We start from the raw sequence: 144,179 nt of genomic DNA, 5'->3' as shown, positions 1-144,179 counted from the left end.
TTCATCAGCCACCTCCCAGTCTTTGTGCCAAAGTCATTAGTGAAATTTTATGTCACATTGCTCCTAACACGGAATTGGTGGGGCTCCCATTGCTTATTTCCCTCCGGCCAATGCTTGCCTTTCATCAGCAGAGTCTTGTCATCCTTCCTAGCTAGCTCCTTAGATATCTCATGATCTTTCCACTCTGCCTGCTCCAATGTTACTTATAGTTCTCCATACTGTACCACATCAAATCCTTTATTGCATAGATACTGCTGAGATCTCTCTCTTAGAAAAATCTGCTGTCACAAAAAGGGAAAGATGCCCTTTTAGTCTGACACAATGTATTTTCAGTAAATTTACATGTCATTATAAACACATCTCATTGCCATGGTACTAAATGAGTGTCTTCTGCAAAACTTTTTTCCACAGCTGGAACAAAGCAATTGTTGAGCTGAGAAATATATGATAAATCAGGTCATTTTCCTTTACTTTTAAGTACAGAAAATGCGTTTTCTATTCTCTAGTCATAGAAAGCATGATATACATGTAAGGATAAAGACTGTAATAAAAAATAATGATGGCATTTATTTTTATTTTGAAATTAACTTTGTTGAGTTGATCACTTTCTCACAAGTATAATGCAATTTCACCTCAGTGTAAGCAGCAACAATAGCTGCCCATACACTTCAACAAGAAAACAAGTACAAATTAAATGATGTGTAGGCCTTCCTTCATTAATGGTATGATTAAATTTTTTTGTCACTGAAGGATTAGAAATTTGGCATGAAGATTAATAGATCTCCCATAAACCTGACTACTCAAGGCATTGAACGGTTTTTATTTTTTATTTGTATGCTTGCTGATTTTTTTTTTAAATCAATATTATTTAGATGCTGATTTGCACTTCTTATTTTTTTTCCATTATTATGAAATATTCCTTGACCAATTGTTTTGAAGCATTATACTCTGTCTTGAAAAACCTTCTTTTCCCTCTTAGAGCTACAACAAAACTATTCATTTCTTATGTACTATTTGTTGGTATATAACACAGATGAGGCTGCCACAGTTCCATCAGATCCCTCCCTTTCTCTGCCTTTAGTTCCTCCTCCAAACAGCCTACAGCACATCTTGTGCTACCCCGAAGCACTCTTCCCCTGTGTGCCCCAGAGAGTCCCATACTCCTCGAGTGACCCCACGAGTCAGTCAGGGGCTCTGGACATCCACTCCCCTGCCTCACTGATTGATGCCATGCCTGGCCCATGGGTGAGTGACCACTCTCTTTCAGAGCCCTGTTAAGGTTTGCCCCCCAGACAGACTTGAATTTTCATCTGAGCTTCTGCAGCAATGCTCCTTTTTGCCCTCGAAGACATAGTGGTAGGAAGGAAAGAGTACTCTTTCACAGACAGTGGTAGGTTCAGGAGTCAGCAAGGTTTCACCATACTTCTTCACATTCAAAGCATGAACTCTAATCATAAGTGATTGTTCTCTGAGCTTCTAAAAGAAAGATCAACCTAAACTCAAAATTTCGGAGTAAACTAGAGACTGGTCTGAAGATTTCCTCTGTTTCTAGGCATGAATCTAGGCTCTGATAACCTTTTTAATACCCCATGGCCTTGTTTCTGTCCTCCTCTTCAGCAGTCTTCCTTTGCCAGCTTACTCAGTGTCTTCCTTTTCAGAAGATGTTATTTCCATTATAAAGATCAGAAAAGGAGATCTGACTACCTTAAAGTAAGAATCACTGTCCTCTGAACAGTCTGTCCATGTCCCTCTGTGAGGGTGGTGAGGTGCTGGAACTGGTTGCCATGGGAAATTGCGGATGTCCCACCCCTGGAAATGTTCAGGGCCAGGTTAGATGGAGTTTGAGCACCCTGGTCTAGTGAGAGGTGCCCCTGCCCAAGCAAAGGGAGCTGGAAGTAGATGACCTTTATAGCCCCTTTCAACCTCAAACATTCTGTGGTTCTGTGGTCTCTGCAACTTCAAGGAGCCTTTTAGTAGTTGTTCAGTGTCTAGGGCAAAGCCTTGAGCTCAATTTACATATTAACTTGCAGAATTTCCATCTGAATTTTGTGCCTGTTCCTCTAATAAATTTGAACACACTTACATGCATTTGGTCCCACACATTTTCAGAGACAGAGTCAAATTATTACTTGGGGCAGGACTTGGCTAAGTAAAAGGCTGAACAATGGGTGGAGAGATCAAGAAAGAGTGAGAGGGATTTAAAAGACTTTGAAAAACCTTAGGAAATCTTACAAGAGAAAAATATCAGCCATTTTTTTAACCTACTTTTACATTTTATTTCCATCCATTTTAACTAGAAATTCTATTTCTTGGCAGAACAATTGGACAAAAGTAGGTCTTGTGTAAATCTCCAGTGGTGTTATAGTGAGTTATTGCACATCTGATTCTAACTTGGATAAAACTCAATGAAGTGCTAAATAAATCAGTGGTTTCTACTTCTTCCTAGTAATATTGTCATGGAATCATTTTATAATTGTGATAAGGCTTCAGTGGTGCCTGTCAGTGATCAAATAACAATTTCTTTGGGTAATGCAGCCAGCCATCAATGTTTAGTCTGACTCACAGCAATATAAAAAAGGAGCAAGAATACCTTAACAAATCTCACCTTGTAAGGTTTTACCATCTGCATGGAGTACATTTAAGGCATCGTTTCTAAATTCAAAACAGAACAAAGAAAAGAAAGCAGTGGCTTGGCTTGGCAGTTTTCAGATGAGATTTCCAAGGTGTACTTTTGGCATTCACCTTTGGCAAGGACATGGACCTAGGTTGTGCATGATCATCTCTTTCCACCACTGTCACCACTGATAAATAGGGAAACCCACACAGAAATTCCTGGGTAATTCTGAGGCAAGAAGGTACCATCTCAGTAGTGAGAGAGAAGAGGATAAAGGATGTCTCCTGAAGATATTTCAGGTCTCACCTTGATTGTCATCTCTACTGTGAAGGCTGTGAAACTACAGACACATAATGAAAGACATGCATGTGAGGTACTGAGGTCAAAATTCATAAGTAACATCCAGACTGACCTTTAGCACATCTCTAAAAATAATCACCTGTAACCCCAAATAATTGAGTCATTTTGGTAGATCAGACAGCTCCTAAAAAATTCTCAGACAAAATTAAGAAAACTTTCCAAAGAAAGAAAAAAAAAAATTCAAGTCATCACTTGAAAACATTAAAACCATGCAAAGATTGCAAAAAAAAAAAAAAAAGTCTAATAAAATAAAATTTAAGTATTCCTATACCTATTTTTTACCCTTCAGAAGAAGTTTTCAGTTAGTGGCATTACTGTTCCTATTTTCTTGTCGATCAGCCCCTAAGATTTGGATCTGACAGTGACTTCAGTGTTAGTGTACTTGTGCAAACTTTTTCTTTTTTTTTTCTAGATTTAGTTCTTCGTATGTAACCTCAAGTAAGTATCTCAGCATCTCTATGAATCAGGATTTAGATATAAAATGAGATTAGGAATGATTTTCCATCTCTCAAGAGGCTTGCAAGGATAGTCATTCAACATATAAAAAAGCTAAGTAGTATTAATATCAGTTAAGATGGTTAGAATGAAATACTGACATGAGAGAAAATTAAAGTTTCCATTCTGAACTTATAATGGGGTTTTTTGCTGAATATAGAATATATTATTGGAATGAAAGTAAATAACATCAGAAAGTTGAGAAACAGATCACACCATGAATTAGGATTATAAGTGTTTAAGCAATATTTTTAGTTTTTCCCCTGTTGGCACAAAATACTTATGATTCCTAGTTAAAACACACCTCACATTTTTCTTCTGTTGTCTCAAAAATTAAATTATTCTAAGCACTCATGTTCCAATACAGCTGAGATTAAAAAGAATAGAATTAGGTAAAGAAATCTTTGGTTTAAGCAACAAAAATAAGGCATACTCTGCCAATAAAAATGTCCTGTATTCTGTTTGGCTATACAAATGACACATCTCTTCTGACTGACTGTTGTCAATTACTTTGCACATATCAATCTTGACAAAACGTGGTACATCACAACATTTCTTAAGTGCTATCCATATTTTGAGTGTTAATTGTTGCTGCACTAGCTAGCATTTCTTCATGTATTTGAGTTAACACATTAATATTTCAAATCATGAAATGACAGGACTCTGTTTCTGTCTTTTATAATTGGTACACTGTTGTTTCCAAACAGTGCCTTTTATATGAAGCATTATTTCATACAAACTGACAACTTGATCACTGTGATGCTGAAATATTAACTTATATTTTGGCAGGATGACATTTCTTGTGACATACATGTATTGTGTTTATTTTGATTTTATTCCTAATCCAAGAAAAGTGAAGTGCAGTTCTCTTACTAGAGAAACAAATAATATGTTTCATTGGAAACATGCTTCTTAGAGATGCTATTTAAGAAATAATGTACTAAAATTGCTCATTACTTCCAAGCATAAACATTTGGCTTAGAAAGATAATTTATAAAATAGCTAGAATTTTCTTTAAAATAATATCACAAGAATTATTGCTATAATTATAGACAATATTGTTTCCTTTGGCTAAAGCTCACTAGAGGTAAGATGATCAACATTGATGCTATTTTCTTTGATGCACCTGAATATGTTGCTGAGCAGGTACTTGTACCAAATATTCCTATGCTGTTCATTCTGAAAATTATATCTGGAGATGTGATTGCCCTGGATGGTAGCTACATTAACAACGTCATAGCATAACTGTGACCATCATAATCTACCTTGCCAAAATCAATGCAGATCATCTCCTTTATTTCTTCTGTTGAGTACCTTCTGAGTATTAACTGAGGACTGCAAAGTAAGGCAAAAAATCCATAGATTTTAACTTTCCAAAGAAATTGCCCTTGCCTTAAATGAAGAATTTATCATAAAAGATTGTTATAAAAGTTTCACGTGGACTGTTCACACAGTTATGTAGGATATTGCTTTTATGTTGTTTTAAGGGTCTCAGTAATAACCACAAAATTAGCCTGACCAAGATAAATGTGAATCTATAGTAATTTTGTAGGCTAACAGGCTACAATCCTGAGAGCACATAGCTTCCATTAGTGCCACTCAAACCAGGACAATATTGCAAATTGAGCTATTCAATACAGAGATAAATAGACGGGTCTATACAAGAATAAGCAGTTTCTGCCCTTCTAGTTTACAATTTGGGTAATAATACTCACAAGTAATCTTGAAACCTTTTCTAACTACCTGATCTGACTGAAAAAATAGAGCTGTGCTTCCCAGCCCTTAACAGCAAACCCTTACCTACTGTGGCTCAGTGAATGAGAAGAATCTCCACTTTCCTCTGGTGCTTTGACCATTCATAAGTAGAGAACAGGTTTGCATTACTAAGATGAACCCTTAGACTATCTTATATTTTATATCAGCTATTTTATAAATCTTGTATGATTCCACAATCATTACTTTCCCTTGGTTTTAAACAAATAGAGAGGTAGTTTACTGGGACACTATTTAACTTACAAAATCTGTTCAAGATACACCCCGTGTGTGGCTCCTCTAAAGAGTGTGTGGCCTGCCTGTATCCTCTGAGGCAGAAAACAAGATCCTCCTTGTGCTGTGACTTGCTTCCAGCCACCTACAGCTGCAAATTCCCTAAAAAGAGATGAGAATACTCTAGTCCCAGGGAGTGTTGTGCTCTCTAATAGCAGGTGCTGACAAGAGATTCCACTTAAACACTGCAGTGGATTACACCACCCATCCCTCTGTGAAAAACTGTTGGAAAATATGCCACAGATGCTAATAATTGTTCATTAAGCTGTCAGCTACTACTCCTATGCAGCTATCAATTTTGCCTCTCTAGAAGAACTGAGAATGGAGAAAAGGAGGCAGTGTTAAAGGTAACAACAACAGAAAAAAGTGAAGCTGTATTATTGCTGAGCAAATATTTCACAAGGAATTATTTGCCTAACCCGCTTAACCTCCAATTCTGTTTGTGCAGTATCTGCAAGCAAACAAAAGGCTTTTTCTCAATCAACTGCATTTGTTGCTCAAAATTAACCAGACACATTTTGAGACCACATTTTGTTTAACTGCAGATCAAACACAGAAAGTCATTTGCAATTATTCTGTGTTTAATAACCTCTATTTTGTCAATGTTAGCTAGTCATCACTTATTAAATAAATCATGTGTCATTGTCTGCTTCCCTATTACACACAGCCAAATTTGGTACAAATATTTGCATGTGAAAATTCCAGAATTGTTTTAATTGCATTTGTGTCAGTGTTTTCTCATTAGCAGGCCTAATGGAAAATCAGTGCAGAGGAGGCTCAAGAATGGTTGGTGCAAAACCCATCTAAAATGTAAAGGAATACTTGTGGGGCAAAAGTAGCAGTCTTGTTCCACCTTCTATATTAGCCTGGCTAAATTTCAAAAAATATACCAGCAAAACAGCAGACACCTGTAATTTGATGCACAATATATCTTAGACACACAGGAGAACATGCTAGTCCATGCTATATTCATGAGCCTTAATAAAGTAAGGAAAATAATAAACTTCATCTATTCATGGAGAGATGCCAAAGAAGTTAAGAAACCAGAACATGATGGGAAAAACTTATTGAGAGGACACTCTGCCTAAAAATCATGGTACAAACAGTCTCCTTTTATGCTACAAGAATCCAGCCTTAAAAATTTTTCCTGTTTTGGAGAGCAACACCTTGCACACAGTTCAAACCTGTGAAACTGGTATGCTAAAAGAACCAGGCTACAGCCTGTATGCATGAGTAAAGAGGGTGTCAAAACCAGGAGAAGGGTGAACCTGAATTGCTTTTTAATTTTGGTTGCTGTGGAAGAGCAAGATACCTGATTTCACACACCACGTGTACACTCAAAATAATTGCCATCCTGCTGGGGAACTTGTCTACTGTATGGTGTGCATTATTTATTAAGAATGATTTCTCTCTCTCTCTAGTAATTATTAAAACCCCAACATTTGCTACCAGAGGCTATACATTTGTCATATTTATATTAATTCATTCTTTACAAGGAAAATATAATATCTTACATAGCATTTTAGTTCTTTATTGTCAATGGTTATCATAAAATTATTTACACTTCCAAAGTAGATAAAAAGAATACATCACCACTAGAATAAAACTAAGAAACAAAACAAAACATAGTTAAAATACATCACAGATGAATTTCTGTGTAACACCAAAAGCAAAATGTGCTTAAGTCTGTTTTACAAGGGATGGAATTTTCCTAGAAATCAAGCTGTTGGCATGAATATGTCTATATGAAGAGGAGCAACTTGTCTTGTTTTTGCAGTATTGCACACAAATCTGAGCCATCCTACTTGAAAGGTTTGCAAAATTTATTACCTAAAGATACTCAGAATGTTGGCAATTCTTGAGGTGCTGAATCCAAATGTAAGGAAATACTTTTATGGAAAAATCATTCTGGGTGACAGAGAGTGACCTCATCTCATACACACTCTGCATTTTCCATTCTGCTGAGAACAGATCACCAAGCCAGGCTAACTGGAATCATCACAGTATTAGCAGAGCTGGATATCATACCAGTCCTGCTGATGCCTTCCACAGGTCAGGTCTAAACAAAGATGAGTCATGCAGCCACAAGCATTTATTCTACAGTTCTGCCAAACCACAGATGATTTTCTGTGAATGATCCTACAAAATACCCTTTCTTATTTCTTTAGCGCTTCATTAGATTTGACACATTCTAGGTGATTGTCTTGCACAGAACTTAACCTTTCTGCAACATGAGAAGAAAATTCAAGGACAGGAAATGCATATGGAAATGTGATGTTATTCATCCAACAATGCATCTGGAGCAGCTGAAATTTGCATATTCTGATGAAGAACAGGTATAACTGTTCCCTGTAGGCAATGGAGGTGCTGTCATCAGTTCTTTTCACTGAAGTACTGCTGCATTTGTTGCCCTCCTTCATCTCTCCTACATGGGCGTTATGCAATGATTACTCAGCGTTACAACTCAACCTGTCTGATGGTTAGTGGGACTATGCATGCTGTGAAGCTTAGATTTACAGACCCTGGTGAGTCAGCTGGCCCTCAGCTGGAGTTGCTGCCTGTTAAACATTATTTAGATGTGTGTTTAGCAGCTCCTCCTGATGTTTCTCATAATGTATGTTTGAGCATTTTCTCATCTGTTTCTCATAATATGAAATAATGTGTCTGACTAAACAAATAAGGGAATGTGGAGGATGCTGAACACAATCTGCCTGCCCTGACTCTCCTCCCACACATCACCATCCTTTCATTCAGCTTCCTTTTGAGTAGGTTAAAAAAATGAAAATATTAAAAATAAACTAAAACATTTGAATGAATAGTATGTCCAGTGTTCTTCAGTAACCTTGCATTTGTCTGGTAACCTGTTATACATTTAGCTGGACTCACCAACCTATGAAATTGCTACATTTAGTGACATCCATCCACTACATCTTCCTTTTACAGTTTCTCCTCTCTGTCTCATGCACCAAAATCAAACATCTGTATTCTGTAGGAAGCCAGCTGGCACCAGGAGACTGCTGCATGGCTACAGACATTTCCTCAAACACCTGTAATCACACAAGGGGTCTACCCAGTGCAAATCCTTCGGTTCATGTAGTTTCTCTCCTGTCTGCCTGTCAAACATCTAGCTCCTCTACTTTCCCACGTAAGTAGACCACTACATGGAAAGAAAAGACTGAACACTGGATGACAATACCTTCGTTTTGATTCTGTATTTTCTACTCAGTTGTGTTACAGGGGTCGAGGCTTGGAAACGGCACTTCAATATTTTTTAAAGTGCTGTGGTGTGATAACAACTTTCACAACACTGTGCTTAAGCATTTCAGTTTCAGTTGCTTGTGTTGCCTTTTCTTTCAGCTTCTAAGGTGGTCAAACAGGAGTTTGGTGAGTTGAGCAATTTTACTCAGTCTTCAGAGATCTCTTCCTCAGCTTGACCAACAATAGGACACTGCTAAATCCAGCTCAAGCCTGAGAAACATTGCTGAAGTCCAAATGTGATAGAACACAGAGAGTTTGAAAAAGCCTCACACTTTGCAGCATTCACATTCTTCTTAAGATAGAAAAACATTGAAAAGACAAAACAAGAGAAAAGGAAAAATGACAGAAAGAATTGGAAATAGGATACAATAATTATTTTTATGCTACAGAAAGGAAAAGATCAAAGAAAGGAAAGAAAACACCTAAGAGGAATAAACAACAACACTGAATCTTTTGAAGACTGCCCATCACTAACTCAGGACAGATTCATTTTCAAGCAATGACAAAAACTTTAGGGCCAGGCAGAGGTAGTCACATAAACAAGTACTGACTTCTAATTTTTTCATCTGTCAGAGGAGATGTTAGGGATATTGTTGTAAGTGTTCATATAAGGATATGGTTGTAAGTAAGTATTCAGCTTAAGGGCACATCTTCATTAGAATATTGTGATTTTAGTGCAGTGGAGTCTGCATGTGCCACCTCTACTTCTCTGGTCTTTTGTACGTCTTGTATAGAAATCTTCACAGAGATTTTAAGGGTTGTTTGATAGGGAAGATCCGTAACTCTGGTATCTACCTAAACTTGTGCAAAAATACCTTAATTGCTGTATAATATGGGCTTTGCCAAGTTTAAAACGCAATGGGAACCAATGTCCCCTTTCTGAAGGAAGGTAGTAACAGGCAAAGTGGTACACAAGGTAAGGATCTGCCAGCTGGAATGTTGGTGACAGTCATCACAGTCATCATCATCACCACATTTAAAGTCCCTGAAGTCTGAAGAGTGATATGTAAAACTAAATTCTGTTCTATTTCTGTATCATTGGTAATACCATTAGGGAGAGTTCTTAAATGACCTGCATTTACTGCATGATTTAAATTTTTTTCCTAGCAGACAAAATGCAGGAATTGAATCTGGCAATACAAAGATGGGGATTTTTTCCTATTGAAGTGATCAGATCTTAAATATCTATAAAAACTGACAAACTTAGAAGCACTGTTGTAACTGTTTACCATGCTGAAATAACCACACGGACACTTGGAACTTGGGAGAAAGGCCAGCAGGGGCAGAAAGCCCTGATTTGTTTATGTCATCCTATTACATACTTTTAGAAAGGTGACCATGGATTGGAGGGTGGAATTCCCACCTCTCAACCACATTGGTCAAACAGACTGTCAATCAATATCCTCCTCTCCTCAATACTGCAAAAACAGTGATAGTATTTACAAAATAAAACTCTTGTTTACATGAACAGAGCTTAAGAAGTGGAAACTTCTACTTTAATATGAACGCTCAGAAAACTAGGAAAATTTATAGTGACACACTGTTAACACAAACTTTAAAAACTAGATCAAAGTAACAAAAGTGGTTGGAAAAAGTCAGTCTTTCTCTTCTTGCAACGGTTCATCCCTAGATTTAACAGCCAGGTTGCCTTAACTTCTGGAGAACAAGAAATACACAGCAGGCAAAAATGTGTTCATATTGAATCAGCCTTCAGAGATTCTTAGAAGAGTTTGTACCTCTATTCTTGCAGAAGTGTCCTTACTTCAGTGTTTGTAGAGCAAAGTTGAAGTTCACAAAGATTACTGGGTCTGTGAGTCAGGAAAAGTACAGGGAAGAATGTCCCTGCACTCATTCTTTGAAATGTGCGAGCTGAAAAAGACTTTGTCTTCCTAAATTACATACAGACAATAACCAAATTCTTGTTGCATAAGGTAAGGCACTAGGGTTTGTGTTGGGGATTTCTCTGTTCTAAAGGGTTTGCTTTTTGTTACAATAAGAAACGAGAATTTCTGAAAATTTTATTTTTGGAAAGATAAGAATGACTTCCTCACTTTACATAACATAGATTTTATAGCTAAATAATCAAATGGTATTCATTTACAATGGTAGTAATATACTATGGCCCCACAAAGTATTATAATGTTGTGGTGATATTGAAACAGACTTCTACCTTGTTAAATTAAATATTTTGACTTTTCAAAACAGAATTTTAGTTTTCAGAATGATGTTCTAGTGAAACATTTCAAATTTCCACAGACCATAAAAATCTGAATTAAAACCAAGTTCTGAAATTATGATCTTCTGGTGGAAGGAAATTTGTCTGAGTTTTTTTTCTGTAAAAGGGAAAATCCCTAATCACCACAAGCCACTAAGAAGCTGCTTAGCTTGTCTTAGTTTGACAACTCAAAAAAACCATCTGCAGTCCCATTTCTTTCTTACACCAAAGAGAGAGCTGTGAAAGCTCATCATGATGATAAATTTTCTGACCTGATTCTTATCCTGCCTTTGTCACTGACCCTCATATGGTAACCCAGCACTAAACCATGCACTAAAACAAGCTGCAGTCCTACAGCAAGAGGTCTGTCAAGGATTGTAGCAAGTGACAATTTGGGGCATAATTTATATTACAGATTTGGCTACCCTTGTAGTCAGATAGATCTTGTGTGTGCAATTATATTTGCAGTCTTGCATAATACAGTTTTCCTTGTAATTGTCAGGTTATTAGCTCAGTGTTTTAATTTTGCTTTCTCCCAATTATTTGCATGCTTCTTAATTGGAAATCATTAGCATATGTAAATACTCCATTTCCATGGTGTTTTGCAGCATGAGCTCATTGTGTTGAATTAATTTGCTAGCTAAATAGCCCTAAATGTTAAAAGAAGATAAATGTGTACATACCCTGTATGAATATATATCTAAATATACAAGAAAATTGTACAAAATATCTTTTGTGCATTGTTTAAAATGAGTTAAATGGAACCTGTCTGCCTTCAATACTGTTTAAATATATTTACTTTGTTACATAATTGACTATTGGAATCCCATTTGCGCACACAAAGAATGATATCTAAATTGCTTCCTTTTCAACAGAACTAAATTACTTTCATATTGTAACATATATTATTGTTTGGCAGCTGAAGAAGATACTTAACAAGTCAACATTTACCAAAGGTTAACACAGATGCTTCCCATTCAGAACTGAGTGAAAAACTACTGTAAAAACATGAAATCTTGATTGAAATAGGACTTTCTAAAGGAAACCACAACAGAATGGTTTAGTTAATGCCTCTTAGAGCTGATAGATTCGTTTTATTTTCTTTTAATGGAATATGTGATTCACTCTGGCAATTCAAGGTAAGGAAAAAACCAGCAATATAAGGCAGGGGTTTTTGGTTAAACTTGATCTCATCATTAGCATTACATGCAGTAGAATTTCTGCTTACAGGGAACTTCACATTCTGTTCTTTAGGGATCCAGATAAGTTAGTCCTCAAAGTGCTCTGTTAGTGTGTGACCTTGGCATGTGACAGCAGAATGCAGCTGATCTGCAGAATGGTACATGAAAATGTGAATGCAAATGCTTGAGAAATTCACTGGTCAACTTTGCATAAGGAAATGCTGTAAGAGCTGTAGTTTGTGAGCCTTCTGATAATGCAGAGGGTTAAGACTGCTACCAGAAAAGCATCACTCACAGATGTCTACATAGACAAACACTCCAGCAGATCAAGAGACATGTGGCAGCAGTTTTACCAAAGTAAAATAGTTTTCCATGAGAGAGGAGAGGAGAGGAGAGGAGAGGAGAGGAGAGGAGAGGAGAGGAGAGGAGAGGAGAGGAGAGGAGAGGAGAGGAGAGGAGAGGAGAGGAGAGGAGAGGAGAGGAGAGGAGAGGAGAGGAGAGGAGAGGAGAGGAGAGGAGAGGAGAGGAGAGGAGAGGAGAGGAGAGGAGAGGAGAGGAGAGGAGAGGAGAGGAGAGGAGAGGAGAGGAGAGGAGAGGAGAGGAGAGGAGAGGAGAGGAGAGGAGAGGAGAGGAGAGGAGAGGAGAGGAGAGGAGAGGAGAGGAGAGGAGAGGAGAGGAGAGGAGAGGAGAGGAGAGGAGAGGAGAGGAGAGGAGAGGAGAGGAGAGATATTCACTCTGTTATAATTAATCCATTTGGCTTTATGAAAAAACCTGCTTTTTGAGACTTTCCTCTAATCCTACCCTCAGAAATTGCTTGGCTGTATTGGTGATTTAGAGGTAGTCTCTGTAATTTGTATACTCTGATGAAACTCAACTGCTCTTGGCTGAGGTTTTCATCCATCAAAATTTGTTTAGCTAGAATGGAAACTGACCACATCATTTTTTCCCTGTAAAACAGTTGTAGTATGATTGCATTTACAGCTCATCCAGTTTCCCACACACCCTTTGAGGAGAGCAAGACAAGCTATTGAATCCTGCCATCTCTAACATGCTGGGGAAGGGTACCCACTGGTTTAATACATTAGGTTTATTTCATTATATGCTTTCTGTAGGAAGTACACCTATGCCATAACTGCTTAAAGAGCAATGGTATTTAAAGGTCTACCTCATAAAACTTCTCCATATATTTTGCATTAACCTTTAAAAATTCCCCCCTACCCACCTCAGTTATTCATCCTTGTTGTAGCCTAGTTGTCTGCCAAATCTAGCAGAAAACGAAAGGTTTTCAAAATTCCCCTAACAGAGTCGAAGAAAAATAAAACTATCACAAAAGGGAAAAAAAGATAATTTTTGATTATTTCCTAACAAAACTATCTGCATCAGGATGGTGCTGGCATGTGCTACAAAATTCAAAGCAACTGTTTTATAATAAATAACATAGGAAATCTGCTATATTATGATATTTCAAGGTACAGAACCTCTAGTCCTTATTTGCAAATATTTCAGAAATAAGGCATGGGGAAAGATTTTTTAATTTGTTTATTTATTTTTAGACAGATAGATGGCACATTGTTCTATTAACTCTTCAGAAAGTGAATAAAGCATTTCCACAGCTTTTTCTTTTTTTTCTTTTGCTATTTCACTAGGCTATGCTTATTAACTTCCCCTCTTGTACATTCAACTACCTTAATTTGATAAGGTTTTAAAGATTCTTCAAAGCTTTTTATTTTTGGCCTTCTTTTCTCTGTAGCACCCTTTTCTAGACTAACTGGTAACAGAACTCAGCTACCAGTCCTGTCGTCCTTTGATGTCAAATTACTGTTTTATTTCTCTTTGCCAAATCCTGTCTCTAGTCATTCACTGGAGCCTCCTTGGCTGTCTCCCCAGGCTTTCAAACTGAATATCTCAAGACTATCTAAAACAGACTATATTAAAATGAAATTATTTCCCTCAGTTTACCAAAACTTAGCCCTGTTCTTCTATTTCAAATGCATTTATGATCTTGCTGCTCATTCAGCTTCACAAATAATTTTGTGCTTGATACTTCTTTCAAGCCTCAATTTTCTTCTCTTCAGTATCTCAAAAATGTCTTTTTTATCTTGTTGCCTGAATATAGAATTTGAGTCTTTTTCCAGATTTGCATTAATCACGATAAGAAACCACTGATCTCTCTTTCTTTAGCTTGTAGCCTACATTGTGCCTAAGAAGGGGTTTTCTTAGTTTTATTAAGGTAAGGAAAGTCTTCTTAAGGCATCCTTAACAACAGGACAGATTCTACCACTTCCCTCTGCTGGATTTTGGGGCCTTTAAATGTCTTCTCTACCTCATCAACATTTGTCCTCATCATTTTCCCATTGAAACCCATTACATCCCTCCTTCACATTACCTTCTTGTCATCTCATTTTCCCCATGTCTTAATAACACCCCTTTCTGCAAAGACTGAGTGGCCACACTTCTTTCTTTACACATCTCTTTTAAAAATGTTCCAAAGTAGGGATACATTAATTATCATCTGTCTTAAATTTCATGGTGAGCCTGATCTGCAATTTGCTTATTTGTACTGAAAATTTTTGGAAGAAATCAAGATAATCAACATACTGCACGAGTTTAAAAGCATTTAAGATACTGGCATGGCTTGACAACCAACTAGTTATTATTTATATTTCATTTCAGAAGCACCTAAATAGCTTAGCATAGTTTAAACTGATGGGTGCAGTATTGAATATGAAGCAGCAAAATTTAAAATTAGAAGATAAATAAGACTTTTCATTATCATCCTGGTAAGCCACAAAAAAGTAATCACACAATGACATAGCCATTCTATAAGAAAGAAAAAAGTTAATTTTCAGTTGTTATCAACATTGTCTCAAATTTAAACAATGCACTTCAAAATCTGTAGAACTGTTTTCATTTCTAAGGGGAATTTTCCTTTTATTCCTCAACATAGTTGCATTTGGAAGATGATTTTTCTTGCATCTGCTATCCATCTTTCTTTCGATCATTACAAAAGTGTGACCTTAATCAAAATGTAGAGATTGGGCAATTGTTCCAGGAATGTGTAGTTTGAACAGTTAATATTATATTCATCTCTGTAAAAAATCCCAAATCTTTCATGCAAGTGAGGTTGCATAAGCCAAGAAATACATATCCTCACTACTTTCACTTTTATGATCTTGGAAACCATTAAATAGGGGGGAAAAAAGAGAACATTTGAAATGCAGCCAAGTAGTCAAGAAAAGAGGACTCTGTGTCTTTAAGCTGGGTAGAAAAATAAAACCCAATCATTCCAAATGTATTGCTTTAGTCATCTGGTTTCATTCTATTAATGACCTTTAACATCTGCAAAAATATTGTGAGAAGCTAATTTTGTTTGTACTGAGGTGGTGCAGAACAGTTTCTGGCTGTCAGTCTAGGATGTGCTATAAAATAAAATTGTCTTTCTGGGAGTCTGACAAAAACCTACTGTACAGATTCAGTTTATTTACAACAGCATGAAATGAAAAGAAAACAGAATTTTACAACACACCAACATTCAGAAAATGAATACTACTTACACATTTATATATATTTTAGTAATAAGTTTTCAAGATATCCACTGAGATTAAGGGATCTATTTTTTATTTTGTGGTATTCCACAAAAATTTTAACCAGAGCAAAATATTTCTCTGCAAATGCTCTTCTCTAGAATTGTAATAACCTATTACCCTGATTTTAAACAGAGCCCTCCTTAAAACCCAGAGTTAGCTCGGGCACAATAGGCCTTTAATTAAACAGAAAGCCTTGCAGAGAAAAAAGTCTGTCTCATGTCTTTTTATCACAGTCATTAAAAAAAAAAAAAAAAAAAAAAAAGGTGCAGCGTGGCAGAAGGGGAAGTAGTGTGAGACTGTTCTGGCAGACAGGGAGCATTCACCTCCTCTCCCTCCTTCTAAGTCCAGATAAGACTCTGGGAGGAGACAGAGGAGGGGTTGAAGAATAATCAAAAATATCTTTGTGTGGTTCTCTGCCTTAAAAGGGCACATTGCAACAGGTATTGCTGCAGATGGAGTGTTGGAGATCTGTTGGTGCCTACTCACTCCCTCACAAACACACAAACACACACCCCCACTGCCTTGTCCCACCAGTGATGTTGGGTCTCCCAGGAAGGCTCAGATCCTGTTCCCATTCAGTCTGCTGAAAGAAAAACATGAATATTTGTTTGAATGCAGAAAACTACATTTTTGCAGGCCTGGAAGTGAAATACAAACTCATCCACTGGAAAACTCCTTTCATATACTGGAAAAAAGGAGTTAATGCTAGCAGCTTCAAGGTGAAAAGAGTGTCATCCCAGTAACAGTCTCTAGATCTACTCCATATCAAGCATTTTAGTTGCTCTAATATGGTGAAAATAGCATTTTGATTTGTTAAGGGAAGGATGTTCATTAAGAAAGACACTCAGATGACTACAACACTCTTTTTTCTTACTGTTTAAAAATGACCATAAAGTGGCAGGGAGGGTGCGATTGCATGCATGAGTGGAATCACTGAGAGCCACCGTGCAGGGAAGGTTTTGGGCATTCTTGTACTTGGGAAGGAGAATTCCAGAATTCTCATGCTGGACATGAGCCAATAGAATGTGCTTACAGCCCAGAAACCCAATTGTGTCTTGGGCTGCATCAAAAGCAGTGTGGCCAGCAGGTCAAGGGTGGGGATTATGCCCCTCTACACTGTCCCTGTGAGATCCCACGTGGAGTGCTGCATCCAGCTCTGGGGTTCTCAGCACATGAAAGACGTGGATCTGTAGGAGCAGGTCCAGAGGAAGGCCACAAATATGATCAGAGGGCTGGAACACATCTCCTTCAGAAACAGGCTGAGAGCTGGGATTGTTCAGCATGGAGAAAAGATGGCTCTAGGGAGACCTCCTTGGACCTTCCAGTAGCTTAAGAGGGCTCATAAAAAGGAGAGAGAGGTACTTTTTAAATAGGCCAATAGTGACAAGACAAAGGAAAATAGTTTTAAACTGAATGAAGAAGGAAGGTTTAGAATAGATGTTAGGAAGAAATGCATTAGTCAGAGACACTTCCTTGGAAGTGTTCAAGGCCAGGTTGGATGGAGCCCTGGGCAACCTTATCTAGTGAGTGACATCCCTGCCCATGTCAGGGGGGTTGATATTAGATGATCTTTAGGTTTTCTTCCAACACAAACCATTCAATGACATCTTGATGCCTTTTTTTTCTGTAGGGGTGACTACAGTCTGAGGACTTTTGTGAAAAATATTTATCCCCTTTGCCTTTAGACCAACCCAGTTCTGCTCATATTTTCTTAAATTATCCAGGAGTGAACAATAAATTTTCTTCTCAATTCACAGATTGACCAGAATACTAAATACCAATAAAGGTAAAGAGGCACAGTAAATTGCATGATTTGGTAAATAGCAATGGCAAGCATAATATAAAAACAAAACCAGCATTATGCAAGGTCTCTGTCTTTCAGCTGAATATTATTCATCATCTGAATTTCACATGAAATATTAAGTCAAGAACAAATTATGTGTTTCTCAGTGCATAATCTGGGGATTCATGCCTAAAAGTATGTTGATGCTTTCCTTATACGTGACTTTGAGGAGACTTATACAGGACTCCTGTGTTGTCTAAAAGTTTTGGAGGACATTGAAAAGGTTGGGGAGGAAGCAGAAAATACCTGCAAAAATTATTTGATGCCTGGATAAATTGTCCAAATAAACAATTGAATTTTTTTAAAAATTTGATTTTTAGAAAAAAGTAATAAAGTGACCAAAATTTCCTGACAAAGAAATTAATATTTGTATTTTTTCCAAAATGTATATAGATGCTTGGAACAAGAGAAATGGTAAATTCACTATTTATTATGTCATCTACTCCTCATCAAATAATTCTAAATAGGCTATTTTTGAACTATTTCTTCTGAACAGCTTCACCAAAAACAATCATGTATGGTTCATTTGTTTATGACTATATTCTGCAGCTTTATATTGCCTGTATATTATACTTTGAGGAGGAATTAAGTACAGTGTCCTGTTTACTTTGGAAAAGACAGTTTTCTATGCACTACTAGTTGAGGTATCTTATTTTTCAATATTCTCTTCCTAGATCAAAATGTCACTAATCTTTGGTGTTGTAAAACCCTCTGACAAACACTTTGAATAAATGGAAGATAAGGCCCATGTCTGCTAATTAGAGAAGCAGATGCTTTCAATATCCTTGTGTTAGTCTGGCATCGTTTTTCTAGTATATTGAATATAGCAGCTTCTCTAATTAGTACACTGAGTTGATTATGTAGATTACATGCATCCCATCTTGTTTAAAACAAGTTGTATGGACACATATAATCAACAACTTAAAAAAAAGAAAATCACGCTGATCCAAAAGGAGATTATGTGGTTAGTACATAGAACCTAACACAAACTTTTGCTGTCTAAAGCAACCAAAGCACAAAACACTGTAGGACATAAAAACGAGAGGTTAAAGATGGACACCTGGAGTTAAGCAAATCAAACATAAATGTTTTTGATGTTCTCGAAAGATACATGATAAACAAAAAAGACTAAAATTAGAAATAAGTGGACCAAAATTATTATATCAGAACTCAATCATAATTAATGGGAAAATAGAGAAAAAGTAGTTTATTGTATTCATTGCATTTCATTTTGTCAGTAAGGCCTATGGAAGGGTTGAAGTAAGAAGCGAATTCTAGGATCCTTCTCATAGATGTTAAACTGCTCCATGGTATCTTCATTCTTCCATCATACTATTTTACACAGTAACTCTGTCCGTCCTGAGCTACAGAGAACGATCCAGAGAGCAGCTACACCTCTCTTGGTGACTTTAGTCTTGAAGAAACTCTACAACACAGAACTGGTTCTCAGCTGTGGAGCAATTTTGTCTGATGTTTAGCATAAATCTGACTTAGCGACGTCAGCAGCATGCATAAATCTATGAATAAAATGACACAGTAACCAATGAGGTCTTTAGATAACCTCATGATGCTAAAGACTTTTACTAGATATAAGTGCAGTTAGCAAAAACCTATGCCATTCTGATTATATTTTCAGGAGGTAAGACTGAAAAGTTAAACTGAGAACCAGAAGTTAATATTCTTTTTACAGCATTGATTATTCTATTCTACACCTTTTGCATTTGTTATTCTCCCACTGCCTTCAGAACTGTATTATCAATAAAGTAGACAAAGCCTGAATGCATTTCTCTTTTCTATAAACCATCTGAAATTCTCTCAGTCAAAAGATTTTTCCTTCAAACATCCTCTGCTTTTGAAGGAAATGGGAATAAGGAATTATTAAAAGGCTTAATTACTATGTTGTGTTAAAAATTCTTTGTCTCTTGTTTCTTCTTTCTGTATAATATTTAACTTATGCTTAAATTACTTGTAATGGTAACTTTATATCATGGAACTAAAGAGGTCATGTATTTAAAGTTTGAAAGTTATTTGACTATTTAGTGTTCATCCTGTAAATATTTTTGAAGCCTCTTTATTCCATCAAAATCAATACAACAACATATTTTAAGAACTATACAGAAATTTTATCTACTTCCCTTATGTTTCAAGACTTGATCTTTACTCCTTCCACCTTGCTTTAGCACAGGACATAAACAGAACATAATCTGTTTATGTAACTGTTATGGCTGCCAATATTACTTTCTTCCCCCCAGAAATTATTTTCCAGTTGAAAAGCATGCTAGTCCAGTATAATATTATGAATAACTTGGTGTTATCTGAGCAATTAGTAAGAAACTCTTCCATACTTTCTGCCAGTCTGCCAAATATGTGTTGCCTTCACACATCCTCTCAGTGGTTATCTCTAGTAGCTTCCTTTTTGAAGATTCCTTCACAGACTTCTTGACAGAGCTCCCAGGACTTCAAAAAACATATTAATGAGTCAGTGTGTAGGCTGAGGATGGCAGTACAACTACTCCTCCTTCATGTAACCTTGATGGTGGTTTTGGCAGCTCAGCTCCATCCAGTTTCAGACAATCATACTGAAACACTAAATGATGGGAGAGAAAAGGCTACAAAAGTTAACCCAGAGACAAAAGTCAGTGGGGTTGCCTTTTTAGTCATTTCCTTCACTTTGGAAGCAACACACCTACAGAAGCCTCGTTAATGCACAGATGCTGGTTGCAAGGCCTAACAAAAAGAAAAACTGGTGATTGCATGTAACTTACTTGCTTCTCTAAGAGATCGATGAAGATCACTCTTTACATAAATTATGCATTACCTGCTTTGGTAATACTAGTTTAAAAACAAAGATAAATATATAAACGAAGATGAGGGAAGGCATTCTAAATATAATCAAACCAAAATATAGGATCAAATATCCCACCATCTAAATGCTCAAGGAAGAAAATATTTTTAAATACATAGAGTTAGTCTGTGATCTATATCCGTGCTCATAGCCATTAATGTAACTTTATGCACTTAGCCAATTTCTCATTTCATCTCTGGTATTTTGTATACTTGAGCTGAATAAAACCACATTCTTAATAGAGGCAGACTGAATGATGAGGCAGAAATCCAAATTTCTGTTCTTTTGGGAACTGTTGTCTCATCATGTCTCCAGAGAGCAGCATTAAATGTATAAACACCTATAATCAATCAAAAATTACTGCTACATTGCCCATAATGTTCCTGTCCTTAACCCCATATGTCACTTAGTACCATACCAGGATTTGTCCCAGTTCAACCTGGCTCCCCCCTTTGCCCCTGGGAGGAGCCCACAGCAGCAGCAGTGCTGGAGCTGCTGGCTGCCAGCCTGGTGCAGTGTATGATCCCTGCTCAGAGCTTCCCTCCCTCTTGACTCTTGGTTATGGAGAACTTCCCCATGTCTGAGGGTCCACTGTCACCATGAACCATCTCAAAATGATCCACTGTGTGGGAGACATGAATATCCCAATATCTTCCAGAATATCCCAGTGATCTTCCTCCCCAGCGTTTGTTTCACTTCCATTCTGGAAAAACAGCTCTCAGCAAAAATAGGGACTACTTCAAGGAACTAACAAGGAAATGTAGATCATAAAATAAAATTTAAAAAAAAAAAAATCAGAAAGCTTATTTTGTGAAGAGGGAAGCATGAAGATTTTCAGAGAGCTGAAAAACTGAAAACAGAAAAAGAAAAACACACATTAATGTTAAATAAATTCACTTGTGCGCTGTGTTTTTGCTTTAGCTCCCCTTTTTAGAGACATCTTTTCATTGAAGTTGCAGCTTGGGCAAAGCCTCAGCACCCAGTGATAATGGAGGGGGAAATATGGAGGGTGATGGGCCCACTCCACCTATCAGGGGATTTACACCCTTCTCAGAGTCACTGGGGGTTCTGACAAACAGAACACAGAATGGAGGGTACCTGTAAACCTGTCTGCTCAGGCTTTGCAGATGTCAACTGGAGCAGCTCTCTCACCTACCCATGACTAAACCAGTTGCCAGCTTTAAAAAGAGGAGAGAGTTTTCCCACAGATTCAGATGGAAGTGACCCTAGGGTTTCTCTACAGGGGGTGCTCCTAGGATCCTTGGGGAAATTTAGCTAAAGAAAACTGTCCTGGTGGGGGCACACAGCACATATTCACTTCTGCCTTCTTCCCGAGACACAGCAATAGTTCTAACTTCAGGTTTGCAGGTTTTTTTAAAGTTATTATAGGGTGATTAAAACATGGTTTGCAAATGTTCCTGTGGATTCTTGACTAGTGTTTACCATTCATCTAGTACCTCCCAAAAGCTAACTTCCTGATTTCTTGAGGAAGTACAAAAGGACAATCCACGTGGTATGACTTTGTGGGAGGGAAAAAGTAACATTTAGATGTTCAGATATGCAGTCCATATAGGTAGTAACATTTTTTGGAACATTAATGTTTTTAGGAGGCAAGCATTTTCTTTCAGTCTGGTACAGAAACTAACATTTTCAGAATGATCCAGTAGGAGTTAGAGAGTTCATTTTTTTCTTTCTGGGGAGTCACCCAATTATTCAGGCCAAAATAAAAGAACTTGTTATACTTACAGGCAAACCTCTCAGGAAAACTGAAGTTTAGATGTCATTTTGTGGAGGGTTTTCCTCCAGTGCACCTTGTGTGGGGTGGAGACATTCAAGGTAAGTGGAAAAATGAAACGGAGCAACTCCACAATGCCAAAGACATTTTATACTAAAAACTAGGAGATAAGTGAAAAAAAAACCTATTAAAATCCAATGCAAACCTCAAATTTTATGTTCTTTCTCTATTGCCAAAGGGAAGAGGTGGGAAAGAGATGAAAATTTTCCTCAGTAGTCAGAGAACAGCTGAGCTGGCCAACCTGTAACCTCTGTGTAACCTTTCAGAGATGAGCGCTTTCTTCCAGTCCCACCTGCACCCTGTGGAGAATCACTATAAGTCCACTTAGCTCAGTACAAGCCTCATATAGTTTCAGCTACAATTCCAAAGAAGCACATGAGGAGATTTCCCTTGGAGCTGTGTGCTCCCATGTGACTTGCTGTTATCTGTCATGGAATAGGATGCTGCAGGTCGTACACCATGATGCAAGAGGATAATTCTGACCATCTAGGCCAAGAAATCATGGCCATTGTTAAAATGCCCAAATAACCCACTGTCATAATTTATTTACTATTGGAAAAGGAATAGAAACTTACAAGGGAAAATTTATAACAAATGTTTAGATTTATCAAGGATCCCTTTCACTGATAAATCATCCAAAAAATTTTAAAATTATTATCTGAGCCCTGTAGTTAGTCAGACCATATGTCATGGCAGCTGGAGTGACACACAAAACGGGTAAGTGAAAGCATTCTCCTGCTGAATTGGGAAAGTATTGGGAAAGTAATGGGTTTTAACTACAGGAATGTGTGAAGAGCAGGACAGGATAGGCAGGAAGATTGTTCATGTTGTATTGATAATGTATGTCATAAGAGGGATTTTCCTGTAGGTTCATTTAAAACTATATCTACTTTGCCTATCAGGATGTCTCCTAGAAAACAAATCAAAAATATTTGTAAATCAATGGAATAATTGTGACTGGCTTCATAAATAAGAAGTCCAACTCTGAGAACCATAATGCAACCTATAGCAATAGTTACATGATAAAGAGAGAAGACACTTGGGTACATTGATGGTACTTAGTTCAAACAGAAAAGTAGAGCGTGAGCTGAGCAAAGCTTTGATCACAGATCTCAAGGATCAAACCCTTGTAAGGGTAGTCAGTGCTGTTCCCCAGGAACTGAGTTCTATTCTGTCTGAATGGAGCTTGACATTGTGATAATCTTTTACAAAACCTATTCCTGTCTCCTACCATTTTTTTTAAAGAAAGCTTCTACTTCTACTTTTCCCACACCAAATGAAAAATTTAAAAAATCATTTATTGTAATTTTCACTTTTTAATATGTGCTTGATTTCCAACGGGCAACTGAGCATTCAACATTATAACATTGATAATTTCTGACATTTTAATTATCCATATTATTAATTCTAATTGTAATGGTTTGATGATTAGTATTTTTTATATATGAAGCCGTGCTGCATCATTAGGGACAGGAAAGGAAGAGACGTATTGGAAAAATCTAGTTGAGAGTTCAGTTTCTGAGAAACTTTATTCAGTTAAGGGTAGCAAAACAGTGAAAGGAGAGATTTGAGGGATGTATATTGGACATTTCCTCCTTCTGTGTGCTCTTCAAAGGTAAAGACACCTTTCCTGTCAAAAGCATGATAAGCACAGCTGTGAGTGACAGAAATGTAGTGGATTTTATGGCCAGAAATATTGGTATCTATGGACTTCCAACAATCTAAGTTTGGACTGGCTGGTAGTGAGGTGTCTAAGCACCTTGATGGATTTATTCCTTGATCATGGGGAACCTGTTTTCCTGGCAGCGTCATACAGGCATATCCAAATGAACTCTGAGACAGATTAGGAAAGAGAAGCAGAACAGCACCCTTAATATGGTGCTCCTCTTATCTCCTCCAGGTATGAGTTGACTACATAAACAGAGTAGTGTTAGTCTAAAAACTCTAATACACTGCTCAACAATATCCTAAATCTACAGCAGATTCATCCTTGAAGATGTGATATTTGGGGTGTGTGGAAAAAGTACAAATGGTTCACAATCAATTCTCTGTGAACAGGAATCAATTCTGTGCCAGTGTAGGCAGATGTGCCCCCAGGGCAGGATGTGGGAAATACCCTTCCATATATAAAAACCCACACAGAACCATGAAGGAGCATTTTGTTTCCACATGTCAGTTGTTTATTTTGTGGGTGCAAAGTCAGAAAAAATTGGGTGCATAAGTCACTGGGTGAAGTGCAAGCAAGGTACTGAAATAATGATAAGGGTGTTTAATATCTTCAGAATTCAACTCTACACTATGAATAGAGTACATGTAAATACATGGCCCTAATTTATTAAAATCTTGTGTCCAGAAAGTGGAAGCTGCTTCTGTATCCAGTAGAGTCCTTGGGATTGTACCCAAGGTGGCCTCTAGCAGGACATGGGCTCAGACTGAGACAGACATTCTTTCTTCACAGTAACCCCTTTCCTGAGCCATCTTGCTTTTCTCAAAGGTTATTAATTGTTTGGTTTGTGTTTTTCTATATTATGTATCAAAGTAAGGTCAACAGTGTTTTTTCAAATGTTGAAAGTATTGGATTTCTCCCTTTATTTCAGGAATACGTTTCATTAGCTCTGGTTCCATTGTCCAGTTTGCAGCTAATATGATTTTTCAAACCACAGGATTTTTCCAGGTAAGAACCAGATAAAGGTGAACATCCTGTAAATTTTAGTTATTGCACAAGTACTCTGATCTATACTATGTTCTCTGATCTTTCATATTCTGAAAATAGTCCGCTAGTCTAGTGCTAAAGATATTAATAACTTGCACTTCTATTATGTGGCTTCTGAGGCTACCTAAATATCAATATCAAATCAACACATACAACTTCATATTAGAAACAAAATACTGTTTTTCTATGAGTTTGGAATCTCAACAGCAAGAAAAAAAGGTAATGAGTTTGCTCCTAATTTAGATGTTGCAAATGTGCAAAACATATTGATTAACTAGTTAATCTGATGTGTGCACTTCAAAAACAAAAGTGAAAAATACATAGAAAAGAAGTGAGTAACTTGCTGTTGAAGATCTATGTCAGGACAAAAAAGTCCTGGAATAAATCCCAGTCAACCCAACTGCTAGTTCAGTACTTTAAATTAAAAGACATTTCTCTTGTGCAGTGAGCACAAACACTTGGGTATTTTGATGTACAAGGCTATAGTTTAACCTGGATTTGAGCTTCCAGTAAATGTAGTTTCCAGGCCAAGACGTTTCACACCCAGCTCTCCATTTGACCTATCTTTGATGGCAGCCAAAAGTGATGGCTCTAAAAGGACCTGTATGATAGAAATTCACAGTGCTATTCTAATCTCCCGTGGATGAATATCTTCTTCACAGCTATGACAGGTGGTGTCAGCAGTCTTTACAGATGCATCAAAGATTTAATGATATGGAAGTTACACCATTGTGGTGTTCTGATGCTCTGGCTAATGAGAAATCTCTGTTGGAGCTTGAAACTAAGTGAGTCTTTAACAGGCAAAGCAACAAACAGGGAGCTTGAAAGGCAGAGTGAAAGAAACATGTCTGCTCTCCTTTTTCTGGTAATGAAAACTCTGACTCACTAGCAAGACTGTGCCAATAAAGCACTGCATATTGTCACCTCTACTCAGACAGCCCTGAGAACTGGATCTCTTCGCAGTTAATCTTTTCTCTGAGGTGGAGACATGATAAATTTTGAGTAGTCCTTGGATAGTTTGTACTCTGAAGCTCACTCCAGACATTTTCAAATGCCAATTTGAATCATCACAATGGAACAGCTTTGTCAGAAATTACCTAATGAAAATTCCATGAAAATGAAAGCATCTTATGTATACAAAACCAGAAAGCTAAACTATAGGGATTTCCAAAATATTATTCATTTATAAAATAATTTAATTTTGTCTATATAAGAACTTTAGGAGCAAATATTTAACTTAATATTTTTCCAAAATGCTTGATGTTTCACTTTTTTCTTTGAAAATCAATTGCACCATAGTATTAAGCTAGTTACAGCATAAGTGCACAATTGTGAATTTCTTTTTTGAATTTCTATGTGTTTGGTTTATAGGTGTTTTTTTAAAATTCTGTTTTGGAATAAAACCAGAAAAAGTTGTTATTGGAAACACTACAGCAGTCTATTTCATAAACACAGAAAGCTGAACTAAGACTTAAAATCTTTGGTCACTGTTCATTTAATGAAGGAACTCAAATTTAGGAGGGATAGAGTTATGTTTGGCCTCAAGGAGCTATATTTCCCACTTTTTTCCTTATTTTTATCATCTTCTTTGTATCTATAAAATACTGCTTCTTATAGTTCTCTAACTAGTCTTGTGAAGCTTAATAGCATATAAAATCGTAGAAGCATGGAATTGATAAGGTTGGGAAAGATCTCTGAGACAATCCAGTTCAACCAACATGTTCACCACTAAAACATGTCCCTGCACACACGTTTTCTGAACACATAACCTTTGTATGGATATTTCTTATAAATACATATATATATATGTCTTTCAGAAACCTTATGTGCTGTAAGTACTAAAGGATTGTAAAGAATTGGCTGCAGAACCTTTTACATTTAAGTAAAATACTACTGATATGAGTCTGTATCTGGTAAGAATGCCTCAGCTCAAAATTATGATCTGAAAAAAAACCTCAGTAAGCTACTGCCTGACATCAGGGGTGTCTAATCTTTCTCTTGCATTTAAATTCCCCTTGAAACCAGGCCATAAGTCCTGCTAGTCCCTGAATAGCTCTACATCTGGAATGCTCTTGTTTTAGAAACCAGAGATTTCTCTAAGTCTCCTGAAAATCTTCACTTAGGAAGTATTTCCAGCTTAGGACAGATAAGCCCAAAACATGATTTCCTTGTCAGTTTTGCTTTTGGTGCTTCCCATAGCACACAACCCACCTGAATTTCAAAGCCTTTCAGCCTTGTTTAGCATGGCTTATATCTGAATTCTCCACTTGGAGCACACTCTAAGTCTACCCCACCACTCACACAGGGTAAAATCATTGCCTTCTACCATGGCTCAATATTCCAAGAGACGTTTCAGTTATGAAAAGATACTCTTCTTTCCTGTGTGAAGGTGTGCTCTAAAAGATACAGAAGAGAGCATTTCTTCTGAGGTGGACTCATACAGGAAAACTCTGCTAACACTACAGCAAAATTTTGATTTAAGATGCTACAGATTCATCTTTCTCAAGATGAATGGACCTTGCAATTAGAGGTCCAGAGTATTCAGATACTATGAATGATACTCCAGCTAAAAATATTGTCATAATGCATCAAAAGCCAAGTCACAGTGCTGCTGTAGCTAGAAAGGGGCTTCAAAGGCAAAAACCTTGTGTTACTGAGAATGGAATTTCTTGGAGCTTATTCTTATGCAGAATTAACTCTTAAATGTTTGGTTTTCCTGATAGCTGCAACAGTGAGGAATCTTTCTGCTGATATGTAGGATTTTTAGGTCCTATTACTAGCTTATTGAAATGAAACTGCTGATAAAATAAAACCTTAAATAAGAAATCATTACAGGGTGACCTAAAGCCAGGATGACTCCATTGTGTCACCAAAATTCATATTCCAGTAAGGCTTGTCATGTGTTTGCCATGGGCGTGAAGAAGATAATAACAATTTAATATCTAGAATTGTGATGTTGATCATAGAATGAGAGAAAGGCCTGGGCTGACAGGTACCTGAGATATTAGGAAAAAGTATTTACAGAAAGGGTAATAAAGTATTGGAATGGTCTACCTGGGAAGGTCGTGGGTTCACCGTCTATGGATGTGTTTAAGAAAAGACTGTGGCACTTGGTGCCATGGTTTAGTTGAGGTTAGGGTTGGGTTGGACTTGATTATCCTGGAGGTCTCTTCCAACATAAAGATTCTGTGATTCTGTGATTCTGTGATTCTGAACCTTAAAGGTTGTACAGTTCCAACCTCCCCTGCCATTGGCGGGGACACCTTTCACTAGACCAGGTTACTCAGTGTCCCACTCAACCTGGCCTGGAACACAGCCAGGGATGGGTCATCCACAATGTCTCTGGAAAACCTTTGCCAGTGTCTCACCTCCTTCACAGTAAAAAAATTCTTCCTAATATCTAATCCAAACCCCCTCCCTTTCAGTTTCCAATCTGGCTTGTCTTGTAAATACCCTTGTAAACAGTCCCTCTTCATCTTTCTTGTAGGCTCCCTTGAGGAACTGGAGGGTCCCAATTAGGTCTCCCTGAAGCCTTCTATTCTAGACCTGAACAACCCCTGCTCTCTCAGCCTTTCCTTATAGAAGAGGTGCTTCATCCCTCCTGTCAAATTGCTGGCTTCCTCTGGACTTGCTCCAGCAGGTCAATGTCCCTCCTGGGCTGGAGACCCCAGAGCTGAATGGTATAAAAGATTATTGTGCAGCTTTAAGGAGAGAAGATAACTAGCTTAACATGAACCAGTCTCTTCCACTGAAGAGAAGAACACCAAGGAAGATCCCAAAGCCTGACTACCCAAAATATAAAATTACAGATTCTCTGAGATGACTATACTAGAGGACGACTTGCTGATATTAAACTAATGGGTCACAGGTCTGTAAATACTTTGCTGCTTTCCAAAGGGTCATTTACCACCTAGTTAAATAACAAGTAGATGGCTAGAAAATGGGCTGTGCTTGGTTATATTTATAAAAATGTAACCAATGTGTTCATTGTCTACCAGGAAGTTGGTCAAAAGTCAAATGGCATTATAGGTCTGATGATTATGCTTCTTGCCCTACACTGCCTTTTATATCAACCCAATTGATATATCAAGGCCACCTTCTGCAACTTTCTAAAAGTCGAAGATTAAAAAACAAAAGCTGATCCTGGACTAAAAAGCCACAAGTAAAAGTAAAAAAATACAGAAAATAAAACCCCCCAAAAAAGCACACCACAACCACAAAAATCCTACAAAACTAGAGCATCAATCTAATGGACATATGGAGGAACTTTGGTTAATATTTTTAGAATACTTCATAAACAATATTTTAAAGTTTTTAATTTTGAGGAAAGAAAATGAAAAATCTAGCCATTGACAAGAACAGAAACTGTAAAGAATACCTCATCTCTGCTAAACAAGTCTGAGCACAATTTTAGGTGAGGATTAGTGTAAGAAAAACTTGGGTTGAAGTTTAGATATAATTGGTAGAGAGGTTGATTGGCAAATCAAGTTCCCATGGCAGGTGCGTTTGTATTAAGGCTGATTCACACTAAGATAATAGAAGAAGGGTTCTGCACTAGAGATGTATTTATTGACCACATTTTCTGGTGTATTGCAACTTCTTTACAAATTTCTGTCTGAGGCTTTTGTTAAGAATTATCCCTAGCAGGTTAATGTAAAATTAACTTTTTTTCCTGTATTATCATAAATATTTGATGATTTTGATTGAATTTGACTCTGCTATTAGTTTCAATAATAATAAAAATGCAGATTTCCTCTCTCCCACAGAATTTGTCTTACAGTCTTTTTCCCTCATGTCCACCTGTGTGCTGACCCCAGGTTTCACCTTTGTCTAGGAAACAAATCTTTACGCTGGCTGGTGTTAGCAAAATGTTTTCAACACAATGACTCAACAGAAACTGCCTTATTCATACATATTTTGTACTCTGGGTAGAAGGACGACACAACAAAGCAGCTCAGCTTCTATCAAAAGAGTTTGAGGACCTAATTTTCCTGTTTGGTAGTCCAGTTTTATGCCAGTAGAATTTCAGTAGTGCATGACATGAGTGACACCATGGTGAATCAGTCTCTGAGATGATTCACTTTGTGCAGATGCACTGCCTAGGAACTCTTCTATTTTGAAATCTTTTTATAATCAGGTTATCCAAGACTGTAAGATGCAATATTTGTAATATTTCCAGTAGCCTTCACATGCACAAATAGAGAGAAGAAAGCTATAAAGCACCAATAGCACTGATGCACTGCCTCAGCCTTTTAAATATGTGATGCTTTGCTTAGTGGCTCTCTTTTCCACAGGGTATTAAACTATATAAAAGAAGCAAGCATCTAGTAAGATAAGAGAAATAGATCTTCAATTGATGGGATTTATCTGTAAGAAAGAAAACAGATTTTTTTTTCTTCCTTTTGCAGCTAAAGCATAGTTTAAGCATTTAGGAAAAAAAATTACATACTATCTTTCATCCCAGTCCTGACGGTAATTGGGCAGAAGAGTGCAGATGACATGCTTAGCTTTGTAAGAAGAAGAAACAATCCCCCTTTTTAAAAGATAATGATTTCACTCTTCCATTTACAAATATTTCATAGTAGAAACACTTACCATTATTCAAGAATTAGGAGCATTATATGTATACTGTCATAAAAAATTAATTAGTAAGGAAGGTCTCTCAGCCTGCAGGCAAGAACTGATAGGAATCTGTGGCTGGCTCCTACATATACCTTTCAGCTGATACTGATATGCTAAGAGCTAGCCTAAATGTCAAATATTTGTCTCTTGGCTCTGTTTTACCCCATTCAACTTATTTTCTTTATTACATGGTCAATGCTTACAGAAGTGGGATTTATTTTTTGTTTGTTTTAATTTGCGGTATTTTCACTTTTTAAATGTCCGACAGACCAAAGTGATTTAGAGAGCAAAGGCTGGGGAACATTGCACTCGAGAAGACTTGGGAGCTAAATGGGATGAGGTGTTTTTCTCTTTTGAAATGCACAACGCGTACTGAAATTCTGATATCTCATTCTTGTGAAAAATTGCAATAGTCACCAGAAGTGGTACGTATATGGTAGAGCAATCAAGTGAAGCCAAAAAGTGACAACCTTCTTCCCTGGAGTGAATCAAGGATAACAACCAGAAATTATAACAAGTTTTTGATGCCAGTTGTAGAATTCCAGACATCACCTGGAAAGAAAACCTGACACAGAAAAGCAGGCAGGAGGACAGAAGGAAGGCAAGCATAGCCTAAGCTCTTGTAAAACTGAATTTGCTTATAGGGGCTTACTGTCTATCCATCAGCCAAACACTCAGTTGTGTATCTGAATGAGGCAAAAATTTGTAGCCAAACACTTCACTGAAATGCCAAAACCAGCACTTACCTGAAATGTCTATGCAGAGGGTTTTGTTTTTCTAGTTGCATTCCAGAGCTGCAGTTCAGCTGTTCTTAAGTTTAGTGGCTGCATTGCCACAGAGAAGTGGTTATGGGGTAATACTTTTGAGGCAATCAGAAGAATGGTACCTCTATGAAGTTTCAAACGTGGACTTTAAGAGTCAGTGATTTTACCTGGCTTGAAAATGACAAGAAATTAAAAATACTTTCATCAATCAGGATTGACTACATATTGCATAATTATGAGTGCTTGCCAACAGATAAATTATCCTGTGGTAAAACACAGAATTTGTTGAAGAGGCAAACCTTGCTATAGTATCAGAATGAAAAAATGTTTCAGACAGCATCTGGTCTTTTTGAATTGATTCAATCATGGGAAAAAACCCAACTGGTTTTGTAAAAGCAATGACTTATCTGTGATAGAAAAAAAGAACCTACTACAATATTTAAAATTATCTTGCATAAGAAGCTTTTAATTGTAACATGGTGAAATAATTGCCATTAAACAGATGAGTTTATGTCACTATCTAAGCAATTTTGACATAACTTAAAAAAAACAGAAGCATTTGGGAAACACAGGGTCAAAAAGCCCTCTCTGCCTCAATTCTCATTGCAGCCCACTGCTCCCCCTTAGTGCTATTAGCCTTTCATAATGTAAAACATTTCATTTCCAACAGATAATACTTTCAGTCGAAAGGTAATTTTTGAAGTCTATTACTTGCATTCTTAGTGAAGAGCACAATGTAGCATTTTGTTCTAATATGCCATTGAAATTGTTTGAGTAGACACACCATGGAATCAAATACAAAATGTCAAAATGGTTTCCATTAACTATGCACATTTGCACTGCTTCAGTTAATGGGCATGTTTTTGTTCTTCTCCTTCATCTTTGCATCTATAAGACGAAATGATTCAGTTAATGTAACTGAAAAGTATATTGAAAAGGTAGAGCAAATTACAAAAGCATCAAACCACAATTCCACCCACGTACTTTATTTTATAATGAAGTTTAATAATGACTAAAATTGCCTTCAGATTTAAACATCAGTCATTTCTGCAATTGTGGTTAATGTGAAAAATCTCACCCACAGTAATGTTTTAGGAAAACATTGTAGAAATGTACATTATATTTCATACTGAAATGTCATAATGAAATCTTAACTAGATATCACTGAAATATATAGTACATTAAAAGTAATTTGCCACTATGGGCAGGACTGAAACAGGGACTGTGTCCCCATCAGCATGAAAACTGGTAGGGAAAGTTCTTTTGTATCATAAATGCTCTATTGTGCTTCAGCACCATTATGGTGAGAGAGACTTTGATACTCCCTTTGATAGTAGGTATCATCTAAAATACTGCCATAATACCTAAATTACTTGTTTTGTACTGATAGTTTCGTAAAATAGTGTTTTATGAGAGTGAGCATCAATGAGAATATTATTTCCTCAGAAGGACACAAAATGGATTAATCTTCATTTTGAGACAGAAATAAGATATTTTTGAATGGTTGCCTTTCCTAGCCGTGCCTTGTGAGGGTGCAATATGCCACCAGATCCTTATGTCCTGAGTGGGCCATGTGTAGGAACAGGACCCCTGGGAAGGTCGCTGGGCTGCTTCCAGCACCCAGGCAAGAGTTTCAGCAGCACCAGCTGACTTCACAATTATAGAGGTCCCTGCTGCAAAGAGCAAAACAGGGGAGGAGAAATGTTCTCACACAGCTCTGTGCCTCGTTCAGATAGGGCTGAGCATTGTCCTCCTCTGGCTGAATGAATTTTTAGACGTTGAAATTTAATTTGGGTCAAAGTTGGATTAACTGCCATGGAAACTGTATTTAAGCCTCTCTTAAAAGGAAAAAAAAAAAAAAAAAAAAAAGAAGAAGAAGAAAAAAAAAAAAGAGAGAAACCCTATGCTCTGAATATTCAGGTTCTCTTAGTGAGTGAATGAATGAGCTCTCCTGATAATTAAATTTAAAGCCAGCCCTACACCACCACTGTAAGCAGCTGCAGGCCAGGAGAGGCAGCTCGGAGCTGGGAGGGAGAGGCGGCTGTGGATTTGCCCCTGCCCTGGCAGCTGCCTGCGCCTGTTCTCTGGTCTGTTCCTCACCCCCTTACACGTCAAATCCTACCCTTGTTGGGATTTGGGGTTTCCTCCTGGAGGTTAAATTTTCTGGCAGTGGTCACCAGATGGCAGTATGATATCATCAACCCCTCTCCCCCACGGACCCCTCAAATCACAAGGAGAAAAAAGGGCTTCAGCTGGTCTATGGCATCCTATATATAAATTCACATACAGTTAGTTCTCATACAGCTGAGCTAGAGAAGAGTTAGGGTTTTTCCAAGATCTAGCAAGTGCTGCTTCCACTAAATTTGATGGTCAATGTGCTGCTAAATATCAGAAAGAAATTAAATAATTCATTCTACCTTGGCTTATCTACAGTATGTATCACTTCTGCAGAACATAACTTTCTACAGAGCTCTAAGCACCTGAATTTTGGATGACCTAAGGAACCAAAGACTCGATTATCTTGTCAGCTGTCTGCTCAGACTCAGTCTCAATGCTCTTTAAGTCCAAGTTTCTTATAATGAACTTTTTCCAGTAGGATGTATGGTTAACTTACTCAATAAATTAAAAGGTACATAGTTCAGATGTGCATAAACACTGTGTGAGTCATACACAAAGCCTGAGATGATGATGCAGTATCCTCTAGGGCCATGTTGCAACACAAAATATATGCTCTCCCCTTTTAGACACATGGACACAACCTGCAATTAGTTTGTAAACCCTGCATTTCTGCCTCTGCCTCAGTGCAGTTGCAAAAGTCCGTAAGCAAAAAACAAAACAACAACAACAAAAAACCCCACCAAGGTTCTTTCTTTGTGTGACAAACACGAGATTTAAAGCCCTCTGTTTATTCAATTGAATGTCAGTTTTAATGGAAATGTCTGGGACTGTAAAAGCAAAGTAAAAAGACAAGCAGTCAGATGGCCTGCAATCCTCCTTATGTGATTCCTCCAACACCATCACTATGGAGATATAAGTAGATCATCTGCTGCCAGCGATATTGGACCATCAATACTGGTGCTTACGCTTCTGTTCTGCAGGTCTATGTTTTTTTTCAGGTCAGACAATGATCAAAAAATTACAAGACCATCATTTCCAACACATCAGGCTTCCTTATTGTAGCCTTCCTTAAACCTCGTGGACATAAGTTGCAAAGATGGGTAGGCATTGCCTAAATTATCTGCAATACTTCTGTATGCGAATCCTGTCCTTTAAAATATTGGTTTTTTCCCTCTGCACAGGAGAATGTGACACTATGCTCTCTAATTATGTGGATTAATTCTCCAAGCTATGGCCTGGTTCTATTAAGTCACACCCACAAGGTTTTGTCTGTACACAGGCACAGAAAATAAGACACTGCTAGTTACTCACTGTATCCTGGAAAAATTCCTTGACACTGCAATCTATGGGTCACAGCTATTGTACTCAGGTCACTGGTTTTGTATGCTGCTATAATAACTAAAAATACTCTATTCAGGGCTCAGCACCACATGATGAAAACTGGCCTGGGCTGCTATCAACTTGTCCTGCTCCCCCCAGGGATTTTGTGTCAGTTAGAAAGGTGTTATTCCATAAAAGAAAAAGAAGTAATTTATTTTTCTAAGAAGTTTAAAGGTCAAGAGGGAAAATTCAAATGCAAAATCTCTTATCACCATCCCCTTACTAGATGCAAACTAGTGCTAGGTATAGGTGAGAGAAGAAATAATAATGATTGAAAGTAACACCCTTTTCAGGGGATGGTACCTCAGGTGCCAGTTACTGAACTGTGAGACAGAACAAGATTCAGATGTGCCGTACACTCCACACAAAAAAAATCCCAAAACTAGGTCTCCTTTTCCATAGGTATGTTTTGAGCAATGTCTAATCTACCAGATATTACTAATAAGAGATTGATATCTGTCCATATCTAACTCAGTATCACAATATAGCTGACACCACATTAAAAATAGGGTAAAATTGATTGCCACTAATGCCCCTGAGTCAAACCATTTATTATTTACTTATTGAGCAGATCTATACAGAACAAGAAACTTGTCTTTGCCCCGAGGAGCTTGATATATGTTCAGCTGGAAAAGCAAGTAGTAGATATAGGCATTATTAAAACCTATTCCCTGCTACAACATGAAAAAACTAAGCAAAGCTGGATTCAAGCTAAAGGTACTGCTGACTTACTTTTTTAATGCAGTGATGCTTAGAAATCTTTGTGGGTTTGTTTGGGTTCTTTTTCTCTGGTGTATTTATTGGAGCTTTACCTTCTTGTCTTCAAAGCAGAGTAAAAAAGACAGAAAAAGAGAGACAAGTGTGGTAGGATTTCTCTCTCTGATCCTGACCAACAGCTGAAATGTGACTGCACATTTCCATCGGAATTGTCTCTTTTTTTTTCAGTGGATGAATAACAGCTCTGGCAAATAGAGGTGGAGCTGGGTGTTTGAAGAAGGACACAAGCAAAGAAAAGGTAATATTTTCATGCATAAATCTGGGGAACAACTTTATCAGTTATCAGAATTTTAAAAAAAAGAAAAAAAAAGAGAAGAATAAAATGTATATATACACCTAAATGTGAAGATGGAGAGAAGCAAAAAGCTGGTGACACAAGGACACAGCACTGCAGCAGAAAAAGAGTTCTATACCTTCTGCAATGAAGGGGAGCAGTGGGAAGATGTGAGAGGAACATGGCTTCAGCATGGAGAGTGGATGAATCAAAAAATTCCTCTCTTGCCTTTCATCAAATCTATTTGTCTGCGTTAGGTTCTTGTGCTAACAGTTGTGCTACCAGGGAGTCTGTGGAACCTCTGTCCCCCTATATGTTTGTTTAGAGAGGATCCACAGAGCACTTTTGTGGTTTTGAAATATATTTGCCAACACATATTTTTGCAGTGGTTTGTAAACATAGCTCAGCATAAGGAGCAAAAATTCTTCTGTATCTAAGGGTAGTCCCTTGGAAAGGTGAGTAGAAAGTTCTCGTCTAACACACCACACATGCAGGCACAATCTTCATTTTGGAGCCCAGGCAGACTTTACACTCCTGGGCGCTTCTTAGACTCTGAAGATTGGGCATGGAAATCAGTTTAAGTGCAGAAAGGGATCTATTTTAAACATATGTCAATCAATCCCGTTTGCTGTTTGGAGTCTGTACGTGGATTTTTCATGTTATTTCTTGGCTGTTAAAGTTGGTGCCAGAGCGAAGGCATTTGTTTTTCTAACACAATGTTCTATATGCGTGAAAGAGGACTTCAAAAGTGGAACAAAGCTCCTGCTGTCAGAACAAAATCATAACTCTGCTGAGGACATAGAAGAGAATAACAAAGATACCATTGTTACCCCTCTATATTAAATGAAAATCAAATTTGAAGAGTTCAAAGCCTTCAAACCATCCCATTATTCTAATTTTAAAAGGAAATTAGATGACAGCTGCAAAGGTAAGGGGGTTCAGGTTTTTTCTGGGTTTTCTCTGACTCATTCACAGCAAATGAAGCACATGCACACACACTAACAATAAAAAACCCCTGAAACAACTAAAAATATAAAAACACAAACCCAACAAACCATAAAAAACCTACAGTGTGGAAAGTGACTTCATTTTAGCTTACATGGTCAGGTGACATACTCAAAATCTAGTGACATTGAACACACTAAGTAAATGTTTTTCTTCTGGGTTTGGGTGCTGGTGATCATAAAAATAATATTTGAAATATTAGAATAATGAAAAAATCTGACAGGATGTGTCATGCACCAAATGAGCATTAAAGAAAGATTAATAAGCCAGAAAATAGGCTCCAATCTTTTTTAATGTGACCTAATTACATTGACATAATATTGCATATGAAATTTAAAAGAACTGTAAATTTACAGGATGCTGATACTTTGGGTTTTTCTTTCTCTGTTTTGGTGGGGTTTTTTTTTTTTTTTTTTTTTTTTTTTTTTTTTTTTTTTTTTTTTTTTTTTTTTTTCTTTTCCAGAACCCTTCAATACATTTATACTTTTTCTACAATTTGCCTTTGATTTTCATGTCTCTGGAGCAATTCTCCTATCAGGCAAGTTTTCCCTACGACTGGCAAAAGAAGTTTTTTTCTCAAGTTAGTTTAAAATGCCACTAATGATACATTAAAGATTCTTCACTAGTAAGAAATTTGACAGGAGATTTTAAGAGATGTCATTGTCATGTGGCTACAGCAACACTCATATCCATTCCTGGGCAGCTGTGGTAGGTATTTTAAGAAGAGCATTTGCTAAGTGTATCTCTAACTCAACTTCTGAAGACCATTAAAAAATATATACAAAACAGGAGAGCTGACTTAGGGTCTGCAAGCCTGCCTGGTTAAAGAGAAAATTTTATAAGTGCTACTTTTTATGCAAATATGACTATTGAAATAATTGTTATGTTCCTTGCTCTACTACTGTGACTGTCCAGTGCAGGAATCTGGTTGAACATAATCATAAAGTAGAGAAAAAGCCTTGGAGTAATGGGGGAGAGATAAAAAACAAATTACACCTGTGTAGTGCAGTCAAAAAAAATCACTAATGGGCATCCTTCTCACAATACAGATTTTTGTGAAATGGTGGCAATACTCCTATCCTTTATGATTTCCTGAAGAATGGACACCTATTTATAAATGAATGGCTCTGTAATAACTCGGTGACACCTTCATAAATCTCACCAATGTAGAGCAGTGTGTGACACATCTGATGAGAAATGTGTTTACTCCTTTTGGATTAAAAGTAGAAAAACACAATAGAACAAGTTCATTGGCAGGTTCAGGTGGCCACTTAGTGTATAATAGAATCAGGAAATGAAAGTGCCCTGTGGCACAGAGAAAGACACCACTAGCACCCCTTTTTAGAGGACATGAACAAACATGTTACTGTGGCTTGAGTTGTTCGGGGTTTGTTTTTTTTCAGCATTTAAATACTAGCAAATGTAACTCTTTACCATCAGCTAAATATTTATTCACTTCTTCTGCTTGTTATTTCTTCATTAACAAGGTTTTCCCTGCTGTGCAGTGGAATATGGGAGTAACTTTGCAAATGTCAGAAGCACTCAATTTGGATCAACTGGAAGAAGTGATAACAAGACTCATAATCAAGTGGAAGTACAATAGTGGCACATTTCAAGCTGCGAAATAATAGATCGATTCAGAAGGCTCTTTCTCATGGGATAATACCTCCATTTGTGCTTATTTTGAGATTTGTTTTTATTCACTATCTCAATAGAACAATATATTTTTCTTTTAGCATCTTATTTGGAGGCAGTAATTTAAATTACACTAGACTACTAATTGTTGTTTTATAAAACAAATGCTTTATTTCAATAAAGACAAAATTAAGCTAATGTAGGGTTTAAAAGCTTTGGATTCAGTCCTAACTTACACTTCTCACATGTCTGTGTTGTAGTGGCAGGGAGTTTTAACAGCACAGTGGAAAGTATTGAGCATCCTTTCTGACAAGAGCACTGCTGAAATTTATTCTTGCATCAAGGCAGGATCAGGGGACCAAGATAAACAGAGCTCTTATGAAAACTGAGCTTTTAAATTTGAAAATGAACATTTTTTTACCCCGTAATATAATTTATAAAATTGTTGCATCTTAATAATTTAGTAAGAAATTCTAGAATATTTTTCTTCTATGGGCTGAATTTCTGGATTTCTAATCTGTGGCAATAATAAAATGTCATTAAATTAATTTCATTGATACTGCTTACTGTTCTGTCTACATCCTTTTACAGTGCAATGACAGGTTAATATTAAAGTCTGTTTCCATTATTTTTCAAAGATATTACAGTAGAGAAGTGTCTCAAAATTACAACTCAGAGGTCTTTCTCCATTTCCTGTTTGCTAATCAGTCTCTGGCTTCTGAGTCATTCTTTTATTTAAAACTGAAATGAATTAGGTGTATTCTATTGTTCTTTATCAATGGGAAAAAAAACCAACCCTTGTATAAATTTTATTAAATGTTATAGTCTTTATCCAGGAGGCCATTTTACATAACTCTGCAGGTTTCAGCATGATTATTCATGAGGCTATGAGATTGGGTCTTTCTTTGGCTGATGTACTTTTTTTATGTTCTTTGACCAAAGAGATGCTTTAACCTAATTTCCACTCAAAAAACTTCATTATGGGATTGATCAATGCCCTTGGCGTTTGGTGCCTGCCGTATATCCCACAAAGTTGAGTAGGTCCCCTGAAATCTGACAGACAGGAATAAGATCTGTTGGAGTCAAGTTTAGATTCAGAGTCACCCTTTAAGAAGAAGACTCTCCTTTTTCCTAGTTTGATAGCTGACTTAGACACCTGAGTTGTGGGGGGGAAAATTAATTTCAATATAGCACTAGATATTGAACCCTTAGCTACTGTAAATTTTTATAATTTTCTCGAAGTCAGTGATGCCATGGTAAACAGAGGAAGAGCTGGCCTTAAAAACTTCCCCTGCACACATACATCTGTATATGGATGAACCTTCCAATCTTCCCTTTAGAGTAAAAGATAATCGAGGAGGTCCCGTTATATGGGGTCATCAAGTTGAAGAAAATGTTTTATTTGTCTGGAATTGGGCCATGCAGAGCAAAATATCTGTCTACAGACAACTCAACAGATAAGTTTTAGACATCTGATTACATCTCAGTCTCTTCCCCTGTCCTGTTCTGGAATTGGAACATTCCCAAACCAGACAGAGAGAGGACCTGGACCTTTTAATGCACTCCTGTGTCTATTACCTGGTCCATGAGACCATTCTTTCACAGGCAGGAGCTGTATCCTAATCTGCACCATGCTTCCATTGGCTTTTTCCTTGCCAGAGAAATCACTGAGACCAGTGATTTAGTAGGATTTGAAAAGGATCATGCATTTATACTGGCAGTAAGTGTGCTTTACATTCAGTTAGACAGGATTTGTTTTAAGTTAGGAAGGGATATAAACCTTACTGCTTCTGAGATCAGCAAATTTGTATCAGCTGGAGCTAGAAAAAGCTGTTGTCTTCTGAACAGAGATGCTGTGCCCCTGCCATGTAGGCAGCTCTGTGCCTTTCTGCTGGTGCTGGTACCTACAGAGAACAACACCAAGAGCTCAGTGAAGTAACTTGGTTCAGATGTTGCCTCAGAGGACAGCTAACAGGCAAACAGCACAGCACTTCAGCTTTGGCCAGTACTCAGTGTGATTCAGAACAGGCAAGAATACAGGGACCAAACCTCTGTGCACAGCCTGCACAGCTGAAGCCCTTCACCATGCACAAACTTCAAGGAAAATTCCACATATCTGTTCCTGACCTGCAAACAGTTCCTTCTGATTGCTTCCCTGACTCTACACACAGAATATTATATTAACATTAACCTGGATGCATGATCTTCAGCATGGATAGAGGATTCATGCTCAGAATATTTAACTTCCAGATGTTTGTGATACAAAGTAGCTAGCTACCACATAAAAGATGACCAGAGAAAGAAGGAATAGACTGCAGCTATTAATTTAAGGGAAAAAAAAATATACAATACATTAAAAAATCATGTTCAGTGCTCCATCAAGCTCATTAATAGTCTCCTACAGGTGTAAACAACTTTCCTCTAGGACTGCCATCTGAAGGACACAAGAATACAATTATTTTTGTTTTTTTGGGTTTTTTTTTAATTTTCTTTTTAATGCTTCCTGGAAAACCAAAGAAGTGTTGACAATACAATTTCCTTCAGACCAACATCACATGAAAGAAGTAAAGGCAGCAGATGACCCCTCTTCTCATCACATCTTGGATCTGAAAAGATTTTTTAAATTTTTCTCTCCTAATCTCTCCCTCTTGAAACATGGAATTTTCTATGATGTCATAGAAGAAAGCCAATTTCTTGGGGAGAATGGTGAAATAAAAGGAGATTTTGTGGTTCTACTCTGGGCTGTTGTGACTGCTTTAGTACCTGTCATTTTTTTTTCAATTATAAATAACATTTTTCAGACTCTACCTGTTGAAACAGAGTATGGGCTTCCGCTGCCCACAGCACCAGCAATGGAAGTATGGTCTAGAAATGTTAAAAATTGCTAGACAAGAATATTCTCACCACTTTGGTACAATAGAAATAGAATTATTTTCAAGATAAGTAGTCTGGTTCTACAGTCTTGCTTTTATCATTTTTCTGTGTGGTGTCATGGCATGGTCACACTCTACTAAATATAGACCTTATATGAAGGGGAAAACCAATCTTTCTGTTTTCACTGATCTGCAATAACCCATCCACCACTGAACTCTCCATTTCCTTTGAATGTGATGACTTTATTATGCATAAGTCTAGCACGACTCTGGACAAACTAAACTATAAAATGTGAATGTTCCTAAAATTGCCTTACAATATGTTTATTTTTAATTCATATAGAAATGTTACCCTGAAAGTGTCAGATGGATATAGATATATACATAAATATATATATAAACTTTCTAACAATCAGTGCTGATATGAAGCTTATGGTTTTAGATGTGTGATTAAACAAAATCACACATCTAAAAAGCAGACTTTCTATGCAAGCTCTCAGTAGCTAGGAAATGTCAAAATTAGGATTGCCATTGTATGGCTGTGTGCATATATTTTTGTCTTTTACTGTTGTCTTCAGTTACAAAATAATTCTTCATATACAACCTACCTCATTCAACATACAAAATAGTCTTAAGAATAATTTAGTCAATATCCTGGGTTTGTTTTTCCCTTTCATTCTGCAACATCTGGCAATATCTGTTGTTAAAACATAGATTTAAAGACAAGAAGAATACATTTTTCTTTTCAGTGACACTAATTATAACCATAACTGAGTGACACATAAATATTAATTAATTTCTTTCACCAGTCTTTTATGAACTGAAGAGTTACATGAACATTATGCAATAGCCAGAATGGTTAACATATATGGGAAAACAATCTTTCCAGTGATTAGCAAGCAGAATTTGAAACACAGGTAAATCAGACCTCTCACAGTATTTAACACCATATAGCAGCTTATATAATCATCTTGGCTTTAGCTGAAATTGCAAGTTCATAATACTTTTCCTAGTCATATTCCGTGGTACTATAGTAAAAATTAGTGATGAGCTGTAAAAACTCCAATTTGACATGACTGCCTAATGTTTTATGGCTGTATGTCCTCTTCGCTGGGAGCTTGAATTCCACCCAACTGACTGGAGTCAAGTCCCTCTTTAAGAAGAGATCCCAAAGAGGGAGCAGAGTGTGGAAAACACTTCTCCAACTAACACCCATAACACCCATGGGTGACTACAATAATAATGCTGATGCCAAAGGCGGGAAGTTTGTGGATATCTGCCTGCAAGACATTCTTGGCACACAAGCTAGGGCATGATAAGAGAAGGTTCTGCAGGCTGTATTCAAAGGATTTGACTTCATTTGATCTGCTGTTTTCTTGAAGTTCCCTGTGACAGTCACCAGACAACTGCAACTGGTGAAAATATATTCTGCCAGGGCCACCAGGAATGGGAGAGCATCGCAGGGGATGAAAAGGGCAAAATGACAATAATAAATACTTATGTCACAATATGTGTTCAAAAAGGAGTTCTCAATAGGAGTTGCACAGAGAACTTTAATTTTCCAGTTTTCTCATTTCTGACTGTTGAATGTAAATGTAGGCAGAAGGACACTGAAGGCAAGCCCAGACTCACTCTCCTTTGGACACTGAGTGGAGTGAGCCAGCCTCCAGCAAGAGCTGACTGACTTACTTAGCTACAGCTCATCATGTGTGGTTGCCAGCAGTGGATCTGGCTTGCCTGAATTTCTGAGGTCCCTTTCTAAACTTGTTTTAGAAACCATACCTTTTGTGCATGAGAAGTACACATTTTGTGTCTTTCAAAGTTCACTCTGACAATTTCATTGGGCGGTATTACTCACAGTGTCACTTGTTTGCTATTGATCATCTCCATTCTAAAAATATCACTTGTGCTACAACCTGTTTTTACAAATTATTTCTAGTTCTATTTTTATTTGCTTTTGTCTTGGTTTGGAAAGACAGGTATCTGTCAGGGAAAACTGGAGTTTCCCTTGGAATAGAGAATGTAAAAACCCCCCTCCCTCCAAATTATTATAACTTTGCAATTGGAAGTTTTCAGGCAAAAATATGGGAATAGGAATAACAGTTCTTTACTAGGAATATTTAAAAAAGAGAAAAATACAAATGCAGTAGTAAAAAAAAAAAAAAAAAAAAAAAAAAAAAAAAAAAAAAAAAAAAAAAAAAAGTGAACAAACGAAAGTTCTAGAAAACCCTGACAGAGTCCGAGGTACAACCTGACACTCTGTTATCAGGGTGTTGGAAGGAGTCCAAATAAGTCTTCCTGGAGGAGTTGTTGTTCTGTGAAGTAAAGATGATCCTGTAGAGAAAAGGGTCCAGTGCTGGCAAGGTAAGTCCCATCTTCCTCTGAGAGTTCAGGAGAAAACCAGCTGAGTTAGTGTTTGGGATTGCTGGTTTTATGCCACTGGAAAGGCCTTGGCTCCTGCCACTGGGTGGAGCATCTCACAATGGAATGAGGTGATGTTATCAGTCAAGCCTTAAATGGCCCATTCACAGGTGATATGCCTCAGAGGAGGATGGGTGGGGGAGGATGGGTGGAGGAGGAGAGTAGAACAATATCTCCCAACAGGTTTCAACAGATGAAAATAGAATACACATTTTTGGTTCCATTTTCCAACCCAAGACAGCTTTCTAGCTATGTGAAAGACAATCCACATCTCTGCTTATTTTTGTTGTCTTTGTCTGGATCTTCTGTAATGCTATTATACCTTTTTCTTTTTCTCAGGAGTTCCTAGAACCCCAGTGTCCTTAAATTTAGAATAATGACATTTTGAAATACTAATAGCTGATTAATACACACTGGTACATGATTATGTATTCTGTTATGCTCCTAATTATTTTCCTAATTATTCTTCAGATTCTATTTATAGACACTGCCAGATTCTAAGCTGGTGTTTTGAAGAGTGGTTTGCAGCTACAAAATCTCTTTCTGGAATGGTAGTAATTACATTGGTGGCCATCCTTTTACTAACACTTGTAGATTATTTCTCTTCTAGGCTTTAAACTCCACTTCTTAACACATCATTTCATCTTACCATTTATCATCTACTTGTAAGTTTGAGCTCCTTGACAACTTCTCACAATCAGCTTTAGATTATTCCAAATAATTCTGGATCATTTTCAGATTTTTCTCTCCTTATCATTCAAGCGATATCCATTTATGAATATGTCGAATGGCACATTTTTCACATGTAGAATATGTTTGAGCTCCTTTCTTTCTGAAAACCAGTTACCCACTCCTACCATCTGTTTCTTATACTTTCACCTGAACCATATGCTCAGTGGCTGCTCTGAAGATGACTGATACATGAGTCATGACTTCTTGCGAAGGTTAGGTTGGCTTTTTCCTAGTATATCATGTTTTTCTCTTTTATTACTCAGTCTGTGAAATGGAATATTCCTACAGATTTGCTCTTATATAAATTTAATTTATTGGTTTGAAGTCGTCTGAGTTAATCTAGAAAATATTTAAAAATTTTTGTGAGATATTTGTCACTTTCCATTCTTCAGGTAACACAAGTCATTTAAATGACAGACTATTATTCACAGATAATAGTTTAGTAGTTGTTTATTTCTGTTGCTAAGAATTCCTGACTGAAGCAGTCCTGTGGGCTTATGTTCTGGTAAACTGTAGCTCTGGAGTAGGAATCTCTCTGGCCTCTTCTGCAATAAATGTTGACACAAGGAATTAATTTTGAGGGTATTTTTCTCCAATAGCCTCACCTTAGTGCATTCCCCTTTTATGACTTGATTAACTGTTGAACCCACATATTTTACTGAAGACATTTCCTTAACAATTTAGGAGGAAAAATAGTTTTAATATTTTTACCCTATTAGCTTTTCTCATGTGTGTTTTTACATGTGACCTCTTGAGTCTTTTTAAAAGAAGAAAACAGAAGAGATTTTTTCCTGTGACAAAAAATAACAGATGTGGAGAAGAACTTTGGAGATTTTAGCAGAGACCTGATAGCAGCAAAGTAGTCTTTGCAGGACAGCTGTGGAACCCTAAGATAACAATTTGCCATTATTCTGTCGTTTTTACCAGCAACAGAACAATAGTGAGACTCAGGACACTTGTGTTCACCCAGCCATTTGCAAATTGAGCAAAGCCTTTTTATTTCTCATTCCTCCCTTCTTTGACTTCTTCTTTGCCTTGACCTTGATCTTTACATCAGCTCATTTGAAAGGTTTTGGTTGGCTTTTTCCAAGAGTTGCAACCTGAAGTTAACCTTGAATCTATAAAATATCAGCCCAAACAAGTTGGCAAATTTACAAGTCAGTGAAAACAGATCTTTATAATTGAAAGCATGAAAGTGTCATAGTAAGAGACAACATGACCTGTTCTGTCTAAAATAGCTACTGCTAAAGGAGATCACTTTCAGCTATGTGCTTTCAGGAGCACGAGTAAGGGAGAACCACTGGGTGTCAATGGTACTATGGCTTCCAAATTGTAAATGAAATAAAATATAGATTATATCATACAGACAAAAACACTACAAAATTCAACATCCTCATACTGTTACTCCACTGCCACTCCATCTCCCTCTTGCAGAGCTTTACAGGAGCTTCACATTGGAAATCACTCCCCAACAACTTATTCATACCAATGCTATGCTGTGTGCTACAAACCCTTGCCATGGAAATCTGGGAAAGGACTAGTGCTTTCAGAGACCTAACTTTCAGGGAGGTCTTCTGCAAAACCGTGAAACTAATCTGAACCTTACACTTAGTTCAGGTTTCATTCTCTGACCTTGCATCACAGATCCTATGAATAAAACATTGTCTTTTCAGTGCAGTCTCAATAACTGGACATTTTCTGGGTCCGTGGATTTGTACAATGAGATATCTACTCCAATCTGTGTACATAATGCTCCAATGCCTGCCAGGAATGGCTGCAATATTGACGCCTTTCAATGTAGATCACATCATTCACAGACCAGAGTTCAATAAAATGATACTGTAGTTAACAAGTTTTATAACACAAAGTTACTATAAAACATGGAACTAATCAGGAGGAAGCCTGTTTATGCATGTCACAGTTACATTGAATTGTCAATAAATAAACAAAGATTTGCTTCACCTATTGTCATGTAGATCAAGTAAGTCATTAATCTAAACTAATGAAGCTTAAGATATTTGACAGGCAGTTTTTATGGAGCTCTTTCTTAATGATATGTTTGCTTTTCTTTATAACGCCGAGAGACCATTATCTAGAAAGCAGCACATTATAGCCCAAAAGCCTTGAATCTACTGCTTCTCTCTTTATCCCTGGCACACAATGTGTAGCATTTACACTTACATTTTCACAGAGCTCTCCTGGGTGAATAACATTGCTCAGAAATGAATAAAAAATCCAGATAAGAAATGCAACAGGAAAATAATGTGTCCATTGCTTGATCTTTAGTCAGTTATGTCATTAGACAGCTAGTGAGTTAAGGATTTTTTAACTGTTCTGGAACACAAAAATGAAGGTTAAATTCAAACAGTTTCACAATGCATGCTTTTTTTGAAATTTACTTTTGTTATGAGGCAGCACAGAATAAACCTATTGTGAATGTTTCAGAGAAAGCAAGCTCATATACCTTCTTGCAAATTTCCAGAAATAAGGTTACTGGATTATCTTCATGGATTCACAAGTTTGATGTTACAGAACAGAAAAATTAAAGGCACTCTGGTTTCCATTTTCATGTGAAAATGGTAAAAAATAATGCAGGAAGACCAACTATTAGCATATGAGCTCAATTTCCTGTTGTACAAGCTGCTCACAAACACCTAGAGCCAAGTTAGATGCCACAGGGTACAAGACACACATCCAGGACAAGCAGCTGTGACACTGCTCTAAAGACAGACCTGTACTTGCACAGTATCTGGAAACCAAACCACATCCTCTAGAGCATCTCAGATGGCATTAGATACTCCTGTTTTGGTTTCTGAATCAAGCACAGGATGCTTTCTGCACTCTTGTGCTTCACTGAGGGTTCTTCCAGAGGTTGATACTAAATATTGACAGGAAAGGAACAAAATCTTCCTTAATTTTTTTCATATTTCTCTTTGTAACTTGTACCATAAATTCCCTCACTGTTAAAAAAATGCTGCTGTTTTTCTGCTTTCACTTAAGTTGTTTTAACTCCTACTCATTATATTTTGCAGGGTTTTGCCAGAGTAAATACCCTGATTGTCTTTCTCTTCCCCTGAAAGTACTGAAATGCTTGAATGTTTAGTACTCTGGGGCCACTTAATGTCACTTCATTCGAAAGAAAATCCTGTCTGGTTTTGTAGAAAATGTTCTTTTTACATAAAATTTGTTTGGATTGATGCTACGAGTTCCATTGATCCAGGTTGAACCAAAGTGATGTGACCATTTGTGGAATACATATGTGCTAGTATATATATCCCTTTTTTTCTGGTAAGTTCTTGTCTAGTTTTAACCTTTAATTCAGTTTTGAGTGTTCATTTTAGAGCAAGAACTCCACACATTCTGAGTCATTGTTCCTGGCGAGCTCTGATGCAACTATGCTCTGCTGATGGTTGCTAACTTTGAAGGGTGTTGTACTCAGATGATAACAGAAGACTGAAAAATGAAATTTCTTGGTGAAAGTTCATCAGAGCATTATAAAATAAAAATAAAAAAATTAAAAACACCAAAACAAACAAACAAAAAGTACAGTGTAAAACTCCCAAATGTAAACTTTCCAGGTAAGTGGAAACCAATAAACTGCTACATACAATCTGATAAGACTAAAAAGACTGAAATCTAAAATGGTCATTGTAATTCAGATCAAAACCAAAACTTCTGTGCATGATAAAATTCTGCATTAATGACAGCATTCAGGTGTTTGATGACTTTCTGCCTGTGTAACTTTCCTGTTCTTCTGCTGCATACTCTGTGTGTGTGCACATCTGTATAAGAAGTTGACCAGCTGACATTAACTCTTTGTTGACATGGCTACCAGAAAAAATTGATTTCTATGGTCAAGTGAATGGGAGATGTAAAGGCAGGAGAGAGGCTCAGCATTTGGTTTAATAGCTAGGGCAATTCTTTTCTATATCTAGACAGGACTGTGTTCTTCTAAAATGACTCCAAATAGCATCAGACATGATTAAGGCACAGATTTTAAAATAATCATCCCACAGGCTAAGAATATTTAGATGATCATAAACTCAATGTTTTGAGATGTTTTGTCTGGCCTCTTGTTCCCACAGAGGCCAGACGGAAACAGGCTAAGTGAAACAAAACCACAGAAAACTTAAGTGAAAAAAAATTATACTATGACATATGACCCTGAGCTTTCAAATGAAGGATACTTAATGAGCTCATGTGAATTTGGAACTTCCAGGATGGTACAACTATAGAGAAATCACTTCAGAACCTGCCTCTTTAATGACAGTATAATCACATCTCTGAACAGTTGCTGATGGTACCAAACTATTGCCCTGATATCAGTGGCATTCTGATTTAAGACATCAATATGTGGCTTCTCAAGAGGCCAAAAGCTGGATGGAAATGTTTTGTATATTACCTGAAGTAAAGTTTCAAAGAGACCAGCACAGACTTTTTTTCCATCAGAACAATTTTCTGATAGATCATGCAGTTTTTGTAAATTAACATGTTTCATGGGGCTGTTTCAATTAGGTTTTATGTCTTCCAACCCCATTGAGAATCACTGCAGATTGCTTTGCCCAGATTAAAATATTTTACTGAAGTGAGGAATCTAAAACATTTTATTTGGAAAACTTCTTGAAACTGGCCCGATTTCATTGTTACGTTAAGAGTTTCTTGTGCCTGAGAACTGGCATCTGCAGAACTCCTTTTTTTCCAAAAGCCAGCACGACAAAGATGACCATGATGGGCAAAAGCCCGGTCACAAAATGCCGAGTGCATCATGCAAACATCTAGCAGCTCTGCAAATCTGAGACTTTACGGTCAGCTTGAAATTCTGACCATCGATGACTTTCAAGGAGTTAGGCCACTGTCTGACAAAGTGTGAAGCATTCAGTTAACATCAAGTGTGGATGAACCCCATCACGCTCAGTTGCACACACGTTACACAGATGTGTTAGAATGGATACGTGTGTAGGCGTGCTAAGGCTTTACTACCATGAGTAACAGCACTCTTTAGCAACCTCTTTCAGCCTGATATAAATATGAGGGTAGTCAAACACAGAATATCACAGATTTTCAGGCCTGAAGCAAGAGCTCAAAAGAGGCTGCTCTGTACACTGAAAATATGTTATTACAGGAATTAGATGATAGCCAAGGATCGTAGTTCAGTACTAACAAAAATTCTATTCACAAAATATCACTTCCCAGATGCTAAGCCTGCACATTTACCATTGTTAGGAAAACAACCATTATGAAAACTCCCTGCCCTTCAAATTATCCTCTAAAATATTTTAAGGTTTCTTATCGTGTTTTGAACCATAGAGAATTCTTTACACTGGATTCTTAACTCCTATGAGAAGAAACAAAATATTATTTATCAAGTCTCTTTTGCTAAGTAGAGATTCTACTTCAGAACTGCTATAGGACTAATTCAAAGTAACTGAGATTTTCATTTAGTAGAAGCCATCTGAACACACCATCCTAACTTTAAATGGTTCTGTGAATCTCTATAGCCAATCTGGCAGAGTTTTGTTCTCTTTTGTAAATACTTGCCACTGATGTCATGCAAACAGTTGTCAATTTCTCTTATGTATGAAGTATAAATATTGGTAGATGTTCAATATAAATGTTATCTAATAGGTACTAAAGAAAAACTCTGGATAGAAAGTGTTGGGTTGTTTCAAAACTTCTATAACTTTACAATAAGATGGTTTCTTTATTTTCTGTGGTTAAAAAAAGAATCTGTTCTGTTTACTATATAGCCATTTACATTCTGGCTTAGGATTTTCAAGAAGAATAAAAATCTGTTTCCATTAGCACTAAAAGCATAGAGAGACTTTCACCCTAGAAATGTCAGGCACCATTACTTTCTCTAGAGTCTGAAAGCACTGCATCTGTTGTTGTCAGAAATGGGCAACATGTCTATCCAGAGAAGAGCAATGAAGCCTGTAGAAAAGAATTTGTAGAAAGCCAGGCAACATTTTTATAGATGGCAAGTTTTAGCAGTGGTAAGAAAAATACCAAGTTTTCTTTTCTTAAGGAAGAAACACATGATTAAAGAAGGTGCTTGAGTTATTTGTTTTGCAGGAAGGAAGAGTAAATGCTTTGTATGGTTGAGGCAATGTGATTTCCAAAGTTTGTAGCACACTTCATATACAATAGGTGAACACAATATTGGCATGTGGCACTGCACTTCAAGAAGTACTTAAAATAACCAGTGTTGACTTGAGATAATCCTTTTTGTTAGTGCGGTATACTCCAAAAACCATTTTTTTCAGAAAGACATTACGCTTAAGAAGCAGATGCTAAACTTAAATGTCCATGAGAAAGTACCAAATGAAAATTCCAGATTTATTAGAATGCAAAATTAACCATATATGCTTTTTAATATTTACACAATTCTCATTCATGTAACAGACTCACACTAACTTGGATAGAGATATTAATGCATCTAAGGATCAGCAAGAGTAGCCTACATGCATTTTCTCAATACACAGATGCTGCACGTGAATGAAGTTTTATAGACTCCATGTCTTAGGCCAATGTGGACTTACCATGTAAAAAATTATATGGTCCAGCAACATACACCCTTAGATCTTCCCTGATATTTAAATAGGTTTTAAAACACAGCATGTACCAATATAATAACATTTTTGTTCTCATTTTTTTGGGTTAAAAAACCCCAGATGTATATGGGAGGGCTTTTATATTTTCACAGCTATTAATATTATTATTATTGTTATTATTATTACTACTATTAAATTCTTTTATTCGGTAGATTAAAATGGCAGTGATTTTAGATGTAAAACCATATCTGTTCCAAGTACATCTGATGTCAGTAATTACCTTCATGGTCATGAGTCATATCAAAAATGAATTTTTTTCAAAACTGTGAAATTCATTCTCTTTAACTGAATTACAGATACTTCATTTTAAATATAGACTTTACTTGGAAAATTCTTGTAACACAGCTCTGACTACCCACTCAATAGTTTTTATTAGTTTTGGGTTTAAAATAAACATAGTCAAATAAAATTCAGAAATTAGTAAAATGAAAGGGTAATGCTGAAAGACAAGACTCCCCTGAGAGTTCAATTAAAGATTTAACCTACTCTTTTTTCTTAGTCATTAAATAGAGTATGATATAGCACACAAGACCACAGCACTGGTAATCCAGTGGGAAGGACTCTCTGGATTGTGCCAGGAACATTACTTGACAATTGCATGAACTCTTAGCACCTCACTTTACAGCCTGCTGGGGAAAGAGACTCTGAATATAGAATCACTGAATTATATAGGTTGGAAAAGTCTTTCAGGATCATCAAGTGGACATGCTCCAGCACCACAATGTCTTTCTTGAGGAGAACAAACCTGAACATGGTTTCACTGCCCTGGTCCTGCTGGCCACACTATTTCTGGTACAGGCCAGGAAGCCAGTGGCCTTCTTGGTCCCCTGGGCATACACTGGGTCGTGTTCAGCTGGCTGTTGAACAGCAGCACCTCCAGGTCCTTTTCCACTGGGAAGCTTTCCAACCCCTCTGCCCCAGCCTATAGCTCTCAGCTTTGCTGAACCTCACACAATTGCCCTTGGCCCACCTATCCAGCCTTCCCAGATCTCTTTGGAGAGCATTCCTGTACTCCAGAAGATCAACACTCCCACCCCAGCTGGTGTTGCCTACAAACTGACTGAGGCTATGCTCAATCCCCTTGTCCAGATCATTAGTAAAGAGAGCCCTGGGGAGTGCAACTTGTGACCAGCTCCCAACTGGATTCAACTCCATTCACCACCACCCTCCGGGCCTGAGTTTTAACATCCAGCCAGATTTTTGCCCAGAGGAGGTAACATCCATCCAAGCCGTGGGCAGCCGGTTTCTCCAGGAAAATTTTGTGGGAGTCGGTGTAAAAGGCTTTGCAGAAGTCCAGGTAGACAAAGGTCAGTCCTACATCCAGTCTTTTCCTCATCTACTGGATGGGTCACACTGTCATAGAAGGTTGGTCAAACAGGACTTGACTTTCCTAAACCATGTTTTCTGGGCCTGATCCCCTGGTTGTTCCACATGTTGTGGAATGGCCCTCAAGATGGTCTGTTCCATTCTACCTGACCTTATCAACCATGGAGGTCAGGTTGACAGGCCTACAGTTCCCCAGATACTCCTTCTGCACTTCTTGAACATGGGTGTCACGTTTGCTAACCTCCTGTCACCTGGGTCCTCCCTGATTAACCAGGACTGCTATTCAATGATGGAAAGTGGCTCAGTGAGCCACCAGCTCCCTCAATACCCTTGGGAGAATCCCATCCATTCCAGTGCAGTCCTGTGGGTCTCTTAAGTGTTGCAGCAGCTCTCTGATCATTTCCCCTTGCATTATGAGGGCTTAATTCTACTCCCATCCCTGTCTTCCAGCTCAGGGAGCTAGGCAACCAGAGAAAAACTGGTCCTATTAACTGGTCTTACTGCTGGTGTTATTAAGGACTGAGGCAAAGAAACCATTAAGTCTCTCAGCCTTTTTCTTATCCTTTGTCATTATGTTCCTTCTCCACCTGCAAAAAATAGTGGAGATTCCCCTCAGCCCACCATTTTTTGAGAATGTATTTATAGAAACATTTTTTAGTGTCTTTTGCAGCACTATACAGATTAAGTCCTAGTTGAGCTTCAGACCTTCTAATATACTCCCTGCGTAACTTCACAGCCTGAGTCACCTGCCCCTCAAATATCATAAACTCTCCTTTTTACTCTGAATTCTAGACAAATCTGTTCAGCCAGGATTTCTTGTTCCCTTCCATCTTATCTTTTGGCACATGGGGACAGCAGGCTCATTCACCTTTAGGATTTCCTTCTTGGAAAATGTCCAGCCTTCCTAGACTTCTTTGCCCTTCATGACTGCCTCCCAAGGAACTTTCTTAATGAGCCTCCTAAACAGTCCAAACTCTGGGAGCCCAAGGTGACAGTTCTGCTGGCCCCTCTTCTTTTCCAAGAAGCAAAAACTCTGTAATTTCACAATCACTGTGAACACAACCACATCACCCAACAATCCTTCTCTGGTCACAAAACACGGGTCCAGTGAGCACCTTTCCTAGCTGGCTGCCTCAACAGCTGTGTCAGGAAGTTTTCTTCCATGCACTCCAGGAACCTCCTGAACTATTTCCTCTCTTCTGTATTGCATTTTCAGCAGACATGTAGTAAACTGAATATCCAGGGATTGGACCCACTAGCTACATAGCAAAATTCCATTTACTTCACAAGGCCTGGATTTTACTCACTGTGTCTAAAACCACTAGCAAAAGCTATTCGGGGCCTTGGTTAAGCATTGCTAAAAATTATGGCATCTCTCAGTAGGGTCATTTAAAAAAAAAACCATGTCACAAATTCATAAGTGCATTCTGTGTTGAATGTATTATGGTAATTGAACTGTCATCATAGTGTTGTCAGTATGCATCTGTGTCTAATTGAATTTCATTTCATTGCAGTTTTAGCCATAAACAGTATGTGAAAAGTCTTTCTTGAAGGACTAGGGGGACTGGGGGATGGTTTCTGTAGCTTTTGGGCTTTTTTGGGGGATTCTTGGGGGAGGGTTGGGGTATGCTTTCTTTAGAGGAGGGCAGTGGGGGTTTTGGTTTTTTGTTTGTTTTGGTTTGAGCTGTAACCAGGAACACCAGAATTGAGGAAACAGAATATTTAATAAAATTAGCCATAAAGTTATAAATTTCAAGGAACTTCGGGGTATAGCTGATTCTTAAATTGATTTTCCTGCCACTAAAACTAACATTGATTCAAGTAGGAAAAATTTACTTACAATTTTCCGTTGTAGATAATTTTAAAAGAGTTATGTAGTTTAGGCCTGAATACCACATGCAATAATTCATAGCACAGCAATCCATATGCTACACATCTCTGTTAATCTGTCAAGTGAAAATGCTAAAGCAGGAACAGATGAGAACACTAGATTTATTGTGACAATGTATTTTGGATTCCTTCTTTGCTTTTGTCACCTAAAAACTTCTACATTCTAGATATTATTCTTAGTTAAATACTTACACATTACTTCCTACTTCCTGTTCTTTCCTGGTGAAAACTGGTCTGATCTCACCAAGACTCTCAAATCACTCAAATTAAAAGATTGTCCTAATTACCAGTTTAGTATTCATTATAGGACATCCTTTGAGCAATGCAATACCTAGTACAATCTCTAAAGAAACATAAATTAATTGACTAGATGGTAAACACAAAGCTAAGTCTGCAGGGGAATAGATCAGAAAGTATTATGGGTATTGATTTAAACTCTTGTTACAGATTTAAGATACAGAGAGGTGACATACCACCAGGAGAAAATTTTGGTTCTCTCATGCAGCCAAAATTACTTAACATTTAAATCTCAGTAAAAGCATGAGTGTTGGTGGATTCACATCAGTGGTTGCATCTGGCAGAATTTAGAAGGGCACGCATGCATGTGGGTCTGTATCTTGCGGACCTAAGCAGAGCATTGGTTGTTGGCAGTCTGTGTGTGCTTGCCCTCATCTTTGCTGAGCTGGTTGAATTTAGGACACAGTCTAGACTCACATACTTGCCCATGAGTCTGAAAGCAGTCCTGGTGTTCCCAATTTAGGTACAGAATGTGTGAATGCCAAACATCTAGTCATGATCACAAGCTAAAGTGGTCAAAATTTCTATTTTGTGAAACATATTTATGGTTGTAATATGGAGGGGGGAAAAAAACCCTAATATTTTATTATCAAGCAGCGTCCTGTTCTTATATAAAGTTGATCTTGCTATAGATGATGTGGAACAAAAAGGGTACATGACTGTCCTTACAGCAGTTATCCAAGAAGTCTTCTCTTGCCTATCAGAAACCTGTAGGATCCTGCACTTCTTCCTCTCATGTAGCCAACGTTTGGCTTATTCATTTTTGTTAAAAATATAGTTCTTACTATTATTTTCAGCTTAGCTTCTGTTTAAGGAGAGAGCAACATCCTCACTGAAGAGATAAATAGGGTCTTCAGTGCTGGTCTTTCTGAAGTGCTTGTCACCATGCAGTGAAAGTAACAAGGCACAGGTTGACAATTTAGATTCCTTGCTCAGCATTTCACTAAGCCATTCACTTATCAGGTACTGATATGCCTGATTAAGACCCATTGCAGTCCCCGTGATGACTTTTAGACATACCTTCTCGTTTCCATCTATCAAGAGAGTGAAGCTGTATTTCCACGATCACCACATAGTTCCTTATCAGCCAGTCATGGCAGTGGGCTTTATTAATGCAAAATAATTCTCTCATCCTCTTGTCTCCTGACATCACTTTCCCCTCCAGTTTAATGGTGGGAAGCAATGAAGTAGCAGTACAGATACAGCGTGTGTCAGATCGTGGTAGCTACCAGGCAGTCAGATCATCAGACCTTTCACAGAAGGAAATGGAATTACTGATATGAGAAGGCTGATATCAGATGAAGATGCTTTGTCTAGGAGAATCAAAATGAGCTTTTACAGGTTAGGAAGAAAGCTGATGAAAGTACACACTAGAGAACATCTATAAGCTCACTGAGGAATATAAATAAAAAGCAAACAATAATGAAACCAAATGTCAAGATTTATACACAAATTGTTAGCAGCTTTATGAAGCCTACCTCGGTGGTGATATTGGAATATTGCTGTATATCCATTTCACAGCCATTTTTCTTGACATTTTTTTCAACTAGATAAGCTCTTTTTCTAAATCTTAGCATTAAAGGCATACTTAAATATTGGCTATTACTAGAAATGGATATTTCTGGACAAAAAATAAGAAAATAGACTATTGAATTCCATTTCAAATACTCAAGAAATTAGAAAATTCTGAAATTAACTCTACTAAGTAGTGGTTCTGGGTATATTCATTACAATTAATCACAAAAGCACATAATATTCCATTTTAAAACAGCGATTTTAAATGTGCATGATGTACACAAACACAAATTTTTAAAAAGTCTTCTTTGGTGTTCATGTTTTAAGATATCAAATGAGTTTAGAATACGGAATGTCCACATTTTCATGAATACTACAACGATATTTTCATGGATGTTTCAGAATCCAGGTCTTCTAGTAAGCATGTAATATCTTTCACAAGGTTTATTCATACCCCATTTTTGTGACATGACACACTAGAGCAGTCGATGACTAAAAGGTCCTTCCCAGTGGAAAGGATTCATTCTGGAGAGGGTCTTGAAGGACAGCAGCACACAGAACAGACCCGTATTGGAGAAGTTGGTGGAAGATTGTATCCCATTGGTGATTAGACTCTATCCCATGGAAGGGCCCCCGTGTTGGAGGGGAAATGTATAAGAAGGAACACCAAAGAAGAAGATGATTTTTGAACTGATGGCAACCCCCCTTCTCAATCCTCCAGTGCCACTCAGGGGGCAGAAAGAGGCAGAGGAATTGTGTGTAAAGTTAGGACTGGGAAGATGGTAGGGGAAGAAGAGGGGCACAGGTGAAAAGTGTGCTTTGTTTTAGTTTTATCCTGTTATTAGTTGTTAATAAATCATATTATTTTGCAAAGTCAAATATGTTTTGCCCAAACAGTGAATGGAGAGTGATCTCCCTCTCCTTATCTCATTCTATGGGCTTTTTCTTCCCCTGCTGAGGAGGGGGAAGTGGTCAGGCAGCCTGGCTGGCACCTGGTGGCAACAAACCAAGGGATCAGTAGATTGCTGCTTGAAATGAAAGGGCAACAGGTTGTCACTAAAAGCAAAATAGGTCAATAGATCTAACTGATAATCCTCCATCTAATTTGGTGAGTTTCACTAATTGATTTCCTTTAACTTTTTTTTTTTTTTTTTTGGTCATGGTATAACACATAGAAAAACATTTGTGTTTGTACACTTGAAATACTAGATCACCTAACAGGATGAGCCCCAGTGCCAGCTTGGAGGAATCAGCAGAAGAGATCTGCATCAGCTCACAGGGTCTTTGGCTACAATATTAGAAAAATGATAACAGGCTGAATAAATTTCCGCTAGGAAAGATTTAGGATGTGATCTCTTTGAAGAGGTGAAAAAATCATCTCTGAAGCTTATTTTAATCTGTGTTTCCTAAGATTTTGGGAAATCTAGTGATGACATTCATTTCTATGAAACAATGTCTTCAGAAGGTCAGTGGAAGCCTAAAAGTGAAGATATCATCACTGGTGAATCATATGACTACTGAAAATCTAATCTGCAGCCAGCCTGCAACTCTCCAGCTCTTCTAAGTGAAGATTTTTATTTAATTTTAGCTACATTTTACTTTCAAAACTCAATTCACTCACAGTTAAGTAGCTCACATTCTAGGTTTGTAAATAGCTTGTCTGGTAAATGAGGAAGAAATGCTGGCAGCAAGCATCCACCTTCAGTGTTTTGATTAGTTCCGTTTGGCTTGTATCATCAGTTGACTGAATGTGAGATTGTGCATATTAGATGGAGTAATGCCTCTATGGTGACTTGGCAATTGTTTTTAACCACTACCTTGTCCCCCAAACTCCATCGTTCTCAGATAAATAAAACAAATCTGTCATTATCCATCCAGAGTAGGAAGGAATGATTACCACATACATATAATTCATAGAAAGACATAATAACACACTTTTAATGTGCTTCAGGTTGAACTTGCAAGTGAAAACTCTCCTGTGGAAAACCCTCATGCAGACATTTTGGTTTTCAGGCAGCATTGCTGTTCAAAAGTGCTCAGAGTCTGTTGGATCTTGTAGGTATCCTGAGTCTAAATCAGGCCCCACATACTGATATAAGTAGAGGGCAGGAGAGGATGAATTCTCCATGTTTCCCTGCAAAGCATGCACAGCTATTCAGTTACTTGTAAAATATTGGGATTTTTTTCAAGGGGTGGTGTCCTGGTTTAGGGCAAATTTGGGAGAAAACCTCCCAATAGGATCCCTCTGGTAAGCAAACCCAAACAACCCCTGCCCCAGCCCATCCAGGAGAAAATCTCCTCTGAGTAAAGTGGAAAAAACTATTTATTTAACAAACAAAGTGCCCACAAACACGAAAAATGAATAATATAAAACAATAAATAATAAAACCTCTCGTTCTGAAGTGTGATGCCAAATTGAGAAAGTTCTTGCCATGGGTGTAGCTTGGCTCTCTCAGTCTTTTATCAGTCCCAGTCCCTGTGGTGTTGCTGGAAAATGCCGTTCTAGGAAATCAGGCAAGCAGGGATAGTGACTCTGTGTCACCTGATTTGTAGCTGAGCTGCAGTGCTCACCTCTGAGATATCTCATCACCAAATGAAGAAAGGAAGGAAACGAAAACCACGTGGTTAATTTGGTGTATGGAGAGACTGACATCTCAAATTTCATGTTTAAGCAGGGTAGTGAGTTTGGTCCTGTCTCTTTCTTGCTTTCCTTCATGTTTACTTGCATTCTCAGGTCATAATTAAAGCACTGGTTGCAATAACTTGGGGTTCATAGAGTACTGGTCCAAATGCAGAAACTATTTTCTGTGAGATATATCAAGAGTTCATTCTGAAGACTGAGTGCTGAAAGGACTATTCATTCTCTACATCAGGTTAAACTTATGTGGTCCACTTTTCATCTGCCTACTGAGCTTATTAGGATTTCACAATAACTGAAAAAGAGCTTACGGAATCAATTTGTTTAGAAATGGCCACAAAATGTTTAAATTTTTCTTACCCTTCCTTTTGAGCCATTGGGACAAAACAAGACAGATGAGTACTAGAAAAACACGTCAATATTTTTACTTTTAAAAGTCAATGGTCTTCAAAAAGCCTTTGGAGTCTCTACAGCAGCTATAGCTGTTCAGTCCCTGTGTGTAGGTGGGCTCCCAGGCTGTGCCCAGGCCTGTTGAAGACAAGCAGACTTTACCTGTGCTTCACAATTCTCCTTGCGTGTAGCTGCCTGGAGGATTGGCACTGTGTCTCGTCTTCAAGGAATGCAAATGTTTAGAGGGGAGGGGGAATGAATAAAAAAAAAAAAAAGCAAGGGTATATTGTTGCTTTAAAACTTTGGAATCTAACAGCAATATAACAAAATATTTCCCTCTTTGTCAGTATTCATTTTAATGTGTTTTTGGAGATGTGGCTGCAAATTAAAGTCAGAGAAATCAGTGCAGTTGGAAATATTTAATTTTCACAAACTGGAAGTACTGGCCTCCTGTAGAGTCCTAAAGCCTGAAGCTGATATATAGTCCCCAAATTTGCTTTCATTTAAGTCACTGGCAAAATTCCCATTGACTTCAAGTGAAGTAGCATTGGGCCAGTTTCAAAAAAGGAGTATTATTAGGTTTAACATTTTAAACCCACAAACATAAAGAACAGTCTTAACATTATTGTGATTGAGAATTTTATTTTCAAATGCATTTGACAGGATAGTCAAACAAAGAAATGTAGCTTATCTTTTAAACTTTCAAATTGCTAGGTTGAGCAAAATGGGAACTGCTTTCAATTAAATAATGCTTTGAAAAATATTGGGACAGAATTGCCTTTGACAGACAAGAAATACTGTATTTATCTCATCGTAGTCCATTCATTGGTTCATGGCTCCAGAATCCTCAAGCAAATATCATAAATCCACATGACGTCCTTGTGTGTTCTAGCAGATGTTGCATTTGAGTCTCAGAGTCAGCTGAAAGATGTGTTAAAACTCATGTAACCAGGCAGCTTCCTGTCAGCCACCCATCTGAGAAATCTCAGAAGCTCTAATAGCTACAGTGAGGTTTTGGATGAAGTTACACACCAGAAATTGGCTCCAGATTTGTCCACTACAGAGGAGAAGACTGTATGAAGTGCAGCTGAAATCTCCCACAAAAAGCTAATCAAAAATGCTTTTGAGATTTCTGACATTACAGCTGTGAAAAAAATTTGTTTTTTACGGGCATGTGTGCAAGTACCAGAGCTAAGAGTGTTGCCAGGATTAAAGGCTGCTCTAACCAGCTCTGTTTGGCACTGTTCACTGAGTGGTGGAGTTTCTCAGGCATTGTCCTGCCTGTGGCATCTTGTGGGGCATTACTGCACAAGTGACGACACCTCATGGCAGAACCCGTGCTAAAAAAAAAAGGGCCAAAGAGTGCATGTGCCATGGAGGAGAGGGAATTGGATCCTCTTTTGAGTGGAGGGACAGTTCAGCAGGAGAGAGGAGGGGGCTGCAAGAATCCTGACCCCTGCTTGAAGGCTCCTCTAGAGGCTGTGCTTCTTTGAGGTTCAGGTGCAGACTCCAGAGGTGTGGGACTGCACAGATGGATCCATGGTAGCAGCAAGCAGCAATGACTTCATCACAATCTCCAGTCCGTATTAAAAGGGTTCTCAGAAGCAACTTCTTCTCCAGTCTACCCTGGTGTGTGTTTACCTAGTGTTTCTAGCTGTAATGACTTGCTTGGGGTACAGCTGGGTTCAGAGGATCCTGTACCCAGAGGATGCCTTCCCCCCTACACCAGCACGCTGGAGAAGGTGAGTGAATGGGCTCTGAGTCATCAGTCAGGCTCTAACAAAAAATGCACTAATATTTGAACTGGTCTCTTCCTCTATGCCTTAGATGTTGACTGTGTTTTGTTTGTTCAGTTGTGTATATGATTTCTATGGTGTGTCTGATTTCCTTTTGTACTATTGAAACAAAGGAAACAGAAAATTCAAAGGCAGTCAAGAGTAGGAATGTTATATCCTAACTTCTTAGAGCTAAGGGATTTCAAAGAAAGTACTGTGAGAAGCTTTAGATGATGGTTTGTGTATTGCATGGGCCAAAGTGTGAGCAGGAACTTGGGCTGCCAAGGGCTATGAATTTCCTGTTTGCTTTTACAGAGATGTGGGAGAAATGACTTCCTACTTTCAGAAGTGATCACGCACCTGATGTGGTACAGATCTGCCAGGGCCTCTAGCAGTCATGGACTGACCGTGAGCATACAAGAGTATGAAAAAGTCCTCAGAATTTGCTTGTTTTACATTAGGAAGAAATAAGAAGTAATTGTCTTATAATTAGATGATCAATAAACAAATTTACTGCAATTCCAGCTTCCCAGAACTTGCAAATGGAGTTCAAATGGACAGGATTATGTGACTAGTGATAGTAACAATAACTGAAAAAGTGTATGATTGGTGAAAAAAATGAACCCTAGTACACTGATAGCTAAAAGAACATGATTGTATTTACAATATGGAAGATGAACATGTTCATCCACTGCTCTCTACTACAGCAATTGCAGATGTTGCTAATACTCTAACTGAGGGGAAATTATTCGGCTAATTTTTATACTGACAAACCCTTTCAAATAAACAATAACTGCAATTTACTATGTATCCAGAATAATTCTTCTCAGAAGACTTCAAGAGAGAGCAGTGAATCTTTCTTTAATCCATCTGTTTTCATATTTGTTTATCATAATACAGAGGAGTCATGTGCTGAGTAAACAGGTTGTTTTAGAAGGTTAATAACTCCTGAGTTATTTGTTGAGACTTGGTGCCTAAACAAACACAGAGACATAAATGAGTTGATTCCAGGATGGGACCATGGCTACATAACTCAGTTTATCTAAGGAAGTTAAAACTCCTGTAAGGCGTTATCTTTATTTCAGAGTATGACGGCAAATAATTTTAATATCTATTTTTCTAGGCTTGATTCTCTTCCACTAAATGGGTGTTTTGTCACTGAACCAGACAATGGTCAGAGTCAGACCATTAATGAAGTCTAAAAACAGTTAATTAAGCAGTGTGAGTATTCCTGAATGTTTCACAACATTATACACTTTTAGAATGTACATTTTGAAGTATACCTGTGACCTCCTAGAAATATTCAATGCCTGTAATTAGGGGGGGAAATGCCAGAATGAGATCAACTTGTTTTTTGAGTTAAAAGTGTACACTTTCTTGTTAATACACAGTGTAACTACTAAGAAATCTTTGACAATTGTCTTTGAGAAGATTACAGATCTTCCCCTAAAGCACCAGTTTTAAATGCTGTCTCATTATCTACAGTTAATGCTGTAACCATTCCTCTTTATAGCAACCATTTTTCAAATGGTTTTTGAGTCAGTGCCTCACTCCAGTGGCCATTGTCTCTTTGAACACTCTATTCTGCTTGGTGTCTGAATTGCTGACTACTCCAGACCTAGAGGATAAATTACTGCAATGAAAAATATTCAAACATCAAAATGGCTGCTGTCTTTGATAGAAACTCCTTTAATACTGGAAGTGGCCTAGGCTAGACATTTCTAGTATCAGCAATGCATTAGAGAAATCAGAAATGCATTTGCCATTTCTTATGTTAAATACTACAGAGCTGGGATAAATGCATCAGAAAATACAGTGTGTAACTTCCTTACCTCTATTTCTCTCTGTTCTCTTTCTCAAGAATTGTTGTTTACACTGGTACTTCCTGTGTTGATACAGAAGTTATGCTACCTCTGCTGGTAAATCTGGCTATTTTAATCTGTTTGTATGTTTGTGTGTTGACACAGCAAAAAATGTGCTTGGTACATCCTCTGGTGGCAACACTTGGAAACATCAATCGGGTGTGCAGAAAAACTGACTCCAGTTTCTGCCTTTGTGTATTAGATCTGCTTTTTCCCTGCTTAGGCAGAAGAAATATAGTGGGCAAGAGTGTTCAAGAGGAGCTGCTGGAGAGCAGAACACCTTCATCCCAGGCTGGACTGCCCCAGGACAAGGTCGCAGAGCTATGAACAAGAGTTCAGAGAGCTCATGGCATAATCATCTTCTTTTTCAACCCTCTATGCCATCCTGGCACCTCAAACTGTTGTTTTTATGGAGCAGAAGCAAATTTGTGGAAGAGGTTGGTTGTGGGTTTTTTTTCTCATGCCCAAGGAAACAGCAGCAGCGCTTTTGAAGCACTGGCACTTAGACTGGGTGGGTAAAATGTCATGCCAGGGAGGAAGGTACAGGTGACTCTCTGTATTTAATATAGGACTACTGAAACAGTTTCCACTAGGATGGATGAGCCTGAGTAGAAGAGGAGTGCCTGGCCTTTGAGAACCAGTACCATGAGGTCCCCTCACTTCTCTCTCTGCTTCTTCTTCCCAGACCACTCAGGCAAAACTCCTCCTCACCACTAGAAGCTAGTAAGCTGCTTGATGTCACTTATGGATTAATAATGTACACAGGGAGTGAAGAAAGAGCTATGAAATAGGTTTGAAATTATATTAATTTATAATTGGCTAGCACATGATCATTTGAGGAGTATGTAAATAGCTCTTTTTCCGATCAGGTTTTCTGTTTTATCCAAAGCGTAGTTATTTGCTTTTCTTCCTTTCTACCTTTTTAACTTCAGGAGATGAGCAACAATCAAGAGGTTTTACTGTTCTGCTTTACCCTCCAACAACAAAGGGGGCTTAGTTATTATTTAATCAGCTGCTTTAGTACCAAGACTTGTTGATGAGGCCCATGAAATTAAGTTGTGCAGATTTTGCAATTCAGCAGAGTTCACAGTGCCAATGTCAAATTTCTCTCTGCCTAGGTAAGCCCTGTGACAGAGGCATAAAGGTCAGGAAAGAGGGACATCAGGAACCACCAGGAGGGGATACCAGCTGGGATCAGTAGCATCTGGTGGTCACCTGCATCACAGTCCTCAGGTGGGATGGTGGCTTCTCTGCACTACAAAGATGACAGACGCAACAAAACTAAGAAAAATTTCTGGTGCAGAAAATACTGGAGATGGGCACCAAGCTTCTTTCAGAGGACAGGACTGTCAACAGATGCAACACACAGCTTTAAGCCAGGTAAAAGGGTGTTAGGCACAGAGGAAATTTCTGTGTCACTGACTGAGGACACTGCCAGGCCCGTCCCTCCCCAGGGAGGTGGCTGATATGGGACAGTGTGCCCCAGTGCCTCTGGCTGCTCCTGGATGAGGTGGTGGGACAGGAGCACCTGCCAGGCCCAGCCCTGCCACCCCAGGGAGCCCCCAGCCCTAAGGTTTCCTACTGCACTGCCATACCCTGAAGAACCCACAAGGGATGGGGGCAAGGCAGGAGGACACAGTCACTGCAGCTGAGTGCAGTTAGCCCAAAGGAAAAGCTTTCTAAGGAGATGGGGAAGGCTCACATGGAAGGTCTCTAAAGCAAGTTATACATATTTCCATCATACATACCCTTGCCTCAGTGCTGGGATAGGACTAGACATGGCAGCTTGACATCCCTGTGTTTTTACAGCAGCAGCAGGCTCGTGTGCAGCAAGGGGAGACCTCCTCTGGGAGCATATGCTCCTGCCAAGCCTGCTTCAAGGTGCCTCGTTGAACTTCACCCAAGCGGGGCACATAGCAGGGTGAATAAAGCTTTATTTTGGCTACCCCTTTACATCTCCCCTTCAGTGAATCAGGAAGGACCAAGCAGTTGAATTAAGCCCTTCCAGCTCAAGACCTGAGAACCTGGATCCAGCACTGAAACTTCAGACCTCTCTCAGGGCCACTGGGGTGGCCCTGCCTTTGTCTCCCAAAGCAAATGTGGTCCCACTGCAGGCACCCTTGAGTCCCATCCATTTCTAGCCATACCATCAGGCCCCTTTTTAAGAGACTGACAACATGGTTAGGCAGAAGCAATTCTATTTTGTAGTAACTTTCTGTGAATAATCAATATTTAGTGCCTGCTACTCTAATACTGAATTATTTATCTGAGAATTTAAGTATTGAAAAAAATATCAAAGCCGGTTGTATGCTGGGCTGCATCAAAATCAGCATGGCCAGCGGGTCAGGTAAGGTGGTTCTGTCTCTATACTCCATCTTTGGGAGACCCCCACCTTGAGTACTGCTTCCAGGCCTGGGTCCCCAGCACAGGAAGGACAATGACCTGTTGGGGAGGGTTCAGAAGAGGCCATCAAAATGATCAGAGGGATGGAGCATCTCTCCTCTGTGGAAAGGCTGAGAGAGTTGGAATTATTTAGCCCAAAGAGAAGACTTCCTGATGACCTAATTGCCTCTTCCATTACCTGAAAGAAACCTATAAGAGAGATGGAGAGAGACTATTTACAAGAGGATGTAGTGATAGAACAAGGCACAATGGCTTTAAACTGAGAGTAGGTTGAGATTAGAGATTAGGCAGAAATTCTGCACTGTAAGAGTGGTGAGGTACTGGAACAGCTTGTCCAGGGAAGTTGTGGATGTCCTGTCCTTATAAATGTTCAAAGCCAGGCTGCTTGGGCCCCTGAGCCACGTGGTCTACTGAAAGGTGTTGCTGGTCATGGCAGGGGAGTTGGAACAAGATGAGCTTTAAGGTGCCTTCCAACTCAAGCCATTCTATGAATCTATACTTAATCAAACTGTATTAATAGAAGGTTAAACTATTAGGTACTCTGAGTACTAGAATATCTCACTACAGCTCTAGTTACAGGGAAACTTATGCAAGTATAAAACAAACATTATAAGCAGGCAATAAATAACTTCCAGGCCATCTCCTACTGCTCAGAGATTCCTTGGCTGAAGTGGTATGTAGAGGATAGGTCCTTAACAGAGCTGTGAAGACAAGTATTTGGACCATCCCTACTGATCATCCACTACCTAAAAAAAATGAAAGAAAGACTCTTTTTTTATAAAAAAAACCCCACATTCTGGAGATCTGTGAGTCAGGAAAAGAGAACAGGGACATTTGTCCCACATCTGGACCTGAAGGACTAAGAGGAGTGAAAAAAACCATGAAACTTATTTCTGGGAGGTGATGTTTGAACATGCACAAAAGTAGGTTATTTATTAGATCAAAAATGTGACTTTGTCATTTTTGGAGAAAAGCGTAAACACTTTGGCCAAATCCAATCATTCTACCATCAGATGCAATGAATATTATGCAATAAAGTGGGTAGAAAGTGATCAAAATTTTTCCCAAGAAGTCCATATGCTCTAAATCTTTAGTCCTCCATATTACCTCTTTATGAAAAAGTTTTTCAAGTAAAAAGATCTTTGTCATTCTCAGTTCATCCACAAAGAGATTTGTGTGTTCCTGTTGGAAGTAGTCTTGTTTGGCTCTTCACCTAAGACCTGTCATCTGATTTCAGTGGAAATCAGGAAAGATTCTGGATTTATTTCCATCAATTTGTGCAACTGTCTTCCTTCTTTTCTCTTCACTCAGCTGCCCCCCCCTAATTGTATACCTGATCTGCAGGTACACAAATGAACAGGAAAAGCTTTCATCTCTCAGAGTTCAGTACTGGATTTCCCCTGGTAGGAGTGGAGGAGCTTTTCCTTAGGTTGCTCTCTTTTGCAGCCATAGGCACCAGTGGTACTCTCTTACACCACATCCCCATCCTGTGTCTGTCAGAGGCACAAGCCCAGGATGTGCCAAGACTGTAAACCTTTCTCAAGCATGCTCTGATTTCAGTGGCCAAATGCTGATTTCAGCTGGCAAGCAGCAGGCAATGGAGTTAGCCAGTGTGGCAACCACCAGCCACAGCTGTCTCTTATCCATGGCTGGTGCCTTACTGCTCAGGGAGCCAAGCCAACACCCAGGCTGAGGATGGCTTTTTCTAAGCTAAGAGGTTTGCCAAGGTTCTGTATGAAAGTGTGGCTCTGTGTACGGATCCCAGACAGGTGCTTCCCACATGATGTGTTGACTGTATTGTCCTAACAACACTGTATTACTGGGATGCTTCACATATTTTCTGCCATGGGGCCTTGATATTACAGGATGACAGAAGGATATTGAACACATTGTGGATTAATGAAGGAAATTTTATTGTCTGGGTCACTTAAGGATCAGATGAAATTACCCAAAGGTCTCTTTCTGGTCTTAATAGCAGGAAGTTCGTTACTTTGCTGACATTAGTGTTACTGAGGCTGTAAATAGACAAGATGGTAAACCTGTTTTAAGATGCCTATTACAAGATCAAAAACCCTGTGGCCATATGACACAAAGCACTAAAACAACTTCAGTCTGTCAGTTCAAATTTGTTCCAAATATTTTGAATTCTTAGTACAACTTCAATCTGTCTTGACAGATCAGTTTTTAGCTCATCCTGCCCACTCTAATTTTATGCCGAATACACATCATCTGTTTACCCATGGTTGGGATAAAGCCTGGCATATATCCATATACTGTACTCTGGCTAATTCATCAGAAATGTGTCTGTGCCTCGTTCAGATTGGATTTGTACCACAGGCTGATCCAGGAGCACACAGATCTTATACAGGGGAAGCACAGCCCTCGTGAGGCCTGTTGACAGAAATGGTACATGACAGAAAGAATCTAGGAGGAAAGTTAAAAGTATAAAAGCTGGAGGAAAGGAGATGACCAAAAAAAAAAAAAGAGACGTGACTTGAAAGAGAAATAAATAAATATATAAATAAGCCATGTCACGTGAAACAAAATATTTGAAAACCATGCAAACACTACAGGTAGTGCAAATATGGTTACACATAGTGCCAGATGTAAAGCATTGAGAATACAGATGAAAGGCAACTCAAGATGAGGCAGAGGGTCAATGCCAGCTCCTAACTTGATTAAGGAATTACTGGGGGAATTTCTGTGGTCTCTTTTATAAAGATCAAGCCTAATAGAGTGAACCTTTCCACTTTAATGTTGGTTGATCATAAGTAATTGCCAGTCACTGTGGTGGTAAAGTCTGGATTGTGCACACAGAGTGTGTTTTTGCCACAGGTCTGATGGCAAGGCTGAACTGCTGGATACAAACAAGAACATAACAAAAAAATGGAGGACTCTGTCTGGAGAAGAAGAAAAAATTATGATTAAAATCTAATAAAAGAAAAGGAAATATAAAACTCCACATGATCTCATTAAATTAGCAAATGAAAAGTCCTTGAGAGCAGATTTAGACTTGACTCTAATTCTTTCCTTGCTCTAGTCAAATGTTTTCCTTTTACAGGTGTAACTGCCTTGATTTGGGTGACAACAGTCCTATCCCTGCATGTAGATGTCCATTACAGCTAAAATGTCAGCTGGAATTTTTTGCTGGAAAGGACACCAAGTTTTGATTCTTTTCTCTCATTTTTCTGCCTGCCAGAGAAAGGCACAGGCATAAGGAAAATGAGGAAAGAGGGGTGTCTCTTCATCAGGTCTCTTGCTGTCCAAAACTGAATATATTTTGGTTCTTCCTTTTTAGAAATTGGTAGGAAAGAAGGATTATTAAAAAAAACCCCATAAAGTCAATCTCATGTATGCGTAGCTAAATTTCTTTCTATATGAAAATATTCCCAAAGTAATACCAGATTTCTCTTTTTTAACTGGCTATTCAGCAAGAGGAAGTATGTATTTGAGATCACAAAGTCTCTCCTATTAAGAACTGGCAATGTAACCACATATTATCACTCTCTTCATTTACAGGACAACTGACAGATACTTTCTCAAACAGCATTAATTTCTATTTTCTCTCTCTTTGAGAAATAAAAAAAATTACACAACAAAACAAATGTAGAATGCAGGTTCATCTACACAGGAGTGGAAGCTCAATGAAAAGAGGAATGTAGGTAATGCAACAAAAGCCAAAAAAAAAAAATCACTAAAACTGACTGAAATTTAAAATCTCAGTAACTTAGAGTATTCTAACTTAATTAAAACTTCATTGCAATTCAGAAAAAATCTAAAAGTGTCAAGAGGGGCACTTAGTTTTCTTGCAGGTGGAGCAAAGATGCATCTTCCAAGGGCTTCACCGAATCCTTACTTTTGAGACTGTAAGACTGAGCACACACTTGTCTCAAGACAAATATCTTCACAAAATAATTTCAGGGGCTTTGTCAATTAAAAAAAAATACAGTGAAGAACTGCACAGTTTAGCATTCCCATAAACAGCAATAGGATTCTGCTCTAATTCAAAAAGAAGTAGCAATGACATTTTATTGGTTCCTCCATTTCTTAAAAAGAGAAAAATTTCCTCATCAATCTGTCCCTAAGCTTCACAAATTTGACAGTCTCTATTAAGGACAGTGAAAGAAAGTTTCTGCAGTTTCTAAATGCAGGACACCTATCAGATCTTCCTTTTTTGCTTTTATGAACCCGCATGAAAGCGGTGTGAAATGAGCTTGTTAGACTTTTAGTGATTAAAAACAAAGCTAATTGTGATGTAACACAATTATGGTGATCTACTCTAAAATGAGAATGAATCCTTAATATTAGATTCAATTTTATTAATGAGAAACTGAATCTAGGAACTGTTAATTTATTAACTATCCAAGAGATGTGAAGAAGAATGGAAAGTCTTGAACACCACTAAAACTTTTTGGGAAAGGGTGAGTACTGAACTATCAAGTAGCATGCAAAAAACGCCCGTGCTCTGCAGCCACCAACTACTAAATGTGCTTGGGAAAGAATTCACAACAGCAAGGAAAGGTGGCAGTCCAGGAGAAGCAAGAGGAAGTTGTATTTTGGAGCAACAAATAAAAGCAACATGCTGAAGGTGTGAAGAGGCCTTTGGAGAGAGGAGGAAGAGTTCCAATTCAAGGTTTACAGGACGCAGTTAATCTGCCCCTGCAGTGGTGCTCACTTGAGGCACTATAGGTACTGCCTTGAGTAAACCGTAATTTTCACAAAACTTCACAGCTTTCACTTATTCCCACAAACTCAGATAAGAGGGACCTCTAAAGCTGGGTACCCAAACTCAAGCAGTATATTCTTTTCAGGTGTAGCAAAGACCATGAAAGCACGGAATTTTTTTTAATTTTCCCATCTTATTCTTGGCATTTCAGGGCAGCGAGCATCTAGGAAGGGTCTCTGATCACTGGGTCTTTAGGAAACCCTGTGAGAAAAGTGTTTACACCAAACAGGTCTGTAAACAACTGCCCATGCAGAGCACGCTTAGTCTGTGCTGTCCTGCAGTTCAGGAAAGATGTGTCCTTGTTTTAACACTGTTATTACAAAGCAAGCACTTGGGGGAATATCTGTGGACTCACAGTGCTCACAGCTCACCTTACACTTCCCAACAGCTCAGATTCTGCTGAAATCAAACAGATGATGTTCCATTTTGCAAATAATAAGCAACAAAAACTGGTAGGACTTCCTGAAGAACTGGAGTCAAACCAGCACTGGGACTTACAGTGCTCCTAAAATCACTGGTAGCCCTGCTGTAATTAATTTCTGGTATTTGTGAATTTTATCTGAATAGATGTGATCTTGACATATGGCCTAATCTATTGCTTACTTTCCAATTTTAACAGAAATCAGTCATTTTCATACATATAATTTTTCCTGCAGAGTATCTCTTTGCCCACAGACCCCTCCTTGGACAAGGGGCATAGGTCAGAAAAAAACAGATGCCAAATTATGATACAGAGAGAGACATCTGCAGATACATATTTTCTTTGTCTGCCTTTTATGTTGGGGAACAAACTCTGCCCGAAGCTCTATAGTATGCAGACATCTAGTGGTTGGATAACAAAATGCAATTAACATATGTTTACAGAACACCTGTACAAATTTTGCTTCATCACATCATGATCTGAAGGCCTGATACCTTAGGTCGTGTTGAAAACAGATTCTTTGATTCTGCAAGAATTTTTTTCATTCATTACAGCCCATCACAGGTGTTTTGAGATGCTCTGGCCTCATGTGTTTCTAGGATTCCATTTTAAATTGTGTGGAACTGGGGTGGTCAAAAGGTTAAATCAGGAAGGCTCAAAATGTTGCAGCACATCCACTTAATCACAGCCCATAATTTCCCACTGAGACTCATGCACTTGGTAATCATTAGCATAGGTAATCTTCCCTGCCAAGAGCACACAGCTCTCAGACACTTTTGTGTTTGTTTTTTATTTTCCTCTTGAGTAAATATCTCCTTATCTATATGAACTACTACATGTTTCTAAGCCATTAATAAATCTTTCAGCTACCTTTGGTTTGCATTTTTTTTCTTTTTGCCTGGCCGCACACATGATTACCCAGCTAAAGAGACCAAGCCATTGTCAACTTACGATCCAAGATAATGAAACTCACTTTGCACAGACCTATAGTGCACCAAAAATAAAAACCTTGGTTATCTTCACAACGGGAGGCTAAACACACATTTTTTTCAGAACTGCTTTACACCTGCTATTTAAAATATTGCTGACATGGTGTATCATATTCAGCTGTATGTGTTCAGTGGCTTATCACAACTTTCATCTGTTTCATGCTCACCACTGTCAGATGTTTACATGGGAGGCACTTCAGAAAGCACTGTTTGTAGTGTATATTTATACTAAAGCCTAAGGGAGGAAAGGGGTTTATGTCTGTGTAAGATCTTGTTGTTTATGTCTCCATCTCAGACACAAACATCACCTTTAATAATAAGCACTGGAGTTGCTTATGTGCTTGAAGCTCCGGCCTTCTCAAGTGCTTTACTTTATAAAAGAATGGACTTTGTGTTTTGGTTTTATTTCTTTACTGTCTTCCATCTCAGGAGATATGGTGGGGACGGGAAGGTAACCCAACACAGGGAATGTGATGAGCAGCCAGGCTTTTGGATAAGGTGTGCTGTCCAAGGACAAGCAGCCAATTTCCTGCCGTCACTGGTGGGAAAGGTGCAGGAAAGGAGCAGTCTCAGGGAGTAAGGCTGGCTGGATGTGGTTTCTGATCACTGATTTGGGAATAGACTGTGGGTTAGTCAGCTGGTGTTACACAACCCAGAATGGATCACTTCCAACACAAGCAAGTTGGGATGGAAATAGAAAAGGAATATTTCCAACCACATCCCTGCTAGCAAAAAGGACACTTAAGGAAGTTTCTTTATGCTGTTTTTGCCTTGTTATCCTTTTATTTTCTTTTTCTTTCTTATTCAAGGCTTAAACAACTCATTGTGTACTTTATAGGGCAAGTTCTTTCCAAATTTATCTAATATTTCCCTTCTTTACCCTATCTTCAGTTGTTTCTCTGATATTTGAGGAGGGGAGAGCCTCTTTGGATCAAGATGAGGTCAGGCTCTGGGGAGGGCCAAGCAGAAGCAAAAAGCTGCCACTGTCTCTCTAAACAGCATGGGAAGAACATTGGTGAGAAGCATTTGAAGATACTGAACGGAAGAATCACAGAAAATTACCCAGCACTGAAAAGCAAACCTTGCATTAGAAGTAATTATCCCGGCAAATCAGGGGGAAGACTTAAAGGGGTGATCTGATTACTGAGTCAGTGTTGGGTTTTTAATTTGCAAATAAGGCTAAGTTAAGGTATAACAAGTTCTCCTGGACAAGGACTACATGCATTGCAGGTCCATATGAAGAATATCTCTCTCTCTGACATGGCTGATTGCTGTGTCTTTTTCTTGTACCTGGCATCATACTGATAATCTGTGATCATGGAGGAATCCTTACATGATAGAGGGGAGAAGGCAAAGTGGTTGTAAAGATAAGTTGTTTAATACATCTGAAGCATTCAAACAAGTACTGTAAGAGAAAGACTCATGAGAAAGTGATTAATGTCTTCAGAGCAGTTTCGAACAGCATTCAATATAAAAGACCTGGGGCTGTAAAATGAATAATGGGGAAGAAGGAAAGGCAACAGACTTTAACACAAATTCATTAAGCAAGGGAGAAATCAAATCATACAAATACCAACAGGGCTGGTGAGCTGATGCTAGGCATACAGTCTTCATACTGAAATGCATTAACTTTACTTAGAAGTCCTACAATTCATTTTAAATTGCTTTTGTTTTTAAAATAGGGTGGGTTTTTTAATGTACAGCATTCTAAAGAGATAAATACACACACATAGGTGTACTTACAATGGCAGCTAAAGTTTCATAAATAAATGTGCACATGAACACTTCCAAACAAGTCCTGCATGGTCCAGCCTCAGGAGATGTAGTGAATGCTTCTCCAGCTGCCTGACATTTCAGCAGGCAGCACTGATGTATAAGGGAAGAACACATCTCAAAGCAAATTCCATGGCTGATGATGCCACCATGAAACCCAGCCAAGAAAGAAGAAGCAGGTCAAAATCTGCATTCCTTTCACAATTCTCAACTCCTAGAGGATTTTCCCCTTTTCTCTACAGCCATCATTCCTCCCTAGATTCCCCCCATTTCTACAAGAAAGGAATGGATGGACACTGGATCCACTGGAATGGATGTGACAACCATGAAAGGAATAGTTTGCCCAAGGCCATTACTGCACCGGTGCTGTGCCCACCAGCAAACTCAATGAAGGCGAGTCTGTGCTTACGGCAGCTGCACTCTGGCAGGGTCTGGAAAATGCTGATTGCTGTGACCTCTGGTGAAGCCGCATGTGCGTGGATCTCCTCTGCTTGTTCCTTCTGCAGTCTCAGCAAAATTCAGCTGAAATTTCTCAGTAAAATTATTCTTTCTTTATGTTGCCCTGCTGTTAAGCACTTTAATCTCCTCAGCAACAGGAATTTTTTACCCTCTGAGGGTCAGGAACACACATGAGTCAGCCCTTAGGATGCAGGCCAGGATGCTGGCCAGGGACCACTTATTTCCTCTTAGACTCATGTCCTGCCTCACATCTGTTTCCATACACAGCCACTACCCCACGCTTGCCAGTGTCATGTCTGGGATCAAGCCTTTCCTTTAGCCCACACCAATTTATTCCTGTTTATCTCCCAGGTATATTTTGGGACCCGGGTAAAAGGCAGCTTTAGAGAGGCAGAGTGCCTTCTAAGAAGCTGCTCTGACTCGGGTAAGTGGGAGCCCAGGATCACAGCCCAACGTGCAAAGCATCATACCATGGTCTGAAATAAAACTAAGAGTTTAAAGGCACTAAATTCTTCTGAGAGCTCCAGAAAACTACAGAAACTGAAGAACACATCACTTGCAGAGGGATGATCACTGACAGCAGGTATTTGCCTCAATTCACCTTCCTTCTCTCAAGAGCTAGATTTCTTCCTATTCCCAATACCTTCCTACAGTTTATCAGAAGCCTGTGGAGCCACCTTTCGCCTGATGAGGCACAAAGTTTTTTTTTTAAGTATTATGTCATTGATTTTGTGACCAACAGGTTGCAAACAGGATGATCTTGAAGGTCTCTTCCAACCTAGTGATTCTGTGATTCTGTGATTCTGTAATTGCTCAACATCTCTTGGAAACTTATAATTCACATTTCTAATAAATCTCTAAAATTATGTGAAGCATTATGCCCATTAACATTTACCTTTAAAAATACTTCCAGAGAGCAAACTGATTCAAAATTTTAGTAGCAGTAGGCTTGAAGAGGAAATTACCAATTTATGACCTTACACTACCCTCAAAACCCCCTCATAATTTTTTATGATTTCTTAAAAATATTAATACCAAGGCAGGCATGTGGAACTCCAGTTGGAGAGCAGCAGCACCTTGCCACACTCAATAAAACCTCTGATGGGTACAGTGTAACTGAAATAATACACTGAGAGCCCTTCCTGAAAATTCCTCCCTGTAGATTCTTACCAAAACCAGAAAGACTAGTTTAAATTTCCTCAACACACAACGAATGTGGGTTGACCAATCTGTAATTAGAATGGGTGTGTTTTCTGAATGAAATTGTTGTTATAATCAGATCCAGTTCTTAAGACACAAAACTGCTATAAGTATTTTCACCAGCAGGTTTTATTTTTCTTTCAAAGCCAAGCCTAGGGAAAAAAATGTCTGACAAATGCTGAGACAAATTTACTAACTTCAATTCCTCAGTAGCAGTATTTATATGACTAGAATTTCGCTGCACAAGGCAATGCTTGAAAGAACAGCAAACACAGGAAGGGAGCACAGGAAAGGGAAATAATGGACTTTTTGGTGGAGACATTACATCATTTTCTTTGCAATGTATCTGTATTTCACAGCCACAAGAGTATCAGCCAGCTCCAAGATAAGGAACATGTTTATTTAGAGAATAAATCTAGTTCAGATTTCATCATAATGTCAATATTTGCCATATTACTACTACAGTTCCTGCCAGTTAACACTCAGTAGTTAATAATATGTTGCATGCCAAGGGAGAAGATCTGAATGACCTGTGCATGTAACCTGAGAATTGTCTGGTTTGGAACATGGTTCACTCCACTTTTGGAGGGTTTGTTCACTGCTGAGTGCAAGGTGACAACAGACCTTCACCTGGCAGAAAACAGTCGACTTCCACCTCACAGAGTTGTTGGTTTTTTTATTTTCCCAAGATTTTAGTATCAAACCTAACAATTAGGACAAATTTATCAGGCTCCTGCCAAAAACAACAGCCAGTCCAGCCGGGCCATAGCAGCAGAGACTTCTCCTGCCCTGTGGTATGATGGGGGTCAGTAGGAAGCCAGGGTCTGGCAATCAGGTGTTGGAGTTGGGCTCTGGCTGCATCTGCATGGGGAGTAACTGCTGAAGGAAGAGGGGCAGCAGCCACTGGAGCTGCTACATGCACGTGTTGCAGACACTGCAGGTGGAAAGTGAGGTTTTGGCCAGCACTGAAATCTTGAACCCATTGAATAGATAATGGGGTTATACTTCCTTAAGTGTGGGCAGGAGATGGGGCTAACTCTAAGAAATATAAATTTCTCTGAGGCCAAGGAACAACATGCTGATTGTTACTCAGCTAAGCCCAAATGAACAGATGACCTCATGGTGGGTTTCTTGCATTTGTATTTTCCATGCATTTATTGCAATACACTCTACCAAGGCTTAGCTCCAAAGGAAGCATGTGTTTCTGCAGTACACCCAGTTACAGACACATCAAGTGGTCAGCAATACCTGGTCCCCCTCACCCAGCTACATGCACTGTGTGGGTTTCTCCTGTTGTTTCTGCTGCCCCTAATATACACATAAATTACTCAGAGAGCTCATAACTCGTTATGCAGCAGTAGATCTCCCCATAACCCTGAACAAGGTGGATTAAGGATGCCTTCTGACTCTGCATTTACCACTGCCTGGAAATGACTTTGTGACTGATGATAGATTTGCTCCAAGGGAGTGGCCTCCCCTTTGTGAGCCCTCAGTTTTCATCTTCATTGTGCCCCAGACTGGAAGTTGCCATCTGTGCCTCTGGGGTTCTTCCACTGACACAAATCTCTCACACATCCCATTAGTGAAGACAGGGGACTTCACTAATAGCTACGGCGATCAAAGCTATTGCCTCCCACATTAGTGACTCTGTCCTTCAGGTCGTGGTGTTTCTCAGGAATTAGAAGCCATGAGGTTGACTAGCTGGTTCAGACTTCCCTACCCATGCCTTACCTTCTCTGTCAGGTAAGCCTTGTGTGGCCCAGCGTGGCAGTCCCCATGCTGTGCAGCAAGCTCAGGAAGTGCACAGTAAGTTCCCAGACCACCATCCTCAGCAATGTACAGAACAAATGGAATTGTCATAATTCACAGGACAACAAAGACTGAACATTTTCTGCCTCACTTGAACACTGTATCGCAAAGTTCCGTGGTTCATCAAGTAGAAAATAATCCAGACAATTCTGTTTATTGTTATATCAGTTAATTTTACTTAGTTCCAAACTGTCTCCTTTTTTTCAGTAAGGATCCTCGTAATGCAAATGTCATTCAGCTTTATTCAGATAAATCAAGAAGTGTGCATATGTTTAGCAGAGAAGTGCTCCTTTCTGCCAAAAAATTAATTCTGAATTTGTATAATACTCTTTGAGAACAAACAATGTTTTTATAACCTTTGTAGAATGCATCTCCCCTCTACAGAAAATATGGTTACTGACAGCACAAGAGATGATATGGAATAAAAGTAAATCTAACATTCAAAACAATAATGAGTATTTCTACATATTAGCATTCATACCAAGCTTAAAATCAGTACTATTTGGATCACAGATGACTATTGAATGCTATAGGGAAGTAGCTACAAAAGCAACTATATTGACAATTTAAAAATACTTAACAGTGTGGATTGGAAGATTTAATATGTTTTCTTCTTTTAATGTACAGCCCATTCTCAGAATTTCACTGGACCATGTGGACAGACCAACTGTCACAGCTGTCTATCAAGGCTGAATTAGATGAAAACAAACAATACAGGCTTTGTGATTCAACTGAAGCAGCAGTCTTAAAAGTTTCCATTTCTCATCTGCGGGCACTGTGGGAGCATTGTCTTCTCCCTCTCTGAAAAGAGAATGGAACAATTATGTTACTGAAATTCCTCCACAGCGGGTCTGAAAGATTGTTTATGTTGAGTCAGGGAGACAGGGAAAACTAAAGCTGGGATTTCATGACAGAAGGTGGGAGCAGTTTCAGGGTATATACTTCAATGACATAATGGTACTGATTCTTCCCTTTTAGGGTAAAGCCAGTGCTGCAAGGTTTACTAGCAATGGAGGAAATGGCAGTAAAAATGCAAAGTTAAAAGCAACGGTAAAATTATTAATTCGAAACAAAGTTCTACACTTGGCTTTCTGAATCGTTCTGGTAATTGATTCTAACCTGGTGCTCATGGGAGTAAACTAGAAGGAACAATATACTGGTCACAGAGAACTTTTTACCATTTACTATTTTAGGGGCCTTACTAAAGGAAGTGCTGAGTACCAGCTCTTGTGGGAGTCAGGTAGGCTCAAGGGATAGAAAGCAATCATCCAATTTATCCTAATAGCACTAATATTCTTACTCATTAGCAGCATTAATCAATACTTGATTTCATGCAAACACATATTCATGTGCTTTGGCATAACCTTAAGAATCCAGGTGCTCAGGTTGCCCCGGCGCTTTCAGTTCAGAAGCTGTGGGTATGGGAGTGTCTGACTGCTTCACTGTGTAGTACTAATAATTTCCTTTCTTTTTCCCTGAGGCTATTATAGTGCCAACAATAGCTTATTGTGTACACACAAACAATCTGAAAGTGCTCATGTGCAAATGGTCACCTGGGGCTACAAGTGCTTGCAGGAAGAGTCAACACATTCCAGAGAGTTCCTGCTCTGGTCCTGACAGGGGTAGGGAGTATAGAGGTTGTCAGTAACCAGCAGTGCTGCTAAGAAGTCAGTGCCTTCCCACAAGATAATCCCACCAGTTGTGATTTCCACATACACCCTGGTTATCACTCAATACCCCCCAAAAGCCACCTTGTCTGGCAGCAGCACCATTTGATGGCCCACTTGAAGAGCTCTCCACCAGCTGCCTCCTAAGGCAGGCTGTAAGCAGCAGGTTTTACACTCCACTTAACAGCACAGAGGATTCCCAGTTCTTCCTTGGGCTTACCATAAATGTGTAACATTAAAAAAAAAACAAGTAATAAAAAACAGTTATTCTCCATCTCTGGAAAAACTATTGGGATGTTTTTCAATGGGCTACTGACACAAGGGTGCAGGAACCAACAACCCCCCTTCCTGAAGTGAACAGAAGGTTTCCATTTCCATGGCCAGAAGGCACTGGATCAGCGAATAAGACTGAACAACCAAAGTGAGAAAGTGCAAAAGAAGCCAAAACCTTTGTGATTTTAAGGTTCCATTTAGGTAAACTAATGCTGTGACACAGTGACACTTCCTCAATCTCAATTAGTGCTAAACTAATTAAGAAAATTGTTTTACACACTGCAGTGAGTAGTACCTCTCTTCTTTCTTGGATAATCCCTAGAGTGATGTAAGGGTGATTGAGTATCTAATTACTCTTTAATTGAATGCACATTTTGTACATTTTAGCTAGTTCAGGCTTAATGCTTTTAGTCCAAAAGTCAAAGTCAGTGAAATTAAGTTGAACTGGGATTTGGTACCTATTGTATTAATGAATTACTTTTTGAAAGGAGCCTAATTATGAGCCAGTCTGAAGATTTCAGCTGTGTTTGTTACAGAAATACTTCATGTATTGTCTGACAAAAGACTGATTGTATATATTGATAGTGTTGTTATCCATGTTTACCCTTGTTTATTCTCATTTAACAACAACATTCCTACTTTCTGGTGAAGTCCTCCACAGATCAAATAACTATTTCCAAAGAAAGCCTTCCAGGATCAGTGCCATAAAGTATAAATACCTGCAAAAATCTGACAGTTCTTCACAATACCCACGGTTTGAAAAAAAAAAATATTAACAAGGTTAATCAAACTCAGAATGTAAAAAAAATCATTATTTTTCCAATAATATTTATATCTAATTCTTTCATATAAAAATGTTATGCACTTATATTCTTCACAGAGAAAACTTTGTTGTACAAAACTGGGACAAATGGAACACTATAAATTTTATCTCAAAAACAAGGAGGCGGGAGCAGGAGCAAAGATAAGGAGCAAAGTTGGTGTATTTTTAAGAACCAAAGGTCCCAATGTTCCTATAGCAATAGAGAGAACATATTTAAAAGAGAAGATATGAAAAACTTCAGTGAAAAGGATCATTTTTCAAAGTCTTCCAAAAGTGATGAGAAAGTGCAAATACAGAGACTCTGGAGAAATGAAATAGGATGGGCACAATATGTCTTTCCATCTGATAGGGAAGAAGATGTCCCACTGCAGCAGCTTTAGGTCAAGATCAATACACAAGATCAAAACCTTTATTCTGCAGTTTAAAAGTAGTCAATCTCCTTTCTGGAGAGCTTTTCCACCTCTTTTGTCTTACCATATTCCTTAACCCCATTGTCTCACACAATGTCCTTTTTCTTTATAGAAGGATCTTGTCTTCTCCTCCTTACCACTATGTAAAAGCAAAGTTTTAGGGTTTAAAAAAAAAGAAAAAAAAAGAAAAAAAAAAAAAGAAAAAAAAGAAAAAAAAAGAGAAAAAAAAAAAGATATGGGGCAAAACCAGTATAATACTGACAAAACATTACCTTTATCCTACACCTTCTTAGAAACAGCACCTGAAAGAACAGCCAGGTGTGGATTCAGAGTGTCTCAGAAAAGAGAACTGAGTACCTTCTCAAACCTTATCTTTCTTGAAATGCTTTGCCTTCCTTCCGTGAAAAGGTTACAATTTATTGAATGAACATCAAGTTCTGTGGGCATTTAGCTACATCTAGCTAAATGTTTGTCTTGAGCTATGGGGATGCATAAATGTTTTTAAAGAAAGTTTTGTTGTCATAAACTCTGGTCCTATCCATAAAACATTGCTAGCAACAGGTAATGCTGACATTCAGTTTCTTGAGTGGCAAGTATGAGCTGCAGAAACATTTTCAGTAATCCAAATAACTTGGTAGTTTTCATTTGCTATTTATTTACAAAACGTCTGCTTGCTTAGCAAGAGTTTGCATATTTCTCATTGCATTGTCTTTATCCATACGGAAAAATCAGGATTAAAAATTCCAATAAGAGTAAGGATCTGGGCCTGCCTGGATCTCCAGTTTCAATGGAGCAATACTGTTCTGCTTAAATCTGTGTGATTTTATCCAGGTGAAACAAAGAGCACTTTCAGTGCCTAGCTTGTATAACGTTGGTGAAGGAGGAGTGCACATTGCAGGCTCTCTTCTCTGTATTGTACAGACATATGTACCTATATGTCCTTCTAGTAACTTTGATATTTGAGAGCCTATTACATTGTATTTTATATGCACTACTCTCTTTTTCTAAAAATGGGTGTAGCTTTATTAATGATGATTTAATCTTCCTACTATTTCAACTCACCACTAATTTGCAGCACTTTCCCCACAAATGAAAACACCATGGCAGAGTTTCAGTGGGTGTTCAGACTCTGACTTGGGTGTTGTGATTGCTAATAAACATGTTGTGAGACTGTTTTGTATGACAGGCACTCTGGGCTCCTGGCTACATTATCAGTTCCCAAGCAGCAGTCTGCAAACCATACATGATTTATGGTAAACTGCTGGGAATTATACTCTCAAAACTCTTTTTATGAAAAGCTGATGATAACAGTGAATTATGGATAGGAAAGACTGTGTGATGCTAGTAGAATCTCACAGGTCACAAAATTTAGGAGCACTTGTCAGCATGAAATATCTTATTTGAAGCATGAGCAGGGATCTGATTTCCAGACTACCTTATGACTTTTTAGCTTTGAAAAGGAAACACAGTAATCTTTCCTCCTTGCTTCTTTACATTCTAGGGAATTTTGACCATTTTCCATTCCTCCACAATTTGTGTATTTCTAACAAGAGTTCAGTAAGGAATCGAACAAGGACAATTCCTATATGATAATAACTCTGAAAATTCAAAATGTTTTTGTCTTTCTCATTTAGGCTTGATCACCTGCTATACTGATACACTGGCCTGGACACATAAATACCTACAACAGCAAGGACCAGTCTATGACTCTTGGCTGCCTCTGGCTACCAAGTTCCTACATTCTGCCTTCCATGCCAGAGGTGTGTCACATAAGCAACAGAAGTGGTTTTCTAGTCACTAATTTGAATCATCAGCAGTGGGAAAAAAAATTATGCTGATATTACGGGGCTCACTTGCACTCTCAGTGCATACCCCCCTCCTTGCTGTTACAATGAGGTAGTGGAAAACAGCCTTAAAAGGCACTCTTTTTCAGCCATTCCTGGAACTTTTGGTTGCCTGAAGGCTCCAAAAGTTTTGCTTTGTTTCCAGGCCTCTGATTATGGTGTGTGGCCCTCTGTCCTAGAGTCACACACTCAAATGTAAGCATATTCTCAAGAACCATGAAGTGGCAGCAGAGGGTTGGGCTCTGGACCTTATATGCAGAAGGACAACAGTCATTTTTGGTGATAACATGAAGTTTAGTTTCTTTAAAAGACTGAAACTTAACAATTGAACCAATCACCTTTTAAGCGCAAACTCTAAATTCATGGAGACAAACAATGACCAATAAAAATATCACTCACTCTGAAGCAGCATAAATACTCATATTTCAACAAATCTAGGAAACCAGTGTTTGCATTTCTAAAGAACTAGTGTTGATAATCTTTGTGCCAGGTCGATTTGGGGTTTTTCAAACAGGAAAATGATAAGAAAAGTTTTGGTAGCCTAATGATGCATGGCTGCTGACAGCTCATTCCAGCTCTGGACCTACACAACAGGAAAGGATAAAATCCTCAAGTGTTAGAACTTCTGCAGAGCAACTTGTTTGTGAATTTCAGGAATTGCAAATGCTACAAGTAAACTGAGAGTAAAGACACGTGGATTGCTAATGTAAATGTCCATTAAAATATAGATTTCACTGAGATCTGTTTAAACATAGACATATAGTCCATAGCATTGCATCACCCTTCCCATTTCTTGAAGGCAAGGTGCAGCTCCATGGCTCACTCTGGATTTGAATGTTCTTTCATATTCTACAATCTCTTATCATACAATTCACAATTCCATAAAGAGGAGAGTGCACCACCACCTGTTTACTACTAGTTCATTCGCACTGGCAACCCCAGATCCCCTGTTCAATATCCTGAGGAAAAGGCAACATAGTTTTGCTGCCACGAAAGCTGCTCAGCAGCCTCAAAAGCAAGGAATTTGCAGTAGCCCTTCACAAAATGCAGCAGATACATTGCTGTGAAACTAATGTTGTGCCAGTTTCTCCTTGTCTGCTCAGACCTCTCAGTATCATGCAGAGAGTCTCTGCAGCATCAAAAATGCAGTCCTTGTTCCTCCCACCCTGAATTACAAATTCCTGTTCCCCAGGCCTAGAAAAAACTTGCTATTTTAATGATGTAATTTAATTTTTCTCTAATCTTGAATTTACAGCTAGGAAAGTAGTAATTCTATTAAGCAGATTTTTAATCTGAACTGATTTCTGCTATCATAATTCACTGGACACTGGATAAACTTGCAGATACTTGCAGTCTGAGGCCTACCACAGATGTATGTGTATGTACAAGTGTGTATATGCACTTGTGTATAGAAAAATTGATGCTTTCTTAGGAATTTCTGAATCAGTCATGAATGAAAAAATATTCAGGAGAACCTGAGTAATGTACGTATGTAGATGGAGTAGATATAAGACATCATCACACTTGGAGGATAATTATTAATGAATACAAAATAAATTATGTCTGAGATGGGAAGTTTTGAGACAACACACTGGAGATCAAATTCTTTAGTTTATTAATTATTCTCAGAGGAAAGCAAATTAAAGTTCTTCACTTTAAAAGAAAATATTCTTTTAGCAAATTGGTTTTTTGGAACAAGCTCTTACTGTCTTCTATCAAAAGGGTCTTGTGGATTTTAGTGACTTCTATAACAGGCACCTATTTGACCTTGTCTTAGTAAATAGGAGGAATGCCATTTATCTACTCTGTGCATGGAATCATGTGTATACACCCTGGTGTATAAAGGGATGAAGATACATTGGCATGCCATACTGAGTTCACTGTCATTACAAATTCAAGTTGATATTCAAGTGTTTGAAATCAGAAGTCTTGCTCCTTCACAGATAAAGCTCTTCCACTGATGTAAAAGAGGGAAAAGGCATGTCTATCAAATCAGCTACACATAAATCAACAAGAATTAAAGAGGGGGTGATAAATCCATTGGAAACCACAAATAATGAAGAACTTCAGTGAAGTTCTTTAGTGAAGAACGCAGTACTGGAAAAGTACTTATCCATTAAAAAAGGTGGCAGGCCCCAAAATTCCAGCAAACCTTCTGGAATAGTCACAATTCACATATTGCCAGGCCTACAACTGACAAATAAATAGCTTTTAATGAAATGGAAAATTTGAGATTTTTTGTTGTTTGATTTGTAAGGGTGGTAGCATTTGTTTTCCTCACTGTTAGGCTTTGTTGTATAACAATAGTAACTAAAAATCTTATTCCAAGATCATCTGAAATTATCAAGAAATAGCCCAATGCCCATAGCAAGGGTTCTGAGTAAAGCAGGAAGTAAAAAAGAAATTAGCATTAACAGTGAGGAACTCACAATGTTATCCCTTTTCTTTCAGAAAAGGACTTGGGAGTCCTGGCAAACATCAGGTTCAAGCTAAGTCAGTAATGCACCCAAGGCAACAATGAAGTTCTGCAGCTCTCTGGGCAGCACCAGGAAAAGCATTGCCAGCAGGTGGAGGGAAATGCTTCTACTCAGCCCTGATGGAACATCTGGAGCACTGGGTCCAGTCCTGCATTCCCCGCTTCAGAGGAAACACTGACATACTGGAGATCAGCAACGGGCTACAAGCATGGTAAGGGACTGGAGCACCTGTCATAAAAGGATGGCTGAGAGAGCTGAAACTCCCCAGCCTCCAGAAAAGATGTTTCAACAGGGATTTTATCAATGTGTATAAATACTTTATGAGAACAAGTAGGGAAGATGGCACCAGACTGCATCTTCTGCTGCATCCAGTGAATGGAGAAGAGGCAATGGGGACAAACTGAAATACAGGAAATTTAATTTAAAATTAAGAAAAACCTTTTTCTCTGCAGGAGTACACAGGTACAATTTGCTTAGAGAGGTTAAGGAGTCTTCATCCTTATGATATTCAAAACCCAGCTGGACACTGCTATGAGCAACCCACTGTAGTTAACACTGCTTTGAGCAGAGGATCAAACGAATGGATCTCCAGAGGCACCTTTCAATTACAACTACTCTGTTATTCCATTGTTCTTCACTCTCTAAATCTGAACTCAATTTTTTAACCTTCCATGTCTTAAAGCAAATCTGTACTGAGCTTTTCCTCCAAGCTCCTTAACAGCTGACTGGTTCTTTCACTATTGGATATGATTTAAAGAGGTTAGAAAAAATTTAAATGTTTTTCTGGTATTACACACCATGATATTCCATGTTTGTGTCAACTCTGCTTCTTATTCAACAAATTAGAACAAATTACATCGAAGATCAACATACGCCATTTGATCATAAGCCACAAAGGGTTCAGTTTTGTCAAGGTTTAAATCAAGGCTGAAGAGCAGATGTTCTGAAGCTTTGGGAGCACAGTGTGCATAAAGCCTGCATTCTGATTCAGTCAAGATCAATTAGACCTTTCAAACAACCTCTTTCTACTGCTGTGGATACACTTACAGAAACATTTGTCTCCTTCTTTCCCTGACAGAGTAACAAGGTCATGGCAAGCTAATATTCCTCAAGGTTCTTCAAGTGGCTGTGCCAAACTGGCTTGGAATAAAAAAAAAATATTGAAAACTTTACTGACGGGAGTTCCAGCAGCCTTGGCAGAGGGGCATTATGTATGAAAAGAAGTCAACCAGTGTGCTTGTAATTGTAATATTAAAGACATACCAGAGCTTTAAAATAAAAGGTAATCTGCTCTTTGAAAAGAAGAAATGCTCCTCTGGAATCACTAGGATGGTGCTGCCCTGAAAACTATTACCTCCCCACCTACTACAGAGTCTTCATAGCAATATTCAGCTGAAGCCAGCAGTCCCAGCTTACGGGACTTCCCTCATTCCTGTGAAGGAAGGAATCTTTCTGAGGATTTCTGAGGCCTGTGTGAGGAGCTACTGTTCCTCAATACCTTTCTCCTGGAGAGGTGTGAGGAAATCACTACAAAGTAGAGTAGGATTATTTCCTTCCTTTTTTACCCCTTTGCACAGAAGAAATGTGAACAAAGCTATGTGATTTCTTTTTACACTTCATTTTTTCAGCTCCCTAAACTCAATAGCAAAGATTTATAATGAAATTTAGATTAGCTCAGTGCTACTTGGACTGATTAATATAAAACTGAAAAGACCTGACCAAATAAATTTCTGATAAATAATTCAAACATGTGTAGAGAAACAAGTGTCATTTCTTTAGTGAGCTACACTGTGCCAGGAGTCACAGTTCTTCCTCAGCACTCGAGTGTCCATAATTAGTATGGCCCTAAAGTGAGGATTATCACTTTGCATTAAAAATTCCATCATTTAAGAATTAAAACTACAGATTATTTTGTGAAGCAAAGCCGAGATAAATCTTATTATATAGAACAAATCTTTGTAAGCATTGACAAATGTAATAAATTTTCAAACATGGAAGCAAAAGGGAAATTTTTACATTTCAATTCCATCATTGTAAAGGAAACTCTTTCATGCTTAAAATTCAAACTCAGTGTGTCAAGTAATTTCACTGTTACAGACTTGAATTACCTGCACTGGCCTCAGGGCATTATTCACTCTCTGAGAAAAATTGTACTTTAACATTGCTACGATTTTCCCAAGTAATTTTTATGCAGAAGCTGGGATGAATTTGAAACATCCATTTCAAGATTAAAGTGACAACATTTGGTTACCGCAAAGAACCATGTAATTGAGAACTGGTCTTAGGGATATGCCCAAAATTAAATATGGGAATAAGAAAATAATATTAAAAAAGGGATCAATGTTTTGTGGTTTTTTTCTAACTTAAAAAGGGATTAATGTTTTGGGTTTTTTGTCTAACTTCTGGGAAGCAGATATTAAATATTGTTATAAAACACAAACCCTTACTTAAAAAACCTTTAGATGCATACACTATATCGAATGCTTATGCTATATGGAAAGATCATGAAATTGTTGCTCACTGTCCTAGCCAATTTAATAATTTCTATTATATGCAGGAGGGAGGATAATCTTCTCAGTTTTAATAGATCTATATTTTGGAAGCACTGAATTATCAATCTTCTTAATGGGTTATCTGCTGCCTGATCATTTGTTATTTCACATGAAATTGAGGACTACACCCAGAGCATGCTCTGAATGGGCTTAAATCCACAACAGAGCCTGACATGAACTAGAGAAGGCAAGAATTTAAAGTACAAATAAATATCCTTGCCCAAAACAGTTTATCAAAACCCTTTTAGCAGCATGATAGACGATTTTTTCCAGATGAAACCCAGATGATTTTTCTAGATGAATCTGTTATTTTTCAACTTTGAAGAAATGTGAAGATAGAAAATCTGAGGCTCTTATATGATGTACTTCAACAGTAAATAGGCTAATGGGGAATACCCAATGTTTCTATTATTTAAATAAAGTTCTCCTGGGAAACTAGAGGAAAAGTTTTACTATGTTAAAAAGCAGTAGTACTTATTGAGGAAAGCAATCAAACAGATTCTTTTCTTGAGGATTTCCCAGATTTGTTCTCCTACTATTTGCATTAAAGTGGGATCACTTCATTTCAAAATCAACCATAAAGCTGGTGCCTCGACTCATTACTTTCAAGGTAACAATTTGTCTTAGAATAATAGAATTGTTTAAGTTAGAAAAGATCTTCAAGATCATCATGTCCAATTATTAACCCAGCATTGCCAGGTCCACCACTAAACCATGTCCCTAAAACCACATCTACACATCCTAAATGCCTTCAGGGATGGTGATTCAACCACTTCCCTGGACTTTAACTCTCTTTGAATCTCATTGCCAGGTTTTTCATTATAGCAAAACATCCATTAACTAAGTATAACAAGGATTAGAAGCAACTGCTGAGCATTGAGGGGATTTATTTTGTGACTGATAGAGGCTGGGGGAACATGACATGAGAAGTTTTAGTAACTGAGGCAGGATTAATGCAGGTTCACATGCGTATTTCTCTAATGTCATCCTCAAATTCTTGCTCTGTGAGGCAATGAAGGTGGAAAAGAAGCGGCAACTACTTTAATTAATGAAATATGAAAAATTATCCATGACAGAATTTAATTTGTTTCCTCTTGTACCTTCACTGGAGTTGCCCAAAATTCAGTCTTGTTGGGAAAAAACGGCCATCAGAAGAAAAAAAAAAAAAGTCTCACCTTAGAATTAAAGGCCTCCTCTCAGAACTAGTACCCTGCTTTTTTAACAGGGTGAAAAGATCCACCAGTGGCTGGTCTTCTAGGAACATGGTAAGAAATCAACCAGTAAAACTCAGTAACTGAGGAAACATACCACAAAACCAAGGCATTCTGTGCTCTTCCTCGCTGCAGCAGGAGGAATTTAAAGCTACAAGAAGTAATTGGATATAAGTCGGCATTGTGATTCACTGCCTGGATGGTGCTGAATGACTTTCTTGTTTGCTTTGTTTGCATTCATGGCTTTTGCTTTACCTATCTAACTGTCTTTGCTTCAACCCACAAATCCTCTCACTTTTACACTTCTGATTTTCTCCCCCATCCCACGTGAAAGTGACTGAGCAGCTTGTGGGGCTTGGTTGCCAACTGGAGTTAAACCATGACATAACCAAACTATTATACACAGGATGAAATAAAAAATTACAATGTCAAATTTGCAATTGTGACAATGTATCATAACATTAGCTAAAATTAAGTGCATTTTCTACTTTAGCTAAATCACTTCAAAGTTTTGATTTTTCTGCTAAGCTTTTATTTACCTGACTGAAGATTCATCCTTGTTCTTCCTCCTCTGCTACTGAAATGCAGCCCTGATGACTCTGTCACTAAGTGGCTGAGTTGGTCTGAAGTTATCTCCTAGGATTCCATCAGAGCCCTCTAAAAGTTCAGCACCTTTAACATGAGTCCTCAGTCTTCGAAATTCCTCTATCTGAAAGACAGAAAAATATAAATGAAGAAGCTGAGACACATTCTTCACATTAGTCCCATGGTGACTAATGATCAAAACCAGCCTTGTCCAGACAATTCTGCAGCTTTGAAAATTGAAGCATTAATATTATTTTTAAATAGTTACCAGCACTGTCAAAACATTTGAGATATAGAGAAAAACAAGAACTCTTACGCTCATAGTTTGGCAAACTTATCCTTTGCCTTTTCACAACTTCTTTTAGGATCTATAACCATCTTGGCAATTGCAGACTACATCCTATGAATCAGCCTTACTGTTGTGTGTTTAGAGTAGTAATTCTGATCTTCTTCAAAGAAGTGCATTTCAGAAATAACTTGCTTGGCTATAAATTTTTTTGAAATTCTCCTAGTGATTTATTTACTGCCTGAGATTGTTGTTATCATCCAAACCAGAAGAATACTGAGAAGATTCTTAGCTTTAGAGTATGTCTGTTGATATTTTATGGAAAAATACAGTTTCTGTGATCAAAACAAAACACTGCTTAAAAAGATCTGTAGGTGTAGACAGTCAAAGTCAAATACAGTAAAAAATAAATATTAAATATTTCAATTGAGCCAAAAAAATATGTCTATTGCTTATATAGTCTTTTTTAGATTTTTTCCAAATCTAATATGGTGTAGGGAAGAATTTGAGCAGCTTCCACCTCTATTCCTGTATTAGCATCAAGTACTGTGTGATAAAGCAGTTTACCTTACTGTTCACGAGTGCTGTTTTTAGGAGTCTGGTATTTTAAATAGTTACAACTACTAGGAAAAATGCTTTTTCTTTGACATATTCACTAGCTGTCTTAGCTGTATGCTGCAAATGTACTTGATGGCTGACTCCCCTAGCCTCAGCCTTTGTACTTGTACTGACCCTGTGATGCTTCCCTATGCAGTTCATCTCTAACTTGAAACTGAAGATACACAGAAACTAAAATGGAGCCTGGAGCATACAATCACTTTAACATCTAAGACATTATAGAGTTAATTTCTCCATGAAAAACACCCTAGGAAATATTACAGGGAGAATGTAAGCATGATTCCAAAATTAAATTAAATGAGGTACTAAACAGCAGGTAATGCCATTTTTATTCTTATCCTGCCTACTGAGAATACTTTCTCACTGTAACCTGGAACACAACTGCCCTCATTGTTGTTTTCCACTCTACAGTAGTAGTGATACAGACTTGTTTACTTGATTTAGAGGCTAGCTCTTCTCTGCTTCATTTTCCTCAAAAAAGAGTGTGCTTGGAAATCAACACTCAGCTTCTCACAGGTGAGATACAAGGCAAAAGCTTAGACTGCCAAAATGAAAAAAGCTCCTTGAAGGTACTTTTAGAGGCAGAATCCCGTTATGGAAGATTTTTGTTGCTGTTGTTGTTTACTTAAAGCAAACCGAAAACAAACCCACTACCAGCTTGGAATTGAAAGTTGTCAGAACTCAAGGGCTGGTAAATCACTGAAGGAGTTTTATAAAAGCATCCTCTTTCACTATCTGAATCAACTCTGAAAAGTCTGAGATAATTGCAGTTTAGGAAGGAGCACTTTACAAAAATGTGGTTTTTGTTTGATCTTGGGAGAATGAGATACTTCAAACAAACACAGATGAAGGAAAGGGAAGTGCAGACTCTCTGCAAAGCTGGCATTTGTGAGCTGTCTCCTACTGTAAGTACAAATGCTCCGTCTCAGTTCCTACAGTGAAATCTTCCTCCAGGAGGTACTCCTCACAAAGCAGCTTCCAGTTTCTTCAGTCAGGAGAGTAGAACTGACCTGATCTCTGTGCCTGCTCTTTAGTCATTAGGGAAGTCAAGCATTGTAGCTCTGCTCCAAGGGGGAATTTCTTCTGAGATCAACAGCCTCCTCATTTAGTTGTCCCTTCCATGGTTCAGACTGCCATTGCAGAGACGGTCTACACAACACGGCGCTTTGCTCTACTCGTGGGAAGTACTTCTGTCAGAAAGGGACACTAGCTGTGCCAACACGACTTTCCCAATTAAACTTCCATCTGGCAAGGTAATGTGCAAGGTAACATGCCCTGCTCATCCTGTTTCACCACTCACCATCTCCTCCCAACCCCTCATAAGTCAATGCTGCAAAGTGCACCCTGCAGGACTGCCAGTGAAACAGATGTTTTAGAGGCATATGGCTAAGCACCCTTGGATATTCACATACTTTAACCAGGAATAACCACTTTTAAAAGTTCTTCTCCTGCCCAGAAGACATTAAGGATGACCTAAGCCTGTTCACACTGAAATTTGGGATTAAGTTCTAACCAGCATAGAGGCAAATCCACAATGTGAACAGTTGCATTTTTACTGAGTAAATTCACTTTCTCATTGTGTAGAACATTTTTACAGCTCATTGTATTCAGATCCCAAACACTGTGTCCTTCTGTTGAACTTACATATTTCCTGAGGAACAGAGCACACAAAACTAAGAATTTGCATGTTTTCTATAAACATTTCTTTGATATGGAATCATTATCCTTCTGTTTGAAAATTTCACGTCTCCATGACACCTTCCAAGAACACGGACCTACTTCCCAGCACCCAGAATACCATGAAGCTCTGAGTGCTTTATTTTGCAGTTTACATAAATTTTGCACAATTTCCACTATAGCTCCATATGCTAGTTACTATTTCTGTCCTTTGGTAGGTTTTGATTTTGAATGAGGTAGACAAAACCACTAGAGACCATGCCATTCAATAAAAGACCAGTTAACTCTGACAACGAATACAGCAGAATGACAGCTCCTTCTGCATCATTGTTTAAAATCCCTACTCTGAGTGGCTTAGACAATGCACTTATTCTGGGCTCCAGTGAACCACAAATCACATTATCCACAAATGTCCCTTTTTTTAAAAATATAGTGGAGAGAAGTATGACCAAGTCTTTTTCAATTTTTTTCCTTCTTTTTACTGGCCTAATAGGAGTTTTCTACCACTGCCTTTCAGCAGGGTACATGCATGTGTGAGGTATCTCACAAAAAGAATCAGCACAGTTCTTCCTGGGATGTGTATTTCAACACAGTAAGTCAAGTGAGGATGACAAAAATCATAATAGGAAGACAGGAATACTCACAGAATGACTCCTGAAGGACTTTTTGATGGAAGTGGAGTCTCATGACAAAGAAAATGACTTCCAGTGAGGAAACAGCATTCCTCAGGATTCCAGGAAAGCACATCCTGATGCTGCAGTTCTGAATTGCTTTTTTGCTGTTCATATGACCAGCACACTCAGACCTCCTTTCCCTTAATATTGACTTAGATCAGCAGCATATCAACTCATCAGCTGAACTTTACTATCTAAGAATGTCTTCAGGATAAAAAAGGGTTCTCTACCTCTCTGTAATCATCAGCCTATTGTGCCTACATCAAAATAGTTACTTCATTGTTTCAAAATAACAAAATGTGAAAATATTTTATGAGTGTGACCCTGAAATAGAATAGCATTGTTATTCTTTTTTTTGCCCTTATGACCTGCAGTTTGTTAAGCCAATCAATACTGCTATGGTAATTGCAAAAAATTAGCATCTTGTCTCCAATATATGAACTAGTTATATTAGAGGAAAGAAATAATAGCTCTTCCGTATTTTATTATGTAATTCTTTATTTATTTGCTATTGACACATAACTTGATTATTTCATGACCTGAAAAATTAAAATAGAATTGAATTTGTCTCTCATTGGCTATAACCATGAATGCTACTAGTATTTATATAAAGCACTTGACATTTCATTAGTATCCCAAAGAAGAAAGTACTACAAGGTAATGACATATGTAAAAATAATGTTTTTAAACCCATTAGGAATGCATTTGCATTGAAATCTATGATGTAATACCACAAGCTGGCTTAATAAAATTAAATGCCTCTACCAGCCTTCCATGGAAGATTCAAAATGGTATATCCTCTACTACATCCTCCTATTTCAAATAGACAAAAGCCCTTGCATTTCTAATCTCTTCTTAAGCTCTCCTGGGCAACCTGCTCTAGATGAACCCTCTTTAGCAGGGCATTTGGAATTGATGATCTCCAGAGGTCCCTTCCAACCCCAATCATTCTGCAGTTCTGTGATTAAATGATATCTCTCATAGGCACTCATGCCCACATGCACAAAAGAGGCTAGATATTTCATTGCAGCCAAAATGCTAATTACAATTTAAAATCTTAGCATTTTAGGCGATAGCAAAATATTCTAGAACTGACAAAATCTTAATTTGGGTGTCATGGAGACCTCACAATACCTTTCAATTTACAAATCCTAGAATCATCTCCTCTCACCCCATATTTATTTTTGACATATTTATTTTATTGACATATTTATTTTTCATTGACATCTGAAAGCAATATCTGATGAAATAAAATCTTTTTATCCCACCTTGGCAAAAGCCTTTCAAGTTTTTAATAATTATCTTTCCTGCACAACCTTAACTTTAATGCTGCAATCATAAATATCACTGAGGATTTTTTTTTCCAGTTGATGCTTATCTATGACAAGTAGAGTGGATCATCCTGGCATAAGTCTGCTCCAATCCATCACTCGACTCCAGTGCCACCTCTCACCCACATACAGTACCAGTGGGAGGGAAAAGTTCCTCCATGATTTGTGTGCCCTTCATCAATGCAATGTTTTTGGATTTGGTTTACACCTGTCAAAGTAATGCAGCAACACAAACCAGCCACCCCTCACCTAACAAAGGCCATCTCAGTCTTTGCCCCAGGCACTATGGGTCACTCTTTTCCCCAGGCACAATATTCTTTTCAGGGGTCTTATCCCCTTCACACAACACTCCAACATCCTGCTTTCTAGTGGTAAATTGGTACATAGTAATACTAACTAAAGTTGCATTCTCTTCTTAATTCCTCTTTGTTCACCCTCTTGCTGTCTCCCACTGCATGTGGATGGTTTAAACTCGACTCTCTCCTGTGCACTGACTGCATTAAAAGGGAAGAGAGAGTAGAAAATCTGCAACTATCAATATCATACTATGTCTCAATGTAATAGCTGTGGACTTTGTACATCTGATTAAGCCCCCTTTTTTATCAATATCATATCTGGACAATTAGCTGACAAGTTACAAAATGCACTCTGTCTTTAAAAGTTATTCTGAGTCTAATAATGCTAACAGAATGCTGTTTACTCAGTAGAAAGTAATGCATTTACTCTATAGTAAGCAGCCACAAGTCTTACCTTTTCATAAACAAATAACAGATTCATGATGGGATACATTTAAGTTGCAGCTACTAAATAACTTACTGGGAGATATTGCTTTTATCCTATGATTAGACCTAAAATTCAGCTCCGCTAAACCAGAAATGCTGCCAATTTTAAATTGTTAAAGATGTTAAAATTGTGCTGGCATCACTAGAAAAATTTTAAATTATTAAAGCTGAAATAATTTAAATCTGAGTTTATCACATGCTTCAGAGCAGGCAGTGAAAACTAATGCATTCAGTTTCAGGGATTCTAGGTAGTTTCATTCAAATTAAACACACATTCCTCCAGCTGGGATTCACAGACTGTGGGAGAATATTCATCAGGAGTTTTCTTTGTTTTTACTGGGATTATTTCTTGACAGATTTGAAAAGTTTTACGTAGAAAGGCTTGTAACTGTTAGATTTAATTTAATAAAAAAAACCCCAACATTTTAAAATACATATGCGTGAAAACAAAGTTAAATAGTAAAAATAGTAAAAAATAAATTTGACATTTATTATAAAACTGAATTTAAAAAGAGCCAGATAAATTAAATGTAGTTCAATGCAATCTAGCCAGTCTGTACTATATTAACATTTTTCATTCTCCAGGACGTAGTGCCTCCCTGTGTTTTTTTTGTTCCTTTAACATTAAAAAGCAGTGATATCTGAAAGCTTACAATTACAAAGAATTGAATTTCTTTTGCCTGTTGAGTTCCTTTTTTCTTTTTCGCTCACTTAAACATAAGAATTACTTTAAATGCAGATGATAAATGATAACAAGGTTTTTCATCTCTGACCTTTGCGTTGCTTTCAGTGACTCAAAAGGTTTAACCTTTACTTGAAAAGCCATGTACTGATCTAATGGGATCTTTAAGGAGAACAGACATAACATTCTGATCTATACATTTGCACGCTATAACCTTTAGCTCATAACCATATTCCAAGGTCACTTTAAGCACAGCTGTTACCTGCACTTGGGACACAGTCAAAGGATAGCGAAATAATATCCAGGTGACACCTTCACTGCAGGGTGGAATGGTGAGAGAGCCCTCATACACCCAGTAGTCACGCAGAAGAGGATCTGAAATCAAAAGAACCAGGGAATTTTAATGACATTAAGGAAGTTAATGGTGTCTTTCAGTTGTGACAGCTTATGACAGCTGTGGGCTCGCTCGCATGATGAAGTTAGTAAGCAGAAGCTAAGTGAATTCATAACCTGCCAAGCACTGCCCACTGCTTCCTGATATGAATATATATGAGCCTGTGGTCATTATATTGCAGTAAGTTACCCTGCAGACAAGCATTTTAGATGTGAAAATGCCACTTTGTAGATGTGAAAAATAACAAGTGCGCAGCTCTTTAAATTAACATGGCAAATAAGTAATGTTATGGGAGTAAAAGAATTCCTGTTAATGTCAAAAGCTAAAAGAGACACTGAATTTTGAAGGCAGAGGGTCTGCAGTAACAGAATTTTTAACTGACTTCTACCTTTAGGATATGTCTCAAGAATTAATTTTATTTCACTTTTTAGAAAAAAAATGAAAAGTCAGCTGAAGAAAAACTTTCCACTTTGCAATTCTGGTGACATATTTTTTTAAGATGCACTGGTGCTTCCTATCTCTGGAAAAGTTAGTTGAATTTCAGAAGGGGAAAAACATCAAGGTATACCTTATAATTACATCATTTTTAAGTTGATATATTTTTAATAGGTTTATAAACAGCTGTTAAAATAAACAGTTGTCACTGAAGAAAGTACAATATTTTGTCCATGCAGAGTTTGACTCTACATACAACACATTTTATTTTAATTATTATAATCATTTTAATTTTAATTTCTGATAGATTCCAGTCACACTACACTTCATAAGTGAGACAACACAGGGCTTTGCTTTGCTGCTGTAGGCCATACAGCCTGAAAGTATGGAGAGGAAATGGCCTGACTCTAAAAGGGGGGACAAGAAACAAACCTATTGAAAAAGTTGGAGACAAAGGGTGGTTAATCATGGCATGGAGAGCCAGGGCAAGGTTGTGACTAGCTTGACAAGGACAGAATGAGAGACTGGAAACAAATAAACCTGCTTGGTTGAACTAACCTGTTACTGTCATTTCACTACTAGCTCAGAGGAATATCAATAGAATCAGATCTTGCTAGTGAAGCCTGCGATTGTCAGTAAATGGATTTTGTTTTGTTGGTGTGGTTTTCTTTCTCAGCTAGGAAATTATGTAGCAAATCCACTGACAGCAAGTTGCATTATCAACCACTCAAAGTTAAGAACTGTAAGAATTAATTCAGCCAATCCTGTGCATGCATCATGATACAGTGTTGTTACATGGTCATGTGTGTCTTTTCTGGAGAACCTTCCATCATTTACTTGCAAAGACAGATGACTTTTTTTTGCAAATTACATAATATTATTTAGAATTCTCAGTACAATATGAGGCACTCGTTCTTCTTTTTCCCATGCTATTGAAGTCCTGCTTGTTAGAATATTTTCTCATTTTTCACACTTCTAATACACGCATTTCTCCAGTGCCTGAGAGCTTAAGTAAATTAATTTATCCTCCCATACCCTTGAGTGGTGAGGAAGGATAGATTATCCGCTCACTTTAAAGCCTGGGAACTGAGGCAGAGAAAATGAGGTCAAATGCATCTATTCATTTGAGGTATTCAGTATGACATGCTTAGAACCTGATTTCTCAGAGTATTTAACTTTCTATAGCACATAACACAGTCAGAGCACTGCTCCCATTGCCTTCTCTTGGAGGTGTAAGCACTCAGCACTTCTGCAAATCAGACCCCATGATCTCAAGTCGGGCACCTAGAAAATGAGGAACACGTGGTTAGAGATCACTTGTGAAAATTTTTGTTTATGTGACTTGATGAGCATCAAACAGGAACTGTGAGGCAGGGGTCCTGTAAAAAATAACTTATAGTCATGCAATCAGGTGATGTTTCATAATGAATATGCATGAGAGGCACAGGCTGCCTTAATTCCTGCAATTCCTAATTGCTGAGCACTTGACTTTGCAACCTAGACTAGAACCTGGGCTACTTTGAAAAATTAAAGATCTTGCCACTATGACAGTTTACCTCAAATGGAGAAACATTTGCAGAAACATTTCTTTTTAGAAATTTGTTTTTTAAAGTCACATTTCTTACTGTTACTCTTTAACTTTTAGCTATGTAAGTTTGAATTTGCCTCTCTTTGTCACTTCTCCTTTTATGCTATACAACTGTCATTGCCTAATGCATTGTCTTTTGCTTCTGCCAAAAAACTACCTCGTTAAGTGGGTAGCCTTACACTTCCTATTTTATGCCCAAGTAGAGAAAGGAATACACATAGCTGTCTCTCCAGATGGGTGGGTAAATCCTCAACAAAATTAGCCATGGTATTGTCAGCAGTGCACAGAGTACAGTAACACATCCCACTCACATGACAATGGTGCAGATTTACACTGAATTCCAGTGGGACTTCACCTCTGTCCCTGTTAGGATGTGCATCACCAAAATGCATTACCACCTCAAGAGACACACTCAGGCTTGCAGTTTAGGCTAGGCTTTAGATTAAGACAGTCTCAGCCTCTGCAATCAGCTCCTAATCCACACACACAAAAGTAAGCAAAGGCACCTACCTGGCAATAAAGAGTTGGGATTAAAACAGGGTATTGTTTTGGACTTTCCCTGAAAAAATGAATACAAATCAATCTCATCTCTAGTTTCTAATTAAAATGCTGATGAATGCCGAGGTAAAACACATTCTGTGTTCTTATAACTTTAAGTCTTCAATTCCTGTGGAAAGCAACTTCATTTAGAGCCCCCGTTTAATCATCATTGCATTTGTCCTTGCAGCTACACAAACACATATTTTTATTCTATTTTTTATTTCATTTTTAAGGTTATCCCAGCAATTTGTTAACTTTCAGCCTTTAGCATCTGGATTTCTTTCAGGTCTCAGCCCTGAAATTCTCTACATAAAATTTAAGGGTTTCATATAAAAAGAATTAAAAAGCAAGGGCCAAACTGAGCTTTATTTAACTGACATAAAATAATGCTGATTCCATATATTTAATACATGAAAATGTTATGTATGCCAAAGTGTGCTTGATGCTGACCCTTTGAAAGTCACCATTATAACACAGTCACACAATGGTGAGGCCTTTTAAGACCTTCCTCTGCTTGGCTGTTGTCTCAATAATGAAATTAGAGCTCCCTATTGTTTTCTCTGACATGTTCATAAATAAAGAGTTTATAATATTAAACATCATGACTGCCATTTACCATATTTGACTAAAAGTTTTTGATTCCTTTCTGTTTTTTCTGCACTTCAGCATCTGCTGAAGTGAATGGCAATCTCTTCAGACTAATAAAAAATTGTCATCAATACATCTCAAAATGCTTTTAAAAGCAGAGGTATGTATGATTATTTCTATGTTACACATCATGAAGCAAAGATGATGGAAGTAACTTGCCCAAGGTCATTTAAGATAGTGTCAACATTTTGGACAGCATTCAAATCTCCTCAGTCCTGCCAGGATTACTATCTGTCCTTCAGGATCCCCACACATTATCCACTTGACAAGTCAGCATTGCGTTTTTGCTGGTTTCTCAGCAAATTAATATGGGTGCTTAGCTGATCTGTTCTTTTCCTCTACAAATTAAAACCAGGTAGGTTTGCACACATGGCTGCTGGTGTTCACTAAGAATGTTGCACTGCTTTCACTCACACTGACTCCATGAAAATCGCTGAAAAGGTAGGACTTGCAAGCAGTTATTGGTACAGATCAAACTTTCTGGCCACCAGAAAAAGAAAGAAGCACAAAAAATATATATATTAGCTGAATAATATTATCTGAATAAAATGCTGAGGTTTTCATGCTGGCCACAAAATGATAGCTTTCACATGTGGCTTTACTACAGACACATCTGAAACCTTTCTCTTGGCTCCATACAGACCCTTTGCTCACTCTCTCTCGGGTCATGAAAGGAGGCATTGCTCCAGACAATGCCTTACCTTGTACTGGATGTCCTGAAGGATCTCAGTTACAGCCTTTAGGCCCACATGCTCTTTTCCTATCTGAAATACAGCAAGCAAAGGTGAGTTTCAGTATCTTGGTATTTCAGCAGCTGTGAGGCAAAACACAGGTCAACCAGAACAGTAAGTACTATAGCTGTTTTTAGTCTATCTACACAGCCTTGTGTTAATCAAATACACTGATACATGACAACTCAAAAAAATTAAATCATTATAAAACCACCAGCCAAAAGTAAACTGGGCTTAAATAACTTAAAGCAGACACAGAAAGTCACAGAACAAGAGTCATAATTAAGTCTGGTAGTCTTTGATTAGCCCTGTTTTGCAATACCTATTCTATGTGGAGTCAAAATGGTGCAGTATTGTGGCATCTAAATGCCAAGGATACAGTTTGTCCTTACTGGTTTTCATCAGAAAAGTACACAGAAGGGAACAGAGTGAACAAGCAGAACAGACACTTTTTGAATTTGTTCCCACAGCATTGCAAATCTGGCCCAAGGTATCTCTGAAGCTCGGGGGAGTTTTTTCCTGTCTGCAGAGCACAGAGCAGCAGATTCCCTCCCTCACAGCATCTCTGGGACCATGCCAGTGAAAGCCGGGCTCCCAGCAGGCTGCAGCGCTGCCGCTGCTAAACGCCTGTGAGGCTCCAAAGAAACACACTGAGGTAAGTGATTCTAATTTTACATGGACATTGCTCACTCTGCACACTAAACTCAGCTGCTTCTGACTCAAATCACCCATTCCAGGATCCCAGTTTTACCTTCAGAACAAAATCAGAGGAGGCAGAATGGCCTTCCACTTCATTTCTTTGCCAACATGTACAAATACGAGGTGAGGAAATAAGCCAGCATGAGTGAGAATGGGAGAGCTAGACCCTGAAAAATTTGTTTGCTTTTTGTTTCTCCTGGAATAGAATGACACAGTAGCCACTAGAAGGAAACAACTGAATGTCAACAAAAGGTACTTTGTTATTTCTAGGAATTTAGGAGCATTTTCTTTTGTTTCAGAATGGAATTTCAATTTTGAACCTTCAAAGTGCATAAAAGATACTGAAGTCAAAGATGCTGTTTCTAAATTAATAATACCCAAGGGCTGTCACTTAAATCAGTGAATATATTTTCACTGACCTTAAAATAATGTATTTTAATGTATGAGAATTGTGATACAAAATTATTTTTCCATGCCTTTACCAAGAAAAAAATGGTCACCAAATTTCTTCTCCCTCTTCCTTTAATAAAAAGCTTAAATATTTTTTCTTGGTCGATTGTAATCATATCATGACTTTCTTGGCTAATGAAAAAGATTTTTTGGAATTCTTAAGAATACTGATGTAGGTGAGAGACCAGAAATGGAAAATCACTGAAGTTTCAAATTTATTTAAGAACTTATATATAACTTTCTAACTGACTCGAAGGTTACCTCTGCTGGAATGAGAAGGTGACTTACATAAGCAATTATCACTCAGCCCTCTAGGACACAAAGCTGAAGACTTTCTAACTTCCATTTTTAGCAGTTCTATATGAGTGTTGAGGCAGTAACCAATGTACCTTTAAATTCAGAGGTAAAGCTCAAAGGCACTCATAAACTCGTTATGAAATACGAAAAATTAATAATATCACTGGGAAAGAAAATCCATTTGATCTAAGCATGAACTCTGAACCTCTTCCTCCAAATCCATTTAAATAAAACAGTTTGCCATTTCTCGTGAGGAAGATGAGAATCTGGTGTTTGAGGACTAAAACTGAAAATCTTTATAGGGTGCAGACCTCAAAAAACCTTCAACAGCAATTAGATTACAGTGCTAACTTCCCAGATTTCATTACACCTTTCCCCAGGAAGCTTTAAGCCTCCTCACTGCAGGCTTTTCTGAGGGTCTCTGGCAAGTCTTGTTAACAATCTCAGTCTCTGAAGAAGCAATGACTCCACCTCGCATTTATCCTGTGTGAAGACATCCTCTTGTCCCTGTGGTCAGGACAGCACAATTCAACTACCAGTTTTCAGGAGTGCCAATGGGTTTGTAGGGGGTTTTTTTAAATCTTTCCTCCTCTTCTCTATTTCCTCCTCTCCTCTGTCTATTTCCTCAACCTCCAAACAGCAGACCCAGACAGGAATTAAGAGAAATACATCACAGAGATAGTGAAGCACTTGTCCCTCCTGACAGCCCTCATTCTGCCTTCAGAGGAATGAAGATTGGATGTCTACCTACAGCCAGAGTCACAGAAAGATGCCTATGTGTTATCCCTTCTTTAACTAACATATTTCCAATATCCTGTTTAAACAAGAATTGATTGCTTAGCACACATATAGAAGACATGACTGAAAAATATCTTTCAAACAGAATACCAGCAGTCATACATTGTTTTCTTTTATGAAATCATTAAAAATTAAATAACATGGAGAGAACCTCATTATCCTCAGACAAACGACAGTGCATGGTAACAAGGGTAACACAGGAAACTTACCTGCACAAACAAAGCAATAATAGCTATGCCGTGCTTCTTCCCTACTGCCTCATCAATGCTGCTGTAGAGTGTGGAGTTCCAGTGCATTAGATGAAGCTAAAACAAAGCAGTGCAAATAGAGCAATAGAGAAATATGTTTTGTAATTAAAAACACCAGTAATTAACATCAATTAACAAAGCCTCAGCACGCTGTGTGTGTGCATGCACAACGACACATATGTGCGTGCTCATGGCTGTGCATGCAGGGATAAGTGGATTTACTATTGTAAATATCAGGAACACCAAGAAAAACAACAGGTAAAGTTGCAGATAAAGTGAAGTACAGCCAGTTACCAAAAATCCACATCAAAGGTGTGAATGACTATAGTAATGATGATTTAACAACTCCCTCAATCTGAATACTGAAATAATGTCAGCTAATGAAATCCACCAACATTGCCTCTCAGCCTGCCAGCTCTGTCCCAAGGCAGGAGAATTATTATGGACACAGGCTGTCCAAACACACATTAGACTGACTGACTGGGCTATCATAATGCCACTTGTCTCACACCACCTCCCAAGACAAATCATTCAAATGTCAGTAGTAAGAGCAGAAGTGATTTCAGAAAAGGTTAAACACAGAGAAAGCAGAGAAAAGTGGCCTGAGGACCACCTTAGGGGTAATGCTGAAAGAAAGGGATCCTAAAGAGCAAAGGAGCCGAATACATGGGAGGCAGTAGACACTGGCAGTAAACACAAAGTCTGTGGTGAAGTGGCACAGCGTAATCTGGGAAGTGGTGTTTGAGAAAAGTGCTGGAAGACAGAGTAGCAAGAAGTTGGAAAGGGAGGAAAGAAGGGAAGGGAGGGAGAGGAAGGGAGTTGAGGGGCAAGAGAAAAGTGCTGGAAAACAGAGTGACATTTGGGGAGGGAGGGAAGGAAGGGAAGGAAGGGAAGGAAGGAAGGGAAGGAAGGGAAGGAAGGAAAGGAAGGAAGGAAACTATTGAAAGGTAATATGCATGCATTTTGAACATGAGTTTTGCCAGAAATAAATGTAATCTCTGTGCCTAGGTCTGATAACACTGTAGAGCTTCAACATCCTAAGCACAGCTGCTTTGAAGTTTACCTGCCAACTCTTAGATTTTAATTTCCATTGTAAAATCATGATCAATGTTTTGTTCATGATTTTACAATTTTTGTTCATAGTCATATGTCCAGGAAGTTAAAATGCCATTTTTATAGCTAACATCATTTCAACCTTCAGCAAAATTAGTTTTTAAAACAGTGTATCTTCCAATTTTGTTTTTTATTTCTGCACAGAAACAGCCTCCGTGAAATGCTTATTGCCCCTTACACAACAGGGGTCCATTCAGGCATCTCAGCATTTCAGAATACCAGTTCTTCAAGCAGTCACTCTCCACTTATTTATTTCCAATACGAATTTTAGACACTCCTCTTGATGACTGTTATTCCAAATGTAAATACAAACTTTTAAGTGAACACATTGTAAATTGAATAAATTCCACATTATCACACAAATAATTATATTCATTTTGATCAAAGGCATTGCTGCAGCCAAAAAATAAAAATTCGTAGAAAATACGATAATTTTTACATGAGAACATTAATATAAATAATCTGCTTGCCCATCGATACAAAACTTCTACAATACAAATGCTCCCTGTTAGAACTAAGCCCGTGGATTTACTTGGTTGTGTGCATTTTATCACGTACAAAAAGCTTTGTTACACATTTGCATTTTAAAGCCAGAGGATCAAACGATGCGATTTCAGTCTCCGGGGCTCCCGGCAGACACGGAACCACAACCACGGCTAAGACAAAGCCGAAGCGCGGCGCTTTCCCCGGGACGAGCCCGGCGCTGGCAGCAGCTCCCGCTAGAGGGGGATCACGGAGTCCCGCCAAATCCTGATCTTGGGAGGGAGAGGCGAGAGGAAAAGGCTGTGGGGACTGCAGTGGGGATGGCAGCGTCCCCAGCTGTGAGGAGAGCGCTGCGAGGCACCAGGATTCTCTCGGCTGGACATGCCAAAGCAAGCCCGTCCCTTGGTGGCTGGAACAGCGCCCAGGACGGTCCCCAAAGGCCCCGGGACCTGGCCCGGCCTGTGTCGGCAGGCGGGCCCCGGCTAAAGCCGCTGCGGCATTCCGCCCCTGGCATCGCCTCGGAGGTGGCGCCTAGTCTGACATCTGCCTGCATGCTGACAACAGCACTCTCCAAAGAGATCCCAAAGGAAAATGCTGAACCCCGGAAAGAGGAAAATGAACAAGCACTTCGAATTGTTCAAGCAATGACCACGGTTTATCCAGAAACAAATTGTCCTGTCTTAGGCAGCAGGTTCATCAGGGCACAGGTTTCCCTCTGATAAGGCCATGACACCTCGAAAAATCCTTCTCAGATTTCCCTCTGATAAGGCCATGACACCTCGAAAAACAACACCAAAACCTCTGTGTAATGCTATAAAATTTTAAGAGCTCCAGAACTAGGCTGTGCATAGTACTATTAGTACATATATATGTAAAGGTAATGTTGACACCCCTAGACTAGATTCAGGGTTACTAATCATCACTAAAGATACCGCAAAATGGCAATCAGCACTTTCTAGTCTAAAGGTTTCTGTAACTTTGAGGGTGTGCTCGACTTTGTTTAAATTTCATAGCAGGGTCCTCGGAAAAAGATCCATCATTTTGTAATGGGTTGCTAACGCCCAAAGTAGAATGAACTTCTGATCTGAGTTTAAGATACTGCTGTTAAAGATGGCCATAATTACACTGGATTAGTGATGTATTTTTTACAGAGCAGGTTGCAAACTTGCTGTCATAAACACTAAAGAAAACAGATAAAGAAAGCACTCCTAGCCCCATGACAGTAGATGACTGGGGAGTACAACAAAAAAGTGGTCAGGCTCATATGCTCTTTCTGCATAGCATCTCTTATTGGTACTGCTAACAGCAGCACACTGGATGATGCACTGCAGTGTATTTGTTACGTTCCCGTGTCCTGACTCAAGGTGATACTCAGGATTAGCTGTTCACAGAAAATGTTCTACCATTAGCATTTTACAAACTGAAATTAGAAAGGCAACCTAATGGAAAATAATAATTAATACCGTGACACTTCCTACCAGCAGGCCAACATATCGTTAGTTTTAACTCTGTAAGACCATGCATGCACACTCAAATAATTAAACACATTTGGTTATGCACTTAAATAAATGAAGTCAAATTATTTCTTCTACAAAGCAGGAAAAAAGGTAGCTCAAATCAGGGCTGGGTAAGTACATGAAAAAGTCATTCAGAAAGTGAGGTAGCAAGGAAGTAGTAAGTGTTTGTAGTCAAGTGCGTTTGTAGTCAAGTGCGTGGGTTTTTTAAATCATGTTTTATCCTGCATATTTGTTGCTCTCTGGAGCTGTTCTGACTTTTTGTGTGTTCCTTTTTATTTGTAATGTAACATCAGATATAAACATCAGACAACAGTTTTCAAAAAAATATGGCAACAAGTCTACAAACATTACAAAATCTGAACTCTGGAGAGTACAGACCACAAAAAAAATGGCCTATAACTCTTGTTAGTATTTATGGGAATCAGATGCGCACAGAGGAAAGAACACAGTGCTTTCACAAATCTTGAAACTGTCAATATGATATAATGCCCATGCACATGGACAACATCACATCCATGCCTCTGTATCTCTCAACCGGGAATAATCACAGAGGGTATTAATGTTCAGTATTTTAGTAATCTTCATTTTTACATTCATTAAAGACAGCTGTCTGAAAAGTGCTCACTCACAAGGGGTGATAGGAACATGACCATGGGGCTTTTTAAACAATCAGCTGCAGTGCCTTAGCAGCTTCCCATTGTGTGGTTTTCATTCAGAGTACAAAGCAGCTGCACAGGTCAGCGTGGCAGGACAGGCTCTGCTCACCTTGTCAGGTAATGTTTTGATACTTGGTAGTTATGATGGTTCTACACAGCCAAAAGGAGTCAGCTGTGCTGTTACTGAGTATCGGTGGCTGGCCTGATGTGCCAGACAGTATATTTTTAGAAAATCAACAGAAAGCTATCAGAAAAATCCTTAGCACTCAAAAAATCCACTTTTCTCTTGAAAAAAAACCATAATTTTGGGCCTTTTAAGCTGCAAATCAAAGAATTGTAGCAGAGACTTCTTTAAAATCAGATAAACTGAAAACTCATGAAGGCAAATGACAAATTGCTGATAAAATTGATTTGCTCTGTGAACCACTGGAGAGACTCTCCTACAGGGTGAAGATTAAGAAACCATTCCAGGTAGCAGAGTAAACCTCCTGGAAGAATTATTCTGTATGGAACAAATTCTGAGAAACTTCTCAATTTTCATCCAGTCTTCTCTCAACCAAAAGGCTACTGAACCCAATCCTTATTTAGGAAAAGCTGACAGACAGGGGGCCTCTCTCAAAACAAGACTTTTTCTTAACTGAGTAAAGACCTGAGATTCTGGCTTTAAAATCAATAAACATTTATCAAATGAAAACCCTATCCCTTAAATCCAGAGAAATACCACAGAGATACCTTCTATGTCAATATGAAAAGGCCTGATGGTAGATTTTTACACAAAATTTGAGTCCTGGGATGATAGATTCTGGCAGGAATCAGAGTCACTTGTAGATGACCTATCACATTCATCACTTCTGGAAGCCAATGTCTCTCAATAAAAAACACAGTTTCAAAAATGTACATTTTTCCCCTGTCTGGGGCACTGACTGCTTTGTGGAAATCTGCAGAGTCTAAAGAGCACTGAGAGCAAAAATGATCTTTTAAGCTCTGTTGATGACCTTACTTTATTCCCAGCTCACACATAAGGTATATAATGACAGGATAATTTATGTTGGAAGTCACCTCTGAATTTCAACTCTTTCACAGCAGCATCACAATCAAAGTTAGCTACTAATTCAAAGTCAGATCAGGTTGTTAAGATCCTAGTCCAACTAAGTTTTGCGTATCTCCAATGATGGAGGTCTCACAACCTCTCTAGATAACCTGTTCCAAGCTTGACCTCCCCCATAATTTATTTCTCCTTCTACCTAATCAGAATCTCTTCTGTTGCAACCTGTGTGCCTTGCTTCTTGTTCTTTTGCACTCCTCAGGATTCTCTGTTCAGCAGCCCAGGCATGAATTCCCTGTGACTGCCAAATCAGCATCTCATGAACCACCCTGGAATGATGCCTCTTTCTCAAACCTCCTCAGTCATCCACTTGTTTGAATGACCATGTCTCACCTAAGCTTACTTTCAGCTAAGCTTGCCCAACTCTTAAAATGCCAGGAAAGTTGCTGCTAGCTCTGTCCCTTACTGTGACCTGCTGGTGTGCATGTGTCACCCAAACATCAGACCAAGCATGACACAGGCTAATTCCTTAAGGGAAAATACATCCTGAAATAAATCATGGCTCATCATCTGTTATGATGTATCTGATTAATGGTAAGGGGAAAAGAAGGACTCTGCTCCAACATTTCTGCACTCTTCTTGTATGATCCTAATGTTGAAAATTTGCTATGAACCTGCACAGTCTGGAAAGTCCTGCTACCATAAAAGTAGCTCATAGGCTATAACTCCTCTCTTTATGAATACTTAGTGCTAAATGACTGGAACTCTAACTTGCTGTTCAATGTGCTGTGTTTCCACTGGCTATGTCAGGCAGTTTGGAACAGAGCACCAAGCTCACGCTCCATAGGAGTCAAAGGGAAACGTGCCAACAGCAAAAACCCTCCCAAACCCCCTGGCACCAGAATCAGGCTCCATAGGGGCCTGACAAAACCATTGGCAGCTCAGGCAGCAAGAGGCAACAAGAAACACCTGCCCAGCCTGGTGTAGGTCCTGCCTCAACTTAATTGGCAACCATAACCCATATTGCAAGAGCTTGTGACACGGGGGATCCTTCTGTTTAACAGGCTCCTGTTTGTGCTCTATGCACAGTAGAAGACCACAGTTTTTAAATAATTCCTCTTTAGATCGATTGGAATATCTGATTGGACACAATCATCAGTGGGCCTGCTTGAAACTGTGCAGCTGGCACAATCAACCATTGCATTTTTTCCACTCTCTACACTCCTGATTGAGAAGCTAATTATTACAAAAGCTTCTTTCTTCAGTGCACGCTGCATCATGTGTAAATTAATCTTCTAGCAACCTTTGTTCCTTGCACAGAACTAGGATATACAGCTATTCCTTGTTAGCTGTGCAACCAGCTGTTACAAGCTCCAGGAAAGTCTGCTTAGTCTAATAATATTACAGGATAGAATGCACCTCTCAACAAATCTCTCAAGGATGAAAGATTTGGTTTTGCTCTCATATCTTCCCATCTCTTATTTCAATGCATACAGGCTGTATACTGAAATACTAATAGGGGAAAGCTGCATCATGATGTCTTAATCAGAGGGGCCCCTAAAACATGTCAGTCTGGAAATTCTGAGCAGGCTGGAGTTTGTGATATTTCTTGTCACTGCTGAGAGAGACTGTAGCTGAAACACTCTTTTGATTCTATAAACACCATCTCAGGGATAATTCTACATCTCTAAGGTAAAATAAAGCAGCTTTAGAATTCCCCTGCTAACTATTATAGAGATAACAACTGTTCTCCTGGTCTCACCCAAGTTTGCCAGGGATCAGTATACTCCAGTTTCATTCACAACATGCCATAAAGGTGGAGCATGGAACAGTAAAAATGGCAAACTCTGACTACTTAACTAGGACCAGCAGGAAGGTTTTTTCCTGGATTGAGAGGGATGAATGAAGCTGAGGATTTCAGCTAGTAATAATGGAAGGCAACACAGTCTAGTTGTACAATAATGATGTGTAATTTCAACAGTACAAATATTGCGTAAGCAACATCTCAGGAGGACAAAATGTGGAAAAATTTTGTCTTGCTATTTTACATGTGCAGAAGAAATTTATGAGTTGATACTTGACTTGGCACTGAATTGTTTCAGGAAGCAATTGACTAAGCTGTTGGCAGTGACCGTAATATACAGTAATTAAGTTCCAAATCCTCACAAGGGGACCAAACCAAGGATATGACCAGGGCACACAGCTTCCAGAAAAGTCATTAAGAACCCAGAAAGTTAGTTATTAACAGCCTGAAGGAGAGGTTTAGGAAAATAAAGTTAATGGAATTGATATGGAGACCGTTTGAAAATATCTTAGGAGAAGCAAGAATATGTGTACATACTTCATGACACAACAAAGAAACAAGCACCCATAAAGTAACAAAGTCTTCATGGTTAAACATTATAGTTCAGTCAACGTAAACATGCTTCCTTTGAAAATGCAAATGCAAATAGAAGCAAATTACTAGATCATGAACTCTGGGCAAAATGAGGACGAGAATGTCATTACGTTATAAATTAGTGCATTTGGTTTATGCTTCCAGACTTGAATTTTTCAATGCTTCCATAGTGGATAGGTGCCAAAATGCCACCAAATTTCAGTATAATTTAAATCCTCTTTAAAATTTCATACCTAGATCATTGTAATGAAAAAAATTACATAAAGAGAACTCTGCCTATCTTTGAAAGCACCACTAAGTTCACTACTAAGACACAACCAAAAGCAGTGCCAATGAACACAGATGACAACACAGCATTAAAAATCTCCTGATTAATATAATGTAGAAGAGATAGCACAGTTTCTGCTGAACTTCTGCTTGTTACAATTTATTGGAAGTGTTAAAGATCGAGCAGATCTAGTCTGTGCCTTAATTGCCAGGCTCCAAGTATGTTCAGAACAAGATGACATTCCCTGAACAAAGAAGTCTGTAATCTAAGATCAGAGAAATTAGGTGCACTTAAATCAAGATGGAGCAGAGCACAAGGCATCCTGGAGATACTGTTCAAACAACTTCACAATCACAGCGTGAGATACTACATGTTTCAGGTCAAAAGCTGAATTCACAGCTAAAACGAACTGAGCATATGCTTGACTGGGACACCAGGGTTGTCCAGAACCTTTGCTGACTGGTGCTCTCCTCTCCATGAACATCTTTGAAAGAAAGAAGAACAGCCGTAAAAAAAAAGTCATTTTTGTTCAATCATAAAAGGAAGGACTGCAAAGACACCTTTCAAAATCTATTCTCTTTCCAAACAAGCCAGCCTAGTGAAAGCAGTAGTCTGAGCAATTGTGTGGCATACCTTCAAATGTCCCACTCAAAAGGTAACAAATTGTGGGACTACTAAATTATTTGCAGCATCTCAGGAAACGCTATTGCAGTTTCTTTTGGCAAACTCACTGAAGTATCTACATAACAGAATAATAAAAACATTGCAACATCTAATATTAAACAGGAATCTCTGTTCCCTTTGAAAAGTCTAATCACATGCAGCATCCTTATTTCATTTTACACAAAGAACTATTGGTCCATTTGAAAAATGAAATTAACGGCAGGAAGTACTGATGTACATGGAAAAACTCAAAATACAACAGCTACAAACAGTAAGCTAAAAAGAAAAGTAATGGGAACCATTAAAAATCCATAAAAATCCAACCATCACTCTTCTTTCTGTTCTGGGAAAAGAAGCCAAAAGGTCTAAAAAAGTTTTTAAAAAAAGGAATCTTCATGGTTAATGCAACTGTAACACAGACATTTTTACCTATCTCCTTGTTTGCCCACAGGAACCACTGACATGTAACATTAGCTTGCCTGTTTCTTAGGAAAATCACTGCCAAACCCTCACAGGGTGTAGGGGAAACTGAGGATACGTTATTTGTCATCTGTGTGTATTTATTTTTTCTTCACATTTGAAATCACAAGCACAGCCTACATCTACTGGCACACACAGGAGATTAAAAGAAAACAGGAATTAATCAAAATTACTATTTTTAAACTGTAATGTAAGTATAAAGGCTAAGAAAAGGAGTGAAAAGGGCAAAATGTCCCTGTCTCTATGCTGCCAACTTTCAGTATCAACCTAATAGTAAGAAACTAAACAGCCACACAGTTATTACTGTCAGATTCATAGGTCAGGCTCTTCACTGTGCCAAGTTTGTGCTCAGTGTGCGAAGCAAGGCACACCACAGAGCAGCTTATTGTTCCCTACCATGTTTGGCCCCAGCAAACATGTAGGCTAAAGTGCCCTGGGTCTGCCTTTACCTGTGCTAACAGAAACAAATATACTCTCCAGCCTTTCTTTCTCCTGCCTTTGAAATATGAAAGCCAGGAAGGAAAAAGCCAGGGTTTTACTGCAAGATTCTCCAGCCTACCTTCCCTCTGGGTTCTTGCCAGCTCGAGAGGGTGTATGTGCACATCTGCATGTGCTTTTACAGCTCCACATTTAGATAGGGTGAAGCTTGGAAAAAAGACTGGACCTTGATGGATAGTTGATGATATTACAGACTAAAAATATCATCAGGAAGACAGAAAACACAAAGAGCTATAGGTTAAGCATTTAATTCTGGAAGTGTTATTTATATGACAAAGCATTTAATAAAAGCATGTCCAGTTCCAAACTGTTGCCTGCAATCTCTTGTCTTGGATTTAAAACCAGACTGTTTGTATGTAGAAGGTTTTAAATCACCAATTTAATTTTCACTGGTAGATTCTCTCATGAAGGCAGAATAGAAAACACTCCTTCCCCATTAATTAGCCAAGTCTTGTTAATAACTGATTTGTATCCCACAGTCCTCTGTGTTTCAAATGTAATGGTCTGTCTTAAGATATGAGAATCTGCAGCTGCCTATTATCTTCTTAGGTCATAATCTTGACCGTAATCCAGCAAGCAGTTGTTCTTCCATAATACACTCCTCTAGGAAACTCAGTCAGGTTTTTGTTTTCCTGTAATGTTGGCTAAGCTTCCTTTAAGATAATAAACTTTGTTATGCTTCTCCAACAGTTTTCTCTTGAATTTCAAGTTTTCAGATTGCATAATAGTGTGCTATACTTTTCTCCTCTTCTCCTAGTTCCATGAGCTCCACAAATTCTGCTAAACTTCAGCTGTCCCCCAGTTCAGTTCATTACGTGGCTTAAAGCTGGGCCAGCAAAAATTCAGGAATGACCAGTATCTCATTGACAACAGTGTGCCTATGGACTAGGGCATCAGATAGTCCTGTGGTTAAATTACTGAAACAGGATTTACAACCTAAGATAGGTATTCCAACACTACGGTGTCTGAAACTCTTACTAGAATTTGAGCATCTAGGAATGGTGAGTCAGTTCTCCACCACTTCTACAAAAGGCATCAAGTGTGACCATGGCCAAACAATTTAATCCCTTTGAACTTGTTTTCTACCAGTTCCTTGGCAATAGCAGAACTCATCTCCCTTGCACTGATGTTTTAAGGATTATATTGTTTGTGCTTGCGATGCACTCAGGCATAACAGCAAATACTTGTGGAAGCCTCCTAAGGTTTTCAGATCTTACATGATATACAAGTTTCATCGTTTACCTCTTGAGGGCTATGAGTGCACAAAACAAAAAATTTGGGGCTAGCATCAGAAAGCTATTACTTCTGTTTTTACAGTATTTACTTATGCATTGGGGCCAGTCTTGGAACTGTTCCTGACTCAAGCATGCAGCATGGAAAACAACAAAATAAGGAATCTCCTTTCCCTCTCTTCAACAAGTGATAACTTTTAGATAGAAAAACAGTTAGGCCTAATGGTTGGGGCAAAGTGCCACAGAAAACCAAACAGGAAAACCAAGGCAGCAGGAAACCAAAGAAAAATACGTCCAGAGTGCCAGCAAGGATCATGGCAGAAATTAGAAAAATATGTACAACTGAAGCAAATCACAGCAAGGGCACACGGCCAAGAAAAATGGCAAAGACTTGAGCAGCAGTCTTGTTGAGCTCCAAACTAGGTCTAAATCCTCTTCAGAAGTCCCATCTGCTAAGAGACTACAGAAGGTCTTCTCCCACAGCAGTTACATAAGCAGCCATTCTGTTAGAGTTGGGAACAGAGTTTTCTATAAGAGTTGTCTGATAGCAACCTCTATATCCATGAATACAAGCACTGTCAGCAAGACAGCTGTGTAAGAAAGTAGAGTAAGGAGGAGGCAAAGCTGTAAATCTGCTCAAGGAATGGAAAAGGATCCCACCTTTTTAAAAATTGTTAGAGGATATACTGTTGCTACCACAGGCAGGGTATGCTAAGAGCTCTTCTGTCCAAGGTTACACGCCTGCCTCCACAAGGATGCAGTGCCACCAAACAGCCTGCCACTGAGCATCTTACCTTATGCAGCAGAGCTGCAAGAAAATTTGATGTAAAACCTCTACTACACAAAGGCAAATCACAAAGACTGCCTGCAGCTTTGGCAGTACTAAACCAACAGACTGAGATTAGGTGGAACAGAGAGCCCAGAGCTCCTCTCTTCAGTTGCTCCTCATTTTCTTCTCATTCTCATTTCCTTCACACAAATTTTCTCCTCTTGCAAAATTTTTCCTGTTAGTCTGTCCTATTCTACTCAGTCATTTTTAGTTTGAACTATTTATTTCTTCAATGAATACTGAAATTCTCCATCCTGTCAGAAGTTACTAACCACAGAAGATTGCAACCACCACCTCAAAAGGGGTTTAGGTGCATATGGGCCACAAAGCTTCTCCACACGAAACTGAAATTACTTTAAAAACAGACAAAAAGATAAAAAGGCTACAGTACACACTGTTAACACCTCTTTGACCTGGTTTCTGGCACCTCATACATCTTCCACAACCCAATAAATATATTGTAGATTTTGCACAGAAAGGAAATCCTTTGTGCCACCTCTAGAAATGTATACCTTTTTCCACAGGGCTTAACTTAATTTTTTTCAGGTGTTGGACAAGATAAAAGCAGGTTTGTGCAAGTACATCAGCCCATTTTTGCACCTGCTTTCAGGAATTCACAATAGAAAGCACATAGCTACACTCCTGAAAAATAAAAGCTGTATGTGAGTGAGCAAAACAAGGGCCAATTGAAGCTCATATTGGCAAATTACCAAAAAACAAAGTATATCACAGAGATTGCATGTGCCTACTTAGGTCAAATTAACCCTCAACAACAATAAAAACATAACACTGAAAGAACTTAAAGCATTAGCAATCTCAGGAGTCATAAGTTGATCATGTGTGCTTTTACAATGATGGTATTTTTTTCTTTCTCTTGTTGCTGGTTTCATGTTTTCCTGTATATTGGGAGGAGACAAAGACTTGACAGCTTTGTCCCACCACAAAAAATCCAAATAGATGGCATATCATTTAGGGGATTGCAGAGTATATTATACACAGAAAAATGCAGAAAAATACTTAAACACCAACACAATTTGGACTAGGATCTCACATAACATGATTCACTGACAGTCCTGGAATTGGTGCTAAGACCAATTTTGCCCACAGAGTGCTGTGTAAATCTAAGTATTATTGTTACGTTCCTAAATGGCATCTATACAACACGTAAAAAATTGCTTTTGTAGAGATCACTGAGATTTAAAGAACAAAACTGAAAACATCTGTTTGAATGTTGGCATGATTTTCCTGTATTTTTCCACAATTCTGTTCTCAAAAATTAGACATTGTCCAATGAAAATATCCACTTTAAATAATTACTAGTCTTATTCATAATCTGACAAGGATATGGCTATTACACAAATGTCATCATTTCCTTGTAAGGCACACTGTGTTTAATCACAGCTAAGTGTTCACCTGCAATAATTCCAAAATTTAGAAGATTGTCCAAGACTATTAGTAACAAGTTAGTGTTCCACCAGAAAACTTGGACAGTGTCTGAGCAGAGTTCCAGACCTCAGCATGACGCTACATAAACTCTTCTGGAATCTGTTCCTTTCGCCTCCTGTTAAATTCGTAGATATCCCTCATTCAAAGGTCTTGTGCTGCCAATATGAGTGGAATTAATTATTTTTTTCACAAGCAGGCAATCAATACAACCAACTAAGGCAACAGGATTGGACTATCTTTCAGAATTTATTACTTGGATCATAGTCCTAATAAAGAAACTACTGTCATTGTGGTTTGAATTCTGCTTCCATTCACATCTACCCAGTCCTTCTGCAGCTTGTAAGTCTCTGAATATAGAGGGAGAGACATGCTGGCAAGCACACTGTTTCCCAGGCCTTCTATTACAATTACAAATACTCTGGTTTAATTTTTAGTCCAGATAAGGTAATAGGAAAATGATTAAAAGAGACAGCAAAGTTAAATAGCCTCGGAAAAAATATTAAAAGTTGGCAAAAAATAAACTTCTGTGTTGAAGGAATGATACTTTCTCTCCAGAAATGCCAGAAAGGGGATGCACTGTGTGCAGATATCTCATTTCAGAGCTGGGCACAGAGAAAACCCCACACCAAAGACTGTAAAGGCTTTAGTAGGTAAGTGTAATGTTAACAGCCTAACCTGAAGCCCTAAAGCTTTAACTCTGTTAGAGGAGTACTTTAGGCACCATTTCTTGTTAATAAAGGAAAACATGATTTAAATCAAATCAAGGGTAGGATGTGTGTTTTGCACTATGTTACGTTCTCTGCAGCAGGTATTTCAGTTACTCTGAAAGAGTCTACAGAATTAATTCATCTGCTTTTTGTTATGTAACAGAAAGGGACAGTTTTTATTCCCATCCAGAACTGATTTTGGTCCATCCAGCAACTATATTTTCTTCTGTTCTACTCAAAAAATGTAGGACAGACAATAATAGTTTTTAATCATCCTGCACATCTTGGAAACATTTTTTTAATTATTTTCTGCCAACCCACTTCTACTGAGAGCTTTCACAAGGTTTGCAGCTAATGTAATCCTACATTTTAAAGAGGATGGTTTACAGAGAATTATCCTCCTGGTAGTATTGCAAGTAGTGAAAGGAACCTTTTTATTTTCCCTGATAGAGTTTTATTTCACAGCAGTGGCCTGGAAACAACTGTGCCTTTATGGTCAGTTAGTGCCTCTGGTCACACCACCATTTGACCAACTAAGAGGAAGAGACAACTTTAGAGTCCCCTTATATTTTTCCCTGTTTCCCTTCATTTCAAAAGTAGTGAAAATATTTTTTCCCATAAACCTGTACTGATGTTATCATGTGATTTATCATGTGATTTACTTCCTCCTGCTGGATTTAATTTCTTTTTTGACTGTAAGTTCATTCAGCCTGGCACTATAATGTGCTGTGCTTATACAGAGATCAGATACAATGGGAACTCTTTTTTAGCTGCTCCCATTTCACTTCCTTAACAAAAATAAATAGCAGCAATTTGGAACTCCTGTCCTCTTCTATCTCCCTGTTATACATCAGAGGTAAGAGGAAGAGTCAGTTTCATTAGTTCATTTGCTTTTCCTCCTTCTCCAAACCATACTCTTGGCATCCAGGAGAGGTGTAAAGATGCCAAACAGCTTCTCTTTTTCTTACACCTAAATCAGCTTCAGGTAAATCACATGTGTAAAAGTGGATTTCACTGCTTTGTGGAAATTTGTACTGTAAGGCACAGATATTTGGTATCCTGTTCCATTTGCTGGCAAGAAATAGCCTCAGTGTTAAGACCATTACTAAACATTTAGCAGATGTCATGGCCAAGGCAACTTTGGCCAAAAGGGAAATAGCACACTTTTACATGCAGTAGAAGTAGTTGGTGAGAAGGATTTCTAGAGAAAGGTGCATAAATGTTTCCTTCCAGTTCCTGGCCAAAGGGCAAGAGCTGTCTTCATGATCTTGTTTTCATGAAAAAAAGAGAGAAGTACTGATATATACATCCCTCTGCTTTTCCTTGGTTTAAGAAGAGGTGTTACGGTATTTACTTTTGATAAATGTTTTTGTTTTGCTGTGCTTTCCCAACCTATTGCAAACCCAGATTTTTCTGTGAAAATGAAAACACTGGCATATCACTGTCTACATTCTGATTTCTTCAGTCAAGGAAGGTGGAAAACGCATCTTTGCTGAACCTCATATAAGAATAAAAATAAAAAAAGACAGCCTCCAAGCCACATGAACATTTTTGGACAATATGTATTAGCTGAAGAAGCTATTCCAGAGGTTACACAAGCTTTGTAATCTAACCAACTTCACCATAAACCTACATATCCTAACCACATGCAAAAGCCCTGGCTGTGTAATAAGAAATATGCACCAAGAAATATGGGATATTACCCAACTGATACAAGATACTGCCTAACTTCTTTTATAGAAATTACGGTACCAAAGATAAAGAGACTAAGGAAATAATAGAATATTTGCCTTCCAATCTTTTGCAAGAGTGAAAAATTACACTTTTTCAAAATCATTTACATAGGTCATTAAACGAAAATCTGAAGCTGTTTCACAACTATTTTTTCCAGTGTAATAAAATAAAACTGCATAGCCTTCAGCCCTAAAAAACCCAGACTGCTGCTCCAGTCAATAATTAGTCTCAGATAGTCATCTTGGCTCTCATGAAACTAAAAGCCGATTTTTGTAGAACTGCTCAGGTTTTAGAATAGAGTAGTAGAGTGTGTAATCTAGGCCAGCCTGTTGTGTTGGTAATGTACCCACTTAAACCAAGCACTTCCATTTTCATATCACTGCTTATCTCCTTGTTTTCCTCTCAAAAGACAAGATAATCCCTGTCACTTGCCATGGAAATAATTTCTGATTCCTGAGAAAGATGACCAACTATATTTGTTTCACTTGACAAAGACCCAAACTTATGCACTTGTTGCTCAACATATTTCTAGGCATGCATTGATGCACGAACAACTGCTTGCTTATTTTGTACGAAAGCATTAACTACACCAGATTGCTTGGCTGTAGCCAAAATTGTAGGCAATAGGCATCAATTGTTGTTTGTGTTCAGTAACCAACAAACTTAGGCCAGCTGATTAGAGCACGGTACTTATAACACCAAGATTGTGGGATCAATCCTCATATGGGCCATTTACTTAAGAATTGGACTGGATGATCCATGTGGGCCCTTTCCAAGTCAGGATATTCTGTCTATCTGTGAAACCCAGTAGAGATCAAGGCAAATATACATTCAGAATATGATGATTTCCAACAACTGTATAAACCAATGCCAATGTCAAAAGCTAAGAAAATAAGATTTCTTGGTCCATTGATCAAAGCTATTGTTAAAAAAAAGAAAAAAAAAGACAAGGCTATGCGTGGAATGGAAGAAGCAAGTCTTTCATTCTGAAGTCTCAGGTGTGCTACATAAACATTTACAGTGGCCACAAGCACCCGTCTTATTATTGCTCAACTATAATATTTGATTTGGACAATTTGAGAGGGAATTAATATAACAGCCCTTTGTGCACATAGCAGAAGGAAACGCAGTTTATCTTTAAAAAAAAATTGCTCTGCATTTTCTTGCAACCTGGGGACGAAGATGACGAATTGGCCATTTTCTGCCATAAGAATTTATCTGTTTACAAAATGTAACACTCACACTGTACTTAAAGTGTATTATGGGTCAGGTTTTTCTGCTAGAGAATTTTAGCATCAGTAATTATTTCTTGGAAGTTAAGAGTTTAGTTGAAAGCTGCTTAGATGCAGGAAATAGAAAAACACTGGCTTGATCACCTCCAGGTGATGTTCTTCAACTGTGCCAGAATTCTGTTTGTGCAGCTGCTGTACAGCTTTTAAAGTAGGTGAAGAATGAAATCCCTTCATGACTCATTAAGCTTGTTGTTTTGTATCTCTGGATCAACCATGCTTTTCTCTGGACTGATCTGGTGTAGATAATTCTAGGTTTTCTGCAGATTATCAGTAGACTGTTCCCACGTACCACCAAGACTGCTTGCAAGTGATCTTTAATAAACAAAGAGTCAGGAAACCCTGATAGATTTCCAAGTAAGTTCTCAGCACAGTTCATATGAATATTTCTCAATCATCACATACTGGATCAGCCTTGCAGAAAAGCACTAAGCAGAGCTATTTTATAATGAATTGGCTATTTCCTGCCTCAGGGGAACACGGCAGTATCCTGAAGGTCTTACTGCCCACATAAATCATATTGTATATATTATGCCAGGTAACCAGGATGCAGAAGTCATTCCCTTGTTTTCTCTTTGGTTGATGAGTCTTACCAATTCAAGCAATTCTGCATTTCCAGGACGTGCTTGGAATCAACCTGCAGAGGGGATCTACACATAGATGTGGCACTTAGGGACATGGTTTAGGGGAGGACTTTGCCAGTATTAGGTTTATTACTGGATTTGTTATCATAAAGGTCTTCTCCAACCTAAATGATTCTATGATCTGACTCAATTCAACCTGAAAACTCCATATGAGTAAGTTTATATATGAGGGGTTGCGATAGACCAGTGCAAAACAGCAAATAGCAGAGACCAAAAGCTGACCCACAACTCTTATAGAAAGTATTTGAAAACCCTAGGAATTAGCTGGATGTTTTAAGTCCACAAGATTTTCACACTTATTTCTGCAGTAGTTGCTTTAATAGTCTTTAATATTTTTATATTCTTCTCCATAAGACAGTTCTATTCTAGTAGTCAGGCACTCATGAACACAACAACAAATTTCCCAGCACTGAGCACAGGGAAAAAAAGAAACCGTTTCAGACTCACAAGGGATAATGGCAGATAAATGAGGCCAAAATAACTTAAAGAGCTCCGAAAAATCTTGAGTTTCTTTAAAACAAATAGTGCACAATGAATGAAATAAAAGATGCAAAGCTGAAGTCACCAAACATCAGGGTTGGCATCTGTGAAAAGTAGTCTTCCAAGCCAGGGGCTAAGGAATACTCCAAGCCATTCCCTGATAGCTATAAGCAATGGGACACTGGGAAGTGAAGTAGTATGACAAACTGCTGCTGGAGAGCAGGAGAAATAGGACAAAGCACTTTGTGTTGCCTATAAAACGAACCCCAGGAAGAGCTGAATTTTTTAAGACTGCATTATCACTTTCCTTTTATTTCAAAACTGTGTACTTTTTTCAGATCTTGCAGAACATATAGAGTACTATCACATAATCTTCAATTTTCCAGTATGTAAAGCTGTTTCATGAACAAATTGCTCTATACTTACTCCAAATTGACCTAAATTGTTATTACTCACCATGGAAATATTTCCAGTGGCTAGTTCTCCCCATCTGTAACTATTAGTCAAGGTGACATAGGAAGTGTTAAAATGGCAGATCTTGTTAGAACACTAATAAGAAAGAAGTTAATAATTCTGCAAGTTAACTTTACGACCAATTAATCATACAGTGTGATGAGTGCTGGAGGCATTCTATTTCAGATGCATATCCTAATTTACCTGCACTAAAGCACACCTCAGGAAGATAGCTTTGTGGTTGAAATGTAAAGCATGCAGAGCTAAAAGGAAGTCGCTTTAGGGCTACCAAGAATTCAGGCTAGGAAATAAAATCTTTTGATTTCACGGGTGTTATCCAATGCAGTGCACTCTTACCTCCATGGGAAAGGCCTTAAAATTAACTGTGTGCTCAGAACCCCGCTGGTTTTCTCTCCCCCAGTGAAATCGGACATCATGCAGTTCAAACTCGTGTCCCCGAGGTAATGGCCCCCCTATTAACACTGGGAAAGAAGATAAGTGGTAAAAAACTTGCCTTTCAAAGCAGACAATCCACTGAATGTATTCTCCAAATACAGCAAGGAATTTGTGGCAATCTTCTATATTATTAGTGGTACCAGAGAGGAAAAGAGTTAAGTTGACAGACTTGTCGCCTTTATTTCTGGAGAACTTTGCAGGTACAGAACATGAATTGAGGCAGTTATGAAAAACAGTAAAACTGCTGTCATACTGAACTCTTTGTTTTATGGTGCAGAACACCAAAAAAGAGCACTGCACCTTTACCAGTCAGAAGAGGGAACGTTTATTTGTCTTATCAAGACATTAACTGTGTGCTCTAAACAGATGGCAGGGGTTCTGAATTGAACTGGGAAGTTACCTCCAAGTTGTCCAAATGTTTAATCTCCATCACCTATATTTACTATGGGTCACAGAAATGGATAGAAAACTTTTGATTGCAAATATTTTGCTAGGTAAAGGTGTTCAGTCACATACCACCTGTCAGGCTTCTGAGATACTGAATGCTTCCATACTGAAATGTAATCAAACCTACACACTGGAGCACAAACAGCACACTTCATTTACTTAGAAACAGCTTCTAGGCACCCATGGGTTTTCCTTACTTCAGTTTTTTAAACGTCTGGAATTTCTTAAAAGCATCTGTCCACAATCACAACACACGCAAAAAAAATGTATATAGTTGCTCAGTACTTTTGCATTAATAGAGACTTCCACCAGAAGCAGTAAAAGCAAGCAATTGTGAGGCCAAATCTTCTATGGAATTAATCAAAGAAAACATTTCACCCAGGGATTTCTGAATCTGCTTTAGATCAAATATTACACCACAAGCTGGAGGTAACTTCCCACTAAAATCATTGAATATTGGCTTCTAAGCAGGGCTGTTTTATTTAAGGGCATTCACAGTCTTCCCCAGAGTCCATTAAGTTCTAGCTTACATTTCATAGACTTGAGATTAATGTTTTACAATCTCTGATAATTGATAAGGATTATTTAACTGCATGAAATATAGCCTTAGGGAATTAGTTCCATAATATATAGCTATTTTGACACACAAACTGAGTTTGGAGCACAAGAGGTAGTGTAATATTAAAACGTATGTTTGCTATTGAATCATATTACAACTGTACAAACACAAAATCAAAGATATGTAAAAAACCTGAAAGAAAACAGATAAATTATGGTTTTCATAAGCACTTACACTTGAGGAAAAAAAAAGTCAGATATTCCAATTAATCCTCCTTTAATAATTCTTAACACCTAATCTAACAGCCATTAGAGTTTCTAAAATGAAATGTCCTAAATGTAGTTGTAGATTCCAATTTGCTTCTTAACCTTGTTTTATCTATATTCTGTCTATACCTATATCCCCTAGAGGGAAAATCTACAAATCTGGTGAACACTCAGGGAAACAACCAACTGAAGCATTTAAGAAATCCAGACAAATAAGAAGACTCATGATATCAAATTAGTGCTCAGTTAGGACAAAATAATAATAATCAACTCAATTAGGAAAATTGAGCCTTTTCTCTGTTCTAAAACATTGCTCTGAGAAAAACTGTAACTAGAACAAATGTTCTCTATATGATGTAGTTCTGAACCTCCAGGAGCTTCAAAGAATTTAATTCCAAGGCTTCAGTTAGGACACTGATCCCATGATAAAACTATTTCATAGTTGGTCATGGTTCTTCCACCTAATGCACAACACATATTCCACCATCAAAATGAAAGCAGCTGTGAAAATGTTTGCATTTAAATAATGAGAAGGAACTGAGAATTCAATATGGACTGCATGTCTTGAATTAAAGGATAAAAACATTCACCAGTAACGACAAATTTATTTTTAATGTGTATCTTAATCAGTTTACTTTTTTCCATAAAGAACTTTTTCTTTGACTCTTAACATTACAGTAGATGAGGATCTCTTGCACATTAATTGGACAGAGTTTCAAAAGAATTCAGTGCTCAATAGTTCCCAACAAAATAATCTGGCTAAATGGATTTGTCATCAGAAATCCCCTGTGAGGAAAAGAAACTGCAGGAGTTTCTGCAATCCCTGAAAAATGGCCAGAATACTAGGCAAGGTTCAAACTCAGCTTATTAACTCTTTTCTCCTCTTGGAAGGTTTAATAAAGGTCGTCTTCTCCCTCCCAAATTATTCCTGGTTTACAAATGGAAAATGGGAAATTACATAACATTAAATCTAAGGAAAAGCTGAAACTAAACCAAGATTTCCTAAATCATAATTCCATACTTCAGTCAAAAACTTTTTCTCTATTTCACACTTTCTTATAATTCAAGACCCATCTGCCTGGCATCACATTGTATTCAAGTATAAAAGAAGTCTTTCCTTTTTTCTAATTCTCTTTATGGTTTTAGGTGTTTTGATCCCGTCTTATTAATTATCACTACTAAGTTACAAACTGCCCTTGGGAAAGGTAGGATGGAAGGAGTTGCATTTTGGCATGCAAATGATGAGGTCACTCGTGGTCACTCTCACTTCCTCCACAGGAGAACTCAAGAATTCCTGATCCTGCTGGGAGAACCTCATCCCTTGGGAAAAGAGCTCTGCTTCTGATGAAGGCAGTAAAAACTGACAGGAAGTACAACATTTCTATTTTATTGCAAATCTGCAAAATTCTGTGGAAAGAAACGTTCTGTACTCCAAAAATACATGGAAATTATCATAGAAAGGAAATTATAAAGGAAAGCATCATTATTCAAATAACAAACTCTTCCTTTTTAAAAAACTGTGTAAAACTGAACTGACTTCCTCGCTTAGCACAGCTGTAGTTCCCAGTACTACAGAGTTCTCAGAAGGAAACAAAAGTTGGAATGTCTCATGGTTTGACAATTTTCAGACGTTTAAATGCCCCCAAGGGGCTATTACTAGCTAAGACTGGTTGGAATAGCATGGTGGCTCTTCCAAACACATGGTAAGAACTACTCTAGTGCTGGAAAACAAAATGGACTTCTTTCCTCCTTGCCTCCTTCATATGGAATAGTTTACCCAGATGAAAAGTCTGGATAAGATGTTGCAACTTCACTTGGAATTGTTTCTTTTATTATTTGCTTCTAAATCATACTTGATGAGTGACACCAAAAATGTCACCCTTTAAGAAATGAGGACTGCCTTCTACTTGGTCCTCATCAATACTGTGAGCATGTATAACTGGTGTATCTATCTTAAGCTGTCCAAGTCTGTACTTAGTATTCAGAACCCACTCAAATTAATGGGAAAAAGCACTTTTAAGTTACATGGTCTTTGAACCATTAACGAATCTTGCCAGCTGTACAGAACAGTTTGCACTACACTGTCTTAGCAATAGTCTGTGCTGCTGAAGAGTGCAGACAGCTGTTAATGCCCGTGAATCGGATACCACCACCACAAGGGGAAATTCTGGACATGCTTCGAAGCAATCTCACTGACCATCCCGTCTGGCATCGAAATCTGCAACTCCCATTGCAACACTTGCTCCTCTTCCTACCAAAGTCAACACTCGCATCGGGCATAGTCCACGCTGAATGGGCACAACTGCTCGCTGCTGGGAAAGGCTGCTTTTCCCTACACTCCAGGACCTAGGTACAGGGAGTCTTCAGGCAACACAAGCTTTAGCCGGGAAAATCAAGGCCAGGTTTCAGCATACCTGATTTTGACTTCAGGGCAATCTGAATGGAATGCCCGTCGTTGATCACTTCACAGTCACGACACACCACGTAGTTCGGTGACAAACGCACTTCCAGCAGCGAGGGGTCGTATTTAGCTTCTCTTGAGTTCAGGTTAATGGGCGACTGGTACTCCCCGTTAGCATCGGGGAAAATCAGCCCCCACTCCACTCCTGAGGCACAAGGGAAAAGGGGTTACGGGGGACCCCCGCGGGTCAGACAGGCGCTGCCCGCCCGCTGCCCCGGCCCGGGAAGGGGCTGCTCGGCCGGACCCCGCGGCTCCGCGGCGCTGCCCTCCCTCCGGCGGGGATGGCCCCGCCGCCCGCTGCGGAACGGCCGGGAGCGGACCCCGCTGCGCTCCGCCACCGAAATTCCCACACCGCCTCCTCCTACCCCGGCCGCGGACAAAGTTTCTCCCGGCGCTGTCGCCGGCGGCTCCTCACCTTCCTCGTAGCCCCACTCCGGAGCCTCCTCCCGGCGCGGCAGGGGCTCGGCGCCCTCGATCAGGCTCCTGTCAGCCATGGGCGGGCGCCCCGGGAGCGGCCGGGCGGGGTGCGCCGAGTGCGAGCGAGTGCGGGGCGAGGCGGGCTGGCGGCGCTCGGCTCCGCGCCCGGACCTCCCCCCGCCCTCCGCCCTCCGCCCCCGGCCGGGGGCGGCCGCCGGCAGCGCCGGGAGCCGGTGGCTGTCCCAGCGAGCGGGAGATGAGGTGGCAGCGGGCGTGCCCGGCGGGACGCTGCTCCCCTGATCCTCCCGGCGTGTTCCTCGCCGTCCTCCGCGGCTGCTCCCCCAGCCCGGCGAGTGGGTGGGTGTCTCCACTGCTCCCGCTGCCCCTCCAGCTGGGCACAGGCGCTCCGTGCACCCGGGGACACCCGGGGAGAGCAACTTCAACGCGGCGAAGGGCAAAGCCCGGCCACTGGGGAGGAGCAGCCCAGGCGCCGGGACAGGTGGGGGACTGCCCGACTGGAACGCAGTTTGACATCGGGTCCCACCCGCTGTGGGTCCTGGTGGGACCAGACATGAGCCAGCAGTGTGCTCTTGCCCCAAAGAAGGTGAACGGTACCTTGGGCTGCATTAGGCAAAGCGATTCCAACAAGTCGAAGGAGGTGATGCTGCCCCTCTGCTCAGCACTGGTGAGGGCACACCCGGGGTGCTGGGTTCAGATCTGGGCTGCCAGAACAGAGAGACATGAACATACTGGGGGGAATCCAACAAATGGTCATGACCGTGGTTCAGGTGCTGGAACATCTCTCCTATGAGGAAAGGCTGAGAGAGCTGGGACTGTTCAGCCTGGAGAAGAGCAGGGTCAATGGGACCTCACAGATGTGTACAAATACCCGAAGGGAAGATGCAAAGAGGGTGGAGCCAGGCTCTTTTCAGTGGGGTCCAGTAACAAGACCAGTGGTCATGGGCACAAACTGAAACATGGGAGGGTTTTTTCAACATTAGGAAAAAAGTTTTACTGTGAGAATGACTAAACCCTGGCACAGGTGGCCCCAGGAGGTTGGGGAGTCTCCATCCATGAAGCTATTAATCTGAACACGGTCCTTGTTGTGGGCAGCCCTACTTGAGCAGGTGATTTGGACAAGGTGATGTCCAGAAGTTCCTTCCAACATCAACCATTCTGTGACTCTGTGTTTACTCCTCACTACTGAGCACTGTGTCCATTCTGTGGAGGAACAGAGACCATCAGTGAAGATAAGGAACCCACTGAATAAGGAAGGGAGCCCACTTATGCCCTTTCTGTCCCAAAGGAAGAAGTGTGGCATCAATTTCTATTGCAAATTATGTAAAAATGGAGAGTTTGAGGAAATTCTTTCCCCAAGATGAAGATGCCTCAGTTCAAGGTTATGAAAGGACTCTTCGTTCTCCTTTGAAAACAGCCGTGTATGGAACTAGAGAATACTCATTCTGTCAGGGGAAAAAAGGACAGAAGGGACCTCTGTTATAGAGATCTCTTCTAGGCAATGGCCCAAAAACTTGCATCAGTGACAGGAAGGGAAATGGGAATATAGTACTGACAGTCTGCAATCCCTGACAGCAATCAGAAGAGGTAAGAGAGGCAGTCAAATAGCATTGCTATAATTGTAAGAAGTGCCCTTTGCTTACCATTCTGTCTACTTAAAGACAGTTACCAGACATCCCTGAATTCTGGTATCCCAAGATGATAACATCTTGATCATATGCTGTTGACCCACAGGTTTGATCTCAGTGTGGAGCTCATTGTGCTTCAGTGATCCCCAACTCAGCAGCAGTACCTGTGATTCCTGTGCAGCACTGACAGGGGAGCCAAAATTATCATCAGTGTGAGTGTGAGATGGAAAAAGAAGGACTGAGATCAAACTTCATTAACGAAGCAAGAGAGTACTGGTTCATGAGCTGCATGCAAGGTGAATAGAAAATAGGGCAAAGGAAGTAGAGTTTACTGGGTTGGGATTTTTCAAGAGCAGAGAAGAAACACAGATTTCCTTCTGCAGTATCATACTACCCAAATTACAACATGGTGCAGTTTATTGAGGAAAAAAATATATTTCATATACTGAACACCTGACATCAGCACAAACAGAAAACTTGGATATTTTTAACATTCATTTTAGTAGCATGAGGTATCATGTTGTGTATGCACACCCATCGCCCATAGCCAACTGTCTTTAGTAAGTTGTTATGTTTTATTATGTACTCACTTCTAAAACACACACCAGCTGCTTCTATTAATGTAGATTCCTTTGAATCATTGTTCAACCACATGGTGAAAAAACAAACATTACCCTAACATCATCAGTTCTGGTCCATCTGACTGGAAATTCATTTTCCTCTTCAAAAGGACTCTCATATTTTGGAAATGAACCAAATAGTCCTGAGAGGCTGGGTTCATTCCCTTAGTCTTGAAATACAGTATTTCATTCATTCATGCTCTCTATTAAGTCCTTTCCTGCAGTAACCTTCCTGTGGGATGTCTGTTCTAGAATTTCATGCTTATGAGGGGCAACTTTATCAGACCTGTGAGTTCCTGTCTTGCAATAAATACTTTTCATGGCTTTTATATTTTATATTTGTTGCCCTTCCTTTTAACCTTTCAATTCTTTCCATATCCCTCTGCAAAATTAGGCATAGCAGGTAAATCCCTACTGAATAATTGACATATCTTTATTCCCATATGTCTACTGAGTAGTTTTTGTGCAAATATCCTGTTTCTTCCTTAGTATCTGTCAGGCATAGCATGATCTATCAACAGATTAGATTCCACTGAAGATTCCTGGGACTTCTTAAATGATGAAGTATGTAAGTAACAAAGGAGTTCACTTCTCCACAAGGAAATGGAGTATGGGACTGAGCCCTCACATTAAACTGCAATCACAAATGCAGATATTGACCTTACCGATATCTCTGCACAAACCAATTCATGCATTTATGGACCCAGCTTCAAGTAAAAGGGCTGAGACAAACAGATGGACATAGTGGCATGATCTAAAATTTGTTCAAGATCAGTGGGATTTGATCTCCTTTAATGATGTAGGGAAATGTAAAATTGTTTAAGTTTGTGTAGAAGCTCCCAATAGTTGAATTTACAATGAAAAGATGTTAAATACATAACTATAATATATATAAATGCAGTTTTTATTCTGTAAAAATGCATTTCCCATGATGTTTGCTACAGTGGCTCAACACACTGAAAACTCTATACATAGGTAAAATTATGGTCCTCAAGGTAATATTAAAACATTGAGCAAAAAGTGGGAGCTTAACCAACACAACCTTCGTAAGTGACATAACACCTCATCAACAGAAGCAGGAGCAGGACATCTCTCTCCTGAATTCCAGTTTGATTCTGTGGAACATGCTGACTTCTTGTTTAACTGGGACTAATGATCACACCCTTTGATAATACCAGGAATAAAAAGCTCAGGCACAGATCCAGGGCTTAATAGTTCCTCTTTGAACTCACACAACAGTAGTTCAGAAGCAGTGTAGTCTCTGACATTCCTTCTGTCAAACAAGAAATGGCATTTTGAAACATGATTAGTATAGTACTTAATCCTGGTGAGATCCCAAGCAACTATTCTTCTGTTTTCTATATCTAGATATACTTTTCTGTTCTACATGATCTTTTTTTTCAGAAGATAATACATTTTCCCCAAACCCCTTAAAAAGTCTATACTGGGAAAATTTGGCCTGAACCAATATTCTCCATCCAAACACTGAAAAATCTGTATATGACAAATTGTCATTAATGACTAGCAATATTTTTTTAAGAGGTTACATGTCCACAACTTTACTTACTGCTTCCACCACTCTGCAAAGGGAGAGTCCAGTACAGAGAACTGTACAGGTTACTTAGAAATCTATAGGAAAAAAGAAAAACAGAATTACACACAAGTTATTTTAGACTATACATTCCTACATACATGATTCTTTGCAGCTGTAGAACTGACAGTTTTTTCCTTAGTGCAAGGGATGAGAAATCCAGACTCTGAGATGATCATATTTCCTGTATTATCCACCTTTTTTCTTTATTACTTTGCTGCCAACATAGAGTAGTTGAGGGCATGCAGAACTGAATATTTTGATAAGGAGGGAATTGTTTGATGGAGTATTAGAGCATTCCATTAGGGGTAATTTAGAGTCTATTTGTGCTTCTGCAAGCCAGATCTCCGTTCTTGCCAAGATGTCCTGAAAGAAAAAGCAATTTCCATGCAGCAAGACAGGCAGCTGAAGGGACCTGGAGCATCTAGTTATCCCAGTGAATAGGGCTTCCTATTTTTCTTCCTGTGTTGACTGTGAGGTTGACCAGCAAACATCTCCCACGTGGTCTTGTTTCTATCTTTATTTCTTGCCAGAATACTCTCGCAAATAAGTTTGATTCTTTGCCAAGTTTAGAACTGTAGGCACAGAGTTTCTGCATTTGAACTTGAAAGCACAACCTTATATGTACCAATATGGAAAATCTCTCTGCACGTTTGAAAAGAAACTAGTTCATTAGAAGGAATAATATTCCAGTATTCCTGGAATAACAATATTTGCTATTTCTTTTTTCTTCGTCTGTAGTAATGTGTTACAGAATGGAAAATTTGGTTGGGTAGTTCAAATAGTTCAAGATGAAAAGGTAAAGGAAGGCTATTTCCAATAAAGGGGCCATTTATGACAAAAATAAACCATTCACAGTGGAAGACACTGTATCTTTGCAAGTCAGGTTTACCTTGGCAAATGCTGTCCTGCAAACATTGCAAAAATTGTCAGTTGAATCCCAGTTTCTCCTTACATCTACACCAAAGGGTGGTTTCCATGACCTTGTGTGTTTTTGTGGTCTGTAAGTGTAAATTTGTGCTTCCTGGTTTTGCCAACTAATAGGACAGCAGACTGGCCCTAAGCACACTTCATGTTTCACTTTACAATTTGCATGGTCTGGGTGGGGAATTTAAAGAGCAATATATTGATCTGCAAGTGTGTACAGATGTTTTCCTACAGTATGGTTATAAACCTTTTACAGGCACAAGAGATGAGGGGAAAATGGGAACAAGCCACAAACCTATGGGTGTAATTGGTTTGTATTGTCCCAGTATTCAAATGTGTAAAACAGGACTATTATGGCTGCCCATGAGAATTTGGACACACAGCTTGAGGACACTAAAACTACAGGGGGATAGTGTGAAACTTTTTAAAGAAAACACAAGTAATAGGAAGCCACTTTTAAGGACTGAAAAAGCTACCATTGAAAGGCAATAGAAGAAATAAGAGTAAAGTACAGTGTATTTAAGGGCACACTAAAAAATTTAGAGAGTAATCTATGTAGTGTCCTGGAGCTTTTCCTTTCTCTAAAAAGGATCTAGCCCTGGGGGAAAAAAAAAGTGTAAAGAATTACAAAATATGGTAGAGACAACAGGAATTGCTGGTGAAGTAAAGTAAGCACAAAAGTAAAGTGAATTCCTGAAAACAACAGAAGACTAGAAAGGAAGTGAGATTTTTTCCTGCTACCAGGCTAAAAGGGAAAGGCAGTTGCAGGATGAAATAAGATGTCTCTAAAACACAGAATGCAAATTATAATCAAGGACCCTGACATGGCAAAACTCCTATTTCTTTATTTCTTTAGGAAGGAAGCAAAACTAAAGATACACCCAGATGCAAATTAAAGGAAGAAGATGGGAAGCTCAGGGGGCAAATTTGCAATAAGGAGATGATAAATATGTAGTTACCTAGCTGTAATAATTTCAGATCTTTAACATTAGATGAGATTCTTGAAGGATTATGAATTTCATCTAATAGCAATGGAAAAGGAGTGGCTTTTTTTCAGTAGAACAGATAGACGTTAAATCCACCACTTGCAAATTAAATGTTTCAAAGTGAAGCACTGAATCAGGGAAAGACATAATACCTTCTACAGTTTAAAAGAAAAGGAGAGGATGAGTTAAATAATGGGCCTGATCATTTTTTCACTAGAAGAGCACAAGAAGGTGTTGGCTTACAGGTGTTGGCTTTTCAGCTGGGAAGCTTGTGAGAAAGAGGAAGCACTGATCAGCATGAAGTGGTAAGGAGATAACAACATATTTGAGTCTGTAAAATGATGGTGAAAGGAGTGTCAGTTCATCATTCATTCTACTAAGTTTCACTTACCAATGTGCCAACATCCATAGCTGGCAAAGTTCTCATCTGCCCTGTTCTGGAAAAGCTATGAAATCGTACATTCAGAACCCAATCTGTCTTCCTATATGTCGTGGTTGCACTAACCCATGACACTATACTACAAGTTATTACATTTCATGCAATTGCTCAGGTATTAAGTTAATTATTTGGCTATCAATAAATAATAACTTGTGTTTAGCCACAGCACATTTTTCAGAAATGCTTAACCTGAAGACATCAGGACATGAAGAATTCATTACTTTGAGAGCTCATTCCAGTGGTTAATCTCTTTCAGTATTAACTAATAGGTATTCAATTCTAATTTGAATTTTTTCTGGTTTTAACTTTCAGTTCATGTTATGCTTGTCTGCCTTTACAGGAGAGCCTTTATTGCTTTGTGTTTTCTCTCTAATGTGTGTGTGTTTCTCTCACCTGTGTTAGTCTGGCCACCTCTGTGAGGTCTAAACAAAAGGAGCTCATTAACACTTAGTAGAGGGTTAAGACCAAGATGTCTTAGGTTTAGCTTTTTTCTGCACATTTTCCCATTTTTCATATTAAAAATACGGACACTGGAATTCTCCTGTGTAGCTCTTGCGTCACCTCTAGGTACACATTTATTTCTTTTTTATCTGCACATTTAGGATTCACATTAGGCTTTTTCTGCTGTTGAATCAAATATTGGCTTTCTTGTTTGCTGTAATTTAGTACAAACATTAAATCCTCTTTGGGAGTCAGGGTATCCAGGAGCCAGTCTACAGAATGTAGACAGACTACATGGTAATTTTGTGTTACATTGACCTAAAATGCCATTTATTTGAATGAGCCCTAGTGTTCCTTTTTAATCAGCTTTTTTTTTTTTAACACGAGTAAATCATATGCCTCAACAAATCTGTAATCTGATTATAGGTTTCTTTGACAAGACACCCTCCTAGTAAAACTATTGTCACTAGCATTAGTCCTCTACATCATGTTTTTGTAAGTGTAGTCCCATATTTTTTGTAGTTTTTCTGCTACTTCTCTCAAACCAGAGTAATTATCTAAATTATCTCATTTCTTTTTTTCTTTAATATTTACATAATGCTACCATTATTATGTCTTATAACATTTTCCTGTTATTGCTAAAAATTTACAGAACAGACTGAGGATCTGGTCAGCCAGTTCTTGTAAAACTCCAGGGTTCTGTAAGAACCTGTTAAGTTCCTATCCTAAGGTACATACATTTAAATCAGGTTTTAACTTTATGTTATTGCAAAATACTACTTAGTTATTAATAAAATGAAGAATTCTTTAACCACTCATGATGTAAGCAGATCAGACTCCTCCCCAAAAATAAAACCCCTAAAATATTTATGAATATTTTATCTCTTTATCACCATCAAAAAGTGCAGTCTCAGCCAGTAATGACTTTGAGTTTCTTCTTTAATTAATGTTTAGTTTAAAAATTGTTACAAATTTGTGTGAAACCTGGTTATTGATTTTTCCTGAAGTGTACATCAATACTTTTATAGCTTGAAATGTCTACTACATTTCAATATTTGTTTAGTCTTTTTTCTACTTATTTCTACTCTTTTTTTTTTTTCTATTCACCACTGAATCAGCACCAGATTCCAAGTATTATTGTTCTATTTTTGGTTACAGAGATGTGTCACATTTTATAGTCACTAAAGAGCTCCCTATTTTCATTGACACTTTTCTACCTTTTTCCTTTTAAGTCATGCTGCTTGTAATCTCAGTGACAGATAACAAACTGTGTGATTTCAGTGTATATACAACAGGAAACCAAAGATACGGAAAGCAGTTTGCAGTTTCAAAGTCCAGTGACCAACTGCAGATAATAATTATGAAGGAACAAGTACTTAAAAATGGGACAGGCAATAAATGACAGGCAATGTGTCACTGTGATGCTGATGGAGAGGCTCTGAGCTCACATCCTCAGTCTGGCAATTCAAAACTGATCAACTGGAACCCTGGAAGAGGAGATATTTCTATTCAGATTTATATTTTACCAATCATTAATCACATGTCATGTAGCTAACTAGGAAAAAGCAACTGATTTTGTTCTAATTTAAATGTTTTGTATAGAAACACTGAACACTGATTTCCTGAATTAATATTCTTCAAGGGTGATAATATCATCAAAAATAATGTAGTACTTAGCTCAGACTAGATGTGTGGTAAAAAGAACCAGAGCATCAAAAAACTGAAATCTTGTACAGACACAAAAATGTTCATATTCAGAAATGAAAATGAAAAGAAACTGGTAGCTTTTCAACCCACTGAACAACTTCAAACAGCTACCATTGAAAATAAAAATACTTTTCCACACTGAATATGAAATATTTTCCAAAAATCCTCCAGATTTCTGTGCCATGCAGTGGCTCTAACACTTTATCAATATCCTACAATATATCTGTGTACTTCAGTTTCATATAAAAAAGGGCAGAGGGGAAAGCATCAGAGAAGATTTCTTCACTGAAGAGTTTGATATCAGACATTTTATTATTGTGATTAGATTTTGTATTACACAGTCTGCACCCTCCTGTTTAGGAATCTGAAAACAGGCATTTTCTGGTTTACATTGAAACATGGGAGTCTTGAATATCTCTTCAGCTGCTTCTTAAAGTTTGTTCCACAGGAAGGGAGTTAGTTCATAGCATAGTGTGCTTTGTTGTATTTGCATCAGCAAAGCAGATAAGCTCAGCCTCACTTCATCTGAAAAAGGAACAGAGGAGTAACACCAGGAGACAGTGCAATACTTCAGGATATTGTGAAGATTTCAGGCAACAAGACGACTTTCAGGTAAGCAGAAAAGCTCCTCTGCTACTTACATTCCTATGCTGCTTCCCAAACTGCTGATTTTGGCACTGAAAAACTCTGTCTTGGATATGTTAACATACATTTTAGTGCTGGGTATTCCCTTCATGCAGAAGATGTCTCTTCACCAGCTGCTCCCTGTAACACATGTGGACTGGCATCACATGGAAGGGGTGAGCAGGGCTTTTTCCTGAAAATCTGATGCTGAGATTTGGCTACTTGTGTACTCTGATTACACTACAGTTCTTTCCATAGAGACCTTATCACATGAAAGGGCAGGCTCCTCGTGAGTCTCGGCACGTCTTTTGCTTTGGCAGCTCCCTCCTTAGAATTCAGGGAAGGAGAAGATACTTTTCAGGTCACAAGCATCATTTATAGCTTCTTGGGAGTTTTTCTGGACTGTCTACATTAGCACTTAGTAGAAGGCCTGCTGCAGTAGGACTGATGGCACTAAATCAAAGCACTGACAAAGCTTCTAAAGTACAATTCCTCTGTGTGCTTCCTGCGAGCACTTTCTCTCCTACCCTCTTTTGCCACCTCTGTTCAGGGCTGAGCTTTTGGCACAGTCATTGACACACAGCTTTGTCAAGTTGCAATTTGCTTAGTAGAAGTGGGGAAATACAGGATTAAAAGCTTGTTTATCACTGAACTTCTTTGCTAGCACAGGGCATCAAAGCAAGTTGTTCTGTGGCAGTGCTTTTTCAGTGTCATGGGGAAAGTGAAATCCATGCCAGACAATGCAGTGCATCAAGCTCAGGAAGCTACAGGCGTTTTTCTTGTAAACTTCTTCTTTCATAGTCAAAATCCCAGACACCACGAAATCCCTGCAGTGTGGTGTTTCAAATGAGGTACAGCAAAAGTGGCAAAAAAAAGTGGGCATGCTTTGCTAATGAGGGCAAATGGTGCCAGCTCTTTACAAAGAATAGCGTGTTTCCACCCACATCAAACTTGACAGATGTGGAAAGAGGAGAGAGAGGCTGTAGTGCTGTTTATTCTTTGCTGCTCACCTCAGTCTGGCGTCTTGTAGAGACCATGGATCATGGATATTGTGTCTGATCTCGCCTTCATTTAAAAAGGACAGTATTTTGTGTGGCAATTGGATTGCCTAAGGGGGAAAATGGCAGTAGTCAGATTCTCACCACACACCCAAACACAGTATTGCTCTCAGATAACATTGATGCTGGCTTTAACAGCAATAATTTGATTTGCAACAGTTTGAGGCCTTCATTAGGGTCAGGAGCCTGGCTGTTGTAAATTGTAATATTTTACAGCTACTATTCAGGCTATTTATATGCAATTTCAGACAGTGCTGCAGTGTATGGAGAGCATCCATTTGGGGGTTTTCAGTTTATAACAGATTTTGTAGTTTACATAGCATTCAACTATGCCAGAATTTTTTTCTAGTATTAGACATTTTTTACTTAAGTACTTTCTGTGATAACTTAATAAATCATTCCTCATATCCTCATGTTTAAATTATATTCCCATACACACTGCATCCATCAGAATTGATGAGAGAGCAACAGTGCATGCTCTAACTTCCAAAGAGCTGGCATCTCACACCCTCATTAGCAGGAATGCATCTAGAAGCTGTAAATGCTTTCTAAAGATCCAAACAGCACAGCTCCCTGTGACTTATTCACTTCCCGCTTTCCTTCAAAAGCAGCTGAAAGAGGCACTCTGCACCTGCCTTCTCCTTGTGCTGACATCTGTTTTTAAATGAAGAAGGAGGCAATGAATGTTAAGCTGAAGGGACTTACTTTATTTATGATTGCAAAGATTCTCAGCTTGAAGAATCAGTTCAATTCCAGTGCCTTTCACCATCCTTGCTAGGCAGGGAGACAAAGAGAGCATTCACAGACACAACACATGTGACATGGGGCACTCTAATGGCATTAGAACAGTTCGGTGAAACATTAATGAATTTACAGTGGTGACAGCACAACAGTGCCAGCACCTAATCTGCTCTGTGCTAAGTGGTTTTCATAAGTAACCTCAAACACAAAAAATCGGTCAGGACTAAAATCTTTCCTTTTCTGACAAAACACAATCAACAGTTTTTCTTTTGAAACAAGGAGCCATTCTCTTGTTTGCCATTTGACTGGTGTTTCTCCAGTCCATGTAATTTCTCAGGTTCTTCTCACCCAGCTCAGACAAGACTGCAGTTTTTCCGAGCATCCGATGGTTCAAATATATTTTTTGCCCCTAATCTCCTGTGCTTCACACTGCTTGTCTCAACAGCTGCTTGGATTGAGGCATAGAAAAAACTTGCACAGAAAAATAGATGATATGATCTTCTGTATAGCACTACACCTTTAATCCAACCTTACATTCACATCCTTTTCTTCACCATTATACCTCCTTGCTGTCACATATCTGTGCTTACCTAAGTATTTGAGTAAGGTGGATATGTAAGGTTTTCAGTCAGATGTCAGCAAGGTTCTTGAGATGAGGAAAGACGTGACTGCTGGCTGTTCACACAAGATTTTATCCTGCCTCACAGACATCAAAAAGCTTATTGGCATTGATTTAAATAAGCATGATGACAGAGACAGAAACCTCTGCTAGGATGTCCATTTCCAGAATCCTGAAGAGGAAGGTGTTGGGCACGAGGAGATTAATGCGTGTGGGAGCTTCTCTTCATGGTCCACCCAGAACAGAGGTCGTACTTTAACATCCACAAAGTTATTCACAATCTTAGTAATTTCATTGTAGATATCCCCTCATAAGGAGAACGGTGAGTCTGTACCTCAAGAAAAGCAAGGTACTGCCAGATTTCTAAAATTTCTGGTTTTAAATATACCCCATGATATTTCTCTGAAGAAATAGGTGTTCTTCCAAATGCTACAAAGATACATATTATAAATCACATTGTCCTTTCCAAGGAAAATGGGTAATGATACAGACAAGGAAGGGGACAAAGAAGGAAATTATTGTCTGTCTGTAGGTTTTCAGGGATCTGCTAAATCTAACTGAAGCTGATTTCAGTTGCTTAGAGAAAGGGTGGCTGGGATGGGAAAACATGCACTGCAGTCTGCAATGTTCCTACAGAACGGGTAAATACAATGAAGCTTGCCATCTTTTAATGTAATATCAGTAAAACCAAGCAACATGGGCTGCAGTGTAGATCAGCTAATTGCATAAATACCCAAAGGAATGGAGAGACTGGTATAGCACAGCAAAGGATCTGTACACAAATCAACAAGGGCAAAGGCAACTTTCATAGCAGGCAGAGTTCATTAGCAGAGCAGTAATGTCTGAGACTGCTCCAGATGCACTGGAGCAGTTCTCTTACAGAAAATGTGACTCTAAGGACATTGTCGTGAGAGAGGAACTACAGAAGCAAGGCAGAGCAGAAGAGCATCCACAGAGGTTTATTTACTCCCCTGTCTGCTTGTCCATTGATTTCAGAGGGAGTTCTCATGTCAGCAGGGATTGCTGGGAGAAGATAAATCTATCCTCTTTCTATCAGAAATGCTTTGAAAATCAGATTTACAGAATGTATTATATAGGATTGATTGTCTTCATTAGCCTCATTTCAGTAAAATTATTAGGTATAAATCACAAGACAATTTCTTATGGAATTACATTCTTATTAATATCACAACATCTTCATACCCCCACCAGTTATCATATTCATCTTTCATAGGCTGGAAATCCCAATAAAATTAGCTAACTCGACACTAATAGCATAGCTGTGTCTTTCACTCTCCCATATGTTCTGTTTTCTTGGGTTTTATCTTACTTTCTTTATTATAGGGTAGTTTGTTGGCTTGGTTTTCTTAGTTGTCAAATTGTATTGCAGAGCACAGAATGCTCTTCTGGTCCTTACAATTACATTAAAAAGGCATTAGAAAAGATATCACCTACCTCAATTTGCTTTAAAGTGTCTTTTTTTTAATAGCCACTGAAAATAAGACTCATGAATGCATTAATCCTAAACAGAGTAAGTGGTCTAGGCCAAAATTTACTAGTAAAAGGATGATGTGGAAAAAAAAAAGGATAGCTTTCTTCTTATGCTTGGTGTTCAAAACAATTAATTGCTGACAATAGTCATAACAATAACAGGAACTTGGAGAGAAAATAAAATTACTTTGTCTAATTCAAACCTAGGGAGAAAATTAGTTTTCCTAAACAATGAAAAAGCTATTTCCAAAGTGATTTTATCTCTATGGAACTGGTACAAAAGTCATGCTGTTACACACTCCTTCTCTTCGGTATGTAAAAGGCTGGGGAAGATATTTTTTCACATATATTCCCATGCTTGTTCTATTCCCTTTGTGCTTTGTGAGATCAGCACAAAAGGTCTAGAAAGTAGGCTGGAAAAATCAGCTGCAGCTTCTCCTTGAGAGAAGGGCTCCCCAGGTGCCTCAGTGCCAGCAGAGCCAGCTGTTCCCCACCAGCAGCTCGCTCCTGCTCCCCAGCAGACTGACCAGCCAAGGTCACAGGGATGGGAAAGCCCAGCCTCTAGGGAATGCAGCTGGTGGGGAGCAGCAAAGCACACCCCATCTACCCCAGAATCAGGTGCCAAAAGGCCCCTGCTGTCTCCCTGGATGTCAGGATCCTATCTGCACTTACATCCTGCAGGTTTATACATAAATTCTTTCTAAGAGGACTTCTTAGCAGCAGAGGAGCATGATTGTATTCAGACTGAGCCTTCCTACAGAGCCAACACTTTTTGGTTTATTATATGAGCAATAATTTCACAGAATAGCTGAGACTGGAACATAACTCTAGAAATCAACTAGTCCTGCTCAAGGCAGGGTCAGCTTAAAGCAGATTTTCATGTCCACATCTCATTGGGTTTTGAAATCTCCAAGGATGGAGGATCCACCACCTCTCTGGGAAACGTGTGCCAGTGTTTAACCACTCTCACAGAAGTTATTGTTTTTCTTATGTTTAAGTGGAATTTCCTGTGTTTCATTTGCTCCATTGACTCTTGTCCTGTCGTTAGGCACCCCTGAAAAAATCCTAAATCCATCCTTTTCAATCACCTCCTCCAGGTATTTATTCACACTGATGAGCTCCCCCTGAGCTTTCTTATCTCATGGCTCAATCACCCCAATTGTCTCACTATGTCAGCCTTTCCTGTTAGGGGAGACACTCCCATTCCTTAACCATTTTCTTGGCCCTGCACTGGGCTCTCTCCAGTAGCTCAGCCTCTCTCTTGCCTTGGACAGCCCAGAACAGGACTCAAAACTCCAGGTGTGGACTCCATAGCACTGAGTAGAGGGGCAGGATCATATCCTTTGACCTGCTGGCAGTTCTCTTCCTAATGAAGCCCAGAGGGTCCTTTGTATTAAAGCTGCTTTTCAGCTGCTTGACCCCACAGCTTTTATGGGTACTTGCAGTTCTGTGAGTTCCTTGGACTTGGCATTTCCCTTTTTTGACCTTCAAGAGATTTTTGTCAGCATGTCTCTCCAGTCTTAAACACTTGGTACAGCAGCCCCTCATTCCAGTTTTCTATCATCTGTAAACTTGCTGAGAAGCCACTCTTTCCCACTGTCCAGCTACCTTATGAAAATGTTAAACACTTTTGGCCCCAATATTAATCTCCAGTGTACACTTCAGGTGAGTGGCCTCCAGGTGAACTTGTGTGGCTGATCACAGTCCTTTTAGCCCAGCACTTCAGGCAATTTTCAGTCCAACTCTGTCCTGTTATCTAGTCTGTACATCACTGATTTACCAGGAAGGGTGTTGCAGCCACCAGTGTCAAAAACCTTGCTAAACTCAAGATAGCAACATACACTGCTCCAAATGATCTGTAGTTTCTTCTTGAAGAAAGGAGTGACATTGGCTTTTTTCCAGTCCTCACTACCCTTCCCTGATGGCATCTCAAGAAAAGTCTTGCAGTGATATGAACTTCCTCAGCACTTGTGGTTGCATCCTATCACATTGACTTGTGTTCATTCTAGCTGTGAAAGTGTCCCCTAATGTGGCCCTTCTCCAACAGTGACAATTCTTGCTTGTTCCAGATGTTTCCAAGTCTCTTAGGGACGCAGGGAGATCCTTGAGATCCCTGAAAGTTGGTTTTACCAGTAGAGATCAATGAGAAAAGAGCACTGAGTACACTGATCTTTTCTGCTTCCTCTGTCACCAGGTCGCCTGCCCTGTTCAGCAGTTGGCCAACATTTTGCCCAGTCTGCCTTTTGCTGCTTATGTACCTGTAGAAACCTCCCTTTTTGCCCTTCACTTCTCTAGCTAAATTCAACTCCAAGTGGACTTTGACTTTACTAGGCTGATCCCTGCATGCTTGGTCTCTATATTCCTCCCATATCACCTAACTACTTCCACCTCTTGAATGTTTCTTTTTTACCTTTCAGCTTACTAGTCATCCATGCAGGCCTCCTCCCATGTTGTTTTACCTCCTGCAGGTGGTATTGACAATTCCTGTGTCTGGAAGAGGTGATCCTTGAAAATCAGTCAGTCTTCCTGAACTCCTCCTCTCTTCTGCAAGAGGGTGTCACATGGGATTTTTCCAAGTAGGTCCCACTGTTTGTTTTCCTGATGTCCAGGGTTGTTAAATTGCTGTCTTCTCTCAGGATCCTGAGTTCCATCTGCTCCTGGCATTCACACTCAGGGGTCTGTGCTGGGGCCGGTTCTGTTCAATATTTTTATTGATAGCATAGATGAGGGTACTGAGTCTTTCATCAGTAAATTTGCATACGACACTAAGCTGGGAGCATGTGTCAATCTGCTGGAGAGCAGGAAGGTTCTGCAGAGAGACCTGGAATGATTGGATGGATGGGCAGAGTCCAATGGGATGAAGTTTAGTAAGTCCAAGTGCCAAGTCCTGCATTTTGGCCACAGTAACCCCTGCAATGTTACAGGCTGGGGACAGTGTGGCTGGACAGTGCCCAGGCAGAAAGGGACCTGGGGGTTCTGGTGCCAGCAGCTGACCAGGAGCCAGCAGTGTGCCCTGGTGGCCAAGAAGGCCAAGGGCATCCTGGCCTGTGTCAGGAATGGTGTGGCCAGCAGGAGCAGGGAGGTCATTCTTCCCCTGTACTCAGCACTGGTGAGGCCACACCTCGAGTGCTGTGTCCAGTTCTGGCCCCTCAGTTTAGGAAGGACACTGAGTGCATCCATAAGAGGCAACGAGGCTGGTGAGGGGCTGGGAACACAAACCCTGTGAGGAATGACTGGGGTTGTTTAGCCTGGAGAAAGGAGACTCAGAGGTGACCTTATCACTCTCTACAACTCCCTGAAAGGTGGCTCTAGTCAGGTGGGGGTTTGCTCTCCTTATCCAGGCAGCAAGTGACAGAACAAGAGGACAGAGTCTTAAGCTGCATCAGGGGAAGTTTAGGTTAGACATCTGAAAAAAATTCTTCACTGAGTGACTGGGCAATGGAATGGTCTGCCCAGGGAGGTGGTGGAGTCACCATCCCTGGATGTGTTTAAAAAAAGATTGGATGTGGCACTCAGTGCCATGGTTTAGTTGAGGTGTTAGGGCATGGGTTGGATTCGATGATCTTAAAGGTCTCTTCCAACCTAGAGATTCTGTGATTCTGTGATTCCCAACCAGTTCATCTTCATTTGTGAAAATCAGATCCTGCAGAGCATCTCCTCTCTTCACCTCCTCAGTCACCTGTATCAGAATTATTAATATTAATATTAATATTAATATTAATATTAATATTAATATTAATATTAATATTAATATTAATATTAATATTAATATTAATATTAATATTAATATTAATATTATCATCATCATCATCATCATCATCATCATCCTCCAGAATTTTGTAATGTTATTTTTGCTTTATTGTCCTTCAATGCACTCTGGAGACCTCTTGGATTGCTTTTGTCTAGCTGTATCCAGCCATTGCAGCACTCCAGCTGTGTGAGTGTGATTTGCCTCTTTATCAGAGATTTCAAAAATCAGGCTCCCTCTGCTGAAGAATTCAAAGGTGAGAATTTTCCCTTCTTTTATTTCTTTTCCAAACAATTGGCAATAAACAGAAAGTCCATTTCTCAGTACCATTGCAAAGCACGTGTTATGGTCAAATATATCCTATGCTACTGTTAGTTTTGTTACAAATAAATGTTTCTATCAAAGGTGCTTATCACCAAAATTAAATAGAAATGATAAATGGCTTGCTAATATTTTTCTGTGAGCCAGTTTTTAAATGGGTCACATTGTTCTTTTCTTTGCTAGCAACCTAAAATAGAAGTTATTATATCAACAGTGGTTTGCACATAAAACACTATCTGAAATTTAGTTCAGTAGTGTTTTCACTTGGAAATTAAGACTAAAGTAATATCATTATTGTAAATTATCATAGTTTACTCTTTATTTTTCTATTTAAAAGCTCTATTCTTGATAATAAAAATTGCATTCGGAGTTTTGAACAGAGAAAATGATCTTTTGGTACTGGGAATAAGAAAAATAAATATTCATGTTGAGAGTATAACATTCTTGAGACTTCTTTTCCCTTCATGGGCCAAATTCTCTGCTGGCATATTTGATACAATTGCACAGACTCCACTGAGACTTCAGCAATTTTTGTTAGAGAGAACACAGGACATTTTTTATTATTGTTGTAATTTTGTAAAAATAAGGATAAAATTGAAATAGAAGCATTGACAGAATTTTCTTTCACAGATCCTGGATTTGAGAGGCTATTTATGAACATCAAACTGTGCTCCATTTGTCCCTGGAGTATCATGCAGATGTGCAGCTGCACAGCTGCAGCTCTTCAACACCAGGGGAAATATGAGCTATCCACAGACACCAGTAAAAAACCAGGCACACGCAGGCCACACAAGGTACACAGAGCCATCCAAGGCAGCACCTCCAGGAGAGGGTTTTTTTTATGCTCACAGTGGAACACTCTGAGAAAATGGAAATTCAGATGCGCACAGGGCGCAAGTTGTGTGACCCAGCTCAGATTTGTGCATCACATCAGTGCTGGTGAGCACTGTGCTCAGGCAATGCCACGTGAGGCTGTAGAGAATTCCTTCTCAGAGAATGGATTTCCTCACTACTCTGTAAGCAGCTTCTGCTCCCACTCAGCCCTCAGTTCAGGATTAAAGGGCAACTCAGGGCTCCGGTTCAGTGGCTGAAGTTAAAGTAAGGCTAAAATGGTCAAAGCCATTTGCAACAATGAAAAGCATAATGAGGGAAAATAAAAAGATCTTTTCACCACCTGCTGAGGAGAGGGGAAGTGCAGGAGAAAACAGACTCAAGTACAAGGTCCTGACTATTCCTGGCACCATGTGTTGGACTCTTTGGGGATTCTTCAGAGAGGTGAACTTCACTTGCACTGAGATCAATGAAAACCTGTACATTCAATCAGTTTCTCATAAAAAAATAACTCTGAGTCTCTCCAGTGTACAAGTCAGAACTGTCTGAAAGTCACAGGGAAATGAAGGGCTGAAAGGCTAAGAATTTTGTGCTTCTTTTTTTCTTTTTATACACTTTTTATTCCCACAGATCCTATGGGAAGCATAGGACTTCAGCACAGGGACAGCCGAAAAGATTCAGGGCTGTTAAAATAGTAGCTTGTTTAAATCCCAAGGTAAACTAGTTGTGCTAAATTAATCTATGAACCCTCACATCAGATCTAGAGCCTCTGAGCAGTACAGATATTTTGAGATGATCTAATTGTAGTTGGAGAGAAGGGAGAGTGTGGGCACGACTAACACTGTGCTGTGTGCCGCAGTGGGGTTAGCACACAGTGCAGTGCAAAAAGCTGACATGGGCAACACAGCCAGAACACCAGGGAGCAAAGACATCTAGGCATTTCTAAAAATTAGTTGCTGGAATAATCATAGAATAGCAGATTTGAAATGCTTGCTAGGAAACTGAGGAAAATGTTTAAAGAAAATCTGTTTTTGGAAGTGGTGGCAGGATTGGAAAGAGCAGGGAAGGGTGCTGTCACCAAATAATAGATTAATAGACAGAAATTGTCTCTTGTGGGAGTTTTTCTAGCTCTTCAGCAGGAATCAGAGACACCCTGGGATTCCTTTGTTTTCTAAACTCAGGCAGGACCAGTTACACAGTGCCTCTCACCAGAGTGAATTAGAGGATACAAGTATTGCCATCTTTAACATGTTGGGAAGCAGGGGACAGGGTTTGACAGGTGAAAGCTGTGCAGTGGAGCTGAAGGAGATGAGCATCTGGGGAGCACCAGGGTCCTTCTGGACAAGGCTCTTTTGTGAGTCTGGAGCTGTCAGGTGCTGTGGGGTGGGAGCACTGCATCCATCCCCACTCACACCTAGCCTAACATGGCACACAAAACACTGGAAACCATCAGGGTATTGCCAATATAATCACTAACACCTAACATGAAGGCAACAGAGAAGACTTCTGATGTACTGCTGGGAAATGTAGAATTTGTAGTACATTGATATATCCACCCTCTTTGGGTGGATGACATTTACACACTGAAATGGATGTTTTTCTGGACAACACTTTTGTTTTTACCCCTCTGCACAAATGGTGGAAAACATTTTTTTTAAAAAACTACTCAGCAGACAGAAAACAACATGAATAATGATTTCACATTTTCTGACTCCTTCAAGATGTGATTGATCATTACATTGTCACAGGTCAACCTCTGCCATAGAAAACTCCAGATAATCTTCAGCTGCATTTCCTAAACCATTAATAGGATAGACAGGGCTAAGATAACAATGCACAATTTATTTTCCAAAGGCAGCTGACAGGAGGAAATGGATACCAAATGAATTAACTCATTAGAACAGTACAGCGCTTTTGGAAATTCAAAACAGACTGCCTGGAATGATTTAAATCTATCACGAGGTTAATGTCAGTCCCTTGCTTAGGTGTGTCAGTGTTGTAAAGGTTGATGTGTGCACGCCCTAGGACTTGTGCCTTTGGGTGGCCTGGACTTAATTAATTACACGACTTGAATTCCACCTATTGTGGCCCCCACAGGTTGCATAGGATGTGCAAGGGTTACATTCACATGCGTGGACACAGAAAACCACACAGACATGTCAACACTTTCCAATGTAAACAAAAAATTCTTGTTAGATTGTTGAGAATCATTATTAAAAATAGCAGGTATCTTACAGGCTGTAAATAACATTCTGTTTTTAAGGAACTGCATCTATATCTAGGGAAAAAACTTGGCAGTTGTCTCAAGGGAGCAAAGTTTCTCTCATGCCTGATTTATAACCAACTGAGAACTTCTCAGAAACTGGGTTTTAAAATTTGTCAGCCACAAGTTGTCAGCCAAGCCTATTCTCTTCTGGTAAGCTCCCACCTGTGTCTCTTTCATAGTTACAGCAGTATATTTTTAGAAAATTGTGGATTTTTATTCAGCATA

The 144,179-nt window shown here is 38.7% G+C and overlaps 1 protein-coding gene across 1 annotated transcript; it reads right to left on the bottom strand.

The window, feature by feature from the left end:
* Nucleotides 1-74,939: 74,939 nt before the first annotated feature.
* Nucleotides 74,940-124,118, bottom strand: CA8 (carbonic anhydrase 8). The gene is made up of 9 exons (XM_063393528.1): nucleotides 123,897-124,118; nucleotides 123,435-123,626; nucleotides 119,650-119,774; nucleotides 101,319-101,414; nucleotides 98,836-98,898; nucleotides 97,457-97,505; nucleotides 94,792-94,904; nucleotides 88,434-88,603; nucleotides 74,940-77,438 (listed from the first exon to the last, which is right to left on the bottom strand). Exons 1-8 carry the CDS (start codon nucleotides 123,973-123,975, stop codon nucleotides 88,469-88,471), a joined length of 852 nt encoding a protein of 283 aa, XP_063249598.1. The 5' UTR covers nucleotides 123,976-124,118; the 3' UTR covers nucleotides 74,940-77,438; nucleotides 88,434-88,468.
* Nucleotides 124,119-144,179: the final 20,061 nt, after the last annotated feature.

Source organism: Prinia subflava, chromosome 1 (assembly GCF_021018805.1).
Source record: "Prinia subflava isolate CZ2003 ecotype Zambia chromosome 1, Cam_Psub_1.2, whole genome shotgun sequence".
In the NCBI taxonomy this organism is placed as follows: Eukaryota; Metazoa; Chordata; class Aves; order Passeriformes; family Cisticolidae; genus Prinia; species Prinia subflava.
This window is presented reverse-complemented; position numbering and strand designations above follow the sequence as displayed.

Coding starts and splice junctions, on each gene's coding strand:
- CA8 (XM_063393528.1), bottom strand. CDS start 123,975: ATGGCTGACAGGAGCCTGATCGAGGGCGCCGAGCCCCTGCCGCGCCGG. Junction 101,415..119,649: donor TTAAGGCCTTTCCCATGGAG/GTAAGAGTGCAC, acceptor GCTTTGTTTTAG/CTTCATCTAATGCACTGGAA. Junction 98,899..101,318: donor TTATTGCTTTGTTTGTGCAG/GTAAGTTTCCTG, acceptor GCTGTATTTCAG/ATAGGAAAAGAGCATGTGGG.